Source organism: Canis aureus, chromosome 5, assembly GCF_053574225.1.
Source record: "Canis aureus isolate CA01 chromosome 5, VMU_Caureus_v.1.0, whole genome shotgun sequence".
NCBI lineage: Eukaryota > Metazoa > Chordata > Mammalia > Carnivora > Canidae > Canis > Canis aureus.
The window spans coordinates 482050-586594 of NC_135615.1; the positions used below are offsets into that span (position 1 = coordinate 482050).

Genomic DNA, 104545 nt, shown 5'->3' on the forward strand with positions numbered 1-104545 from the left:
CCATAGTTCGTTTCCCAGAGTTTGGATTCTTTATGTTCTGTCTCCCTTTCTGATATTTCCCACACATTTCTTCTCCCTTCCCTTCTATCCCCTTTCACTATTATTTATATTCCGCAAATGAATAAGAACATATAATGTCTGTCCTTCTCCGATTGACTTATTTCACTCAGCATAATACCCTTCAGTTCCACCCACGTTGAAGCAAATGGTGGGTATTTGTCATTTCTTTTTTTTTATAATAAATTTATTTTTTATTGGTGTTCAATTTCCGAACATACAGATTAACACCCAGTGCTCATCCCGTCAAGTGCCCCCCTCAGTACCTATCACCCATTCACCCCCCCGCCCACCTCCCCTTCCACCACCCCTAATTCGTTTCCCAGAGTTAGGAGTCTTTATGTTCTGTCTCCCTTTCTGATAGTCCCACACATTTCTTCTCCCTTCCTTTATATTCCCTTTCACTATTATTTATATTCCCCAAATGAATGAGAACATATAATGTTTGTTCTTCTCCGACTGACTTACTTCACTCCGCATAATACCCTCCAGTTCCATCCACTTGAAGCAAACGGTGGGTATTTGTCATTTCTAATGGCTGAGTAATATTCCATTGTATACATAGACCACATCTTCTTTATCCATTCATCTTTCGATGGACACTGAGGCTCCTTCCAGAGCTTGGCTATTGTGGACATTGCTGCTAGAAACATTGGGGTGCAGGTGTCCCGGCATTTCATCGCATCTGTATCCTTGGGGTAAATCCCCAACAGTGCAACTGCTGGGTCGTAGGGCAGGTCTATTTTTAACTCTTTGAGGAACCTCCACACAGTTTTCCAGTGTGGCTGCACCAGTTCACATTCCCACCAACAGTGTAAGAGGGTTCCCTTTTCTCCACATCCTCTCCAACATTTGTGGTTTCCTGCCTTGTTAATTTTCCCCATTCTCATTGTGGTTTTGATTTGTATTTCCCTGATGACAATTGATGCAGAGTATTTTCTCATGTGCGTGTTGGCCATGTCTATGTCTTCCTCTGTGAGATTTCTCTTCATGTCTTTTGCCCATTTCATGATTGGATTGTTTCTTTGCTGTTGAGTTTAATCAGTTCTTTATAGATCTTGGAAACTAGCCCTTTATCTGATACGTCATTTGCAAATATCTTCTCCCATTCTGTAGGTTGTCTTTTAGTTTTGTTGACTGTATCCTTTGCTGTGCAAAAGCTTCTTATCTTGATGAAGTCCCAATAGTTCATTTTTGCTTTTGTTTCTTTTGCCTTCGTTGATGTATCTTGCAAGAAGTTACTGTGGCTGAGTTCAAAAAGGGTGTTACCTGTGTTCTCCTCTAGGATTTTGATGGACTCTTGTCTCACATTTAGATCTTTCATCCATTTTGAGTTTATCTTTGTGTATGGTGCAAGAGAGTGGTCTAGTTTCATTCTTCTGCATGTGGATGTCCAATTTTCCAGCACCATTTACTGAAGAGACTGTCTTTCTTCCAATGGATAGTCTTTCCTCCTTTGTCGAATATTACTTGACCATAAAGTTGAGGGTCCACTTCTGGATTCTCATTTCTGTTCCATTGATCTATGTGTCTGTTTTTGTGCCAGTACCACACTGTCTTGATGACCACAGCTTTGTAGTACAACCTGAAATCTGGCATTGTGATGCCCCCAGCTATGGTTTTCTTTTTTAAAATTCCCCTGGCTATTCGAGGTCTTTTCTGATTCCACACAAATCTTAAGATGATTTGTTCTAACTCTCTGAAGAAAGTCCATGGTATTTTCATAGGGATTGCATTAAACATGTAAATTGCCCTGGGTAACATTGACATCTTCACAATATTAATTCTGCCAATCCATGAGCATAGAATATTTCTCCATCTCTTTGTGTCTTCCTCAATTTCATTAAGAAGTGTTCTATAGTTTTTAGCCCACAGCAAATATAATTCTCAATGGGGAAGCACTGGGAGGCTTTCCCCTAAGATCACAAACAAGACAGGGATGTCCACTCTCACCACTGCTATTCAACATAATACTGGAAGTCCTAGCCTCAGCAATCAGACAACAAAAAGACATTAAAGGCATTAAAATTGGTAAAATTTATTCTTAAGGTTGACCATGAAGTCCATTTAATTTATTAGCATTTGGCTGAACTAAACACAGAAAGGACAAGGAGAAAAAAAGAGTTGTGGCTGCAATACTACAAAAGAAAAGAAATCCTGCAACCTGCAAAGGAAACAAGTTACAATTAAAATGCTAATTGCAAAAAAAGTGAAATGCTAATTGCATATGTAATACACTGTTTGATACATGATAGGTCACTTCTTTTGGCTAAAAAGGATATAAATCAGACGATATGGCGGGGGTGTGTGTGAGATACATGTTATACTTTGATACTGAAAACCCTTGCTTGTTAAGTCAAAATAAGCTCATGAAATTCATTAAGAAAACAAAGGAATCTGAAAGTAACATAGAGATACTGGCCTTCTGTCTTATTAGTGCTGAGAGAGAACACGAAATGGACAAGGTCTGACCCAAGATGGCACACTATCCTGCTATTATATTACTCCAGAATAATCACATCAAACAGTGAGATCTGGGGATCCCTGGGTGGCTCAAGGATTTGGCACCTGCCTTTGGCCCAGGGCGTGATCTTGGGAGTCCTGGGTGATATCAAGTCCCACATCTGGCTCCCTGCGTGGAGCCTGCTTCTCCCTCTGCCTGTGTTTCTGCCTCTCTCTCTGTATCTATCTCTCTCATAAATAAATAAATAAATAAATAAATAAATAAATAAATAAATAAATAAAATCTTTTAAAAAACCATTAAAAACCAGTGAGATCTTTTAGTTCATGCCAGCCTTTCTCAGGCCTCACCCCAGCAGTTAGAAGGGGAGTACGTGTCTATCAAGAAAGACCTAATAAAAGATACATAGTTTTTTACAAGAACATAAACTTTAACTTTTTACAGTGCAACTCCCAGACCAAGAGCGGCCACTTAAAAAGAACTACATGGAAAGTTAATTACATCTGCTTTACCCTCTACATCACTAAGCTATACTGTCAGAAAAACAGATTTAAAATATAACATGGTGAAGGCACTCATCAGAATTAAATAGGGGAACAATGGTCATAAACAACTCGCAAATGTTAGTGGCACGTGACACTGGAGATTGATTACCTCACTCCTACTCTGTGGACACCACATGTCCTCTGGGAACTCTGCTCCCCATTTCCACACTCCTGGGCCCCCGTGCAAGAGCTTCTACCATTTGGAACAGCACCTGTGACCAACGGGGAGTGCACGGGTGGAGAAATGTAGCAGACAGTGCGCTGGCCCTCAAAGACTTCTGCCTTGCAGTGACACACTTTACTTCTTTTCACATTTTATTGACTAAAAAGTCACATGACCATAAGTAACATAACCTTATATGTGTCTGTGAACAGCAAATATCAGACAGTATACGGCAGGATGGATAGATGCTTACAACAATATACAAAATTCTTTTTCATTCCAAGTGAATCGTCTGAAAGAAATTTTAGGTCATACACACAAAAGCCTATGATTTCACTTCTGGCATGCAAGGTAGGTACCACTATTATCATCATTCACATATAAGGAACAGAGGTGCCACGAGGTCAGACAATGAGGTATTATCATCACACTGTTGGCATGATATTCTTGGCACAGCCAGAATCCAAGTCCAAGCAATGTAGCTCCACAGCTCCGGCCCTGAACTACCACCGCAGATGTGTGTGCACCAGAATGCAGAGCCTGGGGATCTGCACACACGGAATACTCCTTACTACACCCAATTGACCATATAGCTAAGGCACTCCAAGAGAGGTGACTAGACAAACATAATGACAATGAAATGACCTCAAGGATGAAAGACAAAGGAACAAAAGAAAAAAGAAAAGAGGCAGCGAAAGGTCCACACTTGACCTGGATGAATAATGAAAGGTGTCCTGGAGGTTGCAGGATCCCTCCCTCTAGAAATTACCTTTAGTGCCTTGAGCCTCACACCAGACTCTCTCCTTCACTCATTCAATGAGTGGTAGCTGAGTGCCTAAGGGACCAAACTAAACTTCAAGGAGTACTACTCAGTCCCTCCTCCACCAAAATCAAATGGAGCTGGTGACAAAAGTTCACTTGTAATTCTATGCTAGATTCTGGGACACATATTCCTGTGATACTGTGAATATGGTGGTGATGTCTCCAAGTCAGCCCATAAAAGCAGGTTTCAATCCATCCTATGAGGGGTGTCTGGGGGGCTCAGGCAGTTAAGCATCTGCCTTCAGCTCAGGTCATGATCTCAGAGCCCCAGGGAGGAGCCCCACATCAGGTGCTCAGCGGGGAGTCGGTCACCTTCTTTCTCTCCCTCTGCCACTTCTTACCTGCTCATTCATTCTCTCTCTCTCGCTCTCTCTCTCGTAAATGAATAAACTGTTTTAAGAAAAAAAATCTACCCTGTGAGATTCTACCTCAACCTTGACTTTTCTTCCAACAGAACTTGTGTTTCTATAGCCCTTTTCACACAACTCAGAGAAGCGTGGACCTAGCCTCTGTACAATTGCCACATCCCATTCCATCTCGGCCCTGAGGAACAGGCCACTCCCTTTTACCATCTGGGTCCACAATGAATTGTGGTCAATGTACTCTGAGAACCAATGCAGAATGTCAGGCCCACGCTCATGACCAAACACCTTCCTGGCAACAGGACATGAACTACCACATACCCTGGCAATAAAACAAGGGTTCTGAAAACCACACAGTCCAGAGACTGAGGAGATAACGGGAGATGAAGTGGGGTACTGCTAACGCCAACACAAGGCTCGGCAAGCCAGTCACCTCCGGTCACGTACAATCACCTGTAGGATGATTTGGCAAAGCTGAATACAGTGGGAGACACATGTTCATGCCCCAACAAATCCACTGTTAGGTAGAATAGCTCAGGAGCTTGTAACTTCCCTACTAGAATTCCTGGTCTCTGGAGATGGAGAAAAACAGGAATCACCTCCACAAGGGAAGTGAGAACTGCCTTCCTGCCTCCACTCATTCCAGGCAATCAACTACCTGCTCTTATGTGATGCTCAGGAGGAAACATCCCACGTGCATTTTTGTAGAGCAAATAGACTCCTGTTATTAAATTAGGAATCAATCCAAAAGTAAGGTGACTGTTCTGCAATGAAGCATGGTTGAATAAACACTTAAATCTCACACTAACTTTCAGAAGGCAGCTGATGTGTTACGCTGAACACAGACTACCTCGGTAGGAGACAGCCCCATCAAGCAACCATTTCGGGACATCTGTAAGAAGAGAAACTGAGCATTTCCAATGACAACCTTGCTCCTAATCACTCAGCCCCAGTCCCACGCAGATCTCTAAGAAGGGCTACATATGGCCTCTGTCTTGAGAGTGTGAATTACAAAGGCAACTGTTTACTCAGGTCTCAGGAATTCCTATCTTTGGCAGACTTTACCTGTTTCTGTGCCAGAAAAAAAATGTCAACTATAACGTAAGAAATAAGGTTGTCTGCTTCCTCCAACACAGCTGGCTGAACAATTACCTTGGACTGGCCAAGGAGCATTACCAGCTTCTGATGCCCAGGTCTCCACTCTGTCAGACCAGGTGGCCATGGATCATTTGCAACATCTGGCTATCTTTTCCCTTTCCTCCCACCAAGGCAAATAGGACTGCAGAGGCAAGTAACATAACCACCCCAACCGGGTTACTCTGAACCTAACACCACCTCTCCCCTTTCGAACAGTACAATTTGTTTCTAACAAGCCCTGTACCCCCCCAAGTATCTTATAAAATATTCTTTTGAATCTCACTTACTACTATGTAAATCTCACCTTCCCTCCCCCACTACTTTGCTTCTCGTTGCTTCTAGACTCAAATAAAAGAGGAAATCAAAGGCCTGCACAGAAAATAAGTTTATAAAACCACTGCTCAAAACATGATCTCTCTCTCTTTCTCTCTCTCTCTTTCTCTCTTTAATAGCTTGGCTGTATCAATTATCTTGGAAATAACTTTTTTCCAAGCAACACTCATGGTGCTAATTAGTAAGAAAATTGGAATTACTGAAGGATGAAGATCACACATAAACTTCAAATTGGTCTTTCATTTTCTAATGTTTCCTACTTGGAAATATAAATATAAATAAATTCTTGTTAATAGGTTACCTTCTGAGCATCTGTTCAAGACTTACTTGTAGACTCAGACAAAGAAGACTTCCACTTTTAAAATTCTACCTAAATCGCAAGTATTAAAATCTTCACAAATTCACATGAATATCGAGATTTAAAATAAACTAATTATCCATCATATCTTCCTCCCTCTGGTCAACTACCCTGTCCACAACTTTGTGTGTTTCATTAAAAACAACATTCCAGGCTATCTTTTCCAAAGGAGAAACTGAATATTTCCAATTACAAATATAATTTGGCAGGGAGTTGGTATTCAAAATACACAACGAATTCTTTACAAACCAGCAATAAAAATAAGAACCAAATGATAAAACTAGGTAAAGCGAGACTTTTGGTTTCAGCTCAGATCATTAGGGAGAATGAAAGTCACAGAGCAAACTGCCTCTCGGAAATCAGAAAAAAACAGAGGAATAGAGAGATTCATGGCCAAGATCAGCTTAGCAAAGCAGAAGCCGGTGGAGCCAGAAGCTTGTAGGAAAACAAAAATGGTAACTCTGATGAATTGATGGTGACTGGATGCGGAAGTCTGAGAGTCAAAAACCTCCTGAGCCCCAGTCCTAGGGGAGGAGGCCCCTGCACGTTCCTTGCACCAAATTCTCATAGTGAAGACTGGAGAAAAATCCCCTTGGGTTTGCAATAGAAGAATAGAGAAACAATCATTTTGAAATACGTTAAGTCAAGAGCTTTTTCCGTAACCGAGGCCTGCCCTCTGAGAAAAGCAGCTTTAAATAGAGCCCTATTGGACCTGGGGAAAGAGCTGTAAGGTGAACTCCAGCCCCTGCTAGCCTTCCTGACCCAACTAAGGAAGGAGGGGAAAAAAGGAGGCTAAGAAATGCTTATAGGAGTCAGCAGAGCCCAGGACTCAGGCCCACTAAATAACGGACACTTAACCATCAAGATCACAAGAACAACTCCCCACCAACGGGGTGCCAGTGAAACCACAGTGGTCATAGCTGAGAGATGCACATCAAAGACCTCAAGAGAGTTCCTTAAAGAGCCAGAGGAGGAGGCAGGGAACGGGAGAGACACGAAGGTTTCCGAAGCCTCTGACACTGACAGCTATAGCAAACATTCAACACAACCTAACCTCTAGCTGGCTTAACATAAAAGCTCACACTAAAAGCTGGATTATATCAGTTCCTACTACCCAATAACTATGTCCAATTTTCAACAAAAATAATTACAAGACATGATAAGAGAGAAACACAGTTTGAAGAGATAAAGCAATCATAAGAATCAGACTCAGATATGACACAGATTTATGGAAGCAGGAGAAATACGGAGATTAAAATAAGTATGATGAATATGCTAATGCATTAGTGGATTAATATGCTAATGTGAGATGGAAACTCAGAGAGAATTAAAGTGAAATGCGAGAAACCAAGAACAGTGTAACAGCAATGAAGGCTGCCTTTGGACGTGGCCAAGGGAAAAATCAGTAAGGTCGAAAATATGTTCATGGAAATTCCCAAAAGTGAAATGCAAAAAGAAACAAAATATCCAATAACTGTGGAACAATGCAAAAAGTATAGCAAACACATGATGGAAAACACCAGAAGGAGAACAAAGAGAGGAAGGAGAAGAAATATTCAAAGTAATAATAGCTGAAAATTCTCCAATATTAATGATAAAACACCAGACCACATACCCAGGAAGCTCAGAGAACACCAAACAGAATAAATGCCAAAAAGATCTACATCTTGCACTAATACTCAAACAGCAAAAACCAAAGATAAAGATACTGAAAAGAGCCAGAGGGGAGAAAAAAGCACCTTATCTACAGAGGACGAGGATAAGAAATACATCAGACACCTCATCAGAGATCATGCAAGCAAGAACAGAGAGGGTGCAGGTAAAAAAAGGTTAAAAAGAAAAACCCACCACCTAAGAATTCTGTAGCTGGTGAAATTGTACTTCAAAAGTGAAAAGAGGACCCCTGGGTGGCTCAGCAGTTGAGCGCCTGCCTTCAGCCCAGGGCGTGATCCTGGGAACCCGGGATCGAGTCCCATGTCCGGCTCCCTGCATGGAGCCTGCTTCGCCATCTGCCTGTGTCTCTGCCTCTCTCTCTATCTCTCTCTGTCTCTCATGAATAAATAAATAAAATCTTAAAAAAATAAAAATAAAAAACAAAAAAAAAGTGAAAAGAAATAAAAACAAAACACTCAAATAAACCCAAGGAATTTACTGCTCAGCAGACTTGTCTTGCAAAAAGTATTAAAACCAGCGTGCTGAGTTCTTAAGGAATATGACAAAGTGAAGTCAATTAAAGCAATGCTATAAAGGATGGGGAAAAAAGGAATTGAATATATTCTCCTATAAGACAACTGCACTACCTGTGAAAAGGTGTAATGTTATTTCAGAGTGGACCTGGATTAGTTAGAAATGAATATAACAAACTGTAGGGCAAGCACAAAAAATTCTTTTAAAGAAGTATATGGACAGGGTTGTCTGGGGGCTCGGTTGGTTCAAGCGTCTACCTTCAGCTCACGTCATGACCCCAAAGTCCTGCAATAGAGCCCTGCATTGGGCTCAGTGGGGAGTCTGATTATCCTTCTCTCCTGCAACTTCCTCCCCCTGCTCCTTCTCTCTCTCTCTCTCTCTCAAAACTAAAATCTTTAAAAAGAAAAAGTATATGAATATGCTAAGAAAGAATGGAATCCCATAAAATGTTAAACTAAAAGCAGAGACGGAAGAGAAGGAGAGGGTGATAAAAATATAAAAAAGAACAACTGTAATGAGTGAAAATCAGTTGCGAACATGGTGAATATTAACCCAACTACAGCAACAATTACCTAAAATGTGGACGGTCTAAATATGCCAATTAAAACAAGAGACTGGAGGTGCCTGGATGGCTCAGTGATTGAACATCTGTCTTCCGCTCAGGTCGTTAATACTGGGGTCCTGGGATCCAGTCCCACATAAGGCCCCCTGCTCAGTGGGGAGCCTGGTTCCCCTCTGCCTAGGTCTCTGCCTCTCCTTCTATGTCTTTGGTGACTAAATAAATTAAATCAAGCAAGCAAGCAATCAAACCAGAGACTGCAAGAGCAGATAAAAAGATCCAACTATATGCCGTCTACAAGATACCTACTTTAAATAGAAGTACAGGGATCCCTGTGTGGCGCTGCGGTTTAGCGCCTGCCTTTGGCCCAGGGCGCGATCCTGGAGACCCGGGATCGAATCCCACGTCGGGCTCCCAGTGCATGGAGCCTGCTTCTCCCTCTGCCTGTGTCTCTGCCTCTCTCTCTCTCTCTCTGTGACTATCATAAATAAATAAAAAAATTTAAATAGAAGTACACAGGTAGAAGAGAAGTAAAGGAAGGGGGAAAGAAACCAGGCCTACACCACCCAAAAGAAAGCTGAAGAACCCATATCAATTTCAGACAAGGCAGATGGCAGAATGAGGAAAATTCTCAGGGATAAAAGAAGGTATTACACAGTGAAAAAGGGATCAATTCTCTGAGAACACAGAACACTCCTTACTGTGTATGTATGTGCCTAACAAGAGAGGGTCAAAATACATGAGGCAGAACTGATAACATCCAAGGAGTCATGGATAAACACACTAGCACCTTTAGAAACTTCTATAGCCTTCTACACAATAATTGACAGACCCACTAGGCAGAACATCAGTGCGGATACAGTTGAACACAACAGCACCAACTAGTCTAACACTTCATCTAACACAGCACTACACAGTCTTCACAAACTCACGCAGAACCAGACAGACCACATCCTGGCCATAAAACACACTGTAACTACCTAAAAGAATGGAAATCACACACCATTAGCTTAGACCACATGGAGTTAAGTAAGAGAAATACAGCAGGAGAATCTCCATACACTTGGAAATTAAATGAGTTAAAGTTGAAGCACTGAGAGAAATTTTTAACTATTCTGAACTAAATGGAAATACAACTTATGCAAATTTGTGGAAGGCTGCAAAGGAGTGGTTAGAGGAAGATTTCAGCATTGAAGGCATATGTTAGAGAGAGAGAGAGAAGAGAACACTAAAATCAGTAACTTAAGCTTCTACCTTAGGAAACAAGAACAAGAAGAGCCAGGAGAAGAAAAGGAAGAATAAAATAGAAATCTGTGGAATTGAAACAGGCAAACATGGCTAGGTGGCTCAATCGGATAAGCATCTGAATCTTGGATTTGGCTCAGGTCATAATCTCAGGGTCATAAGATTGAGCCCTGAGTCAGGCTGTATACTTAGCAGGTGAGTCTGCTTGAGATTCTCTCTCTCTCTCTTCCTCTCCTTCTCCTCTGCTCATTCTCTCTCTCTTTCTCAGAGGAAAGGAAAGGAAAAAGGAAAAAGGAAAAAAGAAAGGAAAGGAAAGGAAGGAAGACGCCCAGTTGGCTCAGTGGTTGGGTGCATGATCCTGGATTCCTGGGATCCAGTCCCACATCCAGCTCCCTGCATGGAGCCTGCTTCTCTCTCTGCCTATGTCTCTGCCTCTCACTCTCTCTGTGTCTCTCATGAATAAATACATAAAATCAAGAGGGAAGGAAGGAAAGGAAGGAAAGGGAAGGAAGGGAGGGAGGGAGGGAGGGAGAGAGGGAGGGAGGGGAGAGAGAGAGGAAAACAATTGGGGAAAAAAACAACAAAGTCAAAAGCTGGTTCTTTAAGATGATTCATAAAATTGGTAAACCTACAGCCAGGCTAGCCAAGAAAAAATGAGAAAAGAGACAAATTACTAATATCAGAAATGAAAGAAGAGTCGTCGCTATGGATCCCATGGAGATTAAAAATTAAAGGTAACAATAATCCTATGCCCTCAAATTTGAGGATTTACATGACATGCACCAATTCCATAAAAGACACAAGTAACAAAAACTCCTACACAAAGAGAAATAGGTGATCTCAATAGGCCTATACCTAAAAGAGAAATTAAATCAATAATTGGTAACCTTCCTCAACAGCAAGCACTGAGCCCTGACGGCTTCACTGGCAAAAATAAGAAGAAGACATTATACCAATTCTCAAACTCTTTCAGAGAAAATAAAACAGAGGCTGTACTTCCAACTCATTCTATAAGGCCAGCCTTATCCTACTATCAAAACCAGATAAAGACAGCAGAAGAAGGAAAACTATAGTAGTCTATACTTTTCTATAGAGATATAGACTACTATATAGTCTATAGACATATAGACTACTATATCTCTTATGAACAGAGATGAAAAACTCTTCAAAAAAATTTGAAAAATTTCAAATCAAATTCAACAACATATAATATGGATGCTATACCAAAACCAATGTTTTTTTTTTTCCAGGAATGCACAGGCTGTATAATATGCAGAAGTATTAGTGTAAGCCATCACTCCAACAAGATAAAAAATATCTATTTGATCATATCAACAGATGCCAAACAATTATTAAGAAAAATCCAACACGTATTCATGATAAAAGTTACCACCAAACTGGGAATAGAGGGGACTTCCTCAACTTGATAAACAACATGTATAAAATACCTAGAGCAAACCTACTTAATGGTGAAAAACTAGATTCTTTCCCTCTAAGATCAGTAACAAGGCAAGGATATTCCCCTCTTACCACTAGTAAAGATTCAGTACTTAAGAAGAAGTCCTAGCTAATCCTCTAGGAAGGGAAAAGAAAAGAAAAGATTTACATATGGGGAAGGAAAAGGTAAAACTGCCTTTGTTCAGAGACAACATGACTATGTATGTAGAAAATCCTAAAGAAACAACGAAAAAAACTCTGGGAACTAGTAAGTGATTATAGCAATGATTCAGGATGCAAACTTCATGTACAAATATCAATTACTTTCCTATATACCTGTGTTCTATGAAAGAGAGAAGAAAAAGGCTGACAAGTCCACCTTGATGAGAAATGGCTTCTTAAGGGGACTTATGGACAGAAGTGTGTCTTGGGAGGCTGAAAAATTAGTAGATCTCCACAACCCCACCTCCAGTGAGACCTGTTTTGGGGCCCAAGAAGCTGGCGGGTAACTGCTGGAAGCCCACCCAGGAGGAAATGCTTGAAAATCATAATCCTATCTCTAGAGCAGATGAAGGACATTCATGGGTGTACTTAAGGGTGTGACCAGACAAAAAGAAAGAATATGAGAGGGACCTGTGCTCCAGAAGGCTTCAGGCCACAGAGAGCCATCAGCATGGTGGGTCTGCCCAAGATAGCATTGTTCACACTGCCAATGAACAATGGGAATTTGAAATTCAAAACAAAATACCATTTACATTAGTGCCCAATCTAACAAAAAGTGTACAGAATCTCAATTCGTATAAAACTCAGCTGATGAGGAGCCCGGGTGGCTCAGCGGTTTAGCGCCGCCTTCAGCCCAGGATCTGATCCTCGAGACCCAGGATCAAGTCCCACGTCGGGCTCCCTGCTTCTCTCTCTGCCTGTGTCTCTGCCACTCTCTCTCTCTCTCTCTCTCTCTCTCTCTCTCTCTCTCTGTGCTCTCTGTGTCTCTCATGAATAAATAAATATTTTTAAAAACTCAGTTGAAAGAAATCAAAGATGATCTCCATAAATAAATTCCATGTTTACGGACAAGAATACATAATATGATCAAGATGTCAATTCTTCCCAACTTGGTTTATATATACAACACAACCCCAACCCAAATCCTAGCAAGTTATCACATATATATGACAAACTCATTCTCAATTTTACATGAATAGGCTAAAAAAAAAAAAAAACAGAACAGCTGACACAATATTGAGAAATACAAAGTCAAAGGACTGACACTAACCAATTTCAAGATTTCCTATAAAGCTTCAGTAATAAAGACACAGCAGTATTGGTCAAAGAACAGAAAAACAGGGATCCCTGGGTGGTGCAGCAGTTTAGCGCCTGCCTTTGGCCCAGGGCGTGATCCTGGAGACCCGGGATCAAATCCCACGTTGGGCTCCCGGTGCATGGAGCCTGCTTCTCCCTCTGCCTGTGTCTCTGCCTCTCTCTCTCTCTGCGTGTGTGTGACTATCATAAATAAATAAAAATTTACAAAAAAAAAAAAGAACAGAAAAACAGATCTGTAGAACATAACAGAGCTCAGAATAAAACCCACACGAATACAATCAACTGGTCTTTGGCAGAGGAGCAAAGACGATTCAGTGAAGAAAGGCCAGTCTTTTCAAATACTGATGCTAGACAACTGGATATTCACATGCAGAAAATCTTTGAATCTAGGCATAGAACTTATCCCTGTTCACAAAAATGAACTCAAATTAGATCACAGAACTAAATATAAAGACAAATCTGCACAATTCCTGGGTGACTTTGAGCATGGCAAGGAGTTTTTCCATGCAACTCCAAAAGCCCAACGTATGAAAGAGAAATTGCAAGGTTGGACATTATTAAAATTAAGAACTTCTGTTCTGTGAAAGAAACCGTTCAGAGAATGAAGAAACAAGCCACAGACTGGAAAAAAAATATTTGCAGAACACGTATCTAATAAACGAATCGTATCCACAAAAGACAACTGTTAAAACTCAATGATAAGGGAAAAACACAACTCCCTTAAAAATAGGCAAAAAATGGAAAAGACACTTCTGTAAATCTAAGACTGTTCTAAAAAGAAGTCTACTATTTCAAAGGTATCTAATGAGAAAACTGTCCAAAGAATCCAAAAAGACGTTTCTGCAAAGATGATACAAAAATAGCCAATAAACACACAAAAAGATAATGAACTTCATCAGTCATCAAGGAAACGTAAACCACAGCAACAAGGAGGTATCATGTCCCACCTTCTTCTAGAAAGGTGAGAACAAAAAAGTCAAACAAAAGCAAGTGTTAGCTAAAACAAGTGTTGGTGGGGCACTTCAGCGGCTCAGTTGGTTAAACAGCCGACTCTTGATTTTGACTCAAGTCATGATTCCAGGGTCGTGTGAGATTGAGCCCCAAATCAGGGTCTGTGTTCACAAGGAGTCAGCTTGAGATTTCCTCTCTGCCCCTCTCCCTCACCACTGCCCACGTCCCTGCTCGCTCTCTTGCTCTCTCTCTCAAATAAATAAAATCTTTTTTTAAAAAATAGGGTTGACAAGCATACAGAAATCAGAAGCCTCACACACTGCTGGTGAGAATACAAAACAGTGGAGCCACCTTGGGAAACTGCTGGTTCTTCTAAGTGTTAAACACAGACTTAGCACTTAACCCAGCAATTCCTCTCCTACATACATAGCCCCCAGAAATGAAAATATGTCCACATAAATACCTGTATGTGAAGGTTCTTTTTTTTTTTTTCATTTTGTATTTTTTTTTTCTCCAGGTGGGGTTTTTAACGGTCACTTTCCCGCACTCTGGATAATTTCTGATCCCACCACAAGGAGCCCTTGAATTGGCTAATGTGAGAAACTGGGAATGAAGACCCCTTTTAACTGCCATCTTGCCGAGGGAGTCTCCTTTTTTTTGGAAAAAAAAAATCGAAAGGTTATTGCGTGAGCCTGGATGAATCCCACTCTCAACCCTCCACGGTCCAACCCACCCCATCTCACCTCATACCCGTTTTTGGCAGGGAGAAGCAGGAGTACGTGGTCCTGAATTCTCCTCCTTCACCTTGTTAAACACTAGAGGGAAAGCCCGCCATGAATGGCAACGATTCACCTTCAAACTGCCTCCCTTCATCCAACGTTAAAACCCTTTGCACATAAGGCAACGTGGAAGCTGATGTTTTTACTCACCTCGCTGTTTTAAAGCACCATTATGAAGTCAGGTTGTACAGTAATTAACAGTACCTTTTATATATATCTCATATCTGTCATTTATATATATATACACACACACACACACAAACTGGAAGAGGTAACAGCGGCTTATAGAAATGGATCTTCTTCAAGGTTTCCTGTGTGGTAAGCACCTGAAATACTGCATAAAAGGGTCTTGTGTGATCTGTCTCCCTGCTGCTCATTGGGCTCTGTTCTGCATGACCAGGAATGGTGCTGGCAAGAGAGCTCAGCGGCTGGAAGGAAAGTCTGCTGCTGAGCGTCACTATTTTCCACCCCCTGCTTGTGCGCCTATCTGATCAGGCTAGAGAAGACAACAAAACATACATAGTTAGAAAAAAACTCCAATATATAGATTTCTGTAGAATTTCCTTTTTTTTCCCTCCTATCCTTCCTCTGCAAGGTATTGTTGCTATGTCCTGTTACTGGTTTTTGCTGCAATAAACCCTCTTTGTTTCAATCACAGCAAGAAACAAAAATCCAAACAGAAAACTCCTCTGAAAAGAGTAGAAAACAAAAGATTTTACCTACAAAAAGGGGAGGGGGAGACAGGAGGGACCTTGGTTTTGTTTTTAAAAAGGACTGAAGATTAACATTGAAAAATCAGGAGATGATGTGCAACCCTTTGTGCAAGGCAAAGCCCTCTGGTACTTCCGCCTCTGGTTTTGTTTTAAATTTCCTTTTTCTCTTCTGCGTGCGGATACTTCTCTCCATCTTCATGTTGTCAGTGTTTTGCTGTGTTTTGTGTTTTCTTGTTTAACTTTGTGTCACTACCTCAGTCTGCCCTCATGTCCCTTACACACAAACAAAATATTCCTTCAGCAGAGCGAAGAGGTGGCGGATGACCGGCACGCTCCACGACCGGCCCAGCAGTCTCTGCATCGCCAAGTGGCTCATGTTGGAGACATCAGTATAGTGGACAGGGAAGCCAAACACCCTTTCCATTTTAGTGCACCCTAAGATGTCCTCTTTCTCATTCATGAAGATGGGGACATGCTGGTCTTTGCCCTGCTTTATGGAGTTCGACCTAGTAGTAATGGTCCTCACTTTGCTGAACTTGGCTATCCAGCCGTGCTCCAGACACTCCTGCAGCTCCAGCTTATCATTCACAGTGGATGCCAATGGCCTCCTGTTCATACCAGGAAGGTTCCCCCAGAAGTAGTGGGCCCTGTGTGCAGCTGACACTTCTTTGGCATTAATCATCATAGGGTTGGACTCGAGAATTCGCGAGATGTCCCTCTTGTCACTAATGCCCATGGCCACCACATTCTCAAAGAGCCGGAAGAAGGGGCGGTCATCTCCCTCCTTGGGCCGCGCATCATGCAGCAGGTGGTAGAACTCAAAGAAGAGCCGGCCAGTGCCCTCGTAGAGTCCTTTATGGGCAGGATTGATGATGGAGAGACCATTGCAAGGACTGCCCCCAATCACCAGATCCAATGGGCCCCACTCCTGGATATGCTTCTGCGTGACGCTGCAGACGTCCCCAACATACATGATCTTCCCCACCGTGATGGAGTCCTTGCACACCTCGGAGGCGATGTAGCAGTCCACCTGAATCCCCAAATCCTTCAGCACCAGAAGCCCTGTAGCAATTCCATCAAATAGAGACAGCACCCGGATGGGCTTCCTCTTCTCAGCTGGGACAGGCAGGTAAACCTTCATAGGGTCAAATTCCTGGTCGTGGCTGTTGGTGAAGAACATCTGGAGCCATGAGGGCCAGTCGTCCCGCTGCCGCAGTAGCCCATAAGTGCCCTTGTGCCCACACATGTAGCAGTTCCAGGGGTCCTCCTTGATGGCTGCCAGGTGGCCCCCAGCCCCAATAAGAGATCCACACCCTCCACACAAAAACACCTGCAGCAGTTATTGTTCCCACACATGAGCACCTTGCGCCCCACCCCCCACAGCAAATGGTGTGGTAGGACTGGTAGCTGTCATCATCGTGGTGATACGTATGCACACTCCAGGAAGCAGTTCTTACAGTTTTGGCACATTTCTCCAACAAAGAGAGGGTGTTCCAGGGTAACGTTGAGGCTCCCACAAGAGATGCAAATGTCCTCGATGTTCCGGCACTTCTGCCGCACTTCGTACACCAGCTGCTCTCTTGTGCGTTCATCAATGATCTTAGGCTTCTCAGTCGTACTCTTTCGGGGCTTTTTGGCTGGGGGGGTAGTGCATAGGCAGCTGCCTCAGGTTCGACCCACATGTCTGTGTAAACTTCTTTGTAGGGGTTCTTCTCTTCTTCGGGTGGCTTCAGGCCCTTGGGGCCAGAAGGCTGGAACCCTCCGAGAGACCACTCGATCATCTGTTTGTTCTGCACCTCCACGGACTTGGCAGTGTCGCTCTCATCGCTGTCGTGGCACGCTGGGAACAACTTCCCTGCATGGCTACAGGCCACCTGCAGGACTTCATAGATGGCTTTGCGGTACATGGGCTGCTTGTTGTATGTGGCCTGGTGGAAAGCACTGCAGAAGGAGCTCAGCAGCATCAACTTCTCAACACACACCATCAAGAACTTGCCATCTCCAAACCACATGACCCAGCAGGTGCCTTCAGCTCCTCAGCTCTGGCCTGTCATCCACCAAGACACAATGCGGCCTGGCCACCAGGAGAAGCCCCGACGTTTCCCCCACACCAGCTCCCCAGTGCCAAAGCCCCGGCCGTCCTCGTAGGCCAGCTCATCGTTGGCTGCTTTGGTGGTGTTCTTGTCCCCAGCATCTGCCCCCACGGGCTCAGGTGTGGTGGCCACAGTGGGGGATGCAGGGTTGGTGGGCTGCTGCATTGCAGGAGGACTGGCCTCCTCCACCTTCTGAGACTCGCCAGACCCCTGGTTTTCTTCCACAGCATTCATTACTGCGATCACCTTGGCTTTTCTTCTCAGCCCATAAGGCCACGTGCAGCCCCTCTATGTGAAGATTCTTAGCAGCATTATTCATCATAGGCAATAGGTAGAAATGACCCAAATGTCCAAAGCTGGATAAAGAGGTTAACAAAGCTGGTATATCCATAAATACTACTGGGCCATAGAAAGGTATGAAGTATTGCTACGTATTATCATGTGGATTAAGCTAAGTGACAGGAGCCGATGGCAAACAAATCTACCCACCATATGATTCCATTTACATGAATTGTCCAAAACAGGTAAATAGAAACAGAAAGTAGATTAGTGGTTGCATAGGGCTGGAGTGAGGAAGGGTCAGAGGATGAAGGATTAGCGGTAGACAGCTACATGAGACGGGTTTGTTGGGAGGAGATGAAATTATTCTAGAATCGTGGAGGTGGCTGCATCACTTTGTGCGTACACTTCACATCCTTGCACATATACTTGAAATGGGTAAACTGTCTGATATATGTCTCAATAAAGTGGTTACAAAGAGTTACTATCTAAATGTTGATGACACCCCAATCAGAGTTGCGAGATTTCACAAAAGGAAATATAAAAAGACAGCACAGTTCATACATCCACTAAAAAAATAAATAAATTACTGTTTCTCTTAAGTTCAAATTAAACTGGATGCCTTGTATTTTATCTGGCAACCCGACTCCCAAGTCTATTACCTACAACCTAGAACTTACTAATTATCCTCAAGATCCACGTATCCAACTACACAGTAGGAAGTTCTACTTGGTTAACTGCCAAATAGCAAATGAACATAAAACTAAAATCACCTTTCTTATGAGAAGATATTCAATTATGTCAGAAGTGGTAGGTCAGGGCTTGTGCAGGTCTCTGGAGCCCTCTCTCAACCTCCGATGGCCTGGCATCAACAATCTGGTGGTTGGATTAGTGGATGTGGTGTCTAGGAGCTGAGGTTTAACCAACACGGAGGAGGAGTTTCAATACGTTGAGAAACATCACCCTGATGGTGAGGGCAGGCTGAGCATCCAACTCCCTTTCTCAAAACAAAAATCACTTTCCTTCCCTCACCCATGGGTTCATTGCCATTGTCTTGACCTGGAAATCTCCAGGCCCATCCCATCTCCGTAGCAACTAAATTTTACTTCTGAAAAAAAACCAGTCTGATATCATCATTCTGCTGCTTTAACCCTTTCAATATACTGGCTCCTACCATGGTCAAATAAAGTCAAAGCCAATTAAGAAGAGGTCTTTACCTGGGCCCCTGGGTGGCTCAGTTGGTTACACCCCAACTCCTGGTTTGGGCTCAGGTCCTGATCTCAGGGTCGGGACCCCAGATCCTTCACAGGGCTCCACACTCTGTGGGGAGTCTGCTAAAATTTCTCTCTCCATCTCCCTCTGCGCATTCTAGCACTTGTGCGCATTCTCGCATACGTGCACATGTGGCTCACTTTCTCTCTCTTGCTTGTTGACATACTTGAAAGTGAACAGAATGGGTCAAAAGACACACTTGAAGTTTGCGTGTGATAGAGGCTGGGAGTGGGGGGCAGCTAGTAAGAAACAGAGAATGGACTAGAGGGGCACAGTAAACATTAAAAGCACATTTTACAGCAATTACAGAAAGATCCTTGTAATAGTACACATGCTACTGTGCCACTTAAATGCTAGCAACATCAATTTGTTTACTCATTGCTTTTCTAAAACCAGGATATCAGTGACTATGCTTCCTCACCACTTACTAGTCACATTTACTTTGGAAAACCACCAAGCTTAAAACTCAAGAGCTAGTGTAACTAAGACTTTGAAAAAAAAATTAGTGTTCTTTTCTTAGTAGAAATAACAACCACCTATCACTACTTTTTGGTCTTTCACGTGCTATAATTTAATACTAAATGCCTGCTTGTATTTGCCTAACCTATGTAACTATCAAAGAAGGATCTTCACTATTGTATTTGAAACTCACAAACCACCTTAACATTATAATTTCCATGTTATAGGAAGGAAACAGTGGCCACATTACAACTAAATAGAGACACACATGCATGCATTGTTTTGGGCATGTTTGTTTAATGGTTAAGGGGGTGCTGATGAACACAACGATACACAAAGGTACCGTGGCAATTCCATAAAAACTAAATCAAGCACTCTAGTCTTTACATGTATTGTTAGGAAAATGCCACATCTCAACTTTTTCATTTCTTGAGAGTTGCTACTGCTTGAGGCAGGCAAATTTCAGCCAATTTGATGGGAAAAAATGGACTAAGATTTCTTCTAGCCTGTGAAGCAAAAGCACATTGGAAGTGGCTGATTTTCAAATACTATACATCAGTAACATCCTTCTCTCGTGACAGACAACCATAGCAAATTCACCTGAGTTTGGTTTTGGTGCAGATAGAGCTAAGGCACCACAGGTATCAATTTCCTACAGACTCAGGTAAGACTCACATTTTTTTTTCAGCTTGAGTTAAATGAAAAAAAAATGCAATTCATATCTCCAGAAGCAAAACTAAGCTTCTTAATCTAATTTTACAATTTTAAGATTTCTGATCACTCCCAGCATTGCTGTGTGGCAAGACCTCATTTCTGGTGGCTGACCATTTCCATGGCATGATGCTTTACCAAGAACCAGCTCCAGAAACTCTTTTTCTTCGTTTTGAACTTTCATGTATTTATACACAAAATACCATTTCAATGGCGTTGTGGGGGAAAAAAAAAAGCAACTTCTTCAAATTTCAGTTGACCTTGTCAAAGGTAATTTTCGTTTACTTACTTACTTACTTACTTACTTACTTATTTATTTATTTATTTATTTATTTATTTATTTATTTATTTATATTTATTATTTTTTACTGGAGTTCAATTTGCCACCATATACCATGACACCCAATGCTCATCCTATCAGGTGCCCCCCTCAGTGCCCATCACCCAGTCACCCCCACCGCCCACCCACCTCCCTTTCCACCACCCCTTCTTCGTTTCCCAGAGTTAGGAGTCTCTCATGGTCTGTGAGATATTTCTGATATTTCCCACTTGTTTTTTTTCCTTTCCCCTTTATTCCGTTTCACTATTTTTTATATTCCCCAAATGAATGAGATCATATAACGTTTGTCCTTCTCCGACGGACTTATTTCACGCAGTGTAATACCCTCCAGTTCCATCCACATGGAAGCAAATGGTGGGTACTTGTTTCTAATGGCTGAGTAATATTCCACTGTATACATAGATCACATTTTCTTTATCCATTCATCTTTTGATGGACACAAAGGCTTCTTCCACAGTTTGGCTATTGTGGACATTGCTGCTATAAATATCAGGGAGCAGGTGTCCCGGCATTTCACTGCACCTGTATCTTTGGGGTAAATCCCCAGCAGTGCAATTGCTGGGTCGTATGTAGGGCAGATCTGGTTTTAACTCTTTAAGGAACCTCCACAGTTTTCCAGAGTGGCTGCACCAATTGACATTCCCACCAACACTGCAAGAAGGTTTCCCTTTCTCCACATCCTCTCCAGCATTTGTTGTTTCCTGAACAGGCCAATAGCCAGGGAGTAAATTGAAGCAGTCATCAAAAACCTCCCAAGACACAAAAGTCCAGGGCCAGATGGCTTACCAGGGGAATTCTATCAAACGTTTAAAGAAGAAACCAGGGAAGCCCCGGTGGCGCAGTGGTTTAGCACTGCCTACAGCCTATGGCCTGATCCTGGAGACCTGAGATCGAGTCCCACGTCAGGCTCCTGAATGGAGCCTGCTTCTCCCTCCTTCTGTGTCTCTGCCTCTGTCTATATATGTCTATCATAAATAAATAAATCTTTAAAAAAATAAAGAAGAAACCATACATATTCTACTAAAGATATTCGGAAAGACAGAAGGAGATGGAGTACTTCCAAACTCATTCTACGAGGCCAGCATCACCTTAATTCCAAAACCACACAAAGACCCCACCAAAAAGGAGAATTATAGACCAATATCCTTGACGATCACGGATGCAAAAACTCTCAACAAGATATTAGCCACTAGGATCCAACAATACATTAAGAAGATGCTTCACCATGACCAAGTGGGATTTATCCCTAGGATGCAAGGCTGCTTCAACACTCGTAAAGCAATCAATGTGATTGATAATATCAGCAAGAGAAAAAAACAACAACCACATGATCCTCTCAATAGATGCAGAGAAAGCATTTGACAAAATACAGCATCCATTCCTGATCAAAACTCTTCAGGGTGTAGGGATAGAGGGAACATTCTTCAGCATCTTAAAAGCCACCTATGAAAAGCCCACAGCAAATATTATTCTCAATGGGGAAACACTGTGAGCCTTTCCCCTAAATCAAGAACAAGACAGGGATGTCCACTCTCACCACTGCTATTCAACATAGTACTAGAAGTCCTAGCCTCAGCAATCAGGCAACAAAAAGAAATAAAAGGCATTCAAATTGGCAAAGAAGTCAAACTCTCCCTCTTCACTGATGACATGATACTGTACATAGAAAACCCAAAAGACTCCACTCCAAGATTGCTAGAACTCATACAGCAATTTGGCAGTGTGGCAGGATACAAAATCAATGCCCAGAAGTCAGTGGCACTTCTATACACTAACAATGAGACTGAAGAAAGAGAAATTAAGGAGTCAGTCCCATTTACAATTGCACCCAAAAGCCTAAGATACCTAGGAATAAACGAACCAACCTAAAAACTAGGGAACACTTCTGAAAGAAATTGAGGAAGACATAAAGAGATGGAAAAATACTCCATGGTCATGGATTGGAAGAATTAATATAGTGAAAATGTCAATGTTACCCAGGGCAATTTACACATTTAATGCAATCCCTATCAAAATACCATGGACTTTCTTCAGAGAGTTGGAACAAATTATCTTAAGATTGGTGTGGAAAGGTAATTATTTTAAATTAATGTGGCTATGAACTGCTGCCATCCTTAACCTCAGAAAATATATTCCTTCTAATTTTTGTTGTGACCATTCATTACTCAAGCTAAATTCCAGCTCATGAATGTTGTCCATAAGGAGCCTATACCTTCCTGCTATTATTTCATATTCTTCTTCTAAACAAGGGCAGGCATACGTTGGCTTCATTAGTGCACATAGCCAGATCACCACCATTAAGGGAAATCATCTAGGTATTTTTGGTAAAATCTTTAACAACTTCCATGCTCATCACAGAACAAGGCTGATTTGTTCTGCCTTGCAGAAGGCAACAATTTGATCTCTGGTTTATGAGACAGCACTCAAAATGTTTTTCCATGTTTTCCCACCAAGAGAATCTGACATCAGCATGGTTTTTACCTTTACCAGTGAATGCAGGCTTTTCTCACCAAACATATCCCAGAGGAAGGTCAGGTCTTCCTGGCTGTCCACAAGTGGCCCCAGCTGGACTGGCAGAACAGCCAACAGCTCATACAGACCTAGAAAGTGAAAAATAAAACACAAAGCGTAATCATAGAGTGATCTCATTAATTTCACTTAAGGTGTGTGTGAAGGATGGCTGGAACATGTCGTTTTTACTGGATCAGTAATCTGGACCATCAAGCAGAACGCTTCTCCGCAGAAGCCAAGGAACCTTTTTGATTTTTACAGCCCAATCAAATATGCAGCATCAACAGGCTAGCCTAACCTTTCGTTTGTCAACATTCTCCAGGCATCCAAGTGGACACAACCCGAGGCAGAAAACGTGTACAAGCTTTCAGAGGAAGAAGAAAACTAAATTGTCACTACTATTGTCTCAGTGTTAGCCAAAGATCAAAAGGAGTCATGAATAGGAATAACTTCCTTAGAAGAGCAGAAAATTGATAGAGTGGCCCATTAAAAAGGTTTTGTGGTTTCCAAAGAGTTCCTAATGATATATAGCTTCAAAACCATTTGGGTTATCTACATCCAAATTCAAGTTCCAAAAAGCTAAGGCCTATTAAACCATACTTGGTGTTGCTTTCTTGTAGCTGCTCACTTTTCAAAAGCAACAACCACAAGCTACACAGAACTGAGTTTACCTTTAACTCCAATCTGAGCATATGCCATAACCTCTGAAAGAGTTAAGGAAAAGGATGCAGGTTCCTCGGGGCCCTCCTCACTAGAAGCTTCTTGGGGCTAGACAGTAGTGCCTTGTTCCACCAGTAGCCTGTTGCAGAAACCCTCCCACCTCCTTTGGGGGCTGTCAGTCCTGTCCAAGAACTGTTACGACAGTGCCTGCCCGGGGCCTCTTCAGGGAGGTGACCTAGAAGTATCAACTCTCAGGACACGTTTCACTTTCCAGTGGGATTATACAAGGTAAAAAAGGAGAAACTTCCTTTTATTTCTGTCTGCTGTCTACAAGAGCACCGAAACCTCCTGGGATCTACGACACAGGAGCATGTTGTAATTCCTGCTCTGAAGAAGTGCTGCTGTTCATCACAGGGACAGCTTTACAAGATATGTAACTAAAAGAATCGTAAATTATGGCCTGCTGATTAGTCTATTATCTTCCTAAAGTATTATCATATTCTGATAATCAGTGATCATTCACCAAATGTATTCATTTTCCCTTGGAAAGTTGGATCTGTAACTTGAGACATTAAACTCAAACATTCCTGGGATTGCATGTGGCCATAAAGATCTATTCTACTTTAGGGGGAAGAAAATGTCTCCCTATTACATTCTAAGTATTCTTGATGATTTACACTTATTCCCTTAAAAACCTGGCATCATGCCTAACCTAGCACTTATTGATGATTTCATAAAAATATTTGTAAGGTGTCCCAAATAGTCTGTTTCATATGTAACTCAGTGAGCTTCAGCTATTGTTGTTATTATTAGTTATTCATCATGACTATTATTTTTTAAAGATTAATTTATTTTACAGAGAGGCAGGGGACAGGGGCAGAGAGAGACAGAATCTTAAGCAGACTCCACACTCAGCATGGAGCTTGACACGAAGCTCCAAATCATGACCCTGATCATGGCTGGAGCTGAGACCAAGAGTCAGACACTCAACCCACTGCACCAACCAGGAGTGTCCATCGCTACTGCTATTGAAAAATCAAAACTCTGAGTCAAACAGACCTAGATTCAAACCAGGTCTATACTTCATTTACATCCCATAACTTACCTCAGCCTTCTTTCCATCATATGTTCAAAAGAAACGGTAATCTACACATGTAGTAAACTGGACAGGAAAAAATACACAAACGTATGCACGTACACAAGGTATGTAAAATCTGAAAAAGCCTAAGGGACTACGTCAGTGGCGATGTACCCACATGGTTACCATAACTATGCGAGATGAGGAAGCAGGGTCAAGTGTACACGGGATCTGTATTATGTATTTCAACACATGAATCCAGTTATCTCAAAGTACAGTTAAAGCAAGACAAGTGGTGGTTAATATGATTGTTATAAGAATGCAAAAGAACAAGGCACATAGTCCCGTGGTTGGCACAAAAGAGGCATTTGATGGATTTTTTAAAGATTTTATTTATTCATGAGACAGAGAGACAGACAGAGGCAGAGACATAGGCAGAAAGAGACACAGGCTCCATGCAGCGAGCCCAAAGTGCTACTCGATCCCGGGACTCCAGGATCACACCCTGGGCTGAAGGCTGATGCTTAAGCACTGAGCCACCCAGGCGTCCCTGATAAAAAGGTTTTAAAAATTGGGCAGCCTGAGTGGCTCAGCAGTTTAGCACTGCCTTTGGGCCAGGGCTTGATCCGACAGGATCAAGTCCCACTGTGGGCTCCCTGCCTGCTTCTCCCTCTGCCTGTGTCTCTGACTTTCTCTCTGTCTCTTTGTGTCTCTCTCTCTGTGTCTCTTATGAATAAATAAAATCTTAAAAAAAAAGAGTTAAAAAAAATAAAGTGATTTCTTAAGACTTCCTCAAGTGGCAACTGCCCCTTACTAGAATTCTGTCTATACCTTTACTCAACTTCACTTCAAAAAGTTTGGTTCTCTAATGAAGAACCAAGAGGAGCAGATGAATAAGCATCCGCATAAAACACATAAAGTGAAAGATCCCTATAATTTCTAATCTGTGGATAAAACCTGAAAGGAGTCTGGGGGACTAACCAAATAGCAAATCACTTCGAGATTGATGACATATGCCTTATTATCTAAATTAAAATAGGAAATACAGGGACACCTGGGTGATTGAGAAGCTGAGTGTCTAACTTTGGCTCAGGGCGTGATTCTGGCCCAGGATCCAGCCCCACATTGGGCTTCCTATGGGGAGCCTGCTTCTCCCTCTGCCTGTGTCTCTGCCTCTCTCTGTGTCTCTCACAAATCAATAAGTAAAATCTTTTACAAATAAAATAAAATAGAAAACACATATAAGAAAATCAACTTCTGAAGGTGATTTTTTAAAAATTATATGGCCCCGATATTTAAGCTGAACTACATTCCTTTTTAAATCATAAACAAGGAAAACATTTAGAAAGCAACAGATAAGCTCAAGGAGATCACAAAAACCAACCTTCACATGAGACCTATTTCTCCTCTGGCTCAGTGTCCTTTACAGTTTATCCAGGTGTGCTTTCAATTCATCTGAGTTTGAAAGTGAACGGCAAGGAACAGCACGGTAATTCATTCCAAGATTGAAAATAAAATGATAGTTACAGGAAATTACTCCATCAATGCTAACTGCTTCTGTCATTTATTCTTTGGTTATGAAGGTAATGTGGAAAGGTCTAATATCCATAAATCATTATGATGCTTTATACTTCATTTTGAAAACAATCCTGTCTTTTTATGTATTTCATCAGGCCTCATTCCGACACTAGCGTATCTGTCAGTTTTTAGCACTGTCAGCAACAGACCTAGCTCATTTGTCTTTATTTCTCCAAAGCATTCCTCCTGCCTGTGCCTTTCTCAGAACACTAGTAGCTGACAGTTTCTCTCTGCCCAGAGAGTTCTAGCCTCAGACTTCTGCTACTGTAGCTACCCAGGTAGAACAGAGGACATCCCCACGCACAATTTTTTGAGCAGGAGAGTGAATGCAAATCAGCACAGTATCCGCATAAGGTCCTCGGTGACAGGACTTTTGGAAACATTTGCAGCGGCTTCTGGTTTTCACTCCCAGGATCTCACACTTGTGTCTGCACCAGGAAGAGCTCTGCTCAGGACCAGGCCCAAGGGAGCCGAGTGGCAGGGAGCTCCGAAAGGCACACTTACATCATCAGCCAAGACTGCTGTGCTGTGGAGGATGGGCACAGGGTTCTACTTCTCATAGTAGTAGAGCTTTTCATGAATCTAGAAGAAAAACAAGAGTATACAAGTTCATCTGCTAGCAAACAGTGAGATAGTTGAAGGGCTTTCAGCACTGCGAATAGAAACAGATCCACTAAACCTCAAAAAAAAATTAAACGTTTCTATAAATCTGTAGATAATAAATAAGTGGGCTTATTTCTATGGTCCAGTCTGATTCTTCTTTAAGATTCTCATGTCAATGTTCTATGTTTAAATCAAAGTTTTTCTAATTGCGACATCATTGACATGTACCACTGTAATACTTTTTATATGTACAACATAATGATTTGCTGTATATATATATTGCAAAATGGTTACCACAGTAAATTTAGTTACTATCACTGTACATTGTTACATGAGATGTCAAATGGGGGTAAAAATCATTATCAAATAGAGCCCACATAAAAGCTAAACCTTTTTCCCTTGAATAATTATGATAGTTTTCTAAAATATGTAACTTCTAAAACATATTGCTTCAGTACTTTAAGTATCAGTTGTAGTTCATATCTCTACTAAAAACATACATGATGATTAATAAGGCGGCAGCCACTTGGGTTGGTACGTGATAACCATTAGAAGCAAGGGAACTGGCGTGGTGTGTGCCCTCCTAAGCATGCTGTTCCTTTCGCTTAGTCTTTTTTTTCCCCCAGATTGTCAACCTTTCTCCCAAATTCAAACTTCTAAGAAACAGAGGGAATGCTCCTAGATGAAGACATTTCTCAGAACTATTGAGCTTAGATAACTTTCTGTCCTGTAAAACAAGTAAAATTATACTATCAGGGAATAATTGGGTCCTTTCTTTCCCAACATTACCCAAGAAACAACAAAGGTGCACTAGAAGACACATGGAGTTCCTTAAAAAATCTGCTTTAACAAATGCAAAACTGTTGGCTTTTACATTTTATCTACTTCAGCTCTTACACAGGTGCCTTTAAAATGTTATACTTGAAAACTTACTTGAGCCTCTTCTTACTTACAGTTGAAGAAATTACCCCCCACACTATATATATAAAACAGTTGCACCGCAGAATTTCCAGTTTTTAATAGGTATCAAGTAATACACTCAGAGGTATCAGGCCATCTACTCTTTAAATAATAACTAGCGATGGTTCCACACATAGAAACAAATGAGTTGGGACTTAAAACTCAGGCCACCTGGCTCAGTGTCAGAGTTTGTCGTCACTCCACATGCCTGCCTCTCAGATTAACATCTTGTCTGCCTTTTCCACGGACCTCAATCATGGCTGGATGAACAGGATAGAGAGAGGCTCGCAGATATGTGACAAATAATACTGGCTGTTTCTAATGACTACGGGATTAGGAATGGCTTCTCTTCACCCCTCCCTGTCTTTTTTCTTTCCGACAATTCTTAATTTTTCCAGATGAATTTGTATTGATTCTGTACCATAATTACAACTTAAACATTATATGCCCCAAATAAAGACATTCTTCTCCACTTCATTTCCTTCTTCTGAGGGTCTTTTATAAACAAGGAGCCCCTCTTTCCACATCATCATCTTTCCATCTTCACCCAAGTGAGTTGAGTGCGTACCCCTACCCTGCCAACCCTGGGACGTTGTATTGTATCAGGAGTTTTTAAATGCTCTCCCAGAATTTCCAAATGCTGGTAACCCTATGATGATATGTGTTTTACTCCAGGACATAATTTTAAATATGAAGTTGGTATGAAAGTAAAAATTACTTCAAGTAATTAATGTTCAATCTCACAAAATATTTTCTACCATATGTACCAATAGTGTTTTCCGGGTGTGACCAGGTAATATGGGAATTCTATTTACAGAATTTATTTATAAATTTCCAAATACTAGCCATCTCATCGTGGCTTTCCCAAAAGGGGCCTCACTTGGCTAGATATTTTAGTCACTTAATGTGCCGTGGAATCCATTGATGATATCTTACTGAGACTTTCCTCATTAGTTCTCGCAACTGAAGTTGGCTTTTTTTCTCCTGGTCCTGTCTTTATGGGGTCATAATATCAGTGTTACACTGCTTTTGCTTTTTTTTTACACTGTGGAAAGTTTCAATCTTTTTCTATGCTCTCAAATCTCAATGTCACTAAAGTAATCTCTTCTTTAAGTGTTTTATGGCATTCCCATGGGAAACCAGGAGGATCAGATACATTATGGAGGGCAGCTTCATCCCCCAACTTTATTTCTTGTGGGTGGTGTATGGAAATTTCTCCATTTAGGTTTTCTATCTCTTCCTTTGTCAGTTACAGTAAACACCGTTTTCCTACAAAATTACTCATTTTTTTCTGGCCTTAAAAAATTAAATGAATCTGACTCAGTTGGGGGATGGGGCAGATGGCAGAGGATTAGGGGTCCTCAAGCACCTGGCCCCACCAACTTACCTAGACCAGAGACCCCTTCTGGATCTCCTTCAGAGGTGGCTCGTGACCCCTGCAGCCCCCACCCATCCCCATGCATCTCCTCGTGTTCGCAGGCTGCTCTGCCAGCACTCACCATTCGGGTCCTTCTCACAGTAGCACTGGTACTTGCACTCCACCACGTTCTCCAGAAAGGCCTTCACCTGCTCCTTGTCCTCGAAGTCCACCAGGCCTGGCACGGACCCTGCTGGCCTGGCAGAGCTCAGCCTGCCTCTCTGCATGCCTGTGGCGTGGTCACGTGAGCAAGTGGAAGGCCATGGCCTGGGGCGGAGCCTCCGGCTGGAGCCTGGGCGAGGCGTGCCCCCAAGGTCTCTGTGCTGGTCTCCCATTCAGGAAGGGAGTGCACAGTCCATCTACCTTTGAAGACCCTTGGCTGTTGCCACACCTCTTGCTTCTCTGGCTCCTTCCCTCTAACTGGTGACAGCCTCTCTGCAGCACTTCTGTGCCAGCTTTATGCCTCCCAGCATTACAGGATCCGTGGTCTCTCATGTGGCCCATGGGCAGTTTCCACTGGCAACTTAGCACTACTGAAAGAAAAAAAATCAATTAATATTTTTATGCACCTGGATTTGAAGTTGCAACAGGATTATTATTTTTGCATAATTGTTTTCATAAGGCTGTGCCAGTGCTGCACAGGCTAAGCTTGTCAGAGCTTTGCTATTAACCTTCGCAGCATTTGCTTATCACCATTGTGTTTGGAAAATTTCTACTATACAACTATAATTATCTCAAGTCATATATTCAATTAACTAAGATAGGTAAAAGACTTCAAATTAGTTCATAAAAGCCTAGTCATTGAATATAGCAATACAGAGGTGTCTGGGTGGCTGACTTGATTAAGCATCCAACTCTTGATCTTGGCTCAGGTCATGGTCTTTGGGTCATGAGATTGAGCCCCATGTTGGGCTCTGGACTCAGTGTGGAATCTGCTTGAGATTCTCTCTCCTCCTTCTACCCCTCTCCTCTCTCTCTCTCTCTCTAACAAATGTTGGGAAAATAAAGAAAATACTAATATAAACATAGAGGTTCCTATCTTCTGAATATTTAGGATCTAATTCCCAAACAATCCAAGGTTACAGGAATATAGACATTATGACATTCACCAATAAACTGACAATGTTCATACCAGCCCTCATTTAAACATTTCTTCCCACCTAATACATGCCCTCTATGCTGTCATTGGTTTTTACCTTGGATGCCATTAACATGACTGCAAAAATACAGGACTTCACAGGGCTGATGAAAATGATGACGAAGTGATGCTGGTGGTAAACAAGCCTCTGAAAGAGGTCTGCTAGTCAGCAACTGAGAAAAATGTAACATATCTGACAAAACTCCCCACTTTGAAAGGGAACAATCTGAATACTGAACTTTAAAAATGAACAAAAACCAAATACTACTGGAGAAACTAAAGTCTTCAAATATTTTTGTTAAACTGCCCTTTTAACTGGAAAAGTCAAAGTGCTATTATAAAATGTTAGCAGCAATATTATGCCAACAAAGGAAAATTCAGCAGGATACAATGCATCCATGCTAAGAATTAGCAGTTACAACTGTAACCTACAATATTCTTAATTACATTTCAAATGTGGTCACATTTTATATTTCCTGTTCCTACATAAAGTTCTGTTCACTTCCCCCACCATTTTCTTGCTCTTTTCGTACCTGTTTAATGCAGATTAATTGTAACTGGCCTTTTCCTACTATGTATTATTACTAGATAAATGGACCACAGAATAACAACATCAACAGAGAAAGCTAACAGGGTTCCGACCTTCACTGAGAGTGAATCTAGCTACGCCAGAAGTGGAACTGAAAATGCATTTATTTCACAAAAACAACCAAAAAAAATAATAAGCCACCCAAACAGTGTCAGAATACAAAGTACAATAATAAGAATTAGGTTTTCTTTATCCTGAGAGCTAATTTCCCCCACCTCCAGGGCTTTGTCATTTAAGAAATTCTGTTATACAGTGTCATGAAGCCACCAAATTTCTCCAATAATTTTTAAATTAAGGACATCGACCTTTTGCCAATAAACTGTTTCCAGAGAAAGCACAAACTCACGCTTTCTAGGATAAAAACTGATAGCCACTAAAAATAGAGATGAAAACAAAATAGACTATACAGGACAACTGGATTCCTACATGCACAAGAATGTAGATTCTTAGATCCCTATCTCACACCATACACAAAAAATTAGCTCAAATTTTAAATCAAGGGGTAAATCCTCATAACCTTGGGTTTGCAAAGAGATTCTTAGATATGCTACCAAGAGCATAAGCAGCACAAGATAAAATGGACACTGATCTTTATAGAAATTAGAACTTTTGTACAAAGGATACTATCAGACAAGTGAAATGATAGCCTACACAAGGGGATAAAATATTTGCAAGGCGAAAATATGATAAGGGTTTAATATCTAAAATATATAAAAAATGCCAAACTCAACAACAAAAAGGCAATCAGATCGCCAAAGACTACCTGAAAACATGCTCAACATCATTAGTCATTAGGGAAATGCAAATCAAAACCACAATGAACTACCACTTCATGCCCACAAGAATGGCTATAATCAAAAATTACTCAGTGTAACAGGTAGTGATGAGGATATGGAGAAATTGGAACCCTCATATAATGCTGTTAGGAATGTAAAATGGTGCAGACTCCACGGAAAACACTTTGATGGTTCCTTCTCACAAGCCTAAACAGAATTACTATATAAGCAGGCATTTCAGCTGCTAAGTGTCTACCCAAAAGAACCACAATCGGGACTCAAAACAGATAGTTGTACAGCAATGTCCATTGCAGCACCATTCACAATAGCCAAAAGGCGGACACATGCAAGTGTCCATCAACAGACAAATGGACAAACAACATGCAGTGTATACACATAGTGCAATGTTATTCAACCATGAAAGAGAAGGAGATTCTGATACATGCTACAACATGGACAAACCTTGAAAGCATTGCATGGAGTGGTATAGTTACAAAAGGGCAAGTACTGTATAGTTCCACTTATGTGAACTATGTAAAACAGTTAAAATATAGAGACAAAGCGTAGAATGGTGGTTGCCGGGAGCTGGGGGTGGGCAACAAGGGAAGGTAGCGCTTAACAGCCACAGAGTTTCTGTGTAGAGTGATGAGAAGGTTTTGGAAATAGAGAGTGGTGATGTTTGCACGACATTCTGAATATACCTAATGCCATTACATTGTACGTTAACATGGTAAAAATGGCAAATTTTATACATGTATCTTACCTTAAAGAAAAACTGAAAAATAAAAGCCAACTACATGTACATTATGAAACATTGTACTCCTTACAGCTAAAAGAGAAATCACACCACTGCCATTAAGATTATACAATGAGTCTCAAAATGAAAGACAAAAACTACATAATGAATGAAAATTATTGGCAGAATTCCTGTATGAGAGGACTGTTGCACATACAAAGTTCTGTACAATGCCATGAGACACAACATATTCAGCAACTTGTTTACATGGCATTTCTGTAAAGACTAAGATAATAATCACAATAAGATGATATATTAAACCTTTTTAAATGAAGTTTATTTTTATCTATTTTTAATTCTTTTTCCCTTATTTTTTGTATATTTGTTATTGGGGTTCGATTGGCCAACATATACTACAACACCCGATGCTCATCCCGTCAAGTGCCCCCCTCAGTGCCAGTCACCCTGTCACCCCAACCCCGGCCAACCTCCCCTTCCACCACCCCTTGTTCGTTTCCCAGAGTTAGGTGTCTCTTATGTGCTGTCACCCTCACTGATATTTCCCACTCATTTTCTTTCCTTTCCCCTTGAATCCCTTTCACTAGTTTTTATATTCCCCGAATGAATGAGACCATATGATGTTTGTCCCTCTCCGACTGACTTACTTCACTCAGAATAATATATTAAATCTAACAGACGACAGGGTAACAAATAGAGAATTTGCTTCTGTATCTCCCTCTAGATCTGGTCTAGTCTGATTCACCTGCTTCTTTTGTGTATAAATTTCTGTCACCAATTAACAGTATTTATTGAATACATACAGTACAGTACAGTCACTGCAGGAAAGTCTACTGCTATTACCCACTGTAATAAATAAAGCCATTCATTTGAAAAACTCAACAAAAGGAGAAATGACGGTTGGGCTTTTTGTAATAGCAAGAGCACGCAATGTAGCAGAGTCATTGGCTAACATGTAGTAAGTATGCTAGCAGATATTTACCTTACAAGAAAACTATTAATAGAACAGAAGTGAAAGCCCACCTCTAAGAGCTACTGTGAGAAATGCCACTAAGTGATTTTCCTGTTTAAAAATGAAAAATCCAGGGCAGCCCGGGTGGCTCTGCAGTTTAGCGCCAGCTTCGGTCCAGGGCCTGATCCTGGGGACCGGGGATCGAGTCCGACATCTGGCTCCCTGCTCGGAGTCTGCTTCATCCTCTGCCTGTGTCTCTGCCTCTCTCTCGCTCTGTGTGTCTCTCATGAATAAATAAAATCTTAAAAATTAAATAAAAATTAAATAAAAATGAAAACCCATTATTACATGAAGACGACTTTTTGCTTCATTCATAAATACTTGAGGAGCAGTAACAAGGACAAGAACAAGTGTCCTGGTTTAATTTAAGAATGAAGCTCTATGTACTGATCTCCCCCCAACAAAAGTTGTATCCAAATGCCAAATCACACGCTGCTTTCTGTTCACACAGAACAGCTTGCGGTCAGCCACATACCTAATGAGCTTGATTTGCTATGGAAGAGAACTGTAAAAATAAAAACATGATCCATTCAAAACTCCAGAGTATACCTCATTTTGGAAGCCATTTGAAGAAAAAAGAGCAAGTTGAAGATGCTGATTTTCCATGATGAAATACACTCAATATCAAAAGGGAAAAATAATTCATGTTTTAAATGAAATATGAAAACAAAACATTTGTAGGACATTGGCAAGGCCAATAAAGTCCATTCTAGTTACTTCAAAGGGCTTCTGCAAGTGGCAATATTGCAGTGATATAGTCAAAACCTTTCTTCTTTCGAATCTACTGCTTTAAGAATGGAACTTCATGCTTTTGATGTTGGAAATAAAGGTTAACCAGGTTTCTTAAGATGAGCCTATGGTATAAACAATTTGAATGTTGGCCAAACATTTTTTTTCTTTTTTTTTAATAAATTTATTTTTTATTGGTGCTCAATTTGCCACCATACAGAATAACACTCAGTGCTCATCCCATCAAGTAAGTGCCCCCATCAGTGCCCGCCACCCAGTTACCCCCACCTGCCACCCACCTCCCCTTCAACTACCCCTAGTTCGTTTCCCAGAGTTAGGAGTCTGTCATGTTCTGTCTCCCTTTCTGATATTTCCCACTCATTTTTTCTTTCCCCTTTAATCCCTTTCATTATTTTTTATATTCCCCAAATGAATGAGACCATAAAATGTTTGTCCTTCTCCGATGGACTTATTTCACGCAGCATAATACCCTCCAGGTCCATCCACGTCGAAACAAATGATGGGTATTGGTCATTTCTAATGGCTGAGTAATATTCCATTGTATACATAAACCAATCTTCTTTACCCATTCATCTTTCAATGGACACCGAGGCTCCTTCCACAGTTTAGCTATTGTGGACACCGCTGCTAGAAACATCGAGGTGCAAGTGTCCTGGCGTTTCATTGCATTTGTATCTTTGGGATAAATCCCTAGCAGTGCAATTGCTGGGTCCTAGGGCAGGTCTATTTTTAACTCTTTGAGGAACCTCCACACAGTTTTCCAGGGTGGCTGCACCATTGCACATTCCTACCAACAGTGCAAGAGGGTTCCCTTTTCTCTGCATCCTCTCCAACTTTTGTGGTTTCCTGCCTTGTTAATCTTCCCCATTCTCACTGGTGTGAGGTGGTATCTCATTGTGGTTTTGATTTGTATTTCTCTGATGGCCAGTGATGCGGAGCATTTTCTCATGTGCTTCTTGGCCATGTCTGCGTCTTCCTCTGTGAGATTTCTGTTCATGTCTTTTGCCCGTATCTTGATTGGATTGTTTGTTTCTTTGCTGTTGAGTTTAAGAAGTTCTTTACAGATCTTGGATACTAGGCCTTTAACTAAGATGTCATTTGCCAATATCTTCTCCCATTATGTAGTTGTCTTTTAGTTTTGTTGACTGTATCTTTTGCTGTGCAAAAGCTTCTTACCTTGATGAAGTCCCCATAGTTCATTTTTGCTTTTGTTTCTCTTGCCTTCATGGATGTATCTTGCAAGAAGTTACTGTGGCCAAGTTCGAAAAGGGAGTTGCCTATGTTTTCCTCTAGGATTTTGATGGATTCTCGTCTCACATTTAGATCTTTCATCATTTTATCTTTGTATATGGTGCAAGAGAGTGGTCTAGTTTCATTCTTCTGCATGTGGATGTCCAATTTTCCAGCACCATTTACTGAAGAGACTGTCTTTTTTCCAGTGGATAGTCTTTCCTCCTTTGTCAAATATTAGTTGACCATAAAGTTGAGGGTCCACTTCTGGATTCTCATTTCTGTTCCATTGATCTATGTGTCTGTTTTTGTGCCAGTACCACACTGTCTTGATGACCACGGCTTTGTAGTACAACCTGAAATCTGGCATTGTGATGCCCATGGCTATGGTTTTCTTTTTTAAGATTCCCCTGGCTATTCGGGGTTTTTTCAGATTCCACACAAATCTTATAATAATTTTTTCCAACTCTCTGAAGAAGTCCATGGCATTTTGATAGGGATTGCATTAAACGTGTAAATTGGGATCCCTGGGTGGTGCAGCGGTTTAGCACCTGCCTTTGGCCCAGGGCGTGATCCTGGAGACCCGGGATCAGGCTCCCGGTGCATGGAGCCTGCTTCTCCCTCTGCCTGTGTCTTTGCCTCTCTCTCTCTCTGTGTGACTATCATAAGTAAATAAAAATTAAAAAATAAATAAAAATAAATAAAAATAAACGTGTAAATTGCCTTGGGTGATCACAATATTAATTCTTCCAATCCTTGAGCATGGAGTATTTTTCCATCACTTTGTGTCTTCCTCACTTTCTTTCAGAAGTGTTCTGTAGTTTTTAGGGTATACATCCTTTACCTATTTGGTTAGGTTTATTCCTAGGCATCTTATGCTTTTGGGTGCAATTGTAAAAGGGATTGACTCCGTAATTTCTCTTTCTTCAGTCTCATTGTTAGTGTACAGAAATGCCACTGAATTCTGGGCATTGATTTTGTATCCTGCCACACTTGGGCCGAACATTTTTAAAAGAATTAAACAGAACTTATTTAAAAGAAAAAAAGTTATGTATGTATTGAAGTCTTTAAAAGAGCCAGAGGAAAAAAACATGCTTTGAAAGATTACTTCAAAACAGAGATCCTGACAGCTGACCTCTAACTAGAAATTTTAGGAATAATCATTTCATCATCTTTCACTATACTGAAATATAAATAGATAGATGATAGATAGATAGATAGATAGATAGATGATAGATAGATACACAGATAGATAACAGGAGCCTACCTAGCATTCTTTGCTTACTAAAAATGCCATTCAAGAAGACGCAGGTGGCCTGGGTCGAGGTCCTGGGATCAAGTCCCTTGTTGGGCTCCCTGCTTGGAGCCTGCTTCTCCCTCTGCCTGTGTGTCTGCCTCTCTCATGACTAAATAAATAAAATCTAAAAAAAAAAAAAAAAGAACAGAGGCAAACAGGGAGATCATTCAAGATAGTCACATAAAAACTTCTGAAATCCTTTCCCTCAACAGACACAATATATCTACAGCTACATATAAAACAATTATCTCTGAGCAGGACAGCTACTCCACAATGAAGAATTAAACAGACAGGGAGGAGAGACAGATGTAGTTGTATTTTTGCCGAAAACCTCACCTCCCCCCATGCAACGACCTATGGAGGAGGGGTCGCACAAATACAGAAACCCTCCCTGAGGGAGGGAATCTGTACTACACATCAGGCACCATGACCCATGGGAGATGCACCAGACAGACAGCCCCCAAAGCACCTGGCTTTGGAAACCAGTGGAGCTTCCGTCCAGGAGACTCCTAGGGCTGTACTGAGTGCAGGCTCTGCTTTTACAGGGCTCACAATCAGACTCATTTGCCTCAGGACCCAGTACAAAAGCACCAGTTTGAAAGGAGCCTAGACCAGATGTGAAGGGGTTCCATTTGCTAATCTTAAAGCATCTACCAGAAGGGCAAAAGCCCACTCAGATTCCCTCCAAAGACAAAAGATACCGGAGGGTGCCATATTTACGCTTTCTCTACCTTGCTACTGCCAATGCTGGCAGGAGCTATTTTTGCATTCCCATAACCTTCTAGTACCTCCTTCCCCCTCCATACTGCTGCCACGGCCCTGCCAGAAGCAGGAGGCCAGTGCCCTGACCTCTAGTTACACTCCCACTGCCAGAGGCCTCCAAGCCAGCAGGTACATGCAACCCACACAGGGGATGCCTACTGAATATGAGACTCTGGGGCCAGGGTGGATTGTGTTTGTGAGCCCCACAGGTCTAGAATAATTGGGGAAACAGTATGAGAGACAACCAAACACTGAAGTAAGGCTACTATAAACAAAAATGTTCACCCACACACAGCCACACCTTCAGGACTAGAAGAGATAGCTGTTTCACCTAACACAAAGACATACATACATACCAAGTCAGGCAACATGAGGAAACAGATAAACATGTTCCCAATGAAAGACCAGGATTAAACCCCAGAAAAACTCAACAAAGTGGGTATAGACCAAATGTACCTCAAAATGTAAGGCCACGTATGACCAGTGCACAGCTAGCATCATGCTCAACAGGGAAAAGCTTCCTGCTTAACATCAGGAACAAGGCGAGGATGCTAACACAGTATTGGAAGTCTTGGCCACAGCAGCTAGGAAGGAAAAAGAAAGAAATTGGAACCAAATTGTAAAGGAAGAAGTAAAACCATCACTATTTGTAGATGATACAATTTTATACACAGAAAACCCTAACGACTCTGTGGAAAAAAAAGACTGTTAGAACATTAGTTCTAACCTTATTTCTAAATAAATTCAGTAAAGTTGCAGGTACAAAACTGATATACACAATTCTGTCACACTTGTGTACACCAACAACAAACTATCAGGAAGAGAGACTAAGAAAACAAATCCCATTTAAAATTGCATGAAAAAATACCTAAGAATAAATTTAACCAAGGAGGTGAATGATCTATACTCTGAAAACTATAGGACACTGAGGAGAGACAATGACACTAATAAGTGGAAAGATATTCCATGCTCATGAAGAATATTGCAAAAATGTCCATACTGACCAGAGCAATCTACAGAGTCAAGGCAATCTCTATTGAAATTCTAGTGGCATTTTTCACAGAAATACAACAATCGTAAGATTTGTATAGAACCACAAAAGATCCCAAGCAGCCAAAGCAAATCTTGAGAAAGGACAAGTCTGAGACATTACACTCCTTGAATTCAAGCTGTAGTATCTAACAACTAAAGTAATCAAAATGTATGGTATTGGCATAAAAACAGACACACAGATTCGTGGGACAGAAAAGAGAGCCCCGAAATAAACCCAGGCATATAAGGCCAATTACTTTACAAGAAAAGAGGCAAGAATATACAATGGAGAAAGACAATCTCTTCAATAAATGGTGCTGGGAAACCTAGACACCTACATATAAAAGACTGAAACTGGGCCATCATCTCACACCATACAAAGAAATTAACTCAAAATGGATTAAAGACTGGAATGAAAATCCTGAAATCATTAAACTCCTAGAAGAAAACATGGGTCGTAAGCTCTCTGACATCACTCTTGGAGATTTTTTTTTTCCTTTTTGGATCTTATGATTCCAAAGGCAGTGGCATCAAAAAACAAAAATAAATTAATGAGATAACATAAAACTAAAAAGCTTCTGCACAGCAAAGGAAATCATCAACAACAAAAAAGGCAATCTACCGAATAGAAGGAAGAAGAACTGCCAATTCTATCCAATAAGGGGTTAACAGCCAAAATATATACAGAAATTCATATAGCTCAATATCAACAAGAAACAAACAATTCATTATTAAAAAATGGACAGAGGATCTGAATAGACGTTTTCCCAAAGACGACATACAGATCACCAACAGGCACATGGGAAGATGCTCAACATCACAAATCATCAGAGTAATGCAAATCAAAATCACAGTGAGATATCGCTTCACACCTCTGAGAAAGGCCAATATCAGAAAGACAAGAAAAAACAAGTACTGATGAGGCTGTGGGCAAAGGGGGACCCTAGTGCACCATTGGTGAGGTTGTAAATTGGTGCGGCCACCACAGAAAATAATCTGGAGAACAGTCAAAAACTTAAAAATACAACTCCCACATGATCCTGCAATTCCACTTTTGGGTATTTATCTGAAGATTCAAAAGGATACATGTACCTCTATGTTCACTGCAGCATTATTTACAATAGCCAAGATATGGAAATAACCAAAGTGTCCTTCCTTTGAGGGATGAATGGGAAAAGATTTACACACACACACACACACACACGAATACTATTCAGCAAAAAAAAAAAAAAAAAGGAATACTATTCAGCCATAAAATAAATTAGCCATTTGCAACTGGCATGAAGCTGAAGGGTATTATGCTAAGTGAAAAAAGTCAGAGAAAGACAGATATGGTATGATTTAATTTATACCTGAAACTAAACAACAAATAAAGTCAGAAATACAGAGAATACATGGGTGGTTGCCAAAAGGGAAGGGGGTGAGGCTGTGTGGGTAAAAACGGATAAAGGGGATCAAGAGTCCCATCATCCTCTTACAAAATGAATTCACGCACAGCATGGTGACTATAGTCAATAATAACGTATTGCAAATTTGAAAGTTGTTTTCAGAAAATACGTCTGAAAAGTTCTTAGCACAAGAAAACAAATGGCGTGACTGTGCATGCAGAGAGATGTTAACTAGACTTACTATGGTGTTCATTGTGCAAGATATACAAATGCCAAATTTTATGTTGCACGCCTGAAACTAGTGTGTCATATATCGATTATAATTTAATAAAACGAAAAAAAAATGGAAGGAAATAAAAACATGTACTGATTCACTGAAAGACATAGTTTGATAGCCACAAACCCTCAATACAGGAGATTCTAGAGCTTTTTTACATTAAACAGGTGAAAAATCAGCCTGGATGACAAGGCTGAGCTGTAAGATCGGGACTAGAACAAACAAAATGGTGGTTATACTAAATGAATAATGTAAAGCAAAATAAGGATGTCTTCAAGGTTGTGAGGGGTTTTTGTTTTTCTGTTTGTTTTCTAGAGAGAATTAAAATACAGGACACAATAGCACTGAAGTTGGCAGGAAAGTATATGGGGCAAAAGTGCACTAAGATTTCTGGATCTTTTCCAGATGACAATAGACAGATTAAGATAGGATTTTATAATAAAGGATTCATGTCATAATTTCTAAGGTAGCCACTCAAATAACAAAAAGAGAATGTATTAACTTCTCAACTGTATGCAGGGAAAACCCTAACCAATCCAAAAGAAACAGAAAAATCAGGACAAGAAAACACAAAATACGTCAGATTTTAAATTATAAAGATCATACGTCATAATGAACTGTAGTGAAGATATTCTAGCTGAAAGTAAAGACTTCTGACTTGTTACCTCAGAAAGCTCCAACTGTAATTCACAAAAGCTGTAATAAAGCAGGAATATGGAAGAGTTGACAATAAAAGGATAGGAAAAGATATCCTGCAAATGGCAACAAAAACGTATCTACTTTAAAATAAACTCTATTAAAAAGTATAAAGTGTAGTAATTCACCAGCAAAATAACAAATTTATATTTAATAACAAATTTAAATATATACAACAAAAAATGAACAGAGGGAGCCTGGGTGGCTCAGTCGGTTAAGCACCTGCCTTCAACTCCCGTCAAGATTCCAGGGTCCTGGAATCAAGGCCCACATCAGGGTCCTTGCTCCAGGGGGGAGACTGCTTCTCCCTCTCTCTCTCTCTCTGCCTGTCACTCCTCCTGCTTCTTCAGTGTCCGATAAATAAATTAAATTTTAAAAAAAAACACAAAAAAACTGAACAGAACTGCAAGAAGAAAACCATGGTCATAATGGGAAACTTTTTTACCATACTTCTCTTGGTAACAGAGAATAAACGAACAAAAATCAGTGAAAACACAGAATGTTTGAATAGGTTTACAAACTTGATCTACAGACATATACAGAAAACTATACTTAATGACTGCAGAATATACCTTCTTTTTAGACACAGACAGGATACATTACAGATATTGAATATGTAGCTGGCCATAAAGTGTAAACACATTTCAAAGGACTGAAATAATGCAAATTAGGTTTTCTGACCTCAAAGCAATTAAGGTAGAAATCAGGAACAAGATAAATTAAAAAAAATCCTTATTTGTAAATTCAAGAAAAGTCTAAGTAAGCAACTACAAAATGATTCTAAGTTAAGAAAACCAGTACCTTGGGAGAAATGGCCTTAAATGCTAACGTTAGGAAAAGAAGAAGGTTGAAAATTTATGAACAAATGTTCATAACTAGAAAAAGAATTTTTTAAAAAAAATCAATGAAATAAAAACTAATATACAATGAGGAAAATTAATAAGGCCAAAGGTTTATATCTAAAAAGACTAATGCCAAAACTCTGGCAATATTGAGGAAAGAGAAGAAAGGGCAATAAGTACCAATATCAGGACCAAGAAGAAAAACAATTAGCATAGAAACTGCACATGTGAAATATTATAAGCAACCTTTTCAGAAATTTGACAATGTAGTTGAAATGGACCAAATCTTAGAAAAATATGAATCATTAAAACTAATCAAGAAGAAATAGAAAGCCTAAACGTTCTTGTCATCTTTAAAATAGTTACCAATATCCTTATCAAAAAGAAAACATCCAGGCCCAAGTAACCCAACAAGTCAGTTCTGCTAAAGGACAAACGAACTTCAGTCTTTCATAAACTTACCCACAGAAGAGTAGAGACTTCCACCTCACAACATAAGGCTACCCAGGATATTGTGAAGATCTGATGAGAGAGATAAGAAAGCAAAATTATGGGCTGAAGTCTCATAAAAGGAGACATTAAAGTTCTAAATAAACTAGGAGTCAACTAACTCCAGCAGATTATATGTAAAGGAGAACAAATCATGAACAAATTAGGTTATCTCAAATAATAGTCCAATGATAGCCAGTTGAACAGTCAAAAATCAGTAAAAAAAAAAATGTCAAAAACCAATGAACTTTCCTATGTTGAGACTGACAGGAAACAAATCATATGATCATTACAATAAATAAATAAAAAGCACTTGACAAAGTCCAATGGCTAGTCATTTAAAAAGTCATTTTACAAAGAATAAATGGAAACTTCTTAAATTGAGTAAGCGGCAAATATGAAAAAAAATAATCTAGAGCAAATATGACAAAGAAGAAATGTTGAGAGAATTTCTTTTGAGATCCAGATTCACACATAATAAACAAAAATCTAGAGTAGCGAAATCAAAGTGAAAATGAAAAAGGGAATAGCTTTTTGGTCACACATTAAGGAAATGTTTCATGAATACAATTCAGAAATCACTAACCTAAAGGAAAATGGTGCTCGACGAGTAACTTCTGCATAGAGAATAGGGGAGGACAGAACAAAGCATGAGATGACAAAATATTTTTCCATATGTTTTCCCACCAAGAGAATCTGACATCAGCATGGTTTTACCTTTACCGGTGAATGCAGGCTTTTCTCACCAAACATATCCCAGAGGAAGGTCAGGTCTTCCTGGCTGTCCACACGTGGCCCCAGCCAGCCTGGCACAACAGCCAACAGCTCATACAGACCTAGAAAGTGAAAATAAAACACAAAGCGTAACCATAGAGTGATCTCATTAATTTCACTTAAGGTGTGTGTGAAGGATGGCTGGAACATGTCGTTTTTACTGGATCAGTAATCTGGGCCATCAAGCAGAATGCTTCTCCGCGGAAGCCAAGGAACCTTTTTGATTTTTACAGCCCAAATATGTAGTATCAACAGGCTAGCCTAACCTTTCCTTTGTCAACATTCTCCAGGCATCCAAGTGGACACAACCCGAGGCAGAAAATGTGTACAAGCTATCAGAGGAAGAAGAAAACTAAATCATCACTACATTTGCCTCAGTGTTAGCCAAAGATCAAAAGGAGTCATGAATAGGAAAAACTCCTTAGAAGAGCAGAAAATTGATAGAGTGGCCCATTAAAAAGGTTTTGTGGTTTCCAAAGAGTTCCTAATGATATATAGCTTCAAAACCATTTGCGTTATCTACATCCAAATTCAAGTTCCAAAAAGCTAAGGCCTATTAAGCCATACGTGGTGTTGCTTTCTTGTAGCTGCTCATTTTTCAAAAAGCAACAACCACAAGCTACACAGAACTGAGTTTACCTTTAACTCCAATCTGGGCGTATGCCGTACCCTCTGAAAGAGTTAAGGAAAAGGATGCAGGTTCCTCGGGGCCCTCCTCACTAGAAGCTTCCTGGGGCTAGACAGTAGCACCCAGTTCCACCAGTAGCCTGTTGCAGAAACCCTCCCGCCTCCTTTGGGGCCCATCAGACTCCTGTCCAAGAACTGTTACGACAGTGCCTGCCCGGGGCCTCTTCAGGGAGGTGACCTAGAAGAAGTCAGTATCAACTCTCAGCACACGTTTCACTTTCCAGTGGGATTATACAAGGTTAAAAGGAGAAACTTCCTTTTATTTCTGTCTGCTGTCTACAAGAGCACCGAAACCTCCTGGGATCTACGACACAGGTATGTGCTGTTATTCCTGCTCTGAAGTGCTGCTGTTCATCACAGGGACAGCTTTACAAGATATGTAACTAGCAAAGAATCATAAATTATGGCCTGCTGATATGTCTATCTATTATCTTCCTAAAGTATTATCATATTCTGATAATCAGTGATCATTCACCAAATGTATTCGCTTTGCCTTGGAAAGCTGGATCTGTAACGTGAGACGTTAAACTCAAACATTCCTGGGACTGCATGTGGCCAAAAAGATCTATTCTACTTCAGGGGGAAGAAAATGTCTCCCTATTACATACTAAGTATTCTTGATGATTTACACTTATTCCCTTAAAAACCTGGCATCATGCCTAAGCTAGCTCTTATTTATGATTTCATAAAACTATTTGTAAGGTGTCCCAAATAGTCTGTTTCATATGTAACTCAGTGAGCTTCAGCTATTGTTGTTATTATTAGTTATTCATCATGACTATTATTTTTTAAAGATTAATTTATTTTACAGAGAGGCAGGGGACAGGGGCAGAGAGAGACAGAATCTTAAGCAGACTCCACGCTCAGCATGGAGCTTGACACGAAGCTCCAAATCATGACCCTGATCATGGCTGGAGCTGAGACCAAGAGTCAGACACTCAACCCACTGCACCACCCAGGAGTGTCCATCGCTACTGCTATTGAAAAATCAAAACTCTGAGTCAAACAGACCTAGATTCAAACCAGGTCTATACTTCATTTACCCCGCATAACTTACCTCAGCCTTCTTTCCATCATATGTTCAAAAGAAACGGAATCTACACCTATAGTAAACTGGACAGGAAAAAATATACATACGTATGCACATACACAAGTGTGTGCATATAATACAGGTAAAATCTGAAAAAGCCTAAGGGACTGCATCAGTGACGATGTACCCACGTGGTTACCATAACTACGCGAGATGTCACCACTGGAGGAAGCAGGGTCAAGGGTACACGGGATCTGTATTATGTCTTCCAACACATGAATCCACAGTTATCTCAAAGTACAGTTAAAGCAAGAGGAGAAGTGGTGGTTAACATCATTGTTATAAGAATGCAATGGAACAAGGCACGTAGTCCTGTGGTTGCACAAAAGAGGCATTTGATGAATTTTTAAAAGATTTTATTTATTCATGAGACGGAGAGAGAGAGAGAGAGAGGCAGAGACATAGGCAGAAAGAGAAGCAGGCTCCATGCAGGCAGCCCAAAGTGGGACTCGATCCCGGGACTCCAGGATTACACCCTGGGCTGAAGGCTGACGCTTCAGCACTGAGCCACCCAGGCGTCCCTGATAAAAACGTTTTAAAAATTGGGCAGCCCGGGTGGCTCAGCAGTTTAGCACTGCCTTTGGGCCAGGGCTTGATCCTGGAGATCCAGGATCAAGTCCCACTGTGGACTCCCTGCATGGAGCCTGCTTCTCCCTCTGCCTGTGTCTCTAACTCTCTCTCTCTGTCTCTGTGTGGCTCTCTTATGAATGAATAAAATCTTAAAAAAAAGAGTTTTAAAAAATAATAAAGTGATTTCTTAAGACTTCCTCAAGTGGCAACTGCCCCTTCCTAGAATTCTGTCTATACCTTTACTCAACTTCACTTCAAAAAGTTTGGTTCTCGAATGAACCACCAAGAGGAGCAGAGGAATAAGCGTCCGCATAAAACACATAAAGTGAAAGATCCCTATAATTTCTAATCTGTGGATGAAACCTGAAAGGCGTCTGGGGGAGTAACCAAATAGCAAATCACTTTGAGATTGATGACATATGCCTTATTATCTAAGTTAAAATAGAAAACACAGGGACATCTGGGTGATTGAGAAGATGAGCGTCTAACTTTGGCTCAGGGCGTGATTCTGGCCCAGGATCCAGCCCCACATTGGGCTTCCTATGGGGAGCCTGCTTCTCCCTCTGCCTGTGTCTCTGCCTCTCTCTGTCTCTCTCACAAATCAATAAGTAAAACCTTTTACAAATAAAATAGAAAACACATCTAAAAAATCAACTTCTGAAGATAATCGATTTCTTTTTAATTATACGGCCCCGATATTTAAACTATGGCTTTTCAAAATCATCAACAAGGAAAAAATTTTAAAAAGCAACAGATAAGTACTAGGAGATCATGAAAACCAGCCCATCGCAGTCTGCGCCGCACCCACGCCCCGGCAGCACGTGGTCCGGGAGGCCCCGCCAGCGAGGCACCCAGCCCGGGCGAGGGAGGAGGCCGCCGCGTGCAGCCCGCGACCGTGGCCCCTGCTGCTCGGGGTCCCTGCCCGCGCCCCGCCCGCGGCCCCGGCGGCTCGCACCTTCCTCAGCGCCGACATCCTCGAGCGCTCTGAGTTCAGCAGGCGCAGGGCGACATGCTTTGTGGCCCGTCCGTCCATCCGCACCGCCAGCCGACAATCCGCGGGGCCGCCGCCGCCGCCGCCACGCGCCCCACCGCGCTCCAGCCCCGCACACGCTCGGAGCCCCCCGCCGGCGCCTGCGCACTGGGCACCCCGGAGGCCTGGTGCGCTGGGGGCCGCCCGGCGCGCGGAGGCACCCGGGGAAGGGCCAGGCAAGCGCGGGGAGCCCAGGCAAGCGCCGCGCCTCCGCCACCCCGCAGCCGGCGGGCAGTCCCCGCCCCGGATGCCACCTGTGGCGCGGGTCCCCTGGCGCTGGAGGCGGCGGTAGCCTGCAGCACGTGCAGCTCGCCCGCCGCCCCACGGTCCCAGCGCCGCCTGCGCGGCCGGTGCCAGGGAGAAGCGAAGGTAGCGCGCGTCCCCCCAGGGGCGGTGCCCCGCATCCGGAGGACGGACCGGGCACTAGCTGCCTCGGGCGACGTGGACGGAGGCTCTCGAGCTGTCCAGGGACCGTCTGTCCGCCGCTGGCGCTGCCCTAAACACGAGCCGCTTCCGCCTAGGCCCCTGGGGACTCCGCCCGGACTCCGCCCCCTCCTCAGGCCCCGCAGCTCCTGCAGCCCGCCCGTCTCCGGCACAGCCCGCGTGGCACCCACGCCCCGGGAGTGCAGGGTCCGGGAAGCACTGCCGGCGAGGCACCCAGGCGCCGCGAGGGACGAGGCCGCCGCGCAGCCCGCGACCGGTCGCCCCGGCAGCTCGGCCCCCGCGGCTCGCACCTTCCTCAGAGCTGACATCCTCGGGCGCTCGCAGTTCAGCAGGCGCAGGGCGACATGCTTTGTGGCCTGTCTGTCCGCAGGGTCGGCTGGCCGTCAGTCCGGGGGACCGCGCTCGAGCCCAGTGCACGCTGGGAGCCCTCGCTGGCGCCTGCGCACTGGGGCCTCACCGGGTAAACAACCCCCACTGAGCCCTGCACCAGGCAGGGGCTTGACCAGCTCCCCCAAGTGCTAACAACTGAAAATCGGCACAATAGACCCTCCCCCAGAAGACCAGCGAGAACGACAGGGGAAAAATAAGTTATTGACCAAGCAGCACTGGAAACTTCCAGGGTAAGACAAGGGACTTGCAGGATACAGAATCAGAGGATACTCCCCCTTGTTTTGTTGTTGTTGTTGTTATTTTTTATTTCTGTTTGCTTCCCCCACCCCTTTTTTCCTTTTTTTTTCTCTTTTTCTTCTCTTTTTTCCTTTTTTCTTCCTTTCTTCTTTCTTCTTTTTTCTTTTCTTTCCGTCTTTCTCTCCTCTCTTTTTCTCCTTTTCCCAATACAACATGTTTTTGGGCACTCTGCACTGAGCAAAATGACTAGAAGGAAAACCTCACCTCAAAAGAAAGAATCAGAAACATCCTCTCTCCCATAGAGTTACAAAATCTGGATTACAATTCAATGTCAGAAAGCCAATTCAGAAGCATTATTATAAAGCTAGGGATCCCTGGGTGGCGCAGTGGTTTGGCGCCTGCCTTTGGCTCAGGGCGCGATCCTGGAGACCCCGGATCGAATCCCACGTCGGGCTCCTGGTGCGTGGAGCCTGCTTCTCCCTCTGCCTGTATCTCTGCCTCTCTCTCTCTCTCTCTCTCTGTGACTATCATAAATAAAAACATTAAAAATATATATATAAAGCTACTGGTGGCTCTAGAAAAAAGCAAAAAGGACTCAAGAGACTTCATGACTGCAGAATTTAGAGCTAATCAGGCAGAAATTAAAAATCAATTGAATGAGACACAATCCAAACTAGAAGTTCTAATGATGAGGGTTAACAAGGTAGAAGAACGAGTGAGTGACATAGAAAACATGTTGATGGCAAAGAGGGAAACTGAGGGAAAAAGAGACAAACAAGTAAAGGACCATGAGGATAGATTAAGGGAAATAAATGACAGCCTGAGGAAGAAAAACCTATGTTTCATTGGGGTTCCAGAGGGCGCCAAATGTGACAGAGGCCCAGAATATGTATTTGAAAAAATCATATCTGAAAACTTTGCTAATCTGGGAAGGGAAACAGCATTCATATCCAGGAAATAGAGAGATTCCACCCCCTGAAATGAATAAAAACTGTTCAACACCTCGACATTTAATGGTGAAGCTTGCAAATTCCAAAGATAAAGAGAAGATCCTTAAAGCAGCAAGAGACAAGAAATCCCTGACTTTTATGGGGAGGAGTATTAGAGTAACAGCAGACCTCTCCACAGAGACCTGGCAGGCCAGAAAGGGCTAGCAGGATATAGTCAGGGTCCTAAATGAAAAAAACATGCAACCAAGAATACTTTATCCAGCAAGGATCTCAATCAGAATGGAAGGAGAAAGAAAGAGCTTCCAAGACAGGCAGGAACTGAAAGAATATGTGACCTCCAAACCAGCTCTGCAAGAAATTTTAAGGGGGACTCTCAAAATTCCCCTTTAAGAAGAAGTCCACTGGAACAATCCACAAAAACAGGGACTGAATAGGTATCATGATGACACTAAACTCATATCTTTCAATAGTAACTCTGAACGTGAACAGGCTTAATGACCCCATCAAAAGGTGCAGGCTGTCAGACTGGATAAAAAAGCAGGACCTGTCTATTTGCTATCTACAAGAGACTCATTTTAGACAGAAGGACACCTACAGCCTGAAAATAAAAGATTGGAGAACCATTTACCATTCAAATGGTCCTCAAAAGAAAGCAGGGGTAGCCATCCTTATATCCAATAAACTAAAACGTACCCCGAAGACCGCAGTGAGAGATGAAGAGGGACACTATATCATAATTAAAGGATCTATCCAACAAGAGGATTTAACAATCCTCAATATATATGCCGCGAATCTGGAAGCTGCCAAATATATCAATCAATTAATAACCAAAGTGAAGACGTACTTAGATAATAATACACTTATACTTTGTGACTTCAATCTAGCGCTTTCTACACTTGATAGGTTTCCTAAACACAACATCTCCAAAGAAACGAGAGCTTTAAATGATACACTGGACCAGATGGATTTCACAGATATCTACAGAACTTTACATCCAAACTCAACTGAAAACACATTCTTCTCAAGTGCACATGGAACTTTCTCCAGAATAGACCACATACTGGGTCATAAATTGGATCTGAGCCGATACCCAAAGATTGGGATCGTCCCCTGCATATTCTCAGACCATGTTGCCTTGAAATTAGAAATAAATCACAACAAGAAGTTTGGAAGGACTTCAAACACGTGGAGGTTAAGGACCATCCTGCTAAAAGATGAAAGGGTCAACCAGGAAATTAAGGAAAAATTTAAAAGATTAATGGAAACTAATGAGAATGAAGATACTACCGTTTAAAACCTTTGGGATACACCAAAAGCAGTCCTGAGGGGGAAATACATCGCAATACTAGCAGCCATCCAAAAGCTGGAAAGAACTCAAATACAGAAGCTAACCTTACACCTAAAGGACCTACAGAAAAAAAAAAAAACAGCAAATAGATCCTACACCCAGCAGAAGAGAGTTAATAAAGATTCGAGCAGAACTCAATGAAATCAAGACCAGAAGAACTGTGGAACAGATCAAACAAAACCAGGAGTTGGTTCTTTGAAAGAATTAATAACATAGATAAACAATTATTCACCCTTTAAAAAGAAAAGAGAGAAGACTCAAATTAATAAAATCATGAATGAGAAAGGAGAGATCACTACCAACACCAAGGAAATACAAAAGATTTTAAAAACATATTATGAACAGCTATATGCCAATAAATCAGGCAATCTAGAAGAAATGGACGCATTCCTGGAAAGCCACAAACTACCAAAACTGGAACAGGAAGAAATAGAAATCATGAACAGGCCAATAACCAGGGAGGAAATTGAAGCAGTCATCAAAACCCAAGACACAAAAGTCCAGGGCCAGATGGCTTCCCAGGGGAATTCTATCAAACGTTTAAAGAAGAAACCATGTCTATTCTACTAAAGCTGTTTGGAAAGATAGAAAGAGATGGAGTACATCCAAATTCATTCTATGAGGCCAGCATCACCTTAATTTCAGAAGCAGGCAAAGACCCCACCAAAAAGGAGAATTACAGACCAATATCCCTGATGAACATGGATGCAAAAATTCTCAAGATACTACCCAATAGGATCCAGCAGTACCTTAAGAAAATTATTCAAAAAAAAAAAAAGAAAATTATTCACCATGACCAAGTAGGATTTATTCCCGGGACACAAGGCTGGTACAACACTCATAAAACAATCAATGTGATTTATCATATTGCAAGAGAAAAGCCAAGAACTGTATGATCCTCTCATTAGATGCAGTGAAAGCATTTTACAAAACACAGCGGCCATTCCTGATCAAAACACTTCAGAGTGTTGTGAGAGAGGGAACATTCCTCAACATCTTAAAAGCCATCTACGAAAAGCACACAGCAAATATAATTCTCAATGGGGAATCACTGGGAGCCTTTCCCCTAAGATCAGGACCAAGACAGGATGTCCACTCCCACCACTGCTATTCAACATAGTACTGGAAGTCCTAGCCTCAGCAATCAGACAACAAAAAGATATTAAAGGCATTCAGATTGGCAAAGAAGAAGTTAAACACTCCCTCTTCACCGATGACATGATACTCTACATAGAAACCCCAAAAGCCTCCACCCCAAGATTGCTAGAACTCATACAGCAATTTGGCAGCGTGGCAGGATACAAAATCAATTCCCAGAAGTCAGTGACGTTTCTATACACTAACAATGAGACTGAAGAAAGGGAAATTAAGGAGTCAATCCCATTTACAATTGCACCCAAAAGCATAAGATACCTAGGAATATACCTCACCAAAGAGGTAAAGGATCTATACCCTAAAAACTATAGAACACTTCTGAAAGAAATTGAGGAAGACACAAAGAGATGGGAAAATATTCCATGCTCATGGATTGGCAGAATTAATATTGTGAAAATGTCAATGTTACCTAGGGCAATTTACACGTTTAATGCAATCCCTATCAAAATACCATGGACTTTCTTCGGAGAGTTAGAGTAAATTATTTTACAATTTGTGTGGAATCAGAAAAGACCCCGAAAAGCCAGGGGAATTTTAAAAAAGAAAACCATATCTGGGGGCATCACAATGCCAGATTTCAGGTTGTACTACAAAGCTGTGGTCATCAAGACAGTGTGGTATTGGCACAAAAACAGACACATAGATCAGGGGAACAGAATAGAGAACCCAGAAGTGGACACTCAACTTTATGGTCAACTATTATTCGACAAAGGAGGAAAGACTATCCATTGGAAGAAAGACAGTATCTTCAATAAATGGTGCTGGGAAAATTGGACATCCATGTGCAGTAGAATGAAACTAGACCACTCTCTTGCACCAGACACAAAGATAAACCCAAATGGATGAAAGATCTAAATGTGAGACAAGATTCCATCAAAATCCTAGAGGAGAACACAGGCAACACCCGTTTTGAACTTGGCCACAGTAACATCTTGCAAGATACATCCACAAAGGCAAAAGAAACAAAAGCAAAAATGAACTATTGGGACTTCATCAAGATAAGAAGCTTTTGCACAGCAAAGGATACAGTCAACAAAACTAAAAGACAACCTACAGAATGGGAGAAGATATTTGCAAATGACGTATCAGATGAAGGGCTAATTTCCAAGATCTATAAAGAACTTATTCAACTCAACACCAAAGAAACAAACAATCCAATCATGAAATGGGCAAAAAACATGAAGAGAAATCTCACAGAGGAAGACATAGACATGGCCAACATGCACATGAGAAAATGCTGTGCATCACTCGCCATCAGGGAAATACAAATCAAAACCACAATGAGATACCACCTCACACCAGTGAGGATTGGGGAAAATTAACAAGACAGGAAACCACAAATGATGGAGAGGATGTAGAGAAAAGGGAACCCTCTTGCACTGTTGGTGGGAATGTGAAATGGTGCAGCCACTCTGGAAAACTGTGTGGAGGTTCCTCAAAGAGTTAAAAATAGACCTGCCCTATGACCCAGCAATTGCACTGCTGGGGATTTACCCCAAGGGTACAGATGCAATGAAAGGCCGGGACACCTGCACCCCGATGTTTCTAGCAGCAATGTCCACAATAGCCTAACTGTGGAAGGAGTCTCGGTGTCCATAGAAAGATGAACGGATAAAGATGTGGTCTATGTATACAATGGAATATTACTCAGCCATTAGAAATGACAAATACCCACCGTTTGCTTCAACGTGGATGGAACTGGAGGGTATTATGCTGAGTGAAATAAGTCAATCGGAGAAGGACAAACATTATATGGTCTCATTCATTTGGGGAATATAAATAATACTGAAAGTGAATAGAAGGGAAAGGAGAAGAAATGGGTAGGAAATATCAGAAAGGGAGGCAGAACATGAAGACTCCTAACTCTGGGAAATGAACTAGGGGTGGTGGAAGGGGAGGATGGCGGGGGGTGGGGGTGAATGGGTGATGGGCACTGAGGGGGGCACTTGACGGGATGAGCACTGGGTGTTATTCTGTATGTTGGCAAATTGAACACCAATAAAAAATAAATTTATTATTTTAAAAAAGGAAAAAAAAGAAAAAAAAGAAAAAAGGAAAAAAAAGAAAAAAGATCACAGAAAAATTAAATGAACTAGAGACTTAAAAAAAAAACCACCAAAACAAAACAACAAGAACAAAAAAAAAGTAGAAACAAGCAAACAAACAAAATCGATATGCACAATAGACAAGATCAATAAATCCAAGACCTGGTTCTTTGAAAGGATAAACAAAGCCAATAAACTAGCCATAATCCTCAAAAAGAAAGAGGGCACAAATACAACCAGAAATGTAGAGGAAGGGCAGGCCAAGCGGCTCAGTGGTTTTCCACCTGCCTTTGGCTGAGGGCATGATCCTAGAGACCCAGGATCGAGTCCCACATCGGGCTCCCTGCGTGGAGCCTGCTTCACCCTCTGCTTGTGTCTCTCATGAATAAATAAATAAAATCTTGGGATCTCTGGGTGGCGCAGTGGTTTGGTGCCTGCCTTTGGCCCGGGGCGCGATCCTGGAGACCCGGGATCGAATCCCACGTCGGGCTCCTGGTGCATGGAGCCTGCTTCTCCATCTGCCTGTGTCTCTGCCTCTCTCTCTCTCTCTCTTCTCTGTGACTATCATAAATTTAAAAGAAAAAGATTGAAGAAAATAAAAAAGAAATGTAGAGGATGTTACATGTGACACCACAAAATACAAAAACACTATAAGAGATGGCCAGAAACAATTATACACAACCATACTGGAAGACCTAGAAAAAAAAAGGATACAGAAGACCTTAGTAGGTCAATTATAGGGATGCCTGGGTGGCTCAGTCAATTAAACACCTGCCTTCAGCTCAGGTCAGGATTCCAGGGTACTGGGAATGAAACCAATATCCAGCTCCCTCCTCAGCAGGGAGCCTGCTTTTTCTCTCTCTCTTGCTCCCTCTGTTTGTGTGGTCTCTCTCTCTCTCTCTCTCTCTCTCAAATAAATAAAATCTTCAAAATTATTTGTTTTAAATAAGATCTTAGTGGTCAATGATGAATAATGAAAATGAATTAGGAATAAAAACTCCCCAAAACAAGGACTGGACAGCTTCACTGATGGTTATACCAAATAGTTAAAGCCCTATAACTCTCAAATTATTCCTCTCCCCCTATAAAGAACTGAAGAGAAAGGAAGGCTTCCAAATTCATTTTAAGTGGCTAGCACTGCCCTGATATCAAATCCAAAGACATCACACAAAAAGAAAATCACATGCCAGAGTCTCTGATGAACACAGATATGAAAACCCTCAACAAAATATTAGCAAACCTAATTCAACACACGTTAAAAGGAGAATGCATTATAATCAAATGGGATTTATTTCAGGGATGGAAGAATGGTTCGACACTCACAAATCAACATGATGTACCCACATCAACAAAATGAAGAATAAACATCATATGATTTTTCTCAACAGGTGTAGAAAAAGCATATCATAAAATTCAACTTCCATTTATGATAAAAAAAAAGTCTCAACAAAGTGTGTATAAAAGAAATATATCTCAACGTAATAAAGGCCATATATGTCAAACCCACAGTTAACATTATACTCAGTGGTGAAAACTGAAGGTTTTCCTCAAAGATCAGAAACACGACAAGGATGCCCAACCTTTTCACTTTCATTCAATATGGTATTAAAAGTCCTAGCCATAGCAATTAGATAATTAAAAAAACGCAGAAAAATTGAAAATGAAGAAGTAAAACTTTCGTTATTTGCAGATGGCATTACACTATATATAGAAAGCCCTAAGGACTCCAAAAAATTATTAGAGCTAATAAGTGAATTTCATAAAGTTATAGGATACAAAATTAGCATACGGAGAAATTCATTGTGTTTCTTCCCTACACTAGTAACTATGAGAAAAAGAAATTAATGATGCAATCTCATTTACAACTGCATTAAAATAAAAAAAAAAGCTTAGGGATAAATTTAATCAAGGAGGTGAAAAACTTGTATCCTTAAAACTATAAAATACTGAAAAAAGAAACTGAGGACAACACAAATAAATGGAAAGATATACTGTGCTATGGATTGGAAGGATTGGAAGAATTAATATTTTTACAATGTCTATGCTACTCAAAGGAATCTACAGATTCAATACAATTCCCATCAATATACTGGTGACACTCTGCACATAACTAGAACAAAGAATCCTTAAAATTTGTATGAAACCATGAAAGACTCAAAATAGCCAAAATAATCTTGACACAGAACAAAGCTGGAGGCATAATTGTCCCTAATTTCAAACTATAGTAATCAAAACAGTATGGTACTGACACAAAAACCCTTAGGTCAATGAAATAGAGACCCTGGAAATAAATCCACATATTTATGGTCAATTAATCTATGACAAAGGAGGCAAGAACACACAATGGAGAAGACATTCTCTTCAGGAAATAATTTTGGGAAAATTGGACAGCCACATGTAGAAGAATGAAATTTAACCACTATCTTACTACCATATACAAAAAATAAATTCAAAATGGACTAAAGACCTGAATGTAGGACCTGAAACCATAAAACTCCTAGAAGAAAATGCAGGCGATAAACTTTTGACATTCATCTTAGCAACATTTTTTTGGACCAGCCTCCTCAGGGAAGGAGAACGAAGGTTAACACAAACAAATGAAATTACATCAAAGTAAAAATCTTTTGCATAGTGAAGGAAACCATCAACAAAACAAAAAGGCAACCTACCAAATGGGGGGAGATATTTGCACCTCATATATTCAATAAGGAGTTAACATCCAAAATACAGAAAGAATTTATACAACTGAATATTTAAAAAGCAATCTGATTTAAAAATGAGTAGAGAACTTCAATAGACATCTTCCCAAAGAAGACAAACATAGTTAACAGGCATATGGAAAGGTGCTCAACGTCACTCAACATCAGGGAAAAATGCAAATCACTCCAGCCAGATTAACTTTCAAAAATACAAAAACAGCAAGTGTTGGAGTCTGTGGAGAAAAGGGAATTCCAACGCACTGTTGGGAGGAATGTATATTGGTGCAGCCACTATGGAAAACATTTTAGAGGTTCTTCAAAAAATTAAATTTAGAATTATCATGATCCAGCAATTTCATTTATTTATCCAAAGAAAATGAACACACCAATTTGAAGAAATATATGCACCCTAGGTTTACTGCAACATTATTTACAACAGCCAAGATGTGGAAGCAGCCTAATGGTCCAGTGATAGATGAATGAAGAAAGAAGATGTGGTAGGTATATCCAACAGAATATTACTCAACCATAAAAATGAATGACATCTTTCCATTTGCAACAACATGGATGGACTTAGATCAGTGCTATTACACTAAGTGAAATATGTCAGACAGAAGAAGAGAAAAACTTTATGATTTCACTTATATGTGAACTCTAAAAACACAACACAAAACAAGCAGACTCATAGGTACAAGAAACAAACTATAGGCTACCAGAGGGGATATGAGTTGATGGGGGAAACAGGTAAATGTGGTGAAGTGGATTAAATGGCACAAACTTCCAGTTATAAAAGAAATAAGTCATGGGGATGTAATGTACTACATAGGGAATATAGTCGATAGTATTGTATTAATTTCACATAGTGGGAGATGACAAGCAGATTTATCATGGGGATCATTTTGTAACATGTAAAAATATCAAATCACTATGATATATACCTTAATATTATCTTGTATATCATTTATACTTCAGTAAAAATTAAATACATGGATAAAATAGAGTATTCCCCCAAAAAAGGACAAAAGGTAAAGATAACACATCAGAAACAACTGACAATTATAAAAATAAATGTAAGCAATATTGTGTTGAATAGCAGTTACTTTGCAGTATCAGATATAAACTGAAGAGTTAAATTAATGCTTACTTTATCACTTTTCCTTAATATTATATCTTTAGTTACTGATAATTGGTAAATTCAAGGTCTTTTGAATGCATCTTATGCTTCCCTATGTTTCTGTTTTCTCATTTGAAATACCCTCTCTTCTTTCCTCTATTTATCCAAATCCTTAACTCTCAAAATCCAGTTCAATTTGTTCTTATTTCCTCCCAACACTCTCAGTACATAAACATGTGATAGCTTTTGAATTCCTAGATAATTTTTGAATTCCTAGAATATTAAATGCTTTTTGTAGGTAACTGGCATGTAATTATGCACTGCTTGTCCTTTCACTCATGCAATTAAAGTAACTACTATATGCTAGGCACTCTGCTACAGCTAGAAATAGGACAGTAAACAAGGCAGATGCAGTCTCTGCTCATCATTAAAGCTTCCTAGTCATTGGAAAACAGAGCTTTATACACAGAGTCATCCAGCAGGGTAGTAGGACCATGAAAAAAGCCCCAGGGGTATGGGATACAAAGCCACTCAGGGAGGGTGCAGGCTTGGAAAGGTTCCATTCCAAGAATACAGTACAGGAAGTCATAAGTCACTTCTCAGAAAGAGGATAATTTCAGAAAGAGGACAATTAAATACTGAAGAACACCCAAGGACTAATGAGAGAGCATTGGCCGCTTCTGGTAGAAAGACTGACTGGCATACAGCTGCCTTTTGCAAACAGTTAATTCCACTTCAAACTCACAAGCTTCATGTCAGCTAGGAGTATATTTAGTAGAAGCTCAGCAAAGATTTGTTTGAGTGCATGAATTAGAAGTAAGGCCTGGACAGAGTAGGGACTGAGACAGAACTCAGTATTTGCAAAGGAAAGTTGTAATCCAATAAAGAAAAGGTTAGTTAACAATAGACTGTATAAATTAGTGCACAGTATACCCTAAAGTGCCCAGATTTTTTTTAAATTTATGTGTCACATAATGCTATTCACAGAAGCGGAATCCCAGCAGAACTCGCCGAGGGCCTTTGTTGAAACAACTCACACATTAATAGAAAATATTCCTGGCCTCTTTAGAAGATGTAAAGAGATGAACTCATCTGGAAAATGTGAATTTGGGCCTAAATATTTCTTCATTGTTAAATAATAGGTTTTAAACATTTGTTTTAGCTGAAATTCACCAAAGAGTACAAATAGGAGCATGTGATATATTCATCTCTTATAGAGCAAAGATTGCTAACTGTGATCTATAATTAGTAAACACAGATCGCCAATCTTATAGCAGCCTCTGAGTCAGAGATGTGATTTCGGTTAGAATAATCAACCCACAGATAAGCAATTCCAACTTATATTGATAGAAGCCTATGTTACAGGCTGCATAGAAAATTAACAGAGCAGGCATTAAAAATTAACTGATGAGAACCTGTGAATTCCAAAAGATTTACCACCATGTGCTGAAGACTATTGTGATTTTTCAGGCAATGTCCTTTAAAAAAAAGAAAGAAAGAAAGAAATGTAGTGAGAGAACAAAGGACTGTTTTCCCATGAGAAATTTGTTTGAAACAGTTAAAAAGCGAACATTAGCAGGAAACAAACAAGTGAAATTAACTGGCACATGGGATTCCTACAGGAGGCAACTCTGTACACAATTGCAACCTATGACTTTTCTGTAAACAAATGAACAGTAAACCTGTGAAGCAACATCTTAAACTAGGTAAATTCCAACAGTTTCTCTTCTCTGCCTTCTCCCTTATTTTATAGTACTAGCTACTTCTGACTTTTGAAAAAAACAACTCATAATCTGGGTGAAAAATCTCAATATATTAATCCCCCAGCAGCAAGTCCGTAAATGGCTGCTTGTACCTGGCTGTGAACCTGATACCTAGCCTGCTGAACCAGTTCTTTGCTGTGGTGTCACCTACGTCTATGTACAATTCACCTGTTCTGAACTTGGTTCAGATAGAATGCTATCTTCAGTGTCTTTGTGCTTCAGTTACTGGAAACTGAAGACACACTGATTTTTCTTAACAAATAAATGTAAATGCTGAACACAATGAAAACTTTTCAAGGCTTCTTATATATAAGGTACTGGTTTTCAAGAGAGTGTAACATGGATGAGGGAAATACATCTTTATTTTTGGTAACCTCAACTAAAATTTGGTGTTTTCTTTAATCATGAATGCAAGCAATACATCATGGTAATAGTAGTACCTGTGACTCTCTCACCAATGATAAAAAAAGTTTTAATATCACTTTGTAGAACTGAAAATATCTCAAGAATGTCATTTATGCTTATCAGTCATTTGTGTTTATTCCATTCTCCTTCAGACCTTGTCACTTAATATACATTTACTAATTTACTAATTTACTAAGTCAAAATTTGGGATTTAAAAATATTTTAATAATTGGTATTGTTTCCTTTGTAATTCTAGTATTTTGTTTCATATATTTAAAACAGTATTATTGGGGGTGAATGGGTGACGGGCACTGAGGGGGGCACTTGACGGGATGAGCACTGGGTGTTATTCTGTATGTTGGCAAATTGAACACCAATAAAAAATAAATTTATTATTAAAAAAATAAAACAGTATTATTAAGAAGTTCATCAGACTGCCAAAGAGATTTGTGACACACAGAGATACATAACACACATGATTAAGAACCACTGGTTGCTGTGAGCCTGGATGGCTCAGTTGGTTAAGTGTCCAACTCTTGGTTTCTGCTCAGGTCATGATCTCAGGGTCTTGGGATCAAGCCCTACATGTGACTCTATGCTCGGCATGGAGACTCCTGAAGATCCTCTCCCTCTCCCCGTCCCCCCACATGTGTGCACTCTGTCTCTAAAAATAAAAATAAAAAAATCTTTTTTAAAAAGAGAACTGGTGACTGTGAAGAATTCTGCTTTTAATTTACAATGTCTCTATCTTCAGAGGGAAAAATTGTTATTGACCAAGTTTAAAAAGCCAAGAGAGAGGAAGACTCTGAACAAAAAATAATATAATTAAGAGATTTTATCTAGCTAGCTTTGCTCTTACAAAAATCAAATTACATGGTTTCTAATTCATTCTTTCCTCACTAACTTTAAAATGCTATTAAATATGATTTTGAAATTTTTGAATTATGGTAGATGTGAGGCAGAATGGTTTAGATAAACATAATTACTGTTACCAGCTGTTGACAAGCTAAGTTAGAAAACAAACGAAACTATAATAATTGCTTAACACAAAGTAATCACTTCCCCTTTCTAACATATGTGGATCAGAGCCCCTAGAAAGCACTGATCATCACTAATATTACTGTTTCCTGGATACGAGAATGTTTTAAGTTCTAATAGCAGAAGTTGAATGCAATGGTTTAGAGGATGGATTTTGGAGTTAGAATTGGTTTTTAATGCTGATTATACTATTACAATTTATATAACCTGGGTCTGAATTTTGTGGCCTGAAAAATTAGGATAAAATATCGATATCTTGTAAATTTATTCTGAAGATTAAGAGACTTAACAAGTGCAAAAGAATTAGCACATCATATGGGAAAAAAGGAACCAGTTTGTAACTGGAAATCGATCACAAGAGTAGCAACAGTTGTGGGACAAGAAATGAAAGGAAAATAGCAAAAATGGTATGAAAGTTATATTCTTTAGAATTGGCCATATCATTCTGTTAAAAGAGAAACTAAATCAATTAAAATTAAATTCAATTAAAATTGTTAGCATCTTAACAGAAATTCTCTCTTCATGACACAAGGGACTCCAGAGGCACCGGCTTCTCAGAAGCCATAGTGGGTAGCATTCAAGACATCTGAAAGAGGTAAATCATGGTGGGGGCGGGGGGGTAGAAAGAACTTTAGAAAAATCTCAGTCAAAACTATGCCTTGAACAAATATTGCCACACTCCCCAAGATGATAAAAAGGAACATTGATTTTATATAAATCAGGGCACTGTGAGCCTGTGACAACTAATTTAATAAAACACAAGTTGCTACTTGTGTGCTATAGCTTAAAATGCCAAAATCAAACTGTTTTCTCTCTCAATCTGGTCCAGGTCAATAATATAATATAGCCAAAATTATGTAAATTGAATTGCTAACATGCTGAAGCAATTCTGGAAAAGCAAGTGAAGTTCTGGCACTAAAGATTTAGTTTAATCAATTTACAATCTAAAATCTACAAGACAGTCTTTGAAAAAAAATCGACTTTCTATATCCTGATTCTATGTATCTTCTCTATCCATGTTTTCTATATTCCTTTCTCTGAAATAATGAATAAAATGCCAAGATGACTAAAATAGTATCAGACGTTTGGTAGTCTGGACAGATCAAAATACGCCTAAATCTGAAAATGTTTCTGACACACTCCAATAGTTAGACACCTGTAGTGTTAGCGATTAGTTGTAAATCTTCTCAGAGTAGGACTGTGGTGAGCATATGTGTCAGGGGTGGCATAGTCGTGAGTTAGGAAGGATGGAGAATGTTTGCTTTGTCGATTAACCCTTACACAAAACTGAGGCTCACTGTTCACTAGCTTCAGGGTAAAAGCAGACCCAGAACAACCAGTCTTCTAAGTAGGCAAAGGGATCTGGCCTTTCGTTTGTTGATTTGACATTTTTCAGAGCCTATTGAACAAAATCTGTATTTCCATACTTAATATGATCTTCAGATAGAATTTCCAGATAGATAAATATCAGAGCTCTAAATTAGAAGTCAGAAAAAACTGGATTCATATTCTTGTTCTTAAAACACCATGTGAGCCGGGACAAGAAATATAACCTCATAATCTTAGCCCCTTTATCTCTCAATGAATAGTTTAAACAAATTACAGGTGACCCCATCTGCTCTAAAATTCTCTGAACCACTAAGCAAGATAAAACAATGAACTAATTTAGCAATGGTCTTTCAGCATAACTAGGTTGCTATAATCAGGAGGACGCTCCTGAAATACATTATTTTTCTCCACTTCTGGCTTGAATATATTATTTTTTTTCTATCATAACAGTGTAACAGCCCTGAATGCCTTCAGTCAAAATTCCCTACAGCACACAGTCATCTTGATTAAAATCTCAACAGTTTATTACAGATGGAGTAGTTCCAAAACATAATAATACTCTTCAGGTAGCAGGTGTTCCTGCATTTATTCAAATGGCTGGCTGAAAAGATGCAAAAGCCTTTGTTTCCTGATGAGGTTAAACAGACTTTTACCTATGAAAACAAACTGTCAAACACAGGTACATTTAAAAACCCCTCTCAAATTATTTTTCGAGCATTAAAATCTACATATAACTGATCCATAATTAACCCGATCAGAAAACAAGTAGCCAGAAAAACAGGTAAAATTAAATATATTTGTAAAAACAAGTTGACTTTTATGTAACACAGCTTTGTTCTACCTCTGAGCACTTGGTTCATTTTTTGTTTTAAATCTTAGATGATCTGAAAAGCAATACATTTACACTTCACATGAAATTTAATGCTGGATGTAAATGAGTAAAAGGTAAGTAAATATAAGTAAAAGGAGACATGTTATCAAGAATGAGTAAAATTTTTTGAAAAAAAGAATTACTAAATCAGAAAAAGACCTGGCAATGTAATTTAAATTATCAACATCTGATTTTCCTCTATAGAATGACAGAAACAAAACTGATTGTGTAACATTCTAAGCTTAATTTTTAATCACCTGAGTTAAAGTCCTAGCTCATCCACTTACTTACAACCTTTAACTTAATATTTAGTCCCTCTGAGTTTTCATTGACTCATCACAAATGAAGACATAACCAGTTACCATCGACTAAATCCTACTCGCAATGTGGTTTGGTCCAAGAAATGAGTGACAGATCTATCCTCCTATATGGTAAATTGTCCAATGTTATTTAAAAAATTAGTTATGTTTTAAAAAGTTATTTCTCTTGAAAAAGTCACTTCATTTTATTTTGTGTGTTTCTACATATATAACTAAAGGAAATTCAAAGGAAAGAAAAAAATAATTTCTCAATGAAATACTTTTTTCCATCTTTGCGTAATTCACTCATCACCTTAAGACAAAAAAGATTACATTTGTTCCAGATACATCACTTTAGTGAAAATTAATTCTCATGTGACTGTAGGCAAGCAATATAGAATAAAAGTATAATATATAGAATATGGAAAATTGTACAGCTCTTTACTAAATGTTTCCTAAACAAATAGTTTTGCTATCCTGATACTTCCCTAAATTAACTCCTTTATTACAGGAGTAGTTTAAGAGTCACAAATATGCATGCTAGGAACTATTACTCATTTTGTTTTCCTAAAAAAGAAAATTATTCCATGATTTGAGCCAATGAAAATAGATCTCTCTAAAACAGAATCTGTGTTTCATTATAAAAGCAGAACTCATTAGTATCAGTGAAAAACTCTCGGGAATAAAGGTGAGGGTAAAAATGTGAGTTTTGGATGTAAATATACCTAGATTCAAAGTCCCAGCCTGTCAGTGACTAGTTAGGTAGACGTTTCTATGAAACTCCCTTTACCCATCCTTCAATAAAATGGAACTTGCATTTTAACTCAGAGGGTTGTGCTAAGAATTAATTACATAAAATAGTATTAAGTATTATGTTCAATAAATGTTAAATATTTGATGTTCAATGAATGCATCCACTACTGTGGTTGTGATGTATAATCAGAACTACCCTTTCCAACAACATTGATATTGAATTATTGCTCAATGGTTGCATAGCTTTTGCATCTGATTGCATGTATGTATCTCAGAATACAAATTTTTCAGATCAGACTTTTTATTAAATTATAATTGACGTGGAATATTATATTAGTCTCGGGTATATAGCATAGCGATTCAATATTTTTGCATATTATGAAATGATCGCCTGGAGAGGTCTGGTTACTACCTGTTAGTATAAAAAATTATTACAATGTTATTGACTATATTCCATAGACTGTACATTGCATGCCCATAAATTACTTATTTTATAACTGGAAGTTTGTAACTCTTAATCCCCTTTACCTATTCCAACTGTCCCCTGACCCTCTCCCCTCTGGCAACCACTAGTTTGTCGTCTGTATCTTTCTGTTTTGTTTGTTTGCTTTTTTTTAGATTCTACACATAAGTGAAAGCATATGGTAGTTGTCTTTTTCTGATTTACTCACTTAACACAATGCCTTTAAAGTGTATCTGTGTTGTTGCAAATGGTAAGATTTCATTCTTTTTTTTTTTTTTTTTTTACAGTTGAACAATATTCTTTTGTATATCACATCTTCTTTAACATTTATCTCAATGGACACTTAGGGTTACTTCCATGACTTGGCTATAGTAAATAATGCTGCAGGAAACACAGGCATGCATATATATTTTACAATTAGTGTTTTTGTTTTCTTTGTATAAATACCCATAAGTGGAATTGCTGGATCACATGGTAGTTCTATTTTTGAAAAATTTTTGAGGAAAATTTTATACTGATTTCCACAGTGGCTGAACCAGTTTGCATTCCCACCAACAGTGTAGGAGGGTTCCCACATCCTCACCAACACTTATGTCTTGTGTTTTTGATAATAGCCATTCTGATAGGTGTGAGGTGATACCTCATTGAGGTTTGGATAAGGCAGCCTATAGAAGAGTCTTGTTTTCCTTATCCATTTAGCCATCCCATGTCTTTTGATTGAAGGATAGTTCCCTTACACTTAAAGTCACTATTTCTAGGTATGTACTTACTGTCATCTTGTTAATTGTTTCCTCACTGTTATTGTTGTCCTTCTCTGTTCCTTTCTTGGTTTGTTACTTCGTGTTTGTTTTCTTTATATTTAGATTGCTTTGTCTTTTACTTTTGTGTTCTTAACTATAAGCTTTCTTCTTTGTGGTTATGGTCTGGTTCACATATAACATGTATATAACTGTCTCCTTTAAGTTGACAGTAAGTTAATTTTGAACGTATCCCAAAGTTTTATATTTGTACTCCTCTCTTCTGCATTTTTATATTGTTGATAACACATTTAACATATTTTTTATTTTATTTATCCCTTAACTCATTGCGGTAGTTTTACTGTACTACCTTTGTCTTTTACCCTTCATATTTGTTTTATAAGTTGTTGATCCACTCACTACCTTGATTACTTGTCCTTCCGGTTAGATTTTTAACTCTCATTTGTTTTCTTAGTTTTCTCTCATTTTTTTCTTTAGTTTTCTTACTAGTAATTAGTACCTTTTCTTTTTAGCTTAGAAAAGCATTCTTTACATTTTTTGTATGGTTGGGTTCAGTGGTGATGAACTCCTTTAGCTTCTGCTTCCTGGAAAACTCTTAATCTCTTCTTCAATTCTGAATGACAGACTTGCCAGGTAGAGAATTCTTGGTTGGGAGTTCTTCCCTTTCAGAACTTTGAATATATTATGCCATGCATGCCCTTCTGACCTATAAATTTCCTGCTGAGAAACCTTCTGATAGAGTTATAATGGCTCCCTTTTATACAGCGTGTTGCTTTTCTCTTGCTTTCAGTATCTTCTCTTTATTATTAATTTTTACTATTTTAATTATAGTGTTCCTTGGTGTGTTTCTCTTTGGATTCATCTTTTCTCTTTTTTAAAAAGATTTATTTATTTATTTATGGGGGGAGAGAGAGAGAGAGAGAGAGAGAAAGAGAGCAGGAGGAAGGTGAGAGGGAAAGAATCTTCAAGCAACCTGCCCACTGAGTGCGGAGCCCAACGTGAGGGCTCAATCCTATAACCCACAAGATCACGACCTGAGACAAAACCAAGAGCTGCTCACTCATCCAACTGAGCCACCCAGGCATCACTGGATTCACCTTATTTGAAACTCTCTGGGCTTTCTGGACTTGAATATTTATTCCCTTCCCTGAATTAGGAAAGTTTTCTGCCATTATTTCTTTGAGAATTTTCCTGGCCCTTTCTCTCTCTCTCCTCCCGTGACTCCTATAATGAAAATGTTATTCTGCTTGATACTGTCCCAGTGGTCCCTTAAGGCATTTTGTCTTTTTAAAAAAACTCTTTTTTGCTTTCATTTTCCTGCTGTGATTTGGTGTTTTCCATGGATTTGCTTCTGTTTTACTGATTCACGTTTCTATTCCATCCGTTCTGCTGTTGAACCCCTACAGTGCGTTTCTCAGTTCAGATTTAACTTCTCTTTGGTATTTTCATCTAGTTCCTATCTCCCTGCAGAAGTTCTTGCTGTGTTCATCCATTCTTCTCCTGAGATCTGTGAGCCTCTTTATGGCCATTACTATGAATTCTTTATTAAGTGTGTTGCTTATCTCAGTTTCATTAAGGTCTTTCTCTGAGGAGTTTCCTTGCTGTTTGGATATATTCCTCTGTCTCCTCATTTTGCCTCTCTCTGTTTCTCTGTATGTATTGGGTGAAATGGCTACCTTCCTTCATCTTGAGAGAGTAGTCTTATGTAGGAGTTTTTCCATGTGAGCCAGAAGCACAACCTCCCCTGGCCACCAGAACCAGGCACTCTATGGGCATCTGCAGTATGGTTTGGGTAAGTCTGCTGGCTCTGATAGAGCCACAGTTGCTGTGCAGGGAGATCAGGGCTCCCACCACTTGCCCACTCCATTTATGCACCAGATAGGTAGAGTTCAGGGTGCTCATCTGACCTGCTTGTGGCTTGGCTGCTACATGAGGGAGACGGGCTCTGTCACTCACCTGGTCTTGATGCAGCTCTGATAATGCACAGAGTGAGTGAAATGTGGGGAGCTTCCCCCAGCCTGGTTATGTGGCAGGGAGAGCAGACCATGACCTTCATGTGTTAGCTAGAGGGAGGGCATCATTTGTTCTATCGTCAGGAAGTTAGGATGAGTGGCAAAAATGGACACACCAGCACTTCCATCCCTGGATAATGTCCTCACAGGTTCCTGACCCTCTGGCAGTCATTTTAAAATTAGTGCATCTCCCTTCTTATGGTTTAGGTGCTTTCAAGTCTATTCCTCTTGTGCTAGATCTCCATGTGAATGCATTTGCAGATGAGCCCTTTTAGAGTGGGATATATGTTCCTTATAGTTCTATGATTCTTTTGGTCCCTATTGTGGGGTTATTGCATCCGGGACAGGGCCCAGGGAGGCCATGTCTCTTCCTCTCCTATCCTTTGCAAAGTGTCTTTTTTGTCTCTTACTGTGGAAAGGCTAGTCATCTAGTTCTCATGGGGGGAGGGGGCTTTCCTTGTTTGTTTACAGAGGAAAATTATTACATGTATAGCTAGAAATTTGTTGTGTCTAAGGAAAGAGTTGCATTTAGGGTATTCCTACACCATCATCTTGAACTACCCTCTCTTCCCAGACTAGATTTTACTTTTGTGCAGGTAACCCATAACAGTCACTCCTTCACAAGGACTGTCCCCAAAAGAGGTGCTTTGGCCTATCACCACTCCTCTTCTGCAGGCCCTTCTCTGAAGAGCCCAGAAGGACAAAAAGCCTAAAATTTCAAGGTCTTGCTCTCAAGATTTTATGACCTGCCTGTTGAAACAGAATAAGTATAATTGAACATTTAGTGAAAAAGAAGAATTTTTTGGAGCTGTGAAGGACACAGCTTATTATTCTGAGGAGTAATCATGGTGGGCAAAATTGGTCAAGGAAAGTTTTGCAAAAAGCTCAATCTACCAGATTGTGTTGGGTTTGGTATGGAGGCAAAAGAGGGAAACACAGAAGGAGATATTCCTGAGAAGAGACAGAGGAGACTGAGCCAGAGGCAACACCTGCATAAATTGAGACCATTTCAAAAGACAAGAAGTAAAGAAATAAATACATAGAAGAGAGAATTCTTGCTCCTATCATGTCTGCTATCTGGCTAGGATGCTTTCAAATTAATGAGCAGGTTAAAATCCAGCATGGTTCCACAAAGAGAGAAGCCTAAGAAGTACTTTGTAATGATGATCAAAAATATGTATTATATTAATTACCAAAATAAAACAATTGCTCTAAAATTCCTGAATATAATATACACGATGAAAGATTTCTCTTTTGCAATAAATATCACTAAATGAAGATAATCATGTTTTTTTTCTTAAAAAAAGTGTTACTGGGTTTTAAAAAAACATAACAGAAAGATAGTTTTTTAAAAATACTGTTAAATATCTATAGGAATCAATCGGAGGAATCATAGGAGTTCAACATGACTTGACAGGAAGACTTCTCTCTCACAATAGTTTAATTATATATTTTATTAGTAATATAAAGTTTGTTACTATGATAGAAGAGAGACTAAGGTGAATGTGAGGGAAACAAATACTAAAGCAAAGTCCACAAGGCAGAGCAAAATCTTTCACCTGAGAAATCCTTCCCTGTGTAGCCAGGTGTCACATGCAGCAATGTACTTGCAGAACACTCTTGTGCAAACTTTAAGCATTATATTTAAGCTCCTACATTTATATGCAAGCATAAATCACAGTGGTATTTGCTGCACGTGTTTTATTAGGTAGGCATTTCTGATTATCGAATAACCCTAAAATATACAGTTAACTCGGTTTTTGGATAAAATGCAGACTATTCAGCCATCACCTATTCCGAAAGAGAGCCCTTCAGTATTCTAGTCAGGCGTTCTCCAACAGTGCTAGGGTACTTCAGCAAAGCTCATGTGTGATAAAACAGCAGTGGCCTCTAGAGCATGTTTTTAAAGCCAGCTCTCTCAGAATTCTAACTAAATTTCTCAAATGAACACACACACACACACACACACACGTGCATGCACACTCATCTCGTTTTTGCTGCTGTTTTAACTTGCCAAAGAGTAAAGGTATATGAATCAGGTCTTATTAATATTAATATATACATTGTTATTTTGCTCCCTGAACACTGTCACTTTGTTATACTAAATTAAAGCCCTGACAGAAACATCCAATTAATCATCACTAAGAAAATGCATTGTTGTGTCATAGTTAATAAGCAGTTCAATGTAATCACACCTTGATCATTCTCCGGAGCAGTTCGGTCCTTTGCATGGTGTGGTTAGAACCAAAATGTCTAATATTAGTTCCCTTAATGATTGCTCAAACAGAAGTTAAAATGGAAAGTCACTCTCCCTTCAGATGTACAAATAATCTTTTTTTTTTTTTTTCTGAGAAGGATAGGGAAGGAAACGTCAAAACAGCAAGAAGAAATTTATGAGTCTTAGACTACATGTTATCATAAAAGGAGTCTCTGGGATTCAGTCATAATCACAGGGTATGATGTTGAGCTCAAAGCTAGTTCCCATGCCCTGCTTATCAACCCCCACAGAACATGTGAACCACAAGTAGAAGCTCCCATCCCAGATGAAAGGAAGCTTCTTCTGGCCAAGGTAGCAGAACTGTAAAAACTCCCTTTGGCCATGGACGGCCTGTAGGACACTTTGATAAGCCCAGAGGAATCACAGGCAAAGATCCTACCTTAATGAGGACTGAATGGACCCCGTGGCTTTTGCAGATAGGAAATACCAGAAGCTTAGGGTGCAGGCAGTGCTGGATTCTTGCCACACAGCACTCTTGAGGTGTGCTTCTTCACCCCGAAGACCCAATGGAGTAAGCCTCCAGATACAAGAAGTGTCCTAGGAACAAGGACGGCATTCAGACAGGGCACGAACAAGAATGAGGGGATCATTTTAGCTCCTCCATCTTACTTAGGGTTTTTAAGTATATTTCATAGGCTATGAGCTGCCAAAGGCATTTCCATTTGAAACAGAAAGAAAACCCAATAGCCTTGCTTCTAGCTCACTGACAGAACAATTTCCAACTGTCTGTGCTTTGAGCAAAGTACTTCACAGAATGCAGATTAACTGATGTGACAGGATATTTATGCCACTGAATCAACAAAATAGTTATAGAAATCATTTCATGGACCCCCTAAACTACCCACTTGTAAAACAATGCAAAGATACTATCTACAAAAAATATATAAAGGAATTATGGTGTACTTTCACAAATTCAGTCACCTACGGAATGCACAAGTAAAATGCTGAGAATCTTATTATGTACCATGAAGGATATTGAGTTTTGGGATGCCTGGGTGGCTCAGCGGTTGAGTGTCTGCCTTTGGCTTATGGGGATGGAGTCCCGTATTGGGCTACCTGCAGGGAGCCTGCTTCTCCCTCTGCTTCTGCCTCTGTCTCTCTCTTGCTCTGTGTCTCTCATGAATAAATAAATACATCTTAAAAAAAGATATTGAGTTTTACATTTGTGTATCCAAATACTTTTATGTACGTAGAGCTGAGTGTTTGCACGGGGCTCAGACCTTTCTTTCTCTGGTGTGGTTAGTTTGGGCTCCTGGAGGGCTCTGTTTCATCATAAGCCCATGGAGTTTCCACACTTAGACACCATCTTTCCTATTCTATAGCTTCCAGGAATTCGAGGTCCCTTCTTTACTGCCATCCCTTGACCATTGAGTCTGAGACTTGACCCATTTACTCATGGCAAAACTGAGGCATTCCCAACACTTCTGACATGTGTGACCTTACAGTCACATCGGCACAGCACCTCTGCAGCTTCCCAACTACCTTCCTTCACACATATCATCCCATTTCTCTAATCCTTGTTTGGGACACAGGGAAAACTTGATTCTTTCCATTTGCAGATGAGAAATTTGAGAATCTGAAAAACTATATGACATACGAATGATCACATGAGTGATAGAATTTTGGGTTATTAATTATAAATTATGCCATTTAGGAAAAGTGCCCGATGGCAGCATAAATTATCATCTATCTACAATTATTAGAATGATATTAAAATTTGGTAACTCCCCCGTTATGTGTCGAATTGCATCCCCGCATCCCCCACTCCCCCAAAGATGATGGAGTCCCAATTCCATTCCCCTGTGAACGTGATCTTATTTCAAAATAGGCCCTTTATGGATGACCAAATTAGAATGAAGTCATCAGGGCAGGCCTCAATCCATACTAAGAATGTGTCGTAATGAAAAGGATAAATTCAGACACAGAGACAGACGTGCACAGAGGGAAGACAATGTAAAGACACATGAGAATGCCACCTACAAGCCAAGACTCACGTTTGTGAGTCTACAGCAGCTAAGAGAGAAGCAAAGAATTGGTGATTTCCCCTCACAGCCCTCAAAAGGAACCAGTTGTGCTGACACCTTAATCTCACACTTCTAGCTTCCAGAACTGTGCAACAATGCCTGTGGCTTACATCTCTGGTACTTTGTGATGGCAGCCCCAGGAGACAAATACGCTCACCAAATGTTTGCCTCGCTTGCCATGGTACCAGAGTAATCTCTCTAGAGATGCTGTAAAAGACTCATAACCTACCTTTTTTGTTTCCAAGTGTGTGGTCTTTGGGAGGTCTTAGGGTTTGATGAGAGCCAACTCCCAAAGCCCAATCAAAGTTTTCAACCAAGGAGTTTTGCCAGCCACACCAGCCTCTCTCAAAAGTACAGGAGGTACCACATTCATTTTCATCAGTCTCATCTCCACAGTCATCTACAAAATTACAGCTTTGCTCTGGTTTATAACATTTGCCGTTCTGACATTCTCAAAAGCCAGGGGGACAGATACCTAGAAAACAGAAAACAAATGAAGATGAGGAAATACTACTAACACATCTGAAGCTACATGACATCCTTACTTAGCTTAAAAGCTAGTAAGAGTAGATTCACTTTAACACATAAAGAAACATGGTGTTCTTAGGAATGTGAGTTATCTGACTCCTATCCTTCTCTCCTGGTCCCCTCCAGGGTTTTGCCCAATAGATCACTCACGAGGATTACTCAAAATGAAAAAAAAATCAAGTATCGTTTTACTGATCTAGGAAAGTATCCCAAGTCTCCTCACATACAGCATTTCCTGTAAGTTCAAGGATATAAATTAGATCTGAAAGCCAAAGTGAGGCTTTCAATTTTTTATCCTGAAACAAAATCTTTAGGGTACTCAGAGCTTATGTATTATGTTGTATTTGGAAGTATATTCCATTACCACCCACATATTTCAAGATTTATCAGAAACCAAATAGATACATGGTACTTCTTCAAAAGCAGGGGTATGAATATATAAGTAATATTCAACTTTCTAACAGATTTTTTCCTTCAAAATGCGCATATATCTGTCAATCATTTAGAATTTTAGAACCAATTTGCCTACATAGCAATGTCAACAATAAATATTTTTTCCCACAAAGCTTAAAATAAAGGGCAATGTTTTTGAAGACCTGAGTTTGAATCCTGGTATTGATACTTCTCAGCTATGAGTCTTGGCTTAATTAGCTAAGCTCATTGAAGAGACTACTGTTGATATTCTCAGCATCTAGAACAGTGCCTGGCCATTAGTAGGTGACTAAAAAATATGAGTCAAATAAACGGAGAAGTGAAATACAGTGCTCTGGATAAGACAAAGCAGTTCCATATTCACATTTAGGGTATAATTGTTATCCTGCTCTAATATTACAATAGGGCATAGCACCAGGGTAACAATATTTCAGTAGAAAAAGTCATTTGAAGATCCATCTTGGAATATCCACTTCCCAGGCTCTGTGACACTATGGTATCTGAGACTTTCTTCCTTCCTGTCTTTCCTATCTGGTAGGTAGAGGAACCAATAATGCCTCCCTATTTTACTTCTACTTGAGCTTCTATGGCCTGGGGTTGTCTGGTGGCTGAGGATTGGTGTGGATTAGAGCTGAGAAGTAAGTTGGGAAGGTGTTCTGGAAGCTAAAATCTCCTGCTGATTAAAATCTTCAAAGATTTTACAAAGAAGCTTTCATGTCCTCCGTCAGTCCCACATTTTAGAAAATAGAAGGCTAAGAGGGAAGAAGTGGGAGGAGATGGATGTGATGTCACGTAGAAACCACTGGGGGAGAAGACTAGTGTTCTGGAAGCTTCTAGCCATTTTGTGTGTTAAGCTGTTTCTGGACTGCTTGTTCAAAATTGCCTAATTAAATGTCCTTTACACTTGCAAAGCTTTTGAAAATAAGTTTCAACCATGCATTCTGCCTCTAACAAAACTTTCTTGTCTGGGTTAATTGCTAACATTTTCTTTTCTTGCAGCGTGGGATTAAACTATTTTTATTTAGCTGCCCAGTTCAGTTTTAGCAGATTGGGGGTAAGGCAAAAGACCTTTAATGTTTCAATCACAGAGCTTGACTCAGAATCAGAACATTAAAGCATTCCTGAGCTACCTAGAAATGGAGATCATTTACATTAACCTCCATTCATAGATGAAAGATAAATGAGGATTATAGATGTTAAATGACTTGATTTTTTGATAGCAGAGGTACAATTTGCACCCAGGTCTATTATCTTCTGAACTATTTTTTAAATCTATTGACTTGAAAAGAAGAGCAGTGATCCAGGTCAACTATCACAAGACGAGACCACCAAGGAAGAGAAATGGTGGTGTTGACCACCAGATGAATTATTTCTCATGGGACTGTTGAAAACCTGTGAAATTACTAGATCATTTAATTTTACACAAGTAGGCATTTGTATTGATTCCGTCAATTCCAGTTTATTTGGGGAGTAAAAACAAAACTGGTTCTTGAGATACTTTTCTCCAAAGAGACTGAATCAAGCTTATATTTAATCCTTTTAAAGCAAATAAGAAAATAATTTGAACATGTTTCTAAATGGAATCACATTACAAATCCCAATATATTACAGAATCAATACAGCTCATATTTTGGAATAATCATAATTTTTAAGTTCTAAAACATAATAGCTACATAATTTAAAAAGACAATAATTTAAATATTACATAATATTAATTTTGAACAGAAAACCCTTCACATTAATAAAGACAATTTTACTGCTATCATGTATCCTACCCATAAAACACCTTTTTGCTAAATATCAAGCAATAATCAAAATTATCGACTAATGTTCTTTACCTATTTCCAAATTATTTTCCATGTCTGTTGTTTTGTCCAAAGAAATCAGCTACTAAGGGAGGATGTATATCTTTAAGTGATTCTGGGATTAAAGCTTCTATGAAATTATGTAACTTTGATTTTTAGTAAAAATATTTTATTTACATTAGGCAGAGACCTTCTTAGTGGGCAGGGTTTTTTTTTTTTTGTAAAAAAGAACAAATTATGAAAGTAAAAAATCTCCAATGCAAATAAATCTTAGAGACTGAATCTGAAGCTTAACATGCTGAAATGCAAACTCTGATTCTTCCCCTCCAAATTTTTTTCAAGTTAACAGCTTTCTTCAACTGTGTCTATGGCAACTCTACAACACCAGTTACTCAGAGGCAAAACAAATCTTGTAAGGAGCTCTGTGTAATAGAGTCTGACTCTACTTCTTGATGTTAGACTTGATTGCTGACAGCTCTTCCTTTGTGTTCCACATCTGGAAACCTAATAAGATAGTCCAGGTGCTTCCCTTATTGGCAGGAGGGTCACACCAAGTATGCCCTTATCAATGCACAGAAATTCTCACCCCAGACCCATCTTCCAAATACCAAAAACTCTAAGTCAGTTTCTTTTCCTTGGTCTCTTAAAAAGGATTGAAAGTGTCTATTACTCACATAATGAGGCTTTCTGTGACATAAGGGTAGCTCCAAGGCATGTCTGAAAGTAGTTTTTTTTTTTCTATTTGAGTGAAAGCGCACAAGCAGGAGAGTGGCAGAGAGAGGGGGAGAAGCAGACTCTCCTGCTGAGCAGGGAGCCAAACATGGGGCTTGATCCCAGGACCCTAGGATCATAACCTGAACTGAAGGCAGATGTTTAACTGACTGAGCCATCCAGGTGCCACTGGTATTGTCAGTCTTAACATCCAAACCAAATTTTGAATAGAGGCCCACCTTCTAACTAAGTATTGGCCCCAGTAGTGTGTGTGTACAACTTTTTATCTCATAACTCATATACAATTTTTCACCATTACTATTTTGGTCTAAGTGACTATCATTTTGTGTGACTTTATTACAATGCTTTCCTTTCTGATCTCCTTTGACCCTTTATGGTCCATTAAACAAAAGATAGCCATGTGATATTTTAACATAATTAAATGTCACTCCTCTATCCCAACCTCTATTTAAATACTATTTCACTTTAAAATGAGCCAGGTCCCCTTGAGAAAATGGTCTGTTTAGAACTAAAAACAAAAAAATTCAAAATGAGACTAGATTTGTTTCTATACCAGAAAATAAGAAAGTGCTCAAAAAATTATAGCATTAGGATGAAAGGTTTAAGGAGCCAGCTTTTTTTTTTATCAATTTTTTTAAATTTTTATTTATTTATGATAGTCAGAGAGAGAGAGAGAGAGGCAGAGACACAGGCAGAGGGAGAAGCAGGCTCCATGCACCGGGAGCCCGACGTGGGATTCGATCCCGGGTCTCCAGGATCACGCCCTGGGCCAAAGGCAGGCGCCAAACCGCTGCACCACCCAGGGATCCCAGGAGCCAGCTTTTAGAGAAACTTACTGGTCAAATCAGAGACAATTAGAATATCAAGATTAAGTAATTTGTGCCCAATTTAAACACAGTAAGAAACAGTAAAAAAAAAAAGTATGAAATTATTCTTCAGCAACAAACAACTAGAAACTTGGGCAAAATACATAAAACAAGTGTTTTCAGATATTGAACATAAGGAAACACAGGACTGTGTGAAAAAAGGCACACCCTATGATCACCCCTAGATTTCTGCATGGAGGCACTTATGAACTATAACTCCTAAAGGTCAGCCTACCAGAAAATGGGCTTACACATAGGAGGAGACAGAGTTTGGAACATCTAGAATTTTCAATACTGAGTGGTGGAGGAAAGGGAGCTAGACAGAGAAGAAGATCAAGAGATATGCTTAAGTCTTAGAATCTAGCTTTTATATTTGTAGGTAAAATCCCAAAGGATAGATAGAAAACAAACTTCTAAGACAGCAATAACTAGGAGCTATAAACTGAAAAACTGCCAGAATCCACAGAGGGCCATATATATGTGAATTTCTACCAGCCAGAGTGGAGAGAGAGTGATTGGTGAATACACAGGGTATTCAGTAGGAACTCCAGAAAGGTACACTTTAGTATGGGGCAAAGTAACTCTAGAAGGAAATAGACTCTACTATAATCTTACGAACAAATCTGGCCAACCACCAGTTTAAGTAAATAATGTTTTATTGGGACCTAGCCGTATCCACTTGTTTACACATCATCTATGGTTACTTTCACACTAAAATGGCTGTTAAGTGGTTGCAATCAAGACCAATGAACTATTGGGACTTCATCAAGATAAGAAGCTTTTGCACAGCAAAGGATACAGTCAACAAAACTAAAAGACAACCTACAGAATGGGAGAAGATATTTGCGAATGACTATCAGATAAAGGGCTAGTTTCCAAGATCTATAAAGAACTTACTCAACTCAACAGCAAAGAAACAAACAATCCAATCATGAAATGGGCAAAAGACATGAACAGAAATCTCACAGAGGAAGACCTAGACATGGCCAACAAGCACATGAGAAAATGCTCTGCATCACTTGCCATCAGGAAAATACAAATCAAAACCACAATGAGATACCACCTCACACCAGTGAGAATGGGGAAAATTAACAAGACAGGAAACCACAAATGTTGGAGAGGATGCGGAGGAAAGGGAACCCTCTTGCACTGTTGGTGGGAATGTGAACTGGTGCAGCCACTCTGGAAAACTGTGTGGAGGTTCCTCAAAGAGTTAAAAATAGACATGCCCTACGACCCAGCAATTGCACTGCTGGGGATTTACCCCAAAGATACAGATGCAATGAAACGCCGGGACACCTGCACCCCGATGTTTCTAGCAGCAATGTCCACAATAGCCAAACTGTGGAAGGAGCCTCGGTGTCCATCGAAAGATGAATGGATAAAGAAGATGTGGTTTATGTATACAATGGAATATTCCTCAGCCATTAGAAATGACCAATATCCACCATTTGCTTCAACGTGGATGGAACTGGAGGGTATTATGCTGAGTGAAATAAGTCAGTCGGAGAAGGACAAACATTATACTGTCTCATTCATTTGGGGGAATATAAATAATAGTGAAGGGGGAATAGAAGGGAAGGGAGAAAAAATGGGTAGGAAATATCAGAAAGGAATATTAAAACTTTTTTAGATAAACCATTTACAAATATCTTCTCCCATTCAATAGATTTCACTTAATATAATAAGATACCAGGGAATAAGCTTAACCAAACAGTTGAAGGACCTGTCCCTCTCAAAACTATAAAACACTGGTGAAAGAAATTGAATACAACACAAATAAAGGGAAAAATATTCTTTGCCCATGGATTGGAGGAACAAATTTTGTTGAAATATCTATACTATCCACAACAATCTACAGATTTAATACAGTCCCTATGAAAATGCCAAGAGCGTTTTTCATAGAAATAAAAAAAATTATAAAATATATATGGAACCACAAAAGACTCCAAATGGTCAAAGCAATTTTTAAAACAAAAGCTGAAAGTATCACAATTCTGGACTTCAAGTTCTATTATAAAGCTGTAGGAGTCAAAACCGTATGGTACTGGCACAAAAATAGACGCAATGACCAATGACCAATAGAAAACGCAGAAATAAACCTATAACTATGTGATCAATTAATCTTCAATAAAAGAGGCAAGAGTATCCAGTTGGAAAAAGACAGTCTCTTCAACAAAGGAAACTGGGAAAATTGGTCAGCGACATGTAAACAAATGAAACTGGACCACTTTCTTATACCATACATAAAAATAAACTCAAAATGAATTAAAGACATAAATGTGAGACCTGAAACCATAAAAATCCTAGAAACGAGCACAGGCTTTCTTACGTCTCTGACATAAGCCAAAACATTTTTCTAGATATGTCTTCTGAGACAAGGGAGATAAAAGGAAAAATAAAGTATTGGGACTATACGAAAATAAAAAGGTTTTGCACAGCAAAGGAAACAATCAACAAAACAAAAGGCAACCTACTATTGACCTTTTGACCATACATCGGAAAAAAGATCATCTGCTTCCTGCAGTGCGGTTGACCTTGGGTAACTGTGAAACCACAGAGAACAAAACCAGAGACAAGAGGGGAATACTGTCATATTTACTCTCTGAATGTAAAGTGCACACTACTCAAGTGAATATTTAATGAAGTCAGCCAGAATGGAGACCTTTATAAAACTAAAATGACTTGTAGTTGAAAGCAAACCAGATTAGCTTTAAAACAGTAGCAAAAAAAGAAAACCTCTTTAACTTTTGGTTTTGCTGTGTTGGAGTGTAGAATTTGAAATAAATGCAAGATAGAACTCAAAAGACAAGAACAAGGGTATAGTATAAAAATTCCTTTACTAATTTTTTTCGTATATATAAGAACGCTAGCTCTTACTCTAAACAATTGCCATTCAAGTAAAATTAATGGCAGAAGACTATATAATACTGAAGAATATTCTTTCAAACTATAGTGTACCAATAAATAAGTTGGTCATAAAACTATAGATCTCACTTGGTTGTATGTTTACAAATCTTTGAAGGTCTCTTTTAAGTTTTTCCTTTCAGAAGGCAGTGCATCCGTTCTTTCTGCATTATACTTATATGACTCTAAAGTTATCCTACTGTCCCTTGAAAATTACTAAGGAAAAGGAGGGGATGGGGTTGGTAGACAATGTTTTGCAAAATTATTTAATTCCTGTTGAAGATCTTTAAGTCAGGCAAGAGGGAAGGTTATAGGAATATCAGATTTTATTGATCTACCAATACCTGAAATGAAACTCAAGTAGTTTTGAGTCAAGATAATATAGGGGCATGGTTATTTTTATGAAGTTTGGTGGAGCATACTGTTGGAAAGACTCTTTCAGCAATCCATGCAGAATGTAGATCAGAGCGATGAGAAAAAGGGTGCCTGGGTAGTTCAGTTGTTTAGGCATCTGCCTTCGGCTTGGGTCGTGATCCCAGGGTCCTGGGATCGAGCCCCACATTGAGCCTGCTTCTCCTTCCTCCTCTTTCTCTGCCTTTCTCTCTCTCTCTCTCTCTCTCATGACTAAATAAAATATTTTTAAAAAGAGAGTTGAGAAAAATCAGGGACATTGTTGGGTTGTGATATGTTGGCAAGGTAGCTGTACTCTGACTCATCACAAACCTACATGAGCATCTATACTATACCAAGAGATTCAGTAAATAATAAAATGTGATGATTTTCCTCAAGAAGCTGAGTCCTTTGGGTAAGAAATAGTTTGTATATAGTAGGGTTGTACTGTAATTAGAATAGAGGTCTAAACAAGGTGTTGTTACAACTCTAAGGATTGGAGAATGTGTTCTTTAGAAGGTAGATAATTTTTTTTAAAAAAAGAAGAAGGTAGATAATTTCTCAGCAGGAATTTCTTAAATTTTTTTGTTTTTGTTACAAGAATTATCTATTGAAAGTTTTGACAGGGATTACCAGTTGTAAACCTGTCTCTGAATAGATAAAGACTATTACCAATCTACATGGTTTAAGAACTTTATCTAGGGATTGCCTGGGTAGCTCAGCAGTTTAGAGCCTGCCTTCGGCATAGGGCATGATCCTGGAGTCCTGGGATCGAGTCCCCATCGGGCTTCCTGCATGGAGCCTGCTTCTCCTTCTGCCTGTGTCCCTGCCTCTCTCTCTGTATGTCTCTCATGAATAAATAAATAAATGAAATCTTATCAAAAAAAGAACTTTATCCATATAACTCCTATAATCATGAAAACCAATCTAAGGAGTCACTATTACTAGCCTCATTTTATAGACTTTCTTAACAGTTTGTGTCCATTCAGGAGACAGAAACCACACTAGAAATGTGAACAAGGAAAATGTAATAAAAAGAATAACTATGTAATTTTAAAGAGTAGTTATGTACAACGAGAAACAAAAACAAAACAATAGGAAGAGAGGAATGACAGATGTGAGGGGCAACTTACTACTTCTAGTTCTGAGACAGACAGTCCAAGGGAGGCATCATTTTGGATGAGAGCACCCCCCCCCCATATCCAAAAAATGAGTTTTAGACTTTATTGGAGAGGGTGTGTTACTGGGACCCATTGGAAGGTAGAAAAATTTGCCGGGATATTGTGACCTAGATTTGGTTAGTAGCTGGTAGGGAAAGGGAGAATTTATTCATCAGGATGCCTGTAAAACTCACTGAAGGAGGACTGTAACTGGGTTGCTTTAAATTGCTAGCAGTCACAGGGCCAAAGCAAACAATCCAAAAAAAAAACAACAACAACAAAAAAAACAACAACAAAGAAAAGAAAAGAAAAGAAAAGAAAAGAAAAGAAAAGAAAAGAAAAAAGAAAAGAAAAGAAAAGGAAAACCAATAAGTGTACTGGAACCAAAAGGAGAAGCTTCCTACACGCTGTGTTTTGTGGTATCTGACTTGTGCTGTCTGCTAACAAAGCCAAACACTGTAGGAGCTATTCAGAAGAGAAATGTGTATCTGTGTATGCATACCACTACTTCTTTATTCATTAACTTACTGATGGACACTTAGGTTGTTTCCATGTCTTGGCTTTTGTAAATACTACTGCTGTGACAATGCGGGTGCAGGTATCTTTTTGCATTAGTGTTTTTGTTTCCTTCAGTATATTCTCAGAGGTGGAATTGCTAGATCCTAACTAGATCTTTTTTTTTTTTTTTTTAGGATTCTCCATGCTGTTTTCCATATTAGATGCATGAATTTACAATCCTATCAGCAAGGATTCCCTTTCCTCTACAGCCATGCCAATAATTGTTCTCTTTTGGTAGAACCCACTCTTTTTCTTTTTTTGCTTCATGTAGGCAACCCTTTTTCTTTTTTAAAAAATTAAATTGAATTAGCCAACATGTAGTACATACTTAGCTGCAGATGCAGGGTTCGATAATTTATCAATTGCATAGTAGCAATTCTAACAGGTGTGAAGGGATATTGTAGCTTTAATTTGCATTTCCCTAATGACTAGTGATGTCGAATGTCTTTTTTTTAAGATTTTATTTTTTTATTCATAAGAGACACACAGAGGCAGAGACAGAAGCAGGCTCCCTGCAGGGAGCCTAATGTGGGACTGATTCCCAGGATCCTGGGATCATGCCCTGAGCCAAGGGCTGACCCTTAACCCCTGAGCCACCCAGGCATCCCTGTTGAATGTCTTTTCCCATGTGCTTGTTGACCCTTTATATATCTTCTTAGGAGAAATGTCTATGCATGTTCTTTGCCATTTCTTAATGGACTTATTTGGTTTTTGCTATTGAATTTCATGAGTTATGTTTTGTATAGTGATCCCTTAGAAGATAAATGGTTTATAAATGCTTTTTTACCAGTTTGTAGGTAGTCTTTTCACTTTGTGGATAGTTTCTGTAGAGTGCAAAAGATTTTTAGTGTAGTCATACTACATTAGTTATTTTTGACTTTGTTGCTTTTGCATGAGATGTTGTAGCAAAAAAATGATCCCTAAGACCCATGTCAAGGAAATTTGGTCCTATGTTTTATTTTTGGAATTTCGTGTCTCACACTTAAGTCTTAATCCATTTTTGGTTAATATTTATAAGTGGTGTAAGATATGGGTCCAATTTCATTCTTTTACATGTGAATATTTAGTTACCCCAGCATCATTTATTGAACAGATTGTCCTTTCTTCATACAGTATTCTTGTCTTCCCTGTCAAATATTTGTTGACTTTATGTGTTTGGGTCTATTTTTTGGGTTTCTATTCTTTCTATTGATCCCTTATCCATTTTTGTGCCAGTACCATAATGTTTTGGTAACTAGAACTTTATAGTATGGCTGGAAATCAGGAAGACTGATGCCTCCTGCTTTGTTCTTTTTTCTCGGGATTTCTTTGCCTATTTGAGATCTCTTTTGGTTCCATATAAATTTTAGGAGCGGTTTCCTTCGGGGAAAAAAAGCCATTGGAATCTTGATAGGGATTTCATTGACTCTATGGATGGCTTTTGGTAGTATTGACATTTTAATAGTATTAATTTTTTTAATCCACAGTTTGTGTCTTCCTGGATTGCTTTTATCAATGCCTTCTAGTTTTCAGGGTAGATATCTTTCACTTTCTCAGTTAAACTTATTCCTAAGTATGTTACTGTTTTTGATGCAATTGCAAAATGGGATAAGTTTCTTTTCAGAAAATCTGCTGTTGCTATGTAGAAATTCTTTTAAATTTTGTATGCTGATTTTGTGTCCTGTAACTTTATTGCATTTGTTGGTTGGTGTAACAGGCTTTTGGTTGAGTTTTTAGGATTTTCTTTATATAAAAACAAATTATCTTCAAACAGAGACCATACATTAAAAAAAAAATTCTGGGGATCCCTGGGTGGCGCAGCGGTTTGGCGCCTGCCTTTGGCCCAGGGCGCGATCCTGGAGACCCGGGATCGAATCCCACGTCGGGGTCCCGGTGCATGGAGCCTGCTTCTCCCTCTGCCTATGTCTCTGCCTCTCTCTCTCTCTCTCTGTGACCATCATAAATAAATAAAAAATTAAAAAAAATTCTGATGGCATTTATTTAGTTAGCTAGTTACTGATTGCTCTAGCTAGGACTTTTATTTCTATATTGCATAGGAATGGTGAGAGTGGGCACCTTATCTTATTGCTGATCTTGGAAGAAAAGCTTTCAACCTTTCACCACTGAGTGTGATATCAGCTATGGGCTTGGCATATATGGCTTTTAGTATATTGAGGTATGTTATTTCCATACCTAATTTGTTAACTGTTTTTTCATAAATGTTGGATTTTGTCAAATGCTTTTTCTGTGTCTATTGAGATGATCATAGGATTCTTTTCTTTCATTCTATTAATGTGATGTATCACATTGATCGATTTCCATATTTTGAACCATCCTTTCAACCCAGGGATAAATCCCACTTGAATATGGTCAATTATCCTTCTAATGATTCTTTTGATAGGCCGCTGAATTTTTTTTAAAGATTTTACTTGAGAGAGTAAGAGAGAAAGCACAAACCAAGTGAGGGGCAGAGGAGCCTGATGCAGGGCTCACTCTCAGAACCCTGAGATCATGACCTAAGCTGAAGGCAGATGCTTAACTGACTGAGCCACCCAGGCACCCCATAGGCTACTGAATTCTTTGTTAGTACTTTGTTGAGAATTTTTGCATCTATAATCATTAGGATATTGGCCTGTAGTTTTCTTTTCTTTCTAGTAGCATTCTTTTCTGATTTTGTTATCAGGATAATGCTAGCCTCCTAAAATGAGTTTGAGAGTGTTCCTTCATTATTAATTTTATGGAGAATTTGATAAGTATTGGTTTTAAATCTTAATTTAAATGTTTGGTAAAATTCACAGTGAATCCATCTGGTCCTGGACTTTTCTTCTTTGGGACATTTTTTTTTTTTTTACTCAACATATATTTATTGAGCACTTTTTATATGCCAGGAATGAGCACTGATCAAAATGACAAAAAGTCTTTGCCCTAGGTGAGTTTATATTTAAGAAGTGGAGGGACGCCTGGATGGCTCAGCAGTTGAGCATCTGCCTTTGGCTCAGGGTGTGATCCTGGAGTCCTGGGATTGAGTCCCACATTGGGCTTCCTGCATGGAGCCTGCTTCTCTCTCTTCCTGTTTTTCTGCCTCTCTGTGTGTGTGTCTCTCATGAATAAATAAATAAAATCTTTAAAAAAATTTAAGAAGTGGAATGTAGGCTATTAAAGAAGTAAAATGTTTATAGTATGGAGAAAAACTAATCAGGTAATGATAATAGGGAGATACTCATGTGGGGAGGGAGGTTGCAGCTTTAAGAAATTATTTATTTTAAAAATTCCACTATAGTTAACATACAGTGTTATATTAGTTTCAAGTATACAATAAAGCGATTCAGGAACTCTATACATTACTTAGTGCTCATCATAATGAATGTACTCTTAATCCCCTTCACTCATTGCTCATATCTTCCCACCTACCTCCCCTCTGTCAACCACCAGTTTGTTTTCTATATTTAAAAGTCTGTTTTAGGGATCCCTGGGTGGCACAGCGGTTTAGCGCCTGCCTTTGGCCCAGGGGGCGATCCTGGAGACCGGGGATCGAGTCCCACGTCGGGTTCCCGGTGCATGGAGCCTGCTTCTCCCTCTGCCTGTGTCTCTGCCTCTCTCTCTCTCTCTCTCTGTGACTATTATAAATAAATTTTAAAAAAAAGTCTGTTTTAGGTATGTCTTTTTTGTTTTGTTTCTTAAATTCCACATGTGAGTGAAATCATATGGGATTTATCTTTCTCTGACTTATTTCATTTAGCATTATACCCTCTAAGATCATTCCATGTTGTTGCAAATGGCAAGATTTCTTTTTTTTTCTTTATGGCTGGGTAATATTCTAGTGTGTTTGTGTGTGTGTGTGTGTGTGTGTGTCCACCACCTCTTCTTTTTTTAAGATTTTATTTATGAGAGAGAGAGAGAGAGAGACGGGGGGGGAGCAGAGACACAGCGACACAGGCAGAGGGAGAAGCAGGTCCCATGTAGGGAGCCCGATGTGGTACTCGGTCCCGGGACCCCAGGATCATGCCCTGGGCCAAAGGTGGCGCTAAACCGCTGAGCCACCTGGGGATCCCCACAACCTCTTCTTATCCTTTCACCTATTGATGGATGCTTGAACTGCTTCAATAATTTGGCTATTAAAAATAATATTTCAGCAAACATAGGGATGCATGTATCTTTCAAATTAGTGTTTTCATATTCTTTGGGTAAATACCCAGCAGTGGAATTACTGGATCATATAGAACTTTTATATTTAATTTTGTGAGGAAATCCCAAGTTGTTTACCACAATGGATGCACTTGAGTTTGCATTCCCACCATTATTGCACAAAAGTTCCTTTTTCTTCATATACTTGCCAACATCTGTTTCCTGTGTTGTTAATTTTAGCCATTCTGACCCATGTGAGGTAATATCTCATTGCAGTTTTGATTTGCATTTCCCTGATGGTGAGTGATGTTGAGCATCTTTTCATGTGTCTGTGGGCCATCTGCATATCATCTTTGGAGAAATGTTTGTTCATGTCTTCTGCCCATTTTTAAATTGGATTGGTTTTTTTGGCATTCAGTGTAGAAGTTCTTTATATATTTTGGATATCCCTTATCAGATATGTCATTTGTAAATATCTTCTCTCATTCAGTAGGTTGTCTTTTCTTGGTGGTTTCCTTTGCTATGCACAAGTTTTTATTTTGATGTAGTTGCAATAATTTATTTTTGTTCTTATTTCTCTTGCTTTAGAGACATATCTAGAAAAATGTTTCTGTGGCTGATATCAGATATGTTGTCTTCTGGGATTTTTATGGTTTCAAGTCTCCCAATTAGGTCCTTAATCCATTGTGAGTTTATTTTTGTGTATGGTGTAGGTCCAACTTCATTCATTTGCTTGTAGCTGTTGGATGTGAGGGCGATCTGGCTGCGACACCTGTCACCCCATTGATCACCAAGGTTGATCGGCGATCTGGCTGGCTAGGCGGGTGTCCCCTTCCTCTCTCACTGCTCCATGTCCGTCCCTCCCGAAGCTGGGTGCTCGGTGGAAGACGACGACCATCCCCGATAGAGGAGGACCGATCTTCGGTCAAGGGTACACGAGTAGCTGCGCTCCCCTGCTAGAACCTCCAAACAAGCTCTCAATGTCCAGTTTTCCAGCACCTTTTAGTTAAGAGACTCTTTCCCATTGCATATTCCTGCCTCCTTTGTTGTAGATTAATTAACCTAATAACTGCAGGCTTATTTCTGGGCCCTCTGTTCTGTTCTTGATCCATGTGCCTATTTTTGTGCCAGTACTATATGATTTTCATTACTACAGCTTTGCAATATAACTGGAAATCTGGGATTGTGCTACTTCTAGTTCTGTTTTTCTTTTTCAAGATTGCTTTGGCTCTTTGGGGTTTTTTGTGGGTCCATACAAATTTTAGGATTATGTAGGTCTGTGAAAAGTGCTGTTGGTAGATGGAGATTTTATTAAATCTGTAGATTGCTTTGTGTCCTGTGGTCATTTTAACAATGTTTATTCCCCCTTGGGGCATTTTTGATTACTTATTCAATCATCTAACTAGTAGATGGTCTAGTTGCATTTTCTAATTTTTCCTGATTCATTCTTGGTAAGTTGTGCATTTCAGATAATTTTTTTCATTTATTCTATGTTGTGTAGTATATTGGTATATTGTTAAGATCTTTGTATTTCTGTAGTATCACTTGTAATGTGCTTTTTTACATTTATAATTTTATTGATTTGGGTCCTTTGCCTTTTCTTTGTTAGTGTACGTAAGGGTTTGCCTAAGGGTTTATTTATCTTTTCAAAGAACCAGCTCTTACTTTGGCTATTCCTTTCTATTGTTTTTCTATTCTCTATTTCATTTATGTTTACTTTCATTTTTATTTCTTCTAATTTTGGACTCAGTTCCACTTTTTCTGGTTCCTTAAGGCTTAGAGACTTAGGTTACTTATTTAGGATCTTTTTTTGCTTCTTAATGTAGATGTTTATTGCTGTGAACTTCCAATTAGAATTGCTTTTATTATAGCCCACAAGTTCTGGTATGTTGTACTTTCATTTTTGTTTGTCTCAAAAAATAAAAAATAAAAAAACCTTTTCTATTTCTCCTTTAACTATCAATTGATCAAATGGTTTTAAGGAGAGTGTTATTTAATTTGCATATGGTCATGAGTTTTCCAGCTTTCCTGTTGGGATTGATTTTTAATTTCATGCACTGTAGTCAAAAAAGATATTTGGTGTAATTTCAGTCTTCCTGGGTTTGCTAAGACTTGTTTTGTGGCAAAGTTTATGGTCTGTTCTAAAAAGTATTCCCTGCCTGCTTGATAAAAATATCTGTTCTGCCATTGTTGAAGAGAATGTTCTATGTATGTGTTAGGTCTGTTTGGTCTGTAATGTTTTTTAGGTATACTGTTTCCTGATTGGTTTTCTGGATGATCTATCCATTGCATTACTGTTGATTTCTCCTTTGATCTTTGTCAGTTTCTGCCTTATATATATTCAGGTATTCCAACGTTATGCACAAAATATTTACAATTGTTGTTATCTTATTAAAGCAATGGCCATTTTCTCATTATATAATAACCTTCTTTATCTCATATCATTTTTATAATACATGTAATGTAAGTAAATTTAGTGCCAGTAATTTAGTGCCATTTGCTTGAAACGTCTTTTTTCATCCCTTTATTCTGTGTGTCTTTGAGGGTAAAGTGAGTCTTTTTTAGGCACCATAATGTTGGGTATGGTTTTTAATCCATTTAGCCATTTTGTGGCTTTTAATTGAAGAAATCTGTTTACAACTAAAGTTATTATTTATAGATAAGGATTTACTATTGCCATTTTGTTCATTATTTTCTGGTTATTTTGTACACCCATTATTTCTTATTTAAACCTGTTACTTTTTTAGGGTGTGTTTTGATGTCTTTTGGTATCATTGTGCTTTGAGTTCCTATCTATGTTTTATGTAATTACTAAAGGATTTTCCTAGTAATTACAATGAGGCTTACATATAATATCTTAAACTTATAACACCTCATTTTAAACTGATACAACTTTGATAAAATTGATAACCTTTACACTTTTACTCCCTCTCCTCCTTTTTGGTTATCGCTTTTACATTGTGTAATAACAGATTAACATGGTTATTTTTAGTACATTTTTTAAAACTTCAGCTAGAGTTTTAAGTGAATTAACTATCCCTGTTACCATATTGCAGAATATATGACTGTATGTTTACCATTACCACTGAGATTTTTGCTATCTTTTTATCTTTTTGTGATAATTATTGTTCCTTTACTTAAAGAACTTCCATTAGCATCTTTTGTAAGGTAGATATAGTGATAAGGAACTCCTTTACTGGTTATTTGCTCAGGGAAGTCTTTATCCTTGCTTTGTTTCAAGGGACAGTTTAGCCAATATAGAATACTTGGTTGACAGTTATTTTCCTCCAATAGTTTGAGTATGTCATCCCATTCCTTGATTAAAATGTTTTGTTTTGATTTTTGACTAAAATGTTTTTGTGAGAAATGTGTTAATAATCTTTTGGGTGTTCCTTTGTGCGTAACTTTTTCCTGCACTGCTCTTAAAATTCTTTCTTTGTCTTTGACTTTTGGCAGTTTGACTATAATGTGTCTCAGTGTAGCCCTATTCAGGTTCATCCTATTTGAGGTCCTCTGGACCTGATGAATCTGGATGTTCATTTTTTCCCCTAGATTAGGGGACATTTCAGCCATTACTGGTCTTTCTCCCTTTCTTGTCTCCTTCAGGAAATTCCTATAATGCAAATGTCATTCCTTTTGATTGTGATTCATAATTCCCATAGGATTTTTCACTCTCTGTCATTCTTTTTTCATTTTGCTCCTCTAGATTATTTTCCATGACTTCTCTTTCAAGTTACTGATTCCCTCTTCTGCATGGTTGAGTCTACTTTTGACATTTTCTGTTGAATTCTTCAGTTTACTTATTTTTCAAATCTAAGAATTATATTTGGATTTGTTTTTGATGGTTGCTCTTTCAAAGTTCTCATTTTTATTATTCATTATTTTCCTAATTTCATTTGCTTTTCTGTGTGTATCTGTGTTTGTGTGTTTTGTAGTTCACTAACTTCCTAAAGGTGGTTCACTTTGAATTCTTTCTGACAGTTCCTAGATCTCCATTTATTAAGGTTTAGCTTTTGGATCTTTATGAGTTTATTTTGGTGGTGTCCTATTTACCTGATTTTTTTTGTGTGTGTGTGATCTTTGATTCCTGATGTTGGAATCTGTGCATTTAAGTAATTGGGCTCCAATTCCATACTTGACAAGTTTGCTTTGGCAGAGACACTTCTTCACCATTCAGCTCAGTTTCAGTTTCTGGGCATTTGCTGGTAATTTCTTTGGGCAAATGGGGTCTGCTATTGTGGTCTTTTCTTGGATGGGGCCATGCTTCATACTTTAAGGTCAGGGATAGGAGATGTTCCAGTGACTGAGAGAGTTGTATAGGACTGCCAGCTTGGTTCCCTCCCTAAGAAAAGCTATAGGATGGGCTTTGCAGTTGCCTGGCTTCTCTACAATTGCTTGGATTCTCTCCTAATCTGGTTAGGCTTCATCGATGGTCTGGACTGGCTACTATATTCAGCAGTAGATAAGACTATGAATTAGTTTCCCTTCCCTAGCACGACAGCAGATAGAACCAGGGTCTGTATAGCTCATTGTTGGTGGACCCGAATCAGTGTAGTGTCTGCACTGAGTTGCTTGGTCAGGTGAGGCCACTGGTTTTGCTCTGCAGACTGGGGAAGCCACAGGCTATGCTCTTTGTTCAAATGCCACTGTAGGTAGGGCAGTTGGATGGGCTACAGAGCTTTCCTTGTCCTTTGGTTAGATTCTCTGGTTGGATAGACTGATGGCATTCAACAATGAGCAGGGTTATGAATTAGATTCCCTGTCTGGGTGCAGTGGGAGAAGCAGTTAAAGCTGCTATTGTTCTTTGTTTGTTGTTTCAACTCAGGCTGATCCATTCCCCAAGTTCCCTGACCAAACAGGGCCGCTGTACAACTTCAATTCTACCAGCTTCTCAGCTTGACTGCTATTGGGTCACAAAGCTTTCAGGAGTTTTCTTCAGCCCTTCTTGTCAAATTGGACTAGAAGATACTCTCCACAGTCGAGGAAGGGAGCTGTGATTCAGTTCCCTGCCTGGGCTTAGGCAAACTTGGCTCTATGGTCAACAGTATTCATTTGATCAGAATAAATAAGATCTATATTCTGCTAATTCCCTGGTCAGAGTATATATCCATCTTGGTTCTGATAATGAGGAAAGCCACTGGTTGGTATTATTACTTGGACACTGCAAGTATGGACTTGGTTGGCCAAGGTCGTATGCTACTTGTTGCAAGCCTCTCTCCTATTCTTTGTCACAGTTAGAATCCCAGTGTTTGAACCTTATAGTTTTCCAGCAATCCCTGTGTAGGCATGAGATCAGAGTAGGGGTTCAAACAAAGCAGCCACAGTGCTGAGTTGGGGGGCTGGCTATTCCCCCCTGTGCTCTCTTTTCCCACTGGAAGAATTTGAGGCTCAGTTGAGACCTCAGGTTGGTGCTGAAATGGCCTGGATTTGGGGGGAGAAGTGCAGCCAGCGTGTGGCCCCTTCTCTTCCTATGCAGTTTGTCTTGGCCTCTGAGGTGTGGGGAGTACCTCACCATCATGTTCTAGGGTTCTTTCAATGTTGTCTTGCTCTTGAATAGTTGTTCATTTGTTTTGGGAGGGGAGTGAAGTCAGGAATATCCTATGTTGCCATCTTGGTGATGTGATTCTTCATGTTCTTTTTTTTAAATAAAAAGAATATCCTTTCCCTTTAGTAATTATTTATTTAATCACATTATATTTAATAAGATAGTTGAAAAGAGGATAGGAGACCATGATTTGGCTATGGACCCATGATCATAGTGAATTGAGTTGGAAAATTAGCAAATGAGGGGATCCCTGGGTGGTGCAGCGGTTTGGCGCCTGCCTTTGGCCCAGGGCGCGATCCTGGAGACCTGGGATCGAATCCCACATCGGGCTCCCGGTGCATGGAGCCTGCTTCTCCCTCTGCCTGTGTCTCTGCCTCTCTCTCTCTCTGTAACTATCATAAATAAATAAAAAAAAAATTTTTTTAATTAAAAAAAAAAGAAAATTAGCAAATGAGCTCCAAATTTCTAGAGTATTTATTTTTATTTCTTTGTCTGATTTTTTGGCAGAGTTAATGTTATACTGTGGATCTGTTTTATTTATAGAAATTGTTTTTTTTACCCCATTTTTATGAATCTATGTGTTAAAAATTCTGACACTTGAGTTGAGGAAAAGACAAAGAGTTCAGGAGAATAAGAGTAGGGGTCTTTGTTTTGCAGCAAAGGGAGAGAAGCCCATGGATTTTAGGCTGAGAGTCTGGTGGTGGACTGACTGACATATCAGTTTCTCCACAGAGAACCTTAATTGCTTGACAAAACAGGCGTTTCCTATGAGGAGAAAAACACAATACCACCCTGAGGATTTCTATTCATAAACATAAATCCTCCTTAAAAGGAATACTGGCAATCTAGAATTTCAGATATTTAATATTTTTAATGAAATTTATCCTAATTTTCTCATTTTTGTAAGCATCTGTAACCCAACTCGATTTCTCTTTCTTTTAGATGAGACTATTACTTACCTCCAAAGAGTTATTAAATTTGCCATGGATTTAGGTTTTGGGTGCTTCTAAAATATCTCCAAACTTTTTAGGAAAGAGAATACCAAACATATGTTTTAACACAATTTTGGCACGAAAAAAGAATTTTTTTCAAAAATTGGGGATTTCAAAACTAGAGGTTATAGCAATTTGCAAATTATTGAGAATCTTGATTATTTAATTGAATGTTTCCTTATTTATTTATTTATTTTTTAAGATTTTATTTATTTATTCATGATAGTCACAGAGAGAGAGAGAGAGAGAGGCAGAGACACAGGCAGAGGGAGAAGCAGGCTCCATGCACCGGGAGCCCGACGTGGGACCCGATCCCGGGTCTCCAGGATCACGCCCCGGGCCAAAGGCAGGCGCCAAACCGCTGCGCCACCCAGGGATCCCTGAATGTTTCCTTATTTAAAATACTAAACTACAACTACTTTAATTCAACCTAAGTGTATTTTATGAAGCCTATCTTCCTGCCACCTTGCCCCCCACCCATTTTTTTCCCTTAAGGGTCACTATGTTAAAAAAACAGTGAAAGCAACAAAATAGAAATGTTCTAGTTTATCTGTGCTTAAAGTGCATTTTGAAATTTGCTTTTAATCCTCTCATGGTCATGAAGATACTCTTCAGAAGTTTCTATTTTTGTGAAAACATATTAGCTTTCTCAGACTAAAATACACTGAGCTTGATTTAGTCCCAGAAAATAACCCATATACTGGAAAATGAAGATTTCATACATCAAATAGCACCAGTGGTGCATTTTCTCAAGTCTACGTTGTGTAAACAGGACATTTTTACATTATTTTGTTCTATTCTCCATGGTATAATGTAGATGAGAAAGCCAAAGTTTTCATAAACAACTCTGTACACAGTAAAGATATTTTAATATTCCCAAACAATATTTTTGATCACTGTAATTTATTTCTGCCTGCAAACTTTTGAGTCATGTGCTTTTTTTTTTTTTTTGAGATCTAAACTATTTCTCATTTTCTACTTTATCTGTTCACAGGAAAACCACATAAGTCAATACTTAGCATTTGGATTCAGTAAAGGCTAAGCAAAGACAGGTGGAACAATATAGGAAAAAGGAGTGATTTATTATTTTTATGATGTTCATTTTCTTTTTTTTTAATTTTTTTTATTTATTTATGATAGTCAGAGAGGGAGAGGCAGAGACACAGGCAGATGGAGAAGCAGGCTCCATGCACTGGGAGCCCGTCGTGGGATTCGATCCCGGGTCTCCAGGACCGCGCCCTGGGCCAAAGGCAGGCGCCAAACCGCTGCGCCACCCAGGGATCCCTGATGTTCATTTTCAAACTTAAAATACTAATTGTAGCTTTTCCTCAAACTACTATATCTGCTAAATATAGGAATGTTGGTTGGCATTTCTGTAGCTGAGATCTAAAAGAGAGTCTTGAATGAGTTTGTGTGTTGGTGCTTCGGAAGCCAGTTCCAGTAGTAACTGTATTCATGTTTTCATTAATTCATTACCCTCTGGTAGTAATTGTTCTATTCTGCATTGAGATTTAGGAATTTCTTTCATCCCATGTATGCTTTGGGAGAAAGCTTGAATTGCCCATCCCTTATGTTTTTTTGCTGTGAATATATTGAGCATGTGGATGTGTGTGTGTGTGTGTGTGTGTGTGTGTGTGTGTGTATGCGCGTCTTGGTCTTCTATTTAGGGCTGTGCTTTTTCTGCATATATTGTGAAAAAAAATGTTTCAAGAAAGTGTTTTTTTTGTGTGTGAGATTTGGCATTTTTAAACTTCATTATAGATTTAAAGTCTTCCTAAAATAGAAGATGGGGAATGAAGCGACTATTTTCCAGTTTATGCTCTTTTCTATAAACCTAACTGCAGAATAAACCTAAATTTGTTAATTATCGAGCATCTTATTTTTTATTAAGTGCATATTCATAAATAAGTCCTTGTAGAAAGAAGGGTATCTAGTTGTTTTCTTCTTAGTAAACTGGATTTTCATTGTCATCTTCATATTGTCCTCAAGTTATAATTTAGACACTGTTTGGCAGTGAACAAACACAGTCCCTCGACAGAAGTGATTGTAAAAGACTGGAATGAGAAGTTGTTGAGGTAAAAGTTTCATCGTTACTGTGACATAAAACCAAGAAATGGAGAAAAAGTCCATTCCTTCCCATTTATGGAGTCACTGATCACTGACTGGGGGAAAATATATATTTTTTGTAGACAAGTAAAATCTGGTAAATAACCCATGGTATTTTGAAGAATCTTTGCTGTAGATAATTATGTTGCTGGATTAGAGAAATTCAGGTCAGTAGAAATAAATAATAAAACATAAATTATATACTATGGAGTCAAGACAAAAAATAAAAGATTTTTCTTATTTGAAAATTCTATTGAGAATAAGATCCATATTTAATAAGAAAGTATTTTTCTATGATTATTCAAGATTAAATTTCAATAAGTTACATTATTAAGGATGTCTATGGAGAGAGTAGTTTTTTTTCCTGTGCCTTTTCTTTGAGCTCCTTTGGATTTTATTTTTCTGCAAGATCATTGTTCTTCACTCTAAAAGTTATAAATTAGAACTATAAGGGGCATTTTTTGTTTTTGTTTTTGCTTGTATGTCAGAACTTCTCAAGTCTTTTTCTTTTCTCCCGTAAGTATCGCTCTGGTCCATTTTGTTTCTATTTTCATACTAGCAGTGTGTATGAAAAGTATAAGAAGAGACAATGATCCTCCCCTAGTCAACACCAAGTTTCCTTAGCAGCCCATGTCTCCTTGCCTTGCAGAACTTTACCATGTAGATAGTGAAATTTACATTAGATTTTCGTAGAAAATTGCTGAACCTTACAAAAAAGTCTTCTTTAGTTTTGTTTTTTTTTTATCGTTTTTTTTTTTCAGTTGAGGTAAAAGTTTCAGTGTATGGAAAGCTGCGCGTGGCACACGCGCCCCTGTGTTCCCTCCCAGGAGCTCCCGAGGCCCCTCCCTCGGTGCCCACCCGCCTCTCCCCACCCCTGCAGAAGCCCGGACTGGAGCCCGCAGCACCTCCACAGTCCCCCCACCCTGCAGCAAGAGGTAACCCCAGCCGCGGGGCTGAGCTGGGGGGACAGAGACATGGCCTGTTTGCAAAGCTGACAGCCTTCGGTGCAGTACCATCTCAGAGAAACTTCCTTTCAAACAATGCTTTCTGGAGCTACAGACCAGCTTGGGCATAAGAAAGGGGCTTTGCAAGAAACTTCAGATCACATCTGACATGGTTTTCTACGGTCATCAGGTCAGCGTTTGAAGTTGCCATCTCCAAGCAACTCAACTCAGTAAGGAAGGGAAGGCTTTATGTGGGTTCACACCTTCTCATAAAGCCTCACATACACACGAGAAAGATCTTAGACCTATTAAAGCCAAAACTGGAAGATTCCATAACACTGAGTTTATTTATTTTTTTTAATTTTTATTTATTTATGATAGTCACAGAGAGAGAGAGAGAGGCAGAGACACAGGCAGAGGGAGAAGCAGGCTCCATGCACCGGGAGCCCGACGTGGGACTCGATCCCGGGGCTCCAGGATCGCGCCCTGGGCCAAAGGCAGGCGCCAAACCGCTGCGCCACCCAGGGATCCCTGGATTCCGTAACACTGAGTTTTAAAGAAAACCTGCACGCCGCGGAACCAGAGCAGCAGATCAACCAGAGCAAGGGACACTGCAGAGTTCCGGCGGGTGCGACTTCGCTGGTTTTGTCCTGATGTGCGAGTCCAGCGCTCAGTCTGAGTCGCTGCAGTGGAGCTGGATCCGCCGAACTGCTGCTCCCGGACCGAGGAGCTGCTGCTGCTGCTGAGCCGGGCGGCGCTCCCGAGGGCGCAGAGCCCGCTTTCTCCTCCTTGGCAGGCTTCTCGTTGTTGTTCAGCTGCCCACGGACGTCCTGCCGCGCGTCTCCGACTCCTTCTTTTCCTGAGCTAACTCCTCCTTGGACTTGGCCGCCTGCTTCTTCCCGCTCGTGGAGAAAGGCTCCCTTTGCTTTTCCTGTCAACAACACTTGACGCATCTCTCTAGCTCCCGCACAGTGGTGGGTTTCAGAGGCTCAAAGTCAATCTCTCTCTGCTCAGGCCTGGGTCCCTGAGCGAGGGCTCCGGGACTGGATGAAGTGGACCCCGCAGCCCCGTGTCCCCGGGCAGCCGGGTGGTCTAGGCTGAGCTGGCGCCCTCGGCCTAGCTCACGGGCAGGCCTTGCTCCTCCTCTCCGGGTCGTCGAGGCCGATGCCTGCTTGCCGCCCTGCTTCGGCTGCCTGCTGGCCTGGCTGCGCTGCCGGCCTTCTCGGCGGGAGCCCTCTTCGGTTGGGCCTGCTTGGCGGCGGGGCCCCCTTGGCCTTCTCGTCCTCAGACTTGTCCTTGTGCCTCTCCGTGTCCTCGTCTTCGTCCGCGTCCTCCTCCTTCTCCTCCTTTCCCTTCGGCTCCTTCTTCCTCTCTGGCTTGTTCCCGGGCCCGCGACAGGGCGGCGAGCTGCTCGTGCACAGCCTTCAGCTGCTCCTGCAGCTCCGCCAGCCGGGCCCGCTCCTCCTCCTCCTCCTCCTCCTCCGAGCTCTCCTCGCTGCTGCGGCTGCTCTCCACGCCCCTGCTCAGCACGGGGGCTGCGGGCGCAGGCAGGGCCGGCGCCTCCCCCGGCTCAGCCGGCATCTTAGCAAACCGCACCTCAAACACGGCCGCAGCTTCCTGGCCACGGCCACCACCTTGTGGCCTGGGGGTTGTACTGGTAACAGCTGGAGAACATGAACCGGATGTCAGCAGCGAAGCCCTGCGCGTCTGGGCACTCGCGACTGTCCGTCTTCTTGACAGTGCTGAGGTCCATCGGGTGCTCAGTGATGTCGTGGTAGTCGTGCAGCTCCAGGGCCTCGGCGTCCACCGGCTGGAGAAGGGCCAGGCGCAGGCCGCACGCTTCTTGCACGGCATTTCCTCGAGGACGCTGTCACAGTGCCGCGAGTGCTCGGCAGCTCGCCCTTCTGGCCCGCATGCTGAGGCACCTCGCCGTCCTCTAGATCCTTCCAGGGCGGTGCGATGGGGCGGCCCCCACTCTCTCGCCGAGCCCCCACCTCGGCCTGCTTGGGGTCTGACAATGGCGGCGGCGATTCGCTCCGGCTCGCGGATGGAGTGGGCGTCGTGGTGGCTGCTTTCCGCTTTGCACCCTTTTCCTTGACGACAGGCGCTGTGGGAGGGACCACAGGGATGATGGGCGTCGAGGGAGGGGGTGGGGCGGCGGCGGGGGCACAGGGACCGATGTGATGTTTGCAGTAATGGTTGGCAGAGGGGGGGCAGCAATGACAGGCGTCTGGAGACAGTGGGGGGACGCTCTGGAAGGGGGTTGCTGGGGAGACAGAGGACACGGCCACCACTTGCTGCCCACCTGCACTCCGGGTTCCTGCGCCGCGTTCCGGCCTTTGCCCTTCAGAGCAGGGGGTAATAATTCAACTTCGTCCTGGGGCACCTGGGCCACTCTCTGCAGAAAAATTTTCTCTAAGGCTTGGGCCGTTAGCACTGTGTCATCTGTGGGCTTGTTGTAAATGTAACAATTTGTAAACATGGTGTGGAAGTCCTGCATACATTCGCTGGCGCTCCAGTAATAATTATTTTCTAGTCTCTTCTGAATAGTCCCCATATCCATTGGGTGTTTATGATTTTATGGTAATCGGGCAGGTTTAGCTTGATTGCATCCACGGGCTGGTAGAAGGGCCAGGCGAGCTGGTGATTCCAGGGCGTCTTTACCACCACGTTCTGCGCGTACTGCAGCTGCTTGGTCTTGCGGCCAGGCTTGGCAGGGTTGGAGACCTCCCGCGGGTTCCCCGGGATCCCTGCGGGCGCGACCGTCCTGGTGGTGGACATCCTCCGCGGCTCGCTCACTGGCCGTCACAGCAGCGGCTCAGGGAGGCCCTCGCTTCCACTGCGCTCCTTTTGGAGGCCTGACATCCCCTTTGTAGGCCCAGCCAGGCAGCACTTGGCCTCGGCGGCTCCGACGGCCGTCCCTCCGCTCCCTATATAGATTCTGGATAACTGTTCTTTATTAGATGGTTCTTTTGTAAATATTTTCTCCAACTCTGTGCTTTGTCTTCTTATTCTCTTGACATTGCTGTTTGCAGAACAGAAAATTTTAATGGAGTCCAGTGTATCAGTTATTTCTTTCATGGATTGTGCCCTGGTGTTGGATCAAAATCATAGCCATACCCAAGTTCACCTGCATTTTCTCCTACATTATCTTGCAGAGGTTTTATAATTTTGCATTTTATATTTAGAACTGTGATCTGAGTTTATATTTGTGAAGGATGTGAAGTCTGTGTCTGGACTCAGTATTTTTGCATGTGGTGTCCAGTTTTACATTATCATTTGTTGAAAATACTGTCCTTTTCTTTCACCGTGTTGTCTAGTCCTTTGTCAAGATCCATTGACTATATGAATCTCATTAACTTTTAAAAGGATGTGATAGAATGAATTTGAATAGCTAAGTGAACATAAATGGGAGGTTCCAAACAGAAGAAATGGACTGTGGTAAGGCATTAAAATGAGTGAGGAGGAAAGTAATCTTGATTTATTAAAGAAACTGTGATAGTTTGAGCTTATGTGCAAGAGAAGCATAGAGATTGTTGAGTATTAGCTTAACCATGGTAAGGATTATTATACTAAATAATACGAAAGCCATTTAAGGATTTTAATGCAATTGCATGAATTTTAAAGGTCTTTAAATGTTTATACTTTGGCAGTGTGTAGAATGTATTGAAGGGGAAAGTAGGGAAATAATGGTTTCAGTTGGGAGGCTTTAAGAGGAAAGGTAAGAGATTATCATGAACAGAAATGACATGGAAGAGATAGGTCATAATAAAAATTTAATAAGTAGAATAAAGAAACGCTTGGCTGAGTTTTGGGAGAAAGGGAAAAGGGATGTTTTAAGTAATACTCCTGAATTTTTATCTTGACTTATAAGATATAGAGTGTGGGGGGGGAGCAGGAGGGAGGGAGGAGATCATTACTTTTTTTTGACACTAATAAGAGAACAGTGCATTAGAGAAACAATATTTGGATTTATTGACATAAATAATTGAAGCTTTGATACTGTACTGGATTTACCTGGGTGAGAGGAAGGTCCAGTGTTCTTAACTAAAACTTTGACATGGCGGCACCACTTTAAATTTTCCATTCTAGCTGAAGTCTGAAAAATGAAGTCTCCTCTTTTCAAAGGAGAGAGGTTATTAAGTGTAAATATAAATAAGGATAAAGGGTCAAATACTAAACCCTAAGGAGAAACTCATAATTAAGGAAATGTAAGGAAAGATAAGCCTTTGGAAAAAAATTAGAAGTGGATGAACTATTAAGTAGGGTTGTTTTGGGATACCAGCAAATAGGTCTAACTCTTAAACAGAACCAAGAATTTGATGAAAATGAGAAAGGAGAAAATTTCATATTAGAAAAAGGAATGTCACTAGTGCTCGTTTTTTGAGTACCTGCTATATATCATGCATGATCTGAGATCCCACAGTAAGCAAAGATGCAGATATTCCTCTGCTCTCAGAGTCTGCTTCCTAACTGGGGAGAGACTGAACCTATAATAAATGAGTAAATTACATCTTTTTGAAGGGCATAATGCTGAAGGAAAAAAAAAAGTCCTGGTAAGGGTAATGGGGAAATGATGTGGTTGGCAGAGAACTTTGCAAACTTAAATAGGGTGGTCATAGTAGATCTCAATGACACAGTGATTTAAAGCAAAGACTTGAAAAGATAAGGAAATAAACCTTAAGGCTATTTTAGGTAAAAGTGTTCCAGGCACAAAGAAGGAATTGAAAGGGGAGCATATTTGGTGAGTTGAGCAATAGCAAGGGGACCAGTGTGGCTGGAGGAGAGTGTTTATGGGGAAAAAATAATAGGATTTGAGGTTAAAGGAAGAAGAAACCCATCCAGAGCTACAGTCCTCAATCTTGGCTTCTTTGGAGAAGCTACATAGAGAGCTTCTAACACTCTGGATGCCATGACCAATTGGGTTACAATCATTGGGAGGTGGAACTCAGGCCCCCCATGTGACTATAACATGCAACCAAGGTTCACAATCTGTCTGCTAAGACCTTAGGAGTCTCTAAGAAAAACTTATGTTTGAATGTTTGAAGGAAAAGCTCAGAAGATCATTCCTGGTTGTATTACATTGGAGATGCCAGTTAGATATTCAGGAAAAGATGTATTTTTTAAATATATATTTTTAAAGATTTTATTTATGTGTGTGTGTGTGAGAGAGAGAGAGAGAGAGACAGAGACAGAGACAGAGAGAGAGAGAGAGAGGCAGGCAGAGACATAGGCAGAGGGAGAAGCTGGCTCCATGCAGGGAGCCCGATATGGGACTTGACCCTGGGGCTCCAGGATCACACCCTGGGCTGAGGGTGGTGCTAAACCGCTGAGCCACCTGGGCTGCCCAGAAAAAAATGTCTAATAGAGAATTAGATATATGAATCTGGAGTTCAAGGAAGAGGTTCAGGCTGGAGATACATATTGGTGAGACATCAGCATAGAGATGACACTTAAATCCTGCAACTAGAAGAGTTCTCTAAAGTAATGAAGATAGAAGATCAAAGATCTAGAAACAAGGTCAAAGGAAGAACCAGCAGAGATGAAGAAAGGAACAATGAGGAAAGAAGGAAGGAAATTCAGAAAATTTACTGTCTTGAAAGGCAAGTTCTCAGTGTTTCAGGATAGTGGAAAACCTGGTTAACTGTCACATATTGCTGATAGACCAAGATGAGGACTGCGAATTGACTTCGGATACAATGTTATGAAGTAATTGTGGATCTTAGCAAGAGGAGAAAGCTTGATTGGAGGGAGCTCAAGAGAAAATTGGAAAGTTATAATTTTCATCAACCTCTAAGACTTCATTTAATAAAACTGAGAAATGAGGTGGTGGCTCTTACATGAAATGGGGCCAAGAGAGTTTACCAACATGTTTCTCTAGGCTTGTGGAAGAGGTGTGGAGAATAAAGAAGGATAGTGTGCGTGATGCAAGAGGGGGGAGGATTTTCTGGAGAGATGGAGTTGTTGAATAGCCAAGAGAGGATGTGACCCAGTATATGAGTAGAGAATGGCCTCTGCTAGGAACCCAAACAATTTATCTGTGGTAACAGAGGAGTGATGGAGTATACAGGGGTAGACTCTGCAAGGTGGGGAGCTGTGGTGGTGATCACTATGGAAATTTTGCCTTGGAAACTAGGACTAATGGAGAAATAGAAGATTCTTGGGTGATACTAAAGACTCTGATAGTGGCGGGGGGAGAAGCACATTCCCCCCCTCCCTCACTGGATTAATGACTCCCAACTTGGACCTCTAGGGTCCTTCAGGAAAGAGGAGTCAGTAGGAGGCTACTGCAAATATTTCAAAAAAGCAAGTGACAATTGTATCTTTTCATCTCTTTTCACTTTTATTGAGAGATAGTTGACATACATCACTGAATGAGGTTTAAGGTATACATCATAGCGCCTTCCTTTCTTTAGTTTACCTAATTGTGAGAATACAATATATAATGCGTAAACAAAGTATGTATTAGTTGACTGTTTATGCTATTAGTAAGGCTTCCAGTCAACGGTAAGCTATTAAGAGTCTGCCTCTTAATTTTGGAAAGTCAAATTTTATATGCAGATTTTCAACTATGTGGAGGATCACACCTCGTTGTTCAGGAGTCAACCATATATGCCACAACTGCTCTAACCATTCCTCCATCATTGGACACTTCGATTGTTTCCCTGTTTCTGCTATTATAAATAATGCTGCTGTGTATCGGGAGGTTCATTTATCTTTTCTTGTGTTTTCAATTCCTTTGGATACATTCCCAGAAATGGACTGTAACTAGTTCTATTTTTAATTTTTGAGGAGCCTTCATTCTGTTTTCCACAGTGGCTGTACCAGTTTACAACACACACCGCCCCCAAGAGTGCACAAGGGTTCCCTTTCCTCTACATCCATACCAGCATTTGTTATCTTTTGTCTTTTGGATGATGGCCATTCTAACAGGCATGAGGTGGTATCTCATTGTAGTTTTAATTTGTATTTCCCTAATGACTAGAAGTGTTGAACATCTTTTCATATACCTGTTGCCTATCTGTGTATCTTTTTTTGAAAAATGGTTATTAGGTTTTTTGCTCATTTTTAAATTGGGTGATTTTTCTGCCATAGAGTTATGTGCATTATTTATTTGGTTTGGCTATTAATCCCTTATCAGATATATGGTTTGTGAATATTTTTTCTCTGTTCTGTAGGCTGTCTTTTCAATTAGTTGATGGCTTCCTCAGGTGTGAAGAAACTTTTTAGTTTGATGTATTCCCACTTGTCTATTTTTTATTTTTTGGTTACATTTTAGGTGTGATTTCCAAAATATAATTACCAAGACCAGTGTCAAGGAGCTTTTATCCTGTGTTTTACTTCTAGGAGTCTCATGGTTTCAGGTCTCACAGTTAAGCATTTATTTAATTTTGAGTTAATGTTGTGAGTGGTGTAAGCTATGGGCCCAGTTTCATTCTTTTACATGTGAGTATCCATTTGCTGCAACATCATTTATTGAAGAGACAATTCTTCATTGAGCATTCTTGACTCGCTTGTCAAATATTTGTTGACCATATATGCTTGGATTTGTGTCTGAATTCCTTATTCCATTGTTCTCTTTGCTTCTGTGCCAGTACTCTACTGTTTTAGTGACCATGGCTTTATAATAAATATAAAAAATCAGGAACAATAATGCCTCATGCCTTGTTCTTTCTCGGGATTTCTTTGCTTTTTTTTTTTTTTTTTTTTTTTTTTTTGCTTCATATAAATTTTAGGTTTTTTTTTTTTCGAATTTTGCTAAAATAAAAAAAGCCACTGGAATCTCAATAGGGACTGCATTGATCTATAGATGGTTTTTGGTAGTATTGACATTTTAATAATAGTGATTCTTGCAGTCCAGTAACATAGGATACCTTTCCATTTTTTAAAAGACTTTATTGATTTATTCATGAAAGATACAGAGAAAGAAACAGAGACACAGGCAGAGGCAGAGGGAGAAGCAGGCTCCATGCAGGGAACCCAACGTGGGACTTGATCCTGGGTCTCCAGGATCACACCCTGGGCCGAAGGTGGCACTAAACTGCTGAGCCACCTGGGCTGCCCTATCTTTCCATTCATTTATGTCTTCTTCAATTGCTTTCATCATTGTCTTACAGTTGTTAGCATAGATCTTTCACTTCCTTAAATTTATTCCTAAGTATTTTATTGTTTTTCATGCAATTATAAATTGGATATGTTTCTTTATTTCCTTTTCAGAAAATTTGTTATTATAGAAATTTTATTTTGTATGTCAATTTTGTGTCTTACAACTTGGCTCAATTTGTTGATTATTTTAACAGTTTTTTTGTTGAATATTTAGGATTTTCTCTATACAAAAACATGTTATTTGCAAACAGAGACCATTTTACTTCTACCTTTTGAATTCTGATGCCTTTTCTGTTTGTTGACTAATTGCTCTAGCTAGGACTTTTAGTACTATATTGAAGAGGAGTGGTGAGAGTGGGCACCTTATCTTGTTCCTGATTTTGGAAGAAAAGCTTTCAACCTTTCACCATTGAGTGTGACATCAGCTATGGGCTTGTCAATATGGCCTTTATTATTTTGAGGCATGTTACTTCCATACCTCATTTGTTAACTGTTTTTTTCATGAATGACTGTTGGATTTTGTCAAATGCTTTTTCTGTGTCTATTGAGATGATAATAGGATTCTTTTCTTTCACTCTATTAATGTGATGTATCACATTGATCGATTTCCATATTTTGAGCCATCCTTTCATCCCAGGGATAAATCCAAGTTGATTATGGTGAATGGTCCTTTTAATAGGCTGCTGATATCTTTTCTAGTATTTTGCTGAGAATGTTCACATTTATAATCATCAGGGATATTGGCCTATAGTTTTCTTTTTTAGTAGGGTTCTCATCTGTCTTTCAGCATGAAGATAGTGCTGACCTCATAAGGCTTATTGGGAATGTTCTCTGCTTTTTGTTTTTTTGGAGAAGTTTGAGAATATTGGTATATTAATTCTTAGAAGTTTGGTAAAATATACCAGTGAAGCCATCTGGTTCTAGGCTTTTCTTCATAGGAACTTCTTTTTCTGTTTTTTTTTTTCTTTTTTCTTTTTTCTTTTTCTCTTTCTCTTTCTTTCCTTTGTTCTCTGTTTCCTTCCTTCTTTCCTTCCTTCCTTCCTTCCTTCCTTCCTTCCTTCCTTCCTTTCTTCCTTTCTTCCTTTTCTGATTCACTCTCCTTACTAGTAATTAGTCTATTTATTTTCTATTTATTCCTGATGCCATTTTAGTAAGTTGTATGTTTCAAAGACATTTTTTTATATCTTCTCAGTTGTCAGTTTCCTGGTGTATAGTTGTTTGTAGTAACCTTGTATGAATTTTTGTACCTTTGTGGTATTCATTGTAATATCTCCCTTTTCACTTATAATTTTGTAATTTGAGTTCTTTTTTTTTCCTGTTAAAATGTATCAATTTTGTTTATCTTTTCAAAGAAACAACTATTAGTTTGGTTAACTTTTCTATTGTTTTTAATTTCTCCATTTCATTTATTTCTGCTCTAATCTTCATTGTTTTCCATTTTCTTTGCTAACTTTGGGCTCAGTTATTTTCTGGTTCATTAAGGATAGAGTTAGGTTATTTATTTGGAATATTTCTTGCCTTTTAATGTAGACATTTATTGGTATGAACTTTCCTCCTAGAAATGCTTTTGCTTCACCCCTTAATTTTTGTAATGTTTCAATTTTCATTTGTCTCAAGGAACTTTTATTCCCCCCATTTTTTTTTGGATTCATTGATTGTTCAGGAATGTGTTATTTAATTTCTGAGTATTCATGAATTTTCCTGTTTTCCTTATTTTCAACTTCTATTGTCTTTTTTTAAAAAAGGTTTTATTTATTTATTTATTCATGAGAGAGAGAGAGAGAGAGAGAGATGCAGAGACACAGGAGACGGAGAAGAAGGCTCCATGCAGGGAGCAGCATGCAGGACTCAATCCCAGGTCTCCAGGATCACGCCCTGGGCTGAAGGCGGCGCTAAACTGCTGAGCCACCCGGGCTGCCCTCAACTTCTTTTCACATCATTGTGGTCAGAGAAAAATATTTGATATGGTTTTAATTTTCTCAAATTTGGTATGGCCTGTTTTATGGCCTACCATATAGTCTATCCTAGACAATGTTCCATGTGCACTTAAGAAGAATGTGTTTGGCTGTTATTGCACAGAATGTTTTGTATACGTCTAAGTCCATTGGGCCTCTAGCATTGTTCAAATCTGCTATTAACTTATAGATTCCTTGGATAATCTACTATTGTTGAGCGTAACATGTTAAAGTCTTTAACTGTTATTGTATTAGTGTTTATTTCATCTCTTACCTCTGTTCTTTTTTGCTTTATTTATTCGGATGCTTTGATGTTGGTTCCATAAATATCTAGTTGTTATATCTTGTTGATGTGTTGACCTTTTTATCATTAAATAATGACCTTTTTGTTCTCTCTTTTTATAGTTTTACTTTGTTTTTTTCTTTTTTTCACATATTTTACTTATTTACTTGAGAGAGGGAGGGA

The 104545-nt window shown here is 39.8% G+C and overlaps 2 pseudogenes; both read right to left on the reverse strand.

Annotated features, from left to right (window-relative positions):
- Positions 1–15442: 15442 nt before the first annotated feature.
- On the reverse strand, positions 15443–17775 carry LOC144313298 (DNA (cytosine-5)-methyltransferase 3A pseudogene; annotated as a pseudogene).
- A 29222-nt stretch (positions 17776–46997) lies between these two features.
- On the reverse strand, positions 46998–96799 carry LOC144313277 (bromodomain-containing protein 3-like; annotated as a pseudogene).
- Positions 96800–104545: the final 7746 nt, after the last annotated feature.